Source organism: Aphelocoma coerulescens, unplaced genomic scaffold (genome assembly GCF_041296385.1).
Source record: "Aphelocoma coerulescens isolate FSJ_1873_10779 unplaced genomic scaffold, UR_Acoe_1.0 HiC_scaffold_205, whole genome shotgun sequence".
Lineage (NCBI taxonomy): Eukaryota > Metazoa > Chordata > Aves > Passeriformes > Corvidae > Aphelocoma > Aphelocoma coerulescens.
In genome coordinates this window covers 1-136,519 of record NW_027183551.1, presented here as the reverse complement: position 1 = coordinate 136,519, position 136,519 = coordinate 1, and the positions used below count along the sequence as shown (strand labels likewise).

The 136,519-nt window shown below is 58.2% G+C and overlaps 11 protein-coding genes and 1 non-coding gene across 12 annotated transcripts in view; 6 read left to right on the top strand and 6 right to left on the bottom strand.

Annotated features, from left to right (window-relative positions):
• STAG3 (STAG3 cohesin complex component) overlaps window positions 1–9,964 on the bottom strand; it is a 78,265-nt gene extending 68,301 nt beyond the window's left edge. Inside the window, exons 1-6 of the mRNA XM_068999022.1 lie at window positions 9,879–9,964; window positions 9,186–9,306; window positions 8,279–8,375; window positions 8,087–8,194; window positions 6,511–6,607; window positions 2,291–2,367 (exon numbers count right to left, since the gene is read on the bottom strand). Of these exons, the coding sequence (XP_068855123.1) occupies window positions 2,291–2,367; window positions 6,511–6,607; window positions 8,087–8,194; window positions 8,279–8,375; window positions 9,186–9,298 (492 nt within the window). The 5' untranslated portion in view covers window positions 9,299–9,306; window positions 9,879–9,964. The remainder of the gene's footprint in view (window positions 1–2,290; window positions 2,368–6,510; window positions 6,608–8,086; window positions 8,195–8,278; window positions 8,376–9,185; window positions 9,307–9,878) is intronic.
• A 1,381-nt stretch (window positions 9,965–11,345) lies between these two features.
• On the top strand, window positions 11,346–26,837 carry GAL3ST4 (galactose-3-O-sulfotransferase 4). The gene is made up of 4 exons (XM_068999010.1): window positions 11,346–11,558; window positions 13,846–13,982; window positions 20,133–20,397; window positions 25,148–26,837. Exons 2-4 carry the CDS (start codon window positions 13,873–13,875, stop codon window positions 25,937–25,939), a joined length of 1,167 nt encoding a protein of 388 aa, XP_068855111.1. The 5' UTR covers window positions 11,346–11,558; window positions 13,846–13,872; the 3' UTR covers window positions 25,940–26,837.
• A 2,491-nt stretch (window positions 26,838–29,328) lies between these two features.
• Window positions 29,329–51,139, top strand: TRAPPC14 (trafficking protein particle complex subunit 14). Its single transcript, XM_068999021.1, has 11 exons — window positions 29,329–30,342; window positions 31,770–31,865; window positions 33,157–33,352; window positions 35,928–36,014; window positions 37,707–37,827; window positions 40,796–40,943; window positions 41,447–41,529; window positions 43,605–43,765; window positions 45,718–45,845; window positions 47,076–47,257; window positions 50,105–51,139. The coding sequence occupies exons 1-11, from the start codon at window positions 29,524–29,526 to the stop codon at window positions 50,259–50,261; spliced, it is 2,178 nt and encodes a 725-aa protein (XP_068855122.1). The 5' UTR covers window positions 29,329–29,523; the 3' UTR covers window positions 50,262–51,139.
• Window positions 51,140–52,466: 1,327 nt separating this feature from the next.
• Window positions 52,467–57,118, bottom strand: LAMTOR4 (late endosomal/lysosomal adaptor, MAPK and MTOR activator 4). The gene is made up of 4 exons (XM_068999013.1): window positions 57,018–57,118; window positions 56,542–56,622; window positions 55,107–55,224; window positions 52,467–52,673 (listed from the first exon to the last, which is right to left on the bottom strand). Exons 1-4 carry the CDS (start codon window positions 57,018–57,020, stop codon window positions 52,576–52,578), a joined length of 300 nt encoding a protein of 99 aa, XP_068855114.1. The 5' UTR covers window positions 57,021–57,118; the 3' UTR covers window positions 52,467–52,575.
• Window positions 57,119–57,303: 185 nt separating this feature from the next.
• On the bottom strand, window positions 57,304–62,468 carry LOC138101155 (vitelline membrane outer layer protein 1 homolog). The gene is made up of 3 exons (XM_068999014.1): window positions 62,227–62,468; window positions 60,288–60,385; window positions 57,304–58,627 (listed from the first exon to the last, which is right to left on the bottom strand). The coding sequence occupies exons 1-3, from the start codon at window positions 62,440–62,442 to the stop codon at window positions 58,327–58,329; spliced, it is 615 nt and encodes a 204-aa protein (XP_068855115.1). The 5' UTR covers window positions 62,443–62,468; the 3' UTR covers window positions 57,304–58,326.
• LOC138101160 (placenta-specific protein 4-like) lies at window positions 57,513–58,019 on the bottom strand. Its single transcript, XM_068999019.1, has one exon. The coding sequence runs from the start codon at window positions 58,017–58,019 to the stop codon at window positions 57,513–57,515; it is 507 nt and encodes a 168-aa protein (XP_068855120.1).
• Window positions 62,469–65,552: 3,084 nt separating the features above from the next.
• On the bottom strand, window positions 65,553–98,188 carry TAF6 (TATA-box binding protein associated factor 6). Its single transcript, XM_068999026.1, has 14 exons — window positions 97,879–98,188; window positions 97,347–97,433; window positions 91,412–91,565; window positions 88,856–88,912; window positions 88,591–88,710; window positions 86,039–86,181; window positions 83,054–83,131; window positions 81,519–81,620; window positions 79,068–79,250; window positions 75,313–75,387; window positions 72,533–72,658; window positions 70,803–70,976; window positions 68,075–68,293; window positions 65,553–66,086 (listed from the first exon to the last, which is right to left on the bottom strand). The coding sequence occupies exons 1-14, from the start codon at window positions 98,032–98,034 to the stop codon at window positions 65,616–65,618; spliced, it is 2,145 nt and encodes a 714-aa protein (XP_068855127.1). The 5' UTR covers window positions 98,035–98,188; the 3' UTR covers window positions 65,553–65,615.
• A 919-nt stretch (window positions 98,189–99,107) lies between these two features.
• On the top strand, window positions 99,108–99,856 carry MBLAC1 (metallo-beta-lactamase domain containing 1; the record flags this gene model as incomplete). Its single annotated transcript, XM_068999018.1, has 1 exon — window positions 99,108–99,856. A coding segment is annotated over exon 1 (726 nt), but the record flags the coding sequence as incomplete, so codon positions are not given.
• A 2-nt stretch (window positions 99,857–99,858) lies between these two features.
• On the top strand, window positions 99,859–102,648 carry LOC138101163 (uncharacterized). Its single transcript, XM_068999023.1, has 2 exons — window positions 99,859–99,926; window positions 101,859–102,648. The coding sequence occupies exon 2, from the start codon at window positions 102,142–102,144 to the stop codon at window positions 102,556–102,558; it is 417 nt and encodes a 138-aa protein (XP_068855124.1). The 5' UTR covers window positions 99,859–99,926; window positions 101,859–102,141; the 3' UTR covers window positions 102,559–102,648.
• A 2,085-nt stretch (window positions 102,649–104,733) lies between these two features.
• LOC138101158 (2-acylglycerol O-acyltransferase 1-like) lies at window positions 104,734–115,894 on the top strand. The gene is made up of 6 exons (XM_068999017.1): window positions 104,734–104,830; window positions 105,427–105,605; window positions 107,279–107,483; window positions 111,526–111,700; window positions 113,618–113,817; window positions 115,691–115,894. The coding sequence occupies exons 1-6, from the start codon at window positions 104,734–104,736 to the stop codon at window positions 115,843–115,845; spliced, it is 1,011 nt and encodes a 336-aa protein (XP_068855118.1). The 3' UTR covers window positions 115,846–115,894.
• Window positions 115,895–117,402: 1,508 nt separating this feature from the next.
• On the top strand, window positions 117,403–132,037 carry LOC138101157 (2-acylglycerol O-acyltransferase 3-like). The gene is given in 8 exon segments (XM_068999016.1): window positions 117,403–117,475; window positions 120,180–120,287; window positions 121,512–121,582; window positions 127,673–127,904; window positions 129,454–129,566; window positions 129,568–129,623; window positions 130,879–131,066; window positions 131,883–132,037. Coding segments are annotated over 8 exon segments (996 nt in total).
• Window positions 132,038–134,828: 2,791 nt separating this feature from the next.
• On the bottom strand, window positions 134,829–134,902 carry TRNAT-AGU (transfer RNA threonine (anticodon AGU)). Its single transcript has one exon. It is a non-coding gene; the product is annotated as a tRNA-Thr (tRNA).
• Between the last annotated feature and the right edge of the window lie 1,617 nt (window positions 134,903–136,519).

Genomic DNA, 136,519 nt, shown 5'->3' with positions numbered 1-136,519 from the left:
GGAATTCTGAGGGAAAGGGAGGAATTCTGAGGGAAAGAGAGAGATTCTGAGGGAAAGAGAGGCATTCTGAGGGAAAGAGAGGCATTCTGAGGGAAAGAGGGGGATTCTGAGGGAATAGAGAGGAATTCTGAGGGAAAGAGAGGAATTCTGAGGGATAGAGAGGAATTCTGAGGGATAGAGAGGGATTCTGAGGGAAAGAGAGGGATTCTGAGGGATAGAGAGGCATTCTGAGGGAAAGAGAGGGATTCTGAGGGATAGAGAGGGATTCTGAGGGATAGAGAGGGATTCTGAGGGAAAGAGAGGCATTCTGAGGGATAGAGAGGGATTCTGAGGGATAGAGAGGGATTCTGAGGGAAAGAGGGGGATTCTGAGGGAATAGAGAGGAATTCTGAGGGAAAGAGAGGAATTCTGAGGGATAGAGAGGAATTCTGAGGGATAGAGAGGGATTCTGAGGGAAAGAGGGGGATTCTGAGGGAAAAAGAGAGATTCTGGGGGATAGAGAGGGATTCTGAGGGATAGAGAGGGATTCTGAGGGAAAGAGAGGGATTCCAAGGGAATGAAGTGGAATTCCCAAGGAAAAGGAGAGGAATTCCCAGGGGAAGGAGCGGAATTCCAAGGAAAGGAGCAGAATTCCCAGGGGAAGAGCGGAATTCTGAGGAAAAGGAGCGGAATTCCCAGGGGAAAGGACGGAATTCCCAGGGAAAGGAGCAGAATTCCCGGGGGAAAGGACGGAATTCCCGAAGAAAGAGCGGAATTCCCAGGGGGAACAGGGAGAATTCCAAGGGGAACGGGGAGAATTCCAAAGGGAAGGGGGAGAATTCCAAGGGGAAGGGGGAGAATTCCAAGGGGAAGGTGGGTTTGGGGGGAAACGGCCAAGGTTGTGGGGAAAGAGCCCGAAATTCCAGGGGAAACACGCAAAATTCCATGGAAAAACCTGGAATTTCATGGGAAACAGCTGGAATTCTGGGGAAAACACGGAGAATTCCAGGGAAAACCACGCGAAATTCCAGGGAAAACAGCCAAGATTGCAAGGAAAACAGAGGAAATTCCAGGGAAAACCTCGGATTTCATGGGAAACATGCAAAATTCCAAGCAAAACACACGGAATTCCAAGGAAAACCCCCAAAATTCGCTGGGAAACACAAGAAATTCCGTGAAAAACCGAAAAAATTCCAGGGAAAAACCTTGGATTTCATGGGAAACACCTGGAATTCTGGGAAAAACACGTGGAATTCCAGGGAAAACCCCCAAAATTTGGTGGGAAACACCCGAATTCCAGGGGAGACAGGGAAAATTCATTGGAAAACAGCCAAGAGTGTGGGAAAAACCCCCAAAATTCCAGGGAAAACACAAGAAATTCCAGGGAAAAACCTCGAATTCCACGGAAAACGCGTGAAATTCCAGGGGAGAACACCCAGAATTCCAGGGAAAACCCCCAAAACTCCAGGAAAACCATAAAAAATTCCAGGGAAAAACCTTGAATTTCATGGAAAACACCTGGAATTCTGTGGAGAACACAGAGAATTCCAGGGAAAACCCCCAAAATTCCAGGGAAAAACCTTAAATTTCATGCAAAAAAACTGGAATTCTGGGGAAAACACAAAAAATTCCACAGAAAACAGCCAAGATTGTGGGGAAAAACCCCCAAAATTCCAGGGAAAACAAGAAATTCCAGGGAAAAACCTCGAATTCCATAGAAAACGTGCGAAATTCCAAAGGAAAACACAAAAAATTCCAGGGAAAACCCCCAAAATCCCACAGAAAACCATAAAAAATTGCAGGGAAAAACCTCGAATTCCACGGAAAACGCGCGAAATTCCAGAGGAAAACCCCCAGAATTCCAGGGAAAACCCCCAAAATCCCACAGAAAACCATAAAAAATTCCAGGAAAAACCTCGAATTCCACGGAAAACGCGCGAAATTCCAGGGGAAAACCCCCAGAATTCCAGGGAAAACCCCCAAAACTCCAGGAAAACCATAAAAAATTCCAGGAAAAACCTTGAATTCCACAGAAAACACACGAAATTCCAGGGGAAAACCCCCAGAATTCCAGGGAAAACCCCCAAAACTCCAGGAAAACCATAAAAAATTCCAGGAAAAACCTTGAATTCCACGGAAAACGCGCGAAATTCCAGGGGAAAACCCCCAGAATTCCAGGGAAAACCCCCAAAATCCCATGGAAAACCCCCCCAAATTCCCCCCAAAATCCCTTCCCGGCACTTTGGGCGACCCCAGACCCCCCGGATTCCCGGGAAAAGGCCCCGAATTCCCTGGAGAACCCCGGGGGTACCTCCTGGAAGCTCTCGGTGAGCCTCTGGATGATCTCGGAATTCTGCAGCTCCCGGAACATCTCCGGGGTCACCACGCCTGAGGATTCCCGGGAATTGCTTTTCCTGAGCCTTCTCCCCGCATCCCAAACCCAAAATCTCCGGTTTTCCCCCCGTTTTTACCAATCCCACCCCCGGAATCCCTCATTTTCCCTCATCCCAATCCCATTTCCCTCATCCCAATCCCATTTCCCCCATCCCAGTTCCATTTTCCCTCCATTTTCCCTTCATCCCAATCCCATTTTCCTCCATTTCCCTCATCCCAACCCCATTTTCCCTCCATTTTCCCTCATCCCAATCCCATTTTCCTCCACTTCCCCTCATCCCAATCCCATTTTCCCTTCATCCCAATCCCATTTTCCTCCATTTTCCCTCATCCCAGCCCCATTTTCCCTCCATTTTCCCTCATCCCAAGCCCATTTTCCTCCATTTCCCTCATCCCAATCCCATTTTCCCTCATCCCAATCCCATTTTCCACCGTTTTACCTCATCCCAACCCCATTTTCCCTCATCCCAGTTCCATTTTCCCTCCATTTTCCCTCATCCCAACCCCATTTTCCTCCATTTTCCCTCATCCCAACCCCATTTTCCCTCCATTTTCCTTCATCCCAACCCCATTTTCCTCCATTTTCCTTCATCCCAAACCCATTTTCCCTCCATTTTCCCTCATCTCAATCCCATTTTCCCTCCATTTTCCCTCATCTCAATCCCATTTTCCTCCATTTCCCTCATCCCAACCCCATTTTCCCTCCATTTTCCCTCATCCCAACCCCATTTTCCCTCATCCCAAACCCATTTTCCCTCCATTTTCCCTCATCCCAATCCCATTTTCCTCCATTTCCCTCATCCCAATACCCCCATTTTTCCTGTTCTCTCCCACATTTCCCCATTCCCCCCCATTTCCCCCCATGTTTCCCATTTCCCCCCATTTTTCCCCCGTTTTACCCCCATTTGCCCCCATTTTTCCCCATTTCTCCCATCTCCCTCCCATTCTCCCCCATTCTCCCCCATTCCCCCCCCATTTTTGCCCATTTTCCCTATTTTTGTGCCATTTTTCCGCCATTTTTGCCCATTTTCCCCGTTTTTCACCCCATTTCGTGCTGACCTCAGCGAACCGCGGCCCTCACGGTGCAATTGAGCAGCAATTCCCCCATTTTTGCCCGTTTTTTTTCCCATTTTCCCTGGCTTTTCCCCCATTTTCCCCCATTTTTTCCCATTTCCCCCCGTTTTTTTGCCCATTTTTGCCCATTTCCCCCTGGTTTTTTGCCCATTTTTTCCCATTTTTGCCCTTTTTTGCCCATTTTCCCCGTTTTTCACCCCATTTCGGTGCTGACCTCGGCAGCCCGCGGCCCTCACGGTGCAGTTGAGCAGCAATTCCCCCAGTTTTCCCCCATTTTTGCCCCATTTCCCTGCCTCATTTTTGCCCATTTTTGCCCCATTTTCGCCGTTTTTGCCCAATTTTCCCCCATTTTTGCCCATTTTCCCCGTTTTTCGCCCCATTTTCACACTGACCCCGGCAGCCCGCGGCCCTCACGGTGCAGTTGAGCAGCAATTCCCCCGGTTTTCCCCGGGTTTTTCCCCGTTTTTTCCCCATTTTTTCCCTTTTTTTTTTCCCCATTTTTGCCCATTTCCCCCCATTTTGCCCATTTTTGCCCATTTTCCCCGTTTTTCGCCCCATTTTCGCGCTGACCCCGGCAGCCCGCGGCCCTCACGGTGCAGTTGAGCAGCAATTCCCCCAGTTTTCCCCCATTTTTGCCCCATTTCCCTGCCTCATTTTTGCCCATTTTTGCCCCATTTTTGCCGTTTTTGCCCATTTTTGCCCACTTTTGCCCATTTTCCCCATTTTTCGCCCCATTTCGGTGCTGACCTCGGCAGCCCGCGGCCCTCACGGTGCAGTTGAGCAGCAATTCCCCCATTTTTCCCCCATTTTTGCCCCATTTCCCTGCCTCATTTTTGCCCCATTTTCCCCGTTCTTTTTCCCCATTTTTGCCCTTTTTTGCCCATTTTTGCCCATTTTCCCCGTTTTTCACCCCATTTTCGCGCTGACCCCGGCAGCCCGCGGCCCTCACGGTGCAGTTGAGCAGCAATTCCCCCATTTTTCCCCATTTTTGCCCATTTTGCCCCCATTTTTGCCCATTTCCCCCCGTTTTTTTTCCCTTTTTTCCCCCGTTTTTTGCCAATTTTGCCCATTTTTACCCATTTTCCCCGTTTTTCACCCTATTTCGGTGCTGACCCCGGCAGCCCGCGGCCCTCACGGTGCAGTTGAGCAGCAATTCCCCCAGTTTTCCCCGGGTTTTTCCCCGTTTTTTCCCCATTTTTTCCCTTTTTTTTTTCCCATTTTTGCCCATTTCCCCCCATTTTTGCCCATTTTCCCCGGTTTTCACCCCATTTCGTGCTGACCCCGGCAGCCCGCGGCCCTCACGGTGCAGTTGAGCAGCAATTCCCCCAGTTTTCCCCCCATTTTTGCCCATTTTTCCCCCATTTTTCCCCGTTTTTTTTCCCTTTTTTCCCCCGTTTTTTGCCATTTTTGCCCATTTTTGCCCATTTTCCCCATTTTTCACCCCATTTTCACACTGACCCCGGCAGCCCGCGGCCCTCACGGTGCAGTTGAGCAGCAATTCCCCCAGTTTTCCCCCATTTTTGCCCCATTTCCCTGCCTCCATTTTTGCCCCATTTTCGCCGTTTTTTGCCATTTTTGCCCATTTTTGCCCATTTTCCCCGGTTTTCACCCCATTTTCACGCTGACCCCGGCAGCCCGCGGCCCTCACGGTGCAGTTGAGCAGCAATTCCCCCATTTTTCCCCCCATTTTTGCCCATTTTTCCCCCATTTTTCCTCGTTTTTTTTCCCTTTTTTCCCCCGTTTTTTGCCATTTTTGCCCCTTTTTGCCCATTTTCCCCATTTTTCGCCCCATTTCAGTGCTGACCCCGGCAGCCCGGGGCCCTCATGGTGCAGTTGAGCAGCAATTCCCCCAGTTTTCCCCCATTTTTGCCCCATTTCCCTGCCTCATTTTTGCCCCATTTTCCCCGTTTTTTTTCCCTTTTTTTCCCATTTTCCCCCATTTTTGCCCATTTTCCCCGTTTTTCACCCCATTTTCACACTGACCCCGGCAGCCCGCGGCCCTCACGGTGCAGTTGAGCAGCAATTCCCCCATTTTTCCCCCATTTTTTGCCCCATTTCCCTGCCTCCATTTTTGCCCCATTTTCGCCGTTTTTTGCCAATTTTCCCCCATTTTTGCCCATTTTCCCCGGTTTTCACCCCATTTTCGCACTGACCCCGGCAGCCCGCGGCCCTCACGGTGCACTTGAGCAGCAATTCCCCCATTTTTCCCCCCATTTGTGCCCATTTTGCCCCCATTTTTCCTCATTTTTTTCCCATTTTTGCCCATTTTTCCCATTTTTGCCCATTTTTGCCCATTTTCCCCGTTTTTCGCCCCATTTTCGCGCTGACCTCGGCAGCCCGCGGCCCTCACGGTGCAGTTGAGCAGCAATTCCCCCAGTTTTCCCCCCATTTTTCCCCATTTTTCCCCCATTTTTCCCCGGTTTTTTTCCCTTTTTTCCCCCGTTTTTTGCCAATTTTGCCCATTTTTGCCCATTTTCCCCGTTTTTCACCCCATTTTCACACTGACCCCGGCAGCCCGCGGCCCTCACGGTGCAGTTGAGCAGCAATTCCCCCATTTTTCCCCCATTTTTGCCCCATTTCCCTGCCTCATTTTTGCCCCATTTTCCCCGTTCTTTTTCCCCATTTTTGCCCTTTTTTGCCCCTTTTTGCCCATTTTCCCCGTTTTTCACCCCATTTTCGCGCTGACCCCGGCAGCCCGCGGCCCTCACGGTGCAGTTGAGCAGCAATTCCCCCATTTTTCCCCCCATTTTTGCCCATTTTGCCCCCATTTTTGCCCATTTTTCCCCCATTTTTCCCCGTTTTTTTTCCCTTTTTTCCCCCGTTTTTTGCCAATTTTGCCCATTTTTGCCCATTTTCCCCGTTTTTCACCCCATTTTCACACTGACCCCGGCAGCCCGCGGCCCTCACGGTGCAGTTGAGCAGCAATTCCCCCATTTTTCCCCCCATTTTTGCCCATTTTTCCCCCATTTTTCCCCGTTTTTTTTCCCTTTTTTCCCCCGTTTTTTGCCAATTTTGCCCATTTTTGCCCATTTTCCCCGTTTTTCACCCCATTTTCACACTGACCCCGGCAGCCCGCGGCCCTCACGGTGCAGTTGAGCAGCTCCAGCAGAGCCTCCTCACGCTGCCGCCGGTACCGGCCCAGCCACTCGTCCACCAGCGGCTGCACAAAAACCCGGGAGAACGGGAAAAAATGGGCGGAAAAACGGCGGTTTGGGGAAAAATGGGGGTTTGGGGGGAAAAATGGGGATTTTGGGGGGAGAAAAGAACCGGGGGTTTTGGGGGAAAAATGGGATTTTTGGGGGGAAAAAGTGGGATTTTATGGTAAAAAACGGGGATTTTATGAGAAAAAATGGGATGAGGAAAAAGGGATTTTTGGAGGAAAAATGGGATTTGGGGGGGGGGAAAAAAAGGGATTTTTTGGTGAAAAAAATGGGATTTTAAGGGAAAAATGGGATTTTAAGGGAAAAATGGGATTTTATGGGAAAAAATAGGATTTGCAACAAAGAAATAGGATTTTATAGCAAAAAATGGGAATTCATAGTAAAAAAAGTGGGATTTTTTTAGAAAAAAAAAGGATTTTATGGTAAAAAAATAGGATTTTGGGGGGAAAAAAGGGGAATTTGGGGGAAAATGAGAATTTATGGCAAAAAAATGAGACTTTATAGGAAAAAAATGGGATTATATGGGGAAAAAATGGGATTTTATGGGGAAAAATGGGATTCTATAGGAAGAAAATGGGATTTTTGGGAGAAAAATGGGATTTTATAGCAAAAAATGGGAATTCATAGCAAAAAAATACCCCCCAAAATTTCACCAAGTAAAAATGGGAAATTGAAGGGAAAAAAATTAAAATTAGGGGGAAAAAATGGGAATTCTAAGGAAAAAAATGGGAATTTTAAGGAAAAAAATTAAATTTGAAGCAAAAAAAAAAAAAGGGACTTCAGGCAAATAAAATGTGAATTTTGGAAAAAAAAACAGGAATTTGCAAGGAAAAGTGGGAATTTCACAAGGGAAAAATGGAATTTTGGGGGGGGAAAAGGAGATTTGGGGGGAAAAAGGGAATTTTGGGAAGAAAAAAGGAGATTTAGAGAGCAAAAAGGGAATTTTGGGGGAAATAAAGGGATATTTTGAGGGAAAAAAGGGAGATTTTGGAGGAAAAAAAGGAATTTTGGGGGAAAAAAAAGGGAATTCTGGGGGGGAAGAAAAAGATTGGGTAAGGGAGATTTTGAGGAAAAAAAAAGGAATTTTGGGGGGAAAAGGGAGATTTGGGGGGAAAAAGGGAATTTTGGGGGGGGAAAAAGGGAGATTTGGGGGGGAAAAAGGGAGATTTAGAGGAAAAAAGGGAATTCTGGGGGGGAAAAAGGGGGATTTGGGGACAAAAAAAGGGAATTTTGGGGGGAAAAAAGGAGATCTTGGGGGGAAAAAAGGAAATTTTGAGTAAAAAAAGGAGATTTTGGGAGAGAAAAAAGGAGATTTTGAGCAAAAAAAAAAGGAGATTTGGGGGAAAAAAGGATATTTTGAGTGCAAAAAAGGGGGATTTGGGGGGAATAAAAGGGAGATTTGGGGAAAACCCGGGAATTTCAGGGAAACCCAGGAATTGTGGCAACCCCCCCAAGGCTTTTCCCAACTTTTGGGGCACCTCCATGGCCGCTTTTCCCGAAAGAACCGCCTCGAACAGGGAATTCTGCTCGGAATCCTGCCCGGAATCCTTCCCATTCCCACCAAAAAGCCGGGAGCGCTTCGGGACCTGCTGGAAACCCAAAGAAAATCAGGAAAAACGGCTCCAAATCCCCCAAAAATCCGGGATTTTGGGGGAAAAACTGGGAATTACCAAGCTCCTGTTGGCTCCTCGGGGGGGTCCCCGTTTATTCCGGGGGGGCAGAGAGGCCTCGAAGTCGCTGCCGGAGTCGGAATCCGCTGGGAATTCACTGTGGGAATAACAGGGGTGAGGGAAAATGGGGTGGAAAAATGGGAATTTGGGGGAAAAACGGGGTTGGGATGGGGGAAAAATGGGGAAAAGTGAGGGGGAAGTGGGCTGGGTTTGGGAAAAATGGGATAAAAAGGGGTTGGGATGGGGGGAAAAATGGGAAAAGTAGGGGGGAAACTGGGAAAAATCTGGGGAAAATGAGGAAAAGCGAGGCTGGAATGGTGGAGAATGGGATTGGAATGGGGAAAAAAGGGATAAAAAGGGGTTGGGAGGGGGGGGAAAGTGGGAAAAATGAGGGAAAGCAAAGGTGGGATTGGGGAAAAAAGGGATAAAAAGGGGTTGGGAGGGGGGGAAAAGTGGGAAAAATGAGGGAAAGCAAAGGTGGGATTGGGGAAAAAAGGGATAAAAAGGGGTTGGGAGGGGGGAAAAGTGGGAAAAATGAGGGGAAGCAAAAGTGGGATTCGGGAAAATGGGATTAAAAGGGGCTGGGAGGGGAATAAAGTGGGAAAAACGAGGGAAAGCAAAGGTGGGATTGGGGAAAATGAGATAAAAAGGGGTTGGGAGGGGAAAAAAGTGGGAAAAATGAGGGGAAGCAAAAGTGGGATTGGGGAAAAAAGGGATAAAAAGGGGTTGGGAGGGGAAAAAAGTGGGAAAAATGAGGGGAAGCAAAAGTGGGATTGGGGAAAATGGATAAAAAGGAGTCGGGAGGGAAGAAAATGTAGGAAGGATGGGTCAGAGTAAGAGAAATTTGGAAAACTGGAAGGGAAAAAAGGGAATTTGGGGATTTTTGGGATATTCCCGAAGAACTTACGGGGTCTGGGGGGAACTGAGGGAGCTGCTCCGAGATCCCGATCCCTGAGCGGGGACGGAGGATCCAGAGGAGGATCCTGAGGGACGGATCCGGGGGGAGCGGCGGGGAGCCATAGATGGAGCTGGAAAAGAGGGAAAAAGAGGGAAAAAGAGGAAAAAAAGGCGAATTTGGGAGGGGCCCCTCAGGGCTGAGACCCCAAAATTCCCTCAGGGAAAAAAGGAAGGACCCCAAAATTCCCTCAAAAAGGGAGACATAGAGGGGTGGGATCCCCAAAACCCCCTCAGGTCACAATGGGGGGGGGGGGGGGGGGAAGTGAAGCCCCCCCTCACATTTGTGGGGTCAACCCCCCCAAAAAAACCCCAACCCCCCCCCCCCGATCACACCCAGGGGCCTCTCAGACCCTCCAAAACCGCAGTTTGAGGAGTAGGAGTGAAGCTCCCCCCTCAAAAATCCCCCCCGGATCCCACTAAGGGGAGGGTCGGGACCTACTGAAGCCTCTCAAACCCCTCCAAACCTCAATTCGAGGACTGAAGGTGAAGCCCCCCCCTCACAAAACCTCCCCTGAATGAGTCGAGTGAAGCCCCCCCCTCACAAACTCCCCCCGGGCCACACTTAAGGCGGAGTCAGGACCACTCAGCCCCCCCCAAAACCCCTCCAAACTCCCCCTCAACGAAACTCCAAACCTCTCCCTACCTTTCCCTCACCTCTGCGGCGCCGAAAATCCCGAAAAACCTCAAAAAGCCCCCAAAGAAACCGCCCCAAAAACCCCCTCCCCTCACGCCTGCCTCGCTTCGCGCCAAAGGAAAATGGCGCCCGGCACGTGCCCGAGCCGGGGGGGCGTGGCCACGCCCGGTCACGTGGCCTGGAGGGGCGGGGGAGTGGGCGGGGCTTGCTCGGGTCACGTGGCTCGAGGCGCCAAAGCCGCGGCGGGGTCGCTCCGTGAGGGGGGGAGGGGGGGGGGGGTCGCTAAAAAACCCCAAATTTGGGAATTTTGTAGGGGAATTTGGGGGGTGGGGGGGGCTGGGGAGGTCTAGAGGGCCTGGAGGGGGCTGGGTTGGGGGTCCCCTATAGGTTGGGGGGGGCTCCATAGGGCCCGGGGGTCCCCACAGCCCTGTCTGGCCTTGGGGCCTGCCCCATTCCCCATTCCCCATCCCATTCCCGGCCCTATTCCCGGCCCCATTGCCGATCCCATGCCCGCTCCCGATCCCATGCCCGATCCCGATCCCATTCCCTCTCCCGATCCCATGCCCGCTCCCGATCCCATGCCCGGCCCCGTTCCCGTTCCTATTTCCTCTCCCGATCCCATTCCCCGTCCCGATCCCATTTCCGCTCCTGATCCCATTCCCGATCCCATTCCCTCTCCCGATCCCATTCCCCGTCCCGATCCCGTTCCCCGTCCCTCTCCCGATCCCATTTCCTCTCCCAATTCCATTCCCGATCCCATTCCCTCTCCCGATCCCATTCCCCATCCCATTCCCCATCCCTCTCCCGATCCCATTCCCGGTCCCTCTCCCGATCCCATTCCCCATCCCGGTCCCGCCCCGCCCGGCCGGGGCCGTCCCGATCCCATTCCCATTCCCGTCCCAAATCCCATTCCCGATCCCATTCCCGTCCCAAATCCCACTCCCGATCCCATTCCAGTTCCTATTCCCATTCCCGCCCCGTTCCCGTCCCAAATCCCATTCCCCGCCCCGTTCCCGCCCCATTCCCGTCCCAAATCCCACTCCCGGTCCCATTCCCGTCCCAAATCCCGCTCCCGATCCCATTCCCGACCCCATTCCCGGTCCCGCCCCGCCCGGCCGGGGCCGTCCCGATCCCATTCCCATTCCCGTCCCAAATCCCACTCCCGATCCCATTCCCGTCCCAAATCCCACTCCCGGTCCCGCCCCGCCCGGCCGGGGCCGTCCCGATCCCATTCCCGATCCTATTCCCATTCCCGCCCCATTCCCGCCCCGTTCCCGTCCCAAATCCCACTCCCGATCCCATTCCCGTCCCAAATCCCATTCCCGACCCCATTCCCGGTCCCGCCCCGCCCGGCCGGGGCCGTCCCGATCCCATTCCCGATCCTATTCCCCTTCCCGCCCCATTCCCGCCCCGTTCCCGCCCCGTTCCCGTCCCAAATCCCGATCCCATTCCCGACCCCATTCCCGGTCCCGCTCCGCCCGGCCGGGGCCGTCCCGGGGCGGGGCCGGAGACAAAAGGGGAAAAGTTTTCGGGGCAGGGAAAAGAAGGATCGGGAACTCCGCGGATTTTTGGGATTCCGGGAACTTTTGGGATCGCAGGGATCTTTGGGATCGCCGGGAATCTGTGGGATCGCCGGGAGATCCCCCCCGGGACCCCCTCCGGGATGTGGCGGAGCTGAGCGAGGCCGCGGTGAGAGAGGGAGGGGGGAAAACCGGGAATGGGGGAAAAGCGGGAATTGGGATTTGGGAGCGGGGGGAAACCGGGAATTGGGATCGGGGGGGGGGGGCACCGGGAATGGGGGGAAAGTCGGGAATTGGGATTTGGGATCGGGGGGAACAGGGAATTGGGATCGGGGGGGGGGGCACCGGGAATGGGGGGAAAGTCGGGAATTGGGATTTGGGATCGGGGGGAAACCGGGAATGGGGGTGAAAGTCGGGAATTGGGATTTGGGATCGGGGGGAACCGGGAATTGGGATCGGGGGGGGGGCACCGGGAATGGGGGGAAAGTCGGGAATTGGGATTTGGGATCGGGGGGAAACCGGGAATGGGGGTGAAAGCGGGAATTGGGATTTGGGAGCGGGGGGAAGCGGGAATTGGGATCAGGGGGGGGCACCGGGAATGGGGGGAAAGTCGGGAATTGGGATTTGGGATCGGGGGGAAACCGGGAATTGGGATCGGGGGGGGGCACCGGGAATGGGGGGAAAGTCGGGAATTGGGATTTGGGATCGGGGGGAAACCGGGAATGGGGGTGAAAGCGGGAATTGGGATTTGGGATCGGGGGGAACCGGGAATTGGGATCGGGGGGGGGGACACCGGGAATGGGGGGGAAAGCGGGAATTGGGATTTGGGATCGGGAGGGAACCGGGAATTGGGGGGGAAACCGGGAATTGGGATCGGAGGGGGGGCACCGGGAATGGGGGGGAAAGCGGGAATTGGGATTTGGGATCGGGGGGAACCGGGATTTGGGATTTGGGATCGGGGGGAAACCGGGAATTGGGGGGGAAATCGGGAATTGAGGGGGACACAAGGGATAACGGGACTTTGGGGGGGACACCGGGAATGGGATTGGGGGAATTCCGGGAATGGGACTGGGGGAATTCCGGGAATGGGAAAGGGACCTGGGGCGGTGCCGGGATTTGGGGACAAGGGAGGGGACACCGGGATTTGGGGGATCCTGGGGGGGGTCCGGGAGCGGGAAAGGGACGGGGAGGGGACATCGGGAATGGGAAAAGGGGGAACACCGGGAATGGGAAAAGGGGGGACACCGGGAATGGGATGGGGGACACCGGGAATGGGAAAAGGGGGGACACCGGGAATGGGATGGGGGACACCGAGAATGGGATGGGGGACATCGGGAATGGGGGACACCGGGAATGGGATGGGGGACACCGAGAATGGGATGGGGGACAGGGGGGTCCCTAGACCGGGATTTGGGAGTCCCTGGGGGGACACCAGGACTGGGATTTGGGGATACTGGGAATGGGATTTGGGGACATCGGGAATGGGATTTGGGGTCCTGGGATCGGGATTTGGGGACACTGGAACTGGGATTTGGGGTCCTGGGACTGGGATTTGGGGTCCCAGCACTGAGAGCAGACATCGGGACTGGGATTTGGGGTCCCAGGAGGGGTCCTGGTCTGAGATGGGGGATTGGGGACACCGGGACTGGGATTTGGGGTCCTGACACTGGGATTTGGGGACACCGGGAGCAGGGATTGGGGACACCGGGACTGGGATTTGGGGTCCCAGGGGGGGTCCTGGTCCAGGATGGGGGAGGGGACACTGGGACTGGGATTTGGGGTCCTGGGAGTGAGATTGGGGTCCCGGCACCGGGATTTGGGGTCACCGGGATTTGGAGCCGCTGGGGATTTGGGGCCACCAGGATTTGGGGTCCTGGGAGTGGGATTGGGGTCCCACCACCGGGATTTGGGGTCCTGGGATTCGGGGTCCCGGGGTTTGGGGCCACCAGGATTTGGGGTCCTGGGAGTGGGATTGGGGTCCTGGCACCGGGATTCGGGGTCACTGGGATTTGGGGTCCTGGGAGTGGGATTGGGGTCCCAGCACCGGGATTTGGGGTCACCGGGATTTGGGGTCACCGGGATTTGGGGTCCTGGGAGTGGGATTGGGGTCCCGGCACCGGGACTTGGGGTCCTGGGATTTGGGGCCACCGGGATTTGGGGTCCTGGGATTTGGGGCCACCGGGATTTGGGGCCACTGGGATTTGGGGTCACCGGGATTCGGGGCCACCGGGATTTGGGGTCCTGGGATTTGGGGTCCTGGGAGTGGGATTGGGGTCCCAGCACCGGGATTTGGGGTCCTGGGATTTGGGGCCACCGGGATTTGGGGTCCTGGGAGTGGGATTGGGGTCCCAGCACTGGGATTTGGGGCTGCTGGGGATTCGGGGCCACCGGGCTTCGGGGCCACCGGGATTCGTGTCGGTGTCCGTTTTTGGGGTGACCCCCGGGTGCCCCCCCAGGCTGGTGTCCCCTCCCCCCCCCCGAGGATGAAGCCCCCCCCCGGCTGCCGCCGCCTGTCCCCGCTGGGGGTGGCCCTGGGGGTCTTTGTCACCGTCGGCTTCACCCTGGGGCTCCTGGGGGGGCCCTTCCGCCGCAGGTGAGACCCCCCCCAAATCCCAAAATCCCGGGGGAGGCCCCAAAATCCCTGAGGGAATCCCAGGGGAGACCCCAAAATCCCGGGGGAGACCCCAAAATCCCAGAGGGAATCCCCAAATCCCAGGACAGACCCTGAAATCCCAGGGGAGACCCCAAAATCCCAAGGGAGATCCCAAATCCCAGGGGAGACCCCAAAATCCCAAGGGAGACCCCAAATCCCAGAGGGAATCCCCAAAATCCCAGGAGAGACCCCAAAATTCCAGGGGGAATCCCCAAAATCCCAAGGGAGACCCCAAAATCCCAGAGGGAATCCCAAAATCCCAGGGGAGACCCCAAAATCCCAGAGGGAATCCCCAAATCCCAGGACAGACCCTGAAATCCCAGGGGAGACCCCAAAATCCCAAGGGAGACCCCAAATCCCAGGGGAGACCCCAAAATCCCGGGGGAGACCCCAAAATCCCAGAGGGAATCCCCAAATCCCAGGACAGACCCTGAAATCCCAGGGGAGACCCCAAATCCCAGGGGAGACCCCAAAATCCCAAGGGAGACCCCAAAATCCCAGAGGGAGGACCCAAATCCCAGAGGGAATCCCAAAATCCCAGAGGGAATCCCAAAATTCCAGGGGGAATCCCAAAATTCCAGGGGGAATCCCCAAAATCCCAGGGGAGACCCCAAAATCCCTGAGGGAGTACCCAAATCCCAGAGGGAATCCCAAAATCCCAGAGGGAATCCCAGGGGAGACCCCAAAATCCCGGGGGAGACCCCAAAATCCCAGGACAGACCCTGAAATCCCAGGGGAGACCCCAAAATCCCAAGGGAGACCCCAAATCCCAGGGGAGACCCCAAAATCCCGGGGGAGGCCCCAAAATCCCTGAGGGAATCCCCGGGGAGACCCCAAAATCCCGGGGGAGACCCCAAAATCCCAGAGGGAATCCCCAAATCCCAGGACAGACCCTGAAATCCCAGGGGAGACCCCAAAATCCCAGGGGAGACCCCAAAATCCCAGAGGGAGGACCCAAATCCCAGAGGGAATCCCCAAATCCCAGGGGTGACCCCAAAATCCCAGGGGAGACCCCAAAATCCGAGGGAAATTCTGAAATCCCAAGGGAGACCCCGAAATCCCAGGGGAGACCCCAAAATCCCAGAAGGAATCCCCGAAATCCCAGAGGGAATCCCAAAATTCCAGGGGGAATCCCCAAAATCCCAAGGGAGACCCCAAAATCCCAGAGGGAATCCCAAAATCCCAGGGGAGACCCCAAAATCCCAGAGGGAATCCCCAAATCCCAGGACAGACCCTGAAATCCCAGGGGAGACCCCAAAATCCCAAGGGAGACCCCAAATCCCAGGGGAGACCCCAAAATCCCGGGGGAGACCCCAAAATCCCAGAGGGAATCCCCAAATCCCAGGACAGACCCTGAAATCCCAGGGGAGACCCCAAATCCCAGGGGAGACCCCAAAATCCCAAGGGAGACCCCAAAATCCCAGAGGGAGGACCCAAATCCCAGAGGGAATCCCAAAATCCCAGAGGGAATCCCAAAATTCCAGGGGGAATCCCAAAATTCCAGGGGGAATCCCCAAAATCCCAGGGGAGACCCCAAAATCCCTGAGGGAGTACCCAAATCCCAGAGGGAATCCCAAAATCCCAGAGGGAATCCCAGGGGAGACCCCAAAATCCCGGGGGAGACCCCAAAATCCCAGGACAGACCCTGAAATCCCAGGGGAGACCCCAAAATCCCAAGGGAGACCCCAAATCCCAGGGGAGACCCCAAAATCCCGGGGGAGGCCCCAAAATCCCTGAGGGAATCCCCGGGGAGACCCCAAAATCCCGGGGGAGACCCCAAAATCCCAGAGGGAATCCCCAAATCCCAGGACAGACCCTGAAATCCCAGGGGAGACCCCAAAATCCCAAGGGAGACCCCAAATCCCAGGGGAGACCCCAAAATCCCAGAAGGAATCCCTGAAATCCCAGAGGGAATCCCAAAATCCCAGAGGGAATCCCAAAATTCCAGGGGGAATCCCCAAAATCCCAGGGGTGACCCCAAAATCCCTGAGGGAGGACCCAAATCCCAGAGGGAATCCCCAAATCCCAGGACAGACCCTGAAATCCCAGGGGAGACCCCAAAATCCCAAGGGAGACCCCAAATCCCAGGGGAGACCCCAAGATCCCGGGGGAGGCCCCAAAATCCCTGAGGGAATCCCAGGGGAGACCCCAAAATCCCGGGGGAGACCCCAAAATCCCAGAGGGAATCCCCAAATCCCAGGACAGACCCTGAAATCCCAGGGGAGACCCCAAAATCCCAGGGGAGACCCCAAAATCCCAGAGGGAGGACCCAAATCCCAGAGGGAATCCCCAAATCCCAGGGGTGACCCCAAAATCCCAGGGGAGACCCCAAAATCCGAGGGAAATTCTGAAATCCCAAGGGAGACCCCGAAATCCCAGGGGAGACCCCAAAATCCCAGAAGGAATCCCCGAAATCCCAGAGGGAATCCCAAAATTCCAGGGGGAATCCCAAAATGCCAGGGGAGACCCCTAAATCCCAGAGGGAATCCCAAAATTCCAGGGGAGACCCCAAAATCCCAGAGGGAATCCCCAAATCCCAGAGGGAATCCCAAAATTCCAGGGGAGACCCCAAAATCCCAGAGGGAATCCCCAAATCCCAGAGGGAATCCCAAAATTCCAGGGGAGACCCCAAAATCCCAGGGGAGACCCCAAAATCCCAGAGGGAATCCCCAAAATCCCAAGGGAGACCCCAAAATCCCAGAGGGAATCCCCAAATCCCAGAGGGAATCCCAAAATTCCACGGGGAGGAATTCCCGAATTCCTGGGGGTCCCAAATCCCTAAAAAAAGGGGGGGAGGGGTTGGGGGTGGAATCCCTCGGGAATTGGGGGGTCCCCAACTCTTGGGGGATCCCTCGGAATTCCTAAATCCCGGGATTTCGGGGTGAGGTCAGGGGATTTCGGGGGCATTTGGGGGGGAAATATTGGGATTTGGGGGGGAAGTACCGGGATTTGGGGGGGATTTGGGATTTGGGGGGGAAATATCGGGATTTGGGGGGATTTGGGTGGGATTTGGGGGGGAAATATCAGGATTTGGGGGGATTTGGGTGGGATTTGGGGGGAGATTTTGGGATTTGGGGGGGAAATATCGGGATTTGGGGGAGATTTGGGTGGGATTTGGGGAGAGATTTTGGGATTTGGGGGGGAAATAATTAGGATTTGGGAGGGATTTGGGACAGATTTTGGGATTTGGGGAGAAATATCGGGATTTGGGGGAGATTTGGGGGGATTTGGGGCAGATTCTGGGATTTGGGGGGGAAATAATCAGGATTTGGGAGGGATTTGGGACAGATTTTGGGATTTGGGGGGAAATACTGGAATTTGGGGGGGATTTGGGGGGGAAATATCGGGATTTGGGGGGAGATTCGGGGATTTGGGGAAGATTTGGGGGGGATTCTGGGATTTGGGGGGGAAATAATCAGGATTTGGCAGGAGATTTTGGGATTTGGGTGGGAAATATTGGAATTTGGGGGAGATTTGGGAATTTGGGGGGAAATACCTGGGTTTGGGAGGGATTTGGGGGCAGATTTCAGGATTTGGGGGAAAATACGGGGATTTGGGGCAGATTTTGGGATTTGGGGGGGAAATAATCAGGATTTGGGAGGGATTTGGGGGCAGATTTTGGGATTTGGGGGGGATTTGGGGGGAGATTTTGGGATTTGGGGGGGAAATACCAAGATTTTGGGGGCAGATATCACGACATAGGTGTGAGATGCCAGGATTTCAGTGGCATTTTGGGGGCAAATCTCGGGATTCTGGGGGCCGATATCGCGACATAGGCTCCGATATCGCGATTTTGGGGGCAGATATCACAATACAGGCAGCGATATCGCAATTCTGGGGGCCGATATCGCGACATAAGCGGCGATATCGCGACTCTGAGCCCCTCCCCCGCCGCCCCCAGAGCCGCCCCGCCCCCGCCGGGCCGCGAGATATCGTGACATAGGCAGCGATATCGCGATTCTGGGGGCAGATATCGCGACATAGGTGTGAGATGCCAGGATTTCAGCGGGATTTTGGGGGCAAATCTCGGGATTCTGGGGGCCGATATCGCGACATAGGCTCCGATATCGCGATTTTGGGGGCAGATATCACAATATAGGCAGCGATATCACAATTCTGGGGGCCGATATCGCGATTCTGGGGGCCGATATCGCGACATAAGCAGCGATATCGCGACTCTGAGCCCCTCCCCCGCCGTCCCCAGGGCCGCCCCGCCCCCGCCGGGCCGCGAGATATCGCGACATAGGCAGCGATATCACAATTTTGGGGCCGATATCGCGATTCTGGGGGCCGATATCGCGACACAGGCTCCGATATCGCGATTTTGGGGGCAGATATCACAATACAGGCAGCGATATCGCGATTCTGGGGGCCGATATCGCGACGTAGGTGTGAGATGCCAGGATTTCAGTGGCATTTTGGGGGCAAATCTCGGGATTCTGGGGGCCGATATCGCGACATAGGCAGCGATATCGCGATTTTGGGGGCAGATATCACAATACAGGCAGCGATATCGCGATTCTGGGGGCCGATATCGCGACATAGGCGGCGATATCGCGACACTGAGCCCCTCCCCCGCCGCCCCCAGAGCCGCCCCGCCCCCGCCGGGCCGCGAGATATCGTGACATAGGCAGCGATATCACAATTCTGGGGACAGATATCGCGATTCTGGGGGCCGATATCGCGACATAGGCGGCGATATCACAATTCTGGGGGCAGATATCACAATTCTGGGGGCCGATATCGCGACATAGGCTCCGATATCGCGATTTTGGGGGCAGATATCACAATACAAGCAGCGATATCACAATTTTGGGGCCGATATCGCGATTTTGGGGGCCGATATCGCGACATAGGTGTGAGATGCCAGGATTTCAGTGGCATTTTGGGGGCAAATCTCGGGATTCTGGGGGCCGATATCGCGACATAGGCTCCGATATCGCGATTTTGGGGGCAGATATCACAATATAGGCAGCGATATCACAATTTTGGGGACAGATACTGTGATTCTGGGGGCCAATATCGCGACATAGGCGGCGATATCACGATTTTGTGGACACGTATCACAATATAAGCAGCGATATCACAATTCTGGGGGCCGATATCGCGATTCTGGGGGCCGATATCGCGACACAGGCGGCGATATCGCGACACTGAGCCCCGCCCCCGCCAGGCCGCGAGATATCGCGACATAGGCGGCGATATCACAATTTTGGGGCCGATATCGCGATTCTGGGGGCCGATGTCGCGACATAGGTGTGAGATGCCAGGATTTCAGTGGGATTTTGGGGGCAAATCTCGGGATTCTGGGGGCCGATATCGCGACATAGGCTCCGATATCGCGATTTTGGGGGCAGATATCACAATATAGGCAGCGATATCACAATTCTGGGGGCCGATATCGCGACACAGGCGGCGATATCACGACACTGAGCCCCTCCCCCGCCCCCCCAGGGCCGCCCCGCCCCCGCCGGGCCGCGAGATATCGCGACATAGGCGGCGATATCGTGGTTCTGGGGACCGATATCGCGACATAGGTGTGAGATGCCAGGATTTCAGCGGGATTTGGGGGCAAATCTCGGGATTCTGGGGGCCGATATCGCGACATAGGCTCCGATATCGTGATTTTGGGGGCCGATATCGCGACACAGGCGGCGATATCGCGACACTGAGCCCCTCCCCCGCCGCCCCCAGGGCCGCCCCGCCCCCGCCGGGCCGCGAGATATCGCGACATAGGCGGCGATATCACAATTTTGGGGGCCGATATCGCGATTCTGGGGGCCGATATCGCGACATAGGCGGCGATATCACAATTCTGGGGGCAGATATCACAATACAGGCACCGATATCGCGATTCTGGGGGCCGATATCGCGACATAGGCGGCGATATCGCGACTCTGAGCCCCTCCCCCGCCGCCCGCAGGGCCGCCCCGTCCCCTCTGGGCCGCGACATATCGCGACATAGGCAGCGATATCACAAATTTGTGGACACACATCACAATACAGGCAGCGATATCACAATTCTGGGGGCCGATATCGCGACACAGGCGGCGATATCGCGACACTGAGCCCCTCCCCCGCCGCCCCCAGGGCCGCCCCGCCCCCGCCGGGCCGCGCCGCGTGCCGGCCGCGCTCGCACGTGGTGTTCCTGAAGACGCACAAGACGGGCGGCAGCAGCGTGGTGAACGTCCTGTCGCGATACGGCGAGTCGCGACAGCTGCGCTTCGCCCTCCCCCACCGCTACCAGTTCGGCTACCCCGCCCCCTTCCGGGCGGAGCGCGTGCGTGGCTACCGGCCCGGGGCCCGGGGCCAGTTCGACATCCTCTGCCACCACATGAGGTTCGACCTGGCCGAGGTGCGCTTTGGGGGCGGGGCTGGGGAGTTTTGGGGGGGTTTGGGGGGTTTTGGGGGTTTGGGGATTTTGGGAGATTTTTTGGGGGATTTTTTGGGGATTTTTTGGGGATTTTTAGGGATTTTTTGGGGATTTTTTTTGGGTTTTTTTGAAATTTTGGGGGGATTTTTTTGAGATTTTTTGGGGTTTTTGGAGATTTTTTGGGGATTTTTTGGGGATTTTTGGGGGGATTTTTGGGGGGGTTTTAGGGATTTTTTGGGGATTTTTTTGAAATTTTTGGGGGATTTTTTTGAAATTTTTGGGGGATTTTTTTGAGATTTTTGGGGGATTTTTTGGGTTTTTTTGGGGATTTTTTGGGGATTTTTTTGGAATTTTTGGAGATTTTTTTGAGATTTTTTGGGGATTTTGAGAGGATTTTTAGGGATTTTTTTGGCATTTTTTTTGGCATTTTTTTGAAATTTTTGGGGGATTTTTTGAGATTTCTTGGGGATTTTTTGGAGATTTTTTGGGGACTTTTGGGGTTTTTTTGGGGATTTTTGGGGTATTTTTTTGGAATTTTTGGGGATTTTTTTTGAGATTTTTTTGGGGTTTTTTGGAGATTTTTTGGGGATTTTTTGGAGATGTTTTGGGGATTTTTTGGGGATTTTTTTTGGATTTTTTGGGGATTTTGGGGGGATTTTTTTGGATTCTTTTGGGGGATTTTTGGGGATTTTTTGAGGATTTTTTTGGATGTTTTGGGGGATTTTGGGGGGATTTTTGGGGATTTTTTTTTTGAGTTTTTGGGATTTTTTGGGGATTTTTTTGGGGATCTTTGAGGTTTTTTTGTCAATTTTTGGTGATTTTTTGAGAAATTTTTTGAGGAATTTTTGGGGGGGATTTTTTGGGGATTTTTGGGGGGTTTTGGGGGCGGGTTGGGGTGGGGAAAGGGGAATTTGGGGCAGTTTCAGGGCATTTGAGGGGCTGAGGGGGATTTGGGGTCCGTGGCTACCGGCCCGGGGCCCGGGGCCAGTTCGACATCCTCTGCCACCACATGAGGTTCGACCTGGCCGAGGTGCGCTTTGGGGGCGGGGCTGGGGGAGTTTGGGGGGGTTTGGGGGGTTTGGGGGGTTTTTGGGGATTTGGGGATTTTGGGGGATTTTTTGGGGATTTTTTTTTGATTTTTGGGGGATTTTTAGGGATTTTTTGGGGATTTTTTTGGATTTTTTTTTAAATTTTGGGGGGATTTTTTGGAGATTTTTTGGGGATCTTTTTGAGATTTTTTTGAGATTTTTTGGGGATTTTTGGGGGGATTTTTTGGGATTTTTTAGGGATTTTTTGGGGATTTTTTTGAGACTTTTTGGGGACTTTGGGGGATTTTTTGGGGATTTTTGGGGGATTTTTTTTTTGATTTTTTGGGGGTTTTTAGGGATTTTTTGGGGATTTTTTGGAGATTTTTGGGGGATTTTTTTGAAATTTTTTGGGGATTTTTTGGGGATTTTTTGGGGATTTTTTAGGGATTTTTTTGGGTTTTTTGGGGATTTTTTGGGGATTTTTTTGGAATTTTTGGAGATTTTTTTGAGATTTTTTGGGGATTTTGGGGGGATTTTTAGGGATTTTTTTTGGCATTTTTTTGGCATTTTTTTGAAATTTTTGGGGGATTTTTTGAGATTTTTTGGGGATTTTTTTGAGATTTTTTGGGGACTTTTGGGGTTTTTTTGGGATTTTTGGGGTATTTTTTTTGAATTTTGGGGGATTTTTTTGGAGATTTTTTTGGGGTTTTTTGGAGATTTTTTGGGGATTTTTTGGAGATTTTTTTGGGGTTTTTTGGAGATTTTTTGGGGATTTTTTGGAGATTTTTTGGGGATTTTTTGGGGATTTTTTTTGGATTTTTGGGGGATTTTTGGGGGATTTTTTTGAGATTTTTTAGAGATTTTTTGGAGATTTTTTGGGAATTTTTCGGGGATTTTTGGGGTTTTTTTTTGCGATTTTTTGGGATTTTTGGGGGGATTTTGGGGATTTTTGGGGGTTTTTTTGGGGGGACATTTTTGGGATTTTTGGGGGGGCTTGTTTGGGTTTTTTTGGTGGATTTTTGGGGATTTTTGGGGGTTTTCAGGGGTTTTCTTTGGGATGTTCTTGGATTTGGGGGATTTGGGGAATTTTGGGCATTTTTTAAATTTTTTTGGGGGACGTTTTGGGATTTTTTGAGGATTTTTTTGGGATTTTGGGGGGATTTTTGGGGAATTTCTTGGGATTTTTTTGGGAACTTTTGTGGGATTTTTGGGGGGGATTTTTTGGGGATTTTTGGGGGTTTTTTTGGGGTATTTTTGGGGTGGGTTTGGGGGTGTTTCGCAGCAGGGCGGGGTGGGGAAAAGGGAATTCCCAAAAATTCACAAAAGAACCCCCAAAAAATCTGGAAAATATCCCAAAAAAATCATTTAAAAAACCCAAGAAATATTTGAAAAAATCCCCCAAAAAACCCCAAAAATTCAAAAAATATTACAAAAAAACCCAAAAAATCCACAAAAATATTAAGAATCAAAAAAAAGTAAAAAAAAACCAAAAAAAATCATTAAAAAAATCATGAAAAAACCGTAAAAAAATCCCAAAACAGAACCCCAAAAAACCAAAAAAAATCCCCCAAAAACCCCAAAATAACCCCGAAAATTTTTTGAAAAAATGCCCAAAAAAAGCCAAAAAAACTAAAAAATTTCAAAAAAACCTCCCAAAATAAAAAAACCCTGAAAAAGTTCCAAAAAAAAATCCTGAAGAAACCCAAAAAAACAAAAAAAAATCAAAAAAATTTCAAAAAAAATCCAAAAAAATCCCCCAAAAAACTCTAAAAATTCCCAAAAAACCCCCAAAAAAGTCCCTAAAAATCCAAAAGAAATCCAAAAAGAAGCCCAAAAAAGCCCAAAAATATCAAAAAAATTTCCCAAAAAATCCCCCAAAAAATTAAAAAAAATCCCTAAAAAATCCCCAAAAATTTCCAAAAAAAATCCCCAAAAAAGCAAAAAAATTCAACAAAAAATCTCAAAAAATCCCCCAAAAATAAAAAAAAAATCCTTAAAAAATCCAAAAAAAGCCTGAAAAAATAAAAAAAAATATCCAAAAATCTCAAAAAATTTCCTAAAAAATCCCCAAAAAATCCCAAAAAATTCCAAAAAAATTCCCAAAAAAATTCCGAAAAAATTCAAAAAATAATCAAAAAAAATCCGAAAAAATCCCCAAAAATTCCAAAAAAATCCCCCAAAATTCCCAAAAAATCCGAAAAAATCCCCCAAAAATTCCAAAAAAATCCCCAAAAAATCCCCCAAAATTCCAAAAAAATCCAAAATTAATCCCCAAAAAATCTCAAAAAATTCCGGAAAAATCAAAAAAAACCCCTCTAAAAAATCAAAAAAAATTTTCAAAAAATCCTGAAAAATTCCAAAAAAATCCCAAAAAAACCCGAAAAAATAAAAAAAAAAATCTCAACCCCCCCCCCAAAAATCCAAAAAAAATCCCAAAAAATCCCCCAAAATCCCCAAAAAATTCCCAAAAAATTCCCAAAAAAACCCCAAAAAATCCAAAAAAATCCCCAAAAAATCCCCAAAAAATCCCAAAAAATTCGGAAAAATTCCAAAAAAATCCCAAAAAAAATCAAAAAAAAATCCGAAAAAATCCCAAAAAAATCCCCAAAAAAATCCAAAAAAATTCTGAAAAAATCCCCAAAAAATCCAAAAAAATCCCAAAAAAATCCCAAAAAAATTCCAAAAAAATCCAAAAAAACTCCCAAAAAATTCCCAAAAAAATCCAAAAAAATTCCAAAAAAATCCCCAAAAAAATCCAAAAAAATCCGAAAAAAACCCTAAAAAATTCTGAAAAAATACCCCAAAATTCCCCAAAAATTCCAAAAAAATCCAATAGTAATCCCCAAAAAATTCCCAAAAAATTCCAAAAAATATCCCAAAAAAAAACCTAAAAATAAAAAAAAATTCCCAAAAAATCCCGAAAAATTCCCAAAAAATCCCGAAAAATTCCCAAAAAAAACCCCCAAAAATCCCCAAAAAATCCAAAAAAAATCCCCAAAAAATTCCCAAAAAATCTCCCTTAGGTGCAGAAGGTGCTGCCCAACGCCTCCTCCTCCTTCTCCATCGTGCGCGACCCCGGCTCGCTGGGCGCCTCCGCCTTCTCCTCCTTCCGCCTTCCGCCGCTCGGGAATCCCCAAAACAGCCCCAAAAATTCACAAACCTTCCCCAAAACCGCCTGAAATGGTCCCCAAAATATTGTAAAAAAATCCCCAAAAACCTTCTGAAAAGTCCCGCGAAAAATCCCTAAAAAATCCCAAAAAAAGCCTGAGAAAACCCAAAAAAATCTAAAAAAAAATCCAAAAAAATCCCCAAAAAATTCCGAAAAAAATCCCAAAAAATTCCGAAAAAATCCCCAAAAAAATTAAAAAAAAATCCGAAAAAATCCCAAAAAATTCCCAAAAAAATCCCCAAAAAATCCCAAAAAATTCCTGAAAAAATTCTGAAAAAAATCTGAAAAAATCCCCAAAAAAATCCAAAAAAATCCCCAAAAAATCCCAAAAAAAATCCAAAAAAACTCCCCAAAAATCCCAAAAAATTCCCAAAAAATTCCAAAAAAATCCAAAAAAATCCAAAAAAAAACCCTAAAAAATTCTGAAAAAATCTCCAAAATTCCCCAAAAATTCCAAAAAAATCCAAAAGTAATCCCCAAAAAATTCCAAAAAAAATCCCAAAAAATCCAAAAAAAATCCCTCAATCTCCCTTAGGTGCAGAAGGTGATGCCCAACGACTCCTTCTACTTCTCCATCGTGCGCGACCCCGGCACGCTGGCCGCCTCCGCCTTCTCCTACTTCCGCGCCGCCGCCCCCGCCTTCCGCCGCTCGCCCTCGCTCGCCGCCTTCGCGGCCTCCCCCTCGCGCTTCTTCCGCCCGGGCCTCCGTGGCAACCACTACGCCCGCAACCTGCAGTGGTTCGACTTCGGCTTGCCCGATCCGGTGGCCCCGGGCCGCATCCCGGAGCTTCTGGCCGGCCTGGAGCGCGTCTTCCCCTTGGTGCTGCTGGCCGAGAACTTCGACGAGTCCCTGGTGCTGCTGCGGGACGAGCTGTGCTGGCCGCGGGATTCCATGGCCACCTTCGCCCACAACTCCCGGGACGCCCCCGCCGAGCTGTCCCCGGCCCAGGCGCGGCGGCTCCGAGCCTGGAATTCCCTGGATTGGGCGCTCTACTCGCACCTCAACCGCAGCTTCTGGAGGAGAGCCGAGAAATTCGGCATCTCCCGCCTCCGGCGCGAGGTCTCCCGGCTCCGGCAGCGCCGGGAATTCTTGGCCGGGAGATGTTTGAGGGGTGGGGGGCCCATCCCGGCTCAGGCCATTCCCGACGGGAATCTCCGTCCCTTCCAGCCGCCGGGAGGGGGGAAAATCCTGGGATTCGCCCTGAAGGAAGGGCTGGCCGAGGAGGAGCGGGAGTTGTGCGTGCGGATGGCGATGCCGGAGCTGCAGTACAAGGATCTGCTGGATCGGAGGCAGTTCGGGGGCAAGAACGGGAGCTCGGGGTTGTGATTCCCGGGATTCCGCGCCGGGAAGAGGCAGCGGTGCCTCCGTTCCTCCGGGAAAAGCGGAAATCCGCAGGGAGTTGGGAATTTTCCTGGGGGGGGGGGGGATCCTTCTCGCCCCGTGCCTCAGTTTCCCCAGGCGGGTACGAACCCCCCCCACACACACACACTTCCCAAAAAAAAAAAAAAAATTCCAGGGATTTGGGAATTTGCCCGTGCCTCAGTTTCCCCAGGGAAGGTACGACCCCGCTCCTCAAAAATCGCAGGAATTTGGGAATTTTCCCATGGAGCCACTCCCGTGCCTCAGTTTCCCCAGGGAAGGTACGAACTCCCCCTCAAAAATCGCAGGAATTTGGGAATTTTCCCGTGGAGCCACTCCCGTGCCTCAGTTTCCCCAGGGAAGGTACGAACTCCCCCTCAAAAATCGCAGGAATTTGGGAATTTTCCCGTAGAACCACTCCGTGCCTCAGTTTCCCCAGGGAAGGTATGACCCGCTCCTCAAAAAATCGCAGGAATTTGGGAATTTTCCCCGTGCCTCAGGTTCCCCCTGGGAAAAGCAACGATCCCGCTTCAATCCCAGTGGGGAATTTTTGGGGATTCCCAGTCTGGAATCGTCCCAGTCCCCTCAGATCCCAGGAATTTGGGAATTTCCCCTATGGAACCACTCCGTGCCTCAGTTTCCCCCTGGAAGGTACAAACCCGAAACGCCCAAAATCCAATTTTGGGAATCTCACTCTGGAACCACTTCGCGCCTCATTTTCCCCCGCTCCCGGACAGGTACGACCGCCTCTCTCCGTCCTTTTCCTTAAATCCCGGTGGGAATTTTGGGAATTCCCGCTGTGGAACCGCGCCGTGCCTCAGTGTACCTGTAGCGATGGCAATAAACCCGCGCTGATTGGCTGCGAGAGCTGTCGATCACTTCTATGATGCAGCTGATTGGTCGGTTATGCTGTCAATCAAAGCCGAGCCTCGCTTGTGCTGCGCTATGATTGGTCGAGAAGCGAAAAGGGGCGGGGCGCCGACGCGCTCGGCACTCGGCTGAGCGCGCTCTCCTCGCTCGACTCGGCGCCCTGCGCGTGCGCATTGCCCAGGCCGCGCCCGGAAGCGCCGAACGGGCCCGGACCGGACCCGGGACCCCCCCGGGACCCCCCGGACCCCCCCCAGGACCCCCCCGGGACCCCCCCCGGGACCCCCCGGTAACCCCGGAGCCCCCCGGGACCCCCCGGATCCCCTCAGGATCCTCCCCCCGCGATCCCCCCCGGTAGCCCCGGACCCCCCCAGGAGCCCCCCGGGGACCCCCCCGGTAGCCCCGGACCCCCCTCAGGAGCCCCCCCGGGACCCCCCACCCCAGAACCCCCCCGGATCCCCTCAGGATCCCCCCCCCAGGACCCCCCTCCGGTATTCCCGGGACCCCCCCGGTATCCTCCCGTTATTCCCCCAAAATTCCCAATTTTTTCTCGGGATTTCAGGCCCCGATCCCCCCCCAATATTCCCGGAATTCCGCCGGGATTTAATCCCCATTTTCCCCCCAATATTCCCGAAATTTCGCCGGGATTTAGTCCCCATTTCCCCCCCAATATTCCCGAAATTTCGCCAGGATTTAATCCCCATTTTCCCCCCAATATTCCCGGAATTCCGCCGGGATTTAATCCCCATTTTCCCCCCAATATTCCCGAAATTTCGCCGGGATTTAATCCCCATTTTCCCCCCAATATTCCCGAAATTTCGCCGGGATTTAGTCCCCATTTTCCCCCCAATATTCCCGAAATTTCGCCAGGATTTAATCCCCATTTTCCCCCCCAATATTCCCGAAATTTCGCCAGGATTTAATCCCCATTTTCCCCCCCAATATTCCCGAAATTCCGCCAGGATTTAATCCCCATTTTCCCCCCCAATATTCCCGAAATTCCGCCGGGAATCATCCCCACCCCCGCCTCAGATTTTCCCTCCTATTTTTCCCCATTTTTCTCCCCCCTTTTTACCCCAGATATTCCCGAAATTCCCTCGGGATTTAACCCGAAATTCCATCGGGACTTAGCCCGAAATTCCCTCGGGATTTAACCCGAAATTCCATCGGGATTTAGCCCGAAATTCCCTCGGGATTTAACCCGAAATTCCCTCGGGATTTAACCCGAAATTCCCTCAGGATTTAGCCCCTTTCTCCCCACATTCCCCCCTTTTTTCCCCTTTTTTTCGCCCATTTTTCTCCCGTTTTTCCCCCGTTTTTTTCCCATTTTTTTCCATTTCCCCCCCATTTCCCCCCCCTTTCTTCTCCCGCTTTTCTCCCCATTCCCCCCATTTTTCCCCTAATTTTTTCCCTTTTTTCTCCCATTTTTCCCCATTTCCCCCCCCTTTTTCTCGTGTTTTTTCCCCCTTTTTCCCTATTTTTTCTCCCGTTTTTTCCCAGTTTCCTCCCATTTTTTCCCCATTTTCTCCCATTTCCCCCCTAATTCTTTCCCATTTCCCCCTTAACTTTTTCCCTTTTTCCCCCCGTTTTTTCCTCCTCTTTCCCCCTTTTTTCCCTCTTTCTCGTGGTTTTTTCCCCATTTTTTTCCCCATTTTTTCTCCCCTTTTCCCCCCGTTTTTTCCCCCTTTTTCTCGTAGTTTTTCCCGTTTTTTCCCCTTTTTCTCCCCTTTTCCCCCCATTTTTCCCGTTTTTAGCTCGTTTTTCTCGTAATTTTCCCCATTTTCCCTCCGTTTTTCTCATAACTTCCCCCCGTTTTTTCCCCGTTTTTCTCGTAGTTTTCCCCCATTTTTTCCCCTTTTTCTCCCCTTTTCCCCCCATTTTTCTCCCCTTTTTCTCCCCTTTTCCCGCCGTTTTTTCCCTGTTTTTCTCATAGTTTTCCCCGTTTTTTCCCCTTTTTCTCCCCTTTTCCCCCCATTTTTCCCCCGTTTTTAGCTCGTTTTTCTCATAATTTTCCCCATTTTTTCCCCATTTTTCTCGTAGTTTTCCCCCATTTTTTCCCCATTTTTCTCGTAGTTTTCCCCCATTTTTCCCCCGTTTTTCTCATAATTTCCCCCATTTTTTCCCCGTTTTACTCGTAGTTTTCCCCTATTTTTTCCCTTTTTTCTCCCCTTCTCCCCCCACTTTTTCCCCTTTTTTCCTCATAGTTTCCCCCCACTTTTTCCCCGTTTTTCTCATAACTCCCTCCATTTTTCCCCCCATTTTCCCCCCTTTTTCTCCCCTTTACCCCCTTTTTCCCCCCATTTTCCCCCCATTTTCTCCCCTTTACCCCCTTTTTCCCCCGTTTTTTCCCCCTTTTTCTCCCCCTTTTCCCCCCATTTTTCCCCCCATTCTTCCCCCCATTTTCTCCCCTTTTCCCCCCATTTTTCCCCCGTTTTCCCCCCATTTTCTCCCCTTTTCCCCCCATTTTTCCCCCGTTTTTTCCCCCTTTTTCTCCCCTTTTCCCCCTATTTTTCCCCCCATTCTTCCCCCCATTTTCTCCCCTTTTCCCCCCATTTTCCCCCCTCTTTTCCCATAACTTCCCCCCGCTTTCTCCCCCTTTTTCTCATCGCTTCTCCCCCTTTCTCCCCCTTTCTCCCCCTTTCTCCCCCTTTCTCCCCCCGAGGCCGTGCCCGCCCCGCGCTCCCATGGAATCCCAGTGCGATTACTCCATGTACTTCCCGGCCGTGCCTTTCCCTCCGCGGGAATTCCTGGCCGGAATTCCGGCCGGCTACCGCTCCCTGCCCCGCCGCAACCACCTCTACCTGGGCGAGACCGTGCGCTTCCTGCTGGTGCTGCGCTGCCGCCCCGGGAGCCACCCCAATCCCACCGGGAATCACCCCAATCCCACCGGGAGCCACCCCAATCCCACTGCGAGCCACCCCAATCCCACTGCGAGCCACCCCAATCCCCCTGGGAATCACCCCAATCCCACTGCGAGCCACCCCAATCCCACTGCGAGCCACCCCAATCCCACTGGGACTCACCCCAATCCCCCTGGGAGCCACCTCAACCCCACCGGGAGCCACCCCAATCCCACCGGGAATCACCTCAACCCCACCGGGAATCACCCCAACCCCACCGGGAGCCACCCCAACCCCACCGGGAGCCACCCCAATCCCCCTGGGAATCACCCCAATCCCACCGGGAGCCACCCCAATCCCACCGGGAGCCACCCCAACCCCACCGGGAGCCACCCCAATCCCATGGGAAGAACCCCTTGGAGCGAGCTCGCCTCCTCGCTGTCGGCGCTGGCCACGGTCACCTGCGGCGACGGCAAAGCCGGGAGCGCCGAGGAGGAGGAGGAGGAGGAGGAGGAGGAGGAGGAAGAGGAGGAGGAGGAGGATGCCGAGGACGAGGAAGGGCGCCGGAAAACCGGGAATGGCCGCGGGGAGCCGCCGCTGTTCCGGGAATGCCGCGCGCTGCTGACGCACTCCAGGGGCCCGCCGGGGTGTCCCGGGGCCGGGGTGGGTGATGGTGGGGGGTCGGGAATGTTGGGGATGTTGGGAATGTTGGGAATGTTGGGAATAATGGGAATATTGTCCGCTTTTTCCCGTTTTTTTCCCCATTTTTTCCCGGGTTTCCCCATTTTTTCCCCGGTTTTTTCCCGGCTTTTCCTGTTTTTTTTCCCCATTTTTCCCATTTTTTTCCAATTTTTTCCTATTTTTTTCCCATTTTTTCCTATTTTTTCCCAGTTTTTCCTGAGTTTTCCTGGTTTTCCTGGCTTTTTCCCATTTTTTCCTGGGTTTTCCTGGCTTTTTCCCATTTTTTACTGGGTTTTCCCAGTTTTTTCCCCATTTTTTCTCAGTTTTTCCTGGTTTTCCTGGTTTTTTCCCATTTTTTCCCCATTTTTTCCTGGTTTTCCCATCTTTTTCCCTGGTTTCTCCCGGTTTCTCCCGCTTTTTCCCATTTTTCCTGGGTTTTCCTGGTTTTCCCATTTTTTCCTGGGTTTTCCTGGTTTCTCCCATTTTATACCCATTTTTCCTAGTTTTTTCCCATTTTTTCCCATTTTTTTCCCATTTTTTCCCATTTTTTCCCAGTTTTTTCCCATTTTTTCCCATTTTTTCCCATTTTTTCCCATTTTTTCCCGTTTTCTCCCATTTTTTTCCCATTTTTTCCGGGAATTCCGAGTGTTCCCAATGTGAATTCCAGGATCCCCGGGGTGTCCCGGGGCCGGGGTGGGTGATGGTGGGGGGTCGGGAATGTTGGGGATGTTGGGGATGTTGGGAATAATGGGAATGGGGAGGCTCCACTTTTTCCCGGTTTTTTCCCCATTTTTTCCTGGGTTTCCCCATTTTTTCCCGTTTTTTTCCCGGCTTTTCCCAGCTTTTCCCCAGTTTTTCCTGGGTTTTCCTGGTTTTCCCGGCTTTTTCCCAGTTTTTCCTGAGTTTTCCTGGTTTTCCCAGCTTTTTCCCAGTTTTTCCTGGGTTTTCCCATTTTTTTCCCATTTTTTTCCCCGTTTTTTCTTCGTTTTCCCTGGTTTTCCCGTTTTTTAACCGTTTTTACCCGTTTTTCCTGGGTTTTCCTGGTCTTCCCATCTTTTTCCCTGCTTTTCCTGGTTTTTCCCGGTTTTTCCCATTTTTTCCTGGTTTTCCCAGTTTTTCCCCTGTTTTTTTCCCATTTTTTTCCCATTTTTTTCCCCTTTTTTTCCCATTTTTTTCCCATTTCTCCCACTTTTTCCAGGAATTCCGAGTGTTCCCGATGCGAATCCCGGGGTTTTTCGGGGTCGGGGCGGGTGACAGAGGTGACAAAGGGGACGCCGGGGGGTGGCAGATCCCGGCTTTTCCCGGATTTTCCCGGCTTTTCCCGGATTTCCCGGCTTTTCCCGGATTTCCCGGATTTCCCGGATTTCCCGGATTTTCCCGGATTTCCCGGCTTTTCCCGGATTTCCCAGGTGCCCGTGGAGGATCCCATCGTCTCCACGGACGAGGTCATCTTCCCGCTGACCGTGGCGCTGGACAGGCTCCCGCCCGGCACCAGCAAGGCCAAGGTGGGGACACCCCGGGGACACCCTGGGGACACCCTGGGGACATTTGGGGACATTTGGGGACAACCTGGGGACATTTGGGGACACCCCGGGGACACCCCGGGGACATTGGGAATGGGATGGGAGGGACCCTGGGGACACCCTGGGGACATTTGGGGACATTTGGGGACACCCTGGGGACATTTGGGGACATTTGGGGACACCCTGGGACACCCTGGGGACATTGGGGACACACTGGGAGGGTTGGGGACACCCTGGGGACATTTGGGGACATTTGGGGACACCCCGGGGACACCCTGGGGACATTGGGGATACCCTGGGGACTTTGGGGACATTGGGAATGGGATGGGAGGGACCTTGGGGACACCTTAGGGGCATTTGGGGACATTGGGGACACCCTGGGGACATTTGGGGACACCCTGGGAACACGCTGGGGACACCCTGGGGACATTTGGGGACATTTGGGGACACCCTGGGGACATTGGGGACACCCTGGGGACATTTGGGGACATTTGGGGACATTGGGGACACCCTGGGATACCCTGGGGACATTGGGGACACCCTGGGGACACCCTGGGGACATTTGGGGACATTGGGGACACCCTGGGGACACCTTGGAGATATCAGGAATGGGATAGGAGGAACCTTGGGGAGACCCTGGGGACATTTGGGGACATTGGGGACATTTGGGGACACCTTGGGGACACCCTGGGGACACCCTGGGGACATTTGGGACACCCCGGGGACACTTTGGGGACATTTGAGGACACCCTGGGGACATTTGAGGACACCCTGGGGACATTTGGGACTTTGGCAGTGGGATGGGAGGGACCCTGGGGACATTTGGGGACAGGGAGGGGATGGGGAGGGGACATCGGGCATGGCAGGGGAGGAGCTCGGGGCCACCTTGGGGTCCCTTTGGGTCCCTTTGGGCTCCCTTTGGGGCCACCTTGGGCTCCCTTTGGGTGCCTTTGGGGCCACCTTTGGGGTCCCTTTGGGGCCACCTTTGGGTCCCTTGGGGTCCCTTTGGGGCCACCTTGGGCTCCCTTTGGGCTCCCTTTGGCTCCCTTTGGGGCCACCTTGGGCTCCCTTTGGGCTCCCTTTGGGGCCACCTTTGGGCTCCCTTTGGGCTCCCTTTGGGGCCACCTTGGGATCCCTTGGGCTCCCTTTGGGCTCCCTTTGGGGCCACCTTTGGGCTCCCTTTGGGGCCACCTTGGGCTCCCTTTGGAGCCCTTTGGGGCCACCTTGGGCTCCCTTTGGGGCCAGCGCCCGCGTGTCCCCCGCGTGTCCGCAGATCGTGGTGACCGTGTGGCAGCGGGACACGGAGCCGCCGGAGCTGCGCCAGCGGCCGGAGCCGGGGCCGGACGGGCCGGAGGGGCCGGAGCCGGGGCCGGAGGGGGCAGCGCCGGGCACCGGGTACCTGAGGCTGCTGCAGGGCCGCGCCCCCGGCCAGGTGTTCCGGCAGCAGCGCGGCGCCTTCAAGGCACAGGGTGGGGACATCTGCGCGTCGCTTCGGTGCCACCCGAGTGTCACCTCCCCCTGGTGCCACCCCTGAGTGTCCCCTGAGTGTCCCTGAGTGTCACCATGGCGCCTTCAAGGCACAGGGTGGGGACATCTGCGCGTCGCCTCGGTGCCACCCGAGTGTCCCTGAGTGTCACCTCCCCCTGGTGCCACCCCTGAGTGTCCCTGAGTGTCCCTGAGTGTCCCCATGGCGCCTTCAAGGCACAGGGTGGGGACATCTGCGCGTCACCTCGGTGCCACCCGAGTGTCACCTCCCCCTGGTGCCACCCCTGAGTGTCCCCTGAGTGTCCCTGAGTGTCACCATGGCGCCTTCAAGGCACAGGGTGGGGACATCTGCGCGTCGCCTCGGTGCCACCCGAGTGTCCCTGAGTGTCACCTCCCCCTGGTGCCACCCCTGAGTGTCCCTGAGTGTCCCTGAGTGTCCCCATGGCGCCTTCAAGGCACAGGGTGGGGACATCTGCGCGTCACCTCGGTGCCACCCGAGTGTCACCTCCCCCTGGTGCCACCCCTGAGTGTCCCTGAGTGTCCCCATGGCGCCTTCAAGGCACAGGGTGGGGACATCTGCGCGTCACCTTGGTGCCACCCGAGTGTCACCTCCCCCTGGTGCCACCCCTGAGTGTCCCCCGAGTGTCCCTGAGTGTCCCTGAGTGTCCCCTGAGTGTCCCCGAGTGTCCCCATGGCGCCTTCAAGGCACAGGGTGGGGACATCTGCGCGTCACCTCGGTGCCACCCGAGTGTCCCTGAGTGTCACCTCCCCCCTGGTGCCACCCCCGAGTGTCCCCGAGTGTCCCCATGGCGCCTTCAAGGCACAGGGTGGGGACATCTGCGCGTCGCCTCGGTGCCACCCGAGTGTCACCTCCCCCCTGGTGCCACCCCTGAGTGTCCCTGAGTGTCACCTCCCCCCTGGTGCCACCCCCTGAGTGTCCCTGAGTGTCCCCTGAGTGTCCCTGAGTGTCCCCATGGCGCCTTCAAGGCACAGGGTGGGGACATCTGCGCGTCGCCTCGGTGCCACCCGAGTGTCACCTCCCCCCTGGTGCCACCCCCGAGTGTCCCTGAGTGTCACCTCCCCCTGGTGCCACCCCCTGAGTGTCCCCTGAGTGTCCCCATGGCGCCTTCAAGGCACAGGGTGGGGACATCTGCGCGTCACCTCGGTGTCACCCGAGTGTCACCTCCCCCTGGTGCCACCCCTGAGTGTCCCCCGAGTGTCCCTGAGTGTCCCTGAGTGTCCCCTGAGTGTCCCTGAGTGTCACCTCCCCCCTGGTGCCACCCCCGAGTGTCCCTGAGTGTCCCCATGGCGCCTTCAAGGCACAGGGTGGGGACATCTGCGCGTCGCCTCGGTGCCACCCGAGTGTCACCTCCCCCTGGTGCCACCCCTGAGTGTCCCCCGAGTGTCCCTGAGTGTCCCCTGAGTGTCCCCTGAGTGTCCCCATGGCGCCTTCAAGGCACAGGGTGGGGACATCTGCGCATCACCTCGGTGCCACCCGAGTGTCACCTCCCCCTGGTGCCACCCCTGAGTGTCCCCTGAGTGTCCCTGAGTGTCACCTCCCCCTGGTGCCACCCCTGAGTGTCCCCTGAGTGTCCCTGAGTGTCACCTCCCCCCTGGTGCCACCCCTGAGTGTCCCCCGAGTGTCCCTGAGTGTCCCCTGAGTGTCCCTGAGTGTCCCCATGGCGCCTTCAAGGCACAGGGTGGGGACATCTGCGCGTCACCTCGGTGCCACCCGAGTGTCCCTGAGTGTCACCTCCCCCGTGGTGCCACCCCCGAGTGTCCCCTGAGTGTCCCTGAGTGTCACCTCCCCCCTGGTGCCACCCCTGAGTGTCCCCCGAGTGTCCCTGAGTGCCCCTGAGTGTCCCCTGAGTGTCCCTGAGTGTCACCTCCCCCCTGGTGCCACCCCCCGAGTGTCCCTGAGTGTCCCCCGAGTGTCCCTGAGTGTCCCTGAGTGTCACCTCCCCCCTGGTGCCACCCCTGAGTGTCCCTGAGTGTCCCCTGAGTGTCCCCTGGGTGTCCCCTGGCTGTCCCCGAGTGTCCCCTGAGTGTCCCCCGAGTGCCCCCTTGGTGTCCCCCAAGTGTCCCCTGAGTGTCCCCAAGTGTCCCTGGCTGTCCCTGAGTGTCCCCTGGCTGTCCCCAAGTGTCCCCAAGTGTCCCCTGGCTGTCCCCCAGGTGTCCCCTGAGTGTCCCCTGACTGTCCCCGAGTGTCCCCTGACTGTCCCTGGCTGTCCCTGAGTGTCCCCTGGCTGTCCCCAAGTGTCCGCTGGCCGTCCCCGCAGTGTCCCTGAGTGTCCCCAAGTGTCCCCTGGCTGTCCCCTGGCTGTCCCTGGCTGTCCCCAAGTGTCCCCTGGCTGTCCCCAAGTGTCCCCTGGCTGTCCCCGAGTGTCCCCAAGTGTCCCTGGCTGTCCCCAAGTGTCCCCTGGCTGTCCCCTGGCTGTCCCCAAGTGTCCCCAAGTGTCCCCAAGTGTCCCTGGCTGTCCCCAAGTGTCCCCTGGCTGTCCCTGCAGTGTCCCCAAGTGTCCCCAAGTGTCCCCAAGTGTCCCCTGGCTGTCCCCGCAGTGTCCACGCTGCTGACGGTGCTGCCACCCCCCCGTGTCCGGTGCCGCCAGGTGACCGTGTCCGGCAAGTACCTGACCGTGCTCAAAGGTGCCACTCTGGGGACATCTGGGGGGGTTTGGGGACATTGGGGGGGTTGGGGACATCAAGGGGGGTTGGGGACATCAAGGGGGTTTGGGGACATCGGGGGGGGTTGGGGACATTGGGGGGGTTGGGGACATCAAGGGGGGGTTGGGGACATCAGGGGGGGTTGGGGACATCGGGGGGGTCTGGGGACATCGGGGGGTTGGGGACATCAGGGGGGGTTGGGGACATCAGGGGGGGTTTGGGGACATTGGGGGGGTTGGGGACAAAGAGGGGTTGGGGACATCAATGGGGGGGTTGGGGACATTGGGGGGGTTGGGGACATCAGGGGGGTTTGGGGACATCAGGGGGGTTGGGGACATCAGGGGGGGTTGGGGACATCAGGGGGGGTTGGGGACATCCAGGGGGGGTTGGGGACATCAGGGGGGTTGGGGACATCAGGGGGGGTTGGGGACATCAGGGGGGGTTGGGGACATTGGGGGGGGTTGGGGACATCAAGGGGGGGTTGGGGACATCAGGGGGGGTTGGGGACATTGGGGGGGTTGGGGACAAAGAGGGGGTGGGGGAGGATTTGGGGACAAAGGGAGGGACAGAGGGAGGGGAGGACAAAGAGGACAAAGGGTCACCGCCCCCCCCCCAATGTCCCCAAATATTCCCTGATGTCCCCAAATGTCACCGGCGTCCCCAAACATCCCCAAATTCCTCCAATGTCCCCAACACCTCCCTGATGTCCCCAAATGTCCCCAATGTCCCCAAATGTGCCTAAAGCCCCCAATGTCCCCAAATGTCCCCAAATGCCCTTTTTCAACCCAAATGTCCCCAACACCTCCCTGATGTCCCCAACGCCCTGGATGTCCCCAATGTCCCCTGTGATGTCCCCAGCGTCCCCAACACCCCAAACACCTCCCTGATGTCCCCAAATGTCCCCAACACCTTCCTGGTGTCCCCAGTGTCCCCAACGTCCCCAAACACCCCCAATGTCCCTGATGGTGTCCCCAACGTCCCCTGATGGTGTCCCCAATGTCTTCAACGTCCCCAAACACCCCCAATGTCCCTGATGGTGTCCCCAACGTCCCCTGATGGTGTCCCCAATGTCTTCAACGTCTCCAAACACCCCCAATGTCCCTGATGTCCCCAGCATCCCCAATGTCCCCTGTGGTGTCCCCAGTGTCCCCAATGTCCCTGATGGTGTCCCCAATGTCCCCTGTGATGTCCCCAATGTCCCCTGTGGTGTCCCCAGTGCTCAACGGCAGCTCGCAGGAGGAGCTCTCCGTGTGGGACGTGCCGATCCTGCCCCATGTCCCCGATGTCCCCTGTGGTGTCCCCAATGTCCCCAAACACCCCCAATGTCCTTGATGGTGTCCCCAATGTCCTCTCTGATGTCCCCAATGTCCCTGATGGTGTCCCCAATGTCCCTGATGGTGTCCCCAGTGTCCCCTGTGGTGTCCCCAATGTCCCCTGTGATGTCCCCAATGTCCCCAATGTCCCTGATGGTGTCCCCAATGTCCCCTGTGGTGTCCCCAATGTCCCCTGTGGTGTCCCCAGTGTCCCCAATGTCCCCTGTGATGTCCCCAATGTCCCCTGTGGTGTCCCCAGTGTCCCCAATGTCCCCTGTGATGTCCCCAATGTCCCCTGTGGTGTCCCCAGTGTCCCCGATGTCCCCTGTGGTGTCCCCAATGTCCCCTGTGGTGTCCCCAGTGCTCAACGGCAGCTCGCAGGAGGAGCTCTCCGTGTGGGACGTGCAGATCCTGCCCAATTTCAACGCCAGCTACCTGCCCGTGATGCCCGACGGCTCCGTGCTGCTCGTGGACGACGTCTGGTGAGACACCGGGGATGGGGACAGCACGGGGATGGGGACAGCTCGGGGATAGTGCAGGGACAGGGACAGCGCGGGGACGGGGACAGCGCGGGGATGGGGACAGCGTGGGGACGGGGACAGCGCGGGGATGGGGACAGCGTGGGGACGGGGACAGCGTGGGGATAGTGCAGGGACAGGGACAGCACGGGGATGGGGACAGTGTGGGGACGGTGCGGGGACAGCTCAGGGACAGGGACAGCGCAGGGACAGTGCGGGGATGGGGACAGCACGGGGATGGGGACAGCACGGGGACAGCACGGGGATGGGGACAGCGCGGGGATGGGGACAGCGTGGGGACAGCACAGGGACGGGGACAGCGCGGGGATGGGGACAGCGTGGGGACAGCACAGGGACGGGGACAGCGCGGGGATGGGGACAGCACGGGGACAGCGCAGGGATGGGGACAGCGTGGGGACAGCGCGGGGACGGGGACAGCGCGGGGATGGGGACAGCGCAGGGACAGTGCGGGGATGCGGACAGCACGGGGATGGGGACAGCACGGGGACAGCACGGGGATGGGGACAGCTCAGGGACAGTGCGGGGACAGTGCGGGGATGGGGACAGTGTGGGAATAGTGCCGGGACAGGGACAGCACGGGGATGGGGACAGTGTGGGGACAGCTCAGGGACAGGGACAGCACGGGGACAGTGCGGGGACAGCGCGGGGATGGGGACAGCACGGGGACAGTGTGGGGACGGTGCGGGGACAGCGCGGGGACAGCTCAGGGACGGGGACAGCGCAGGGACAGCGTGGGGACGGGGACAGCACAGGGACGGGGACAGCGCGGGGACAGCACGGGGATGGGGACAGCACGGGGACAGTGTGGGGACGGGGACAGCTCAGGGACAGGGACAGCGCGGGGACAGTGCAGGGACGGGGACAGTGCGGGGACAGCGTGGGGACGGGGACAGCACGGGGATAGTGCAGGGATGGGGACAGCTCAGGGACGGGGACAGTGTGGGGATGGGGACAGTGTGGGGACAGTGCGGGGACAGGGACAGCACAAGGACAGGGACAGCGCGGGGATGGGGACACGGTGGGGACAGGGACAGCTCGGGGACGGGGACAGGGACAGGGACAGCTCGGGGACACGGTGAGGACACTGTGGGGACAGCACAGGGACGGGGACAGCTTGGGGACAGGGCAGGGACAACGCAGGGACAGGGACACCATGGGGACAGGTTGGGGACAGGAACACTGCGGGGACAGCTCAGGGACACCATGGGGACAGTGCAGGGACAGGGTGGGGACAGGGACACTGCAGGGACAGCACGGGGACAGTGCGGGGACAGCTCAGGGACAGCTCAGGGACACTGTGGGGACACAATGGGGACAGGGTGGGGACAGGGACACTGCGGGGACAGCTCAGGGACACTGTGGGGACACCACGGCGGCAGCACGGGGACACTGCAGGGACAACTCGGGGACAGCGCCGGGATGGTCACCCACTGGTTATTGGGGACGGTCACGGCCTTTGGGGACACCATGGGGACTTTGGGGACACCATGGGGACCGTGGGGATGGCCTCAGGACCTTGGGGACAACCCTGGGACCTTGGGGACAAGGTGGGGACCTTTGGGGACAATGAGGAGACCTTGGGGACGGTGAGGGGACTTGGGGACAATGTGGGGACTTTGGGGATGGCCTGAGGACCTTGGGGACAATGCTGAGATCTTGGGGACACTGTGGGGACTTGGGGACAATGTGGGGACTTGGGGACAATGTGGGGACCTTGGGGACACCATGGGGACCTTGGGGATGGCCTCAGGACCTTGGGGACAATGCTGGGACTTTGGGGACAAGGTGGGGACCTTTGGGGTACCATGGGGACCTTGGGGACCTCAGGAACGGGACGGAACTTTGGGGACAACAGGGGGACCTTGGGGACAATGAGGAGACCTTGGGGACAGTGAGGGGACTTTGGGGATGGCCTGAGAACCTTGGGGACAACGCTGGGACCTTGGGGACACTGTGGGGACTTGGGGACAATGTGGGGACCTTTGGGGACAATGAGGAGACCTCGGGGACAGTGAGGAGACCTTGGGGACCTCGGGGACCTCAGGAATGGGATGGAACTTTGGGGACAACGTGGGGACCTTGGGGACAATGAGGAGACCTTTGGGATACCATGAGGACTTTGGGGACGATGAGAGCTTGGGGACACTGTGGGGACCTTGGGGACAATGAGGACACCTTGGGGATGGCCTGAGGACCTTGGGGACACTGAGGGGACCTTGGGGACCTTGGGGACCTCAGGAGTGGGACGGAACTTTGGGGACAACGTGGGGACAACGTGGGGACCTCGGAGATGGGACCTGTCCCCTGCCTGTCCCCAATGTCCCCTGGTCACGCCCACTGTCCCCTGGCTGTCCCCACTGTCCCCTGGTCACCCCCACTGTCCCCTGGCTGTCCCCATTGTCCCTTGGTCACCCCCACTGTCTCCTGGCTGTCCCCACTGTCCCGTGTCTGTCCCCACTGTCCCCTGGTCACCCCCACTGTCCCCTGGCTGTCCCCAATGTCCCCTGGTCACCCCCAATGTCCCTTGGTCACCCCCACTGTCCCCTGGCTGTCCCCACTGTCCCCTGGTTACCCCCACTGTCCCCTGGTCACCCCCACTGTCCCCTGGTTACCCCCAATGTCCCCTGGTCACCCCCAATGTCCCTTGGTCACCCCCAATGTCCCCTGGCTGCCCCCACTGTCCCCTGGTCACCCCCAATGTCCCCTGGCTGTCCCCAATGTCCCTTGGTCACCCCCACTGTCCCCTGGTTACCCCCAATGTCCCTTGGTCACCCCCACTGTCCCCTGGCTGTCCCCACTGTCCCCTGGTCACCCCCACTGTCCCCTGGTCACCCCCAATGTCCTCTGGCTGTCCCCACTGTCCCCTGGTCACCCCCACTGTCCCCTCATCGTCCCCCCTGTCCCCTCCCAGCCACCACTCCGGGGAGGTGCCGGTCGGCGCCTTCTGCCGCGTGCCCGGCGTGGCCTCGGCGTGGCCGTGTCCCCTGAGCGCCCTGGAGGAGCAGAACTTCCTGTTCCAGCTGCAGGCGCCCGAGCGGCCACCGAGGGACACCAAGGAGGTCAGGGGACACCTGGGGACACCTGGGGACACCTGGGGACACCTGGGGACACCTGGGGACAACCATCAAAAGCCATCAGGGACAACCAAGGGGCTTCGTCTCACCTTGGTGGCACCAGAAGCGTCCCCACGTGGGATGTCCTCGGGGTCGGGGACAGCTCTCGGGGGGGTCCCTGGGGGGTTGGGGACACTTGGGGACAACAATTGAGGGCCACCAGGCTCGGCCGAGGGGGACTCGTCCCACCGTGGTGGCACCAGAGCCGTTCCCAAGTCGGGGTTGGGGACGATCCCCGCGGGGTTTGGGGACGCTTGGGGACAACCATGGAGGGCCACCAGCCCCGCCCAAAGCCCCCCGAGATGCCACCAAGCCCCCTTTTGGTGGGGATGTGCCCAGGTTTGGTGACAATCCCCCGTTGTCCCCGCGGTCCCTGGTGGCCTCGGTGGCTTTGGGGACGCGGAGGCCACCCCAGGTGACAGCGAGGTGACAGCGGCGTCCCCAAGCAGGGCCTGGAGGTGCCGCTGGTGGCCGTGGTCCGGTGGTCGACGCCGAAGCTGCCGTTCACCAACAGCATCGTCACCCACTACCGGTGAGCGTCACCCGATGTCACCCGATGCCACCCGATGTCACCTGATGTCACCTGATGTCACCTTGGTGTCACCCGATGTCACCTCGGTGTCACCCGATGTCACCCAATGCCACCCAATGTCACCTCGGTGTCACCTCGGTGTCACCCAATGTCACCCGATGTCACCCAATGCCACCCAATGTCACCTCGGTGTCACCTGATGTCACCTCGGTGTCACCCAATGTCACCCAATGTCACCTCAGTGTCACCTGATGTCACCTTGGTGTCACCCGATGTCACCCAATGCCACCCAATGTCACCCGATGTCACCCGATGTCACCCGATGTCACCTCAATGTCACCTCAATGTCACCTCGGTGTCACCTGATGTCACCTCGGTGTCACCTCAGTGTCACCTCGGTGTCACCCAATGCCACCCAATGCCACCCGATGTCACCCGATGTCACCCAATGCCACCCAGTGTCACCCGATGTCACCCGATGTCCCCCAATGTCACCTCAATGTCACCTCAATGTCACCTCGGTGTCTCCTGATGTCACCTTGGTGTCACCCAATGTCACCCAATGCCACCCAATGTCACCTCGGTGTCACCCGATGTCACCTCGGTGTCACCTCGGTGTCACCCAATGTCACCTGATGTCACCCAATGTCACCTCGGTGTCACCCAATCTCACCCAATGTCACCTCAGTGTCACCTCGGTGTCACCTGATGTCACCTTGGTGTCACCCGATGTCACCTCGGTGTCACCCAATGCCACCCAATGTCACCTTGGTGTCACCTGATGTCACCGCGCTGTCCCCAGCGCTCCCAGAGCCGCCTGTGGTGCCACCACCTCCTTGTGCCCTCCCTGGCCCGGTGTCACCACGTCCCCGGAGCCTCTGGGGTCCTACAGAGGTGTCCCCACGATGCCACCTCAACGTCCCCACGATGCCACCTCAGTGTCCCCACGATGCCACCTCAACGTCCCCACGATGCCACCTCAACGTCCCCACGATGTCCCCACGATGTCCCCAAGACCCCAAAAGCCTCTTGACCATCCAGGGCCGCTCCTGGCTGTGCCACCACCTCCTGTCCCTGTGCCACCGCGTCCCCAGACCCTTGGGGGGGCTCCTCGGGGTGGCCCCGGGGTTGTCCCCACGATGCCACCCCGCTGTCCCTGCTGTCCCCACGATGCCACCCCGCTGTCCCTGCTGTCGTCACAATGCCACCCCCCTGTCCCCACTGTCCCCACGATGCCACCCCCACGATGCCACCCTGCCATCCCTACTGTTCCCACAATGCCACCCCGCTGTCCCCGCTGTCCCTGCTGTCCCCATGATGCCACTCCTCCATCCCCACTGTCCCCACAATGTCCCCGTGCCACCCCCACAATGCCACCCTGCTGTCCCCACTGTCCCCGCTGTCCCCACTGTCCCCACGATGCCACCTCCACGATGCCACCCCGCCGTCCCCACGATGTCCCCCCGCCGTGCCCACGATGCCACCCCACTGTCCCCACTGTCCCCGCTGTCCCCGCTGTCCCTGCCACCCCCACGATGCCACCCCGCCGTCCCCACTGTCCCCACGATGCCACCCCCACGATGCCACCCTGCCACCCCCACAATGCCACCCTGCCGTGCCCACGATGCCACCCCGCCGTCCCCACAATGTCCCCCCGCCGTCCCCGTGATGCCACCCCACCATGCCCACAATGCCACCCTGCCACCCCCACAATGCCACCCTGCCACCCCCACAATGCCACCCTGCCATCCCCACGATGCCACCCCGCTGTCCCTGCCACCCCCACAATGCCACCCTGCCACCCCCACGATGTCCCCCCGCCGTGCCCACGATGCTATTGTCCCCACGATGTCCCCCCGCCGTCCCCACGATGTCCCCCCGCCGTGCCCACGATGTCCCTCTGCCATCCCCACGATGCCACCCCGCTGTCCCCACTGTCCCTGCCACCCCCACGATGCCACCCCACCATCCCCGTGATGCCACCCCGCCATCCCCGCTGTCCCCACTGTCCCCACGATGCCACCCCCACGATGTCCCCCCGCCGTGCCCACGATGCCACCCCGCCGTGCCCGCAGGCTGCCGAGCATCCGGCTGGAGCGGCCGCGCTTCGTGATGACGGCCACCTGCGAGTCGCCCGTGGTGGCCCTGCAGCGCTTCGACGTCACCTACACGCTGCTCAACGAGCTCCAGGACTTCCTGGCCGTGCGGCTCGTCTGGACGCCCGAGGCCACCGCCGGTGCGGCACTGGGGGCACTGGGGGGCACTGGGGGGCACTGGGGACAGTCTGGGGGTGCTGGGAATGCTGGGGGTGCTGGGGGTGCTGGGGGTATTGGGGGTACTGGGGACAGTCTGGGGGTGCTGGGGGTGCTGGGGGTATTGGGGGTACTGGGGACAGTCTGGGGGTGCTGGGGGTATTGGGGGTACTGGGGATACTGGGGACAGTCTGGGGACAGTCTGGGGGTGCTGGGGATACTGGGGATGCTGGGGGGTACTGGTGACAGTCTGGGGGTACTGGGGGTGCTGGGGGTGCTGGGGGTATTGGGGGTACTGGGGGTACTGGGGGTATTGGGGGTACTGGGGACAGTCTGGGGGTGCTGGAGGTGCTGGGGGTGCTGGGGACAGTCTGGGGGTGCTGGAGGTGCTGGGGGTACTGGGGATACTGGGGGGCACTGGGGACAGTCTGGGGGTACTGGGAATGCTGGGGGTGCTGGGGGTGCTGGGGGTATTGGGGGTACTGGGGACAGTCTGGGGGTGCTGGGGGTGCTGGGGGTTCTGGGGGTATTGGGGGTATTGGGGGTACTGGGGGTATTGGGGGTACTGGGGATACTGGGGACAGTCTGGGGGTGCTGGGGGTACTGGGGATGCTGGAGGGTACTGGGGACAGTCTGGGGGTGCTGGGGGTGCTGGGGGTACTGGGGATGCTGGAGGGTACTGGGGACAGTCTGGGGGTGCTGGGGGTGCTGGGGGTATTGGGGGTACTGGGGACAGTCTGGGGGTACTGGGGACAGTCTGGGGGTGCTGGGGGTACTGGGGGTACTGGGGATACTGGGGATACTGGTGACAGTCTGGGGGTACTGGGGGTGCTGGGGGTGCTGGGGGTATTGGGGGTACTGGGGGTACTGGGGGTATTGGGGGTACTGGTGACAGTCTGGGGGTGCTGGAGGTGCTGGGGGTGCTGGGGACAGTCTGGGGGTGCTGGAGGTGCTGGGGGTACTGGGGATACTGGGGGTAGTGGGGACAGTCTGGGGGTACTGGGAATGCTGGGGGTGCTGGGGGTGCTGGGGGTATTGGGGGTACTGGGGACAGTCTGGGGGTGCTGGGGATACTGGGGATGCTGGGGGGTACTGGTGACAGTCTGGGGGTACTGGGGGTGCTGGGGGTGCTGGGGGTATTGGGGGTACTGGGGGTGCTGGGGGTGCTGGGGGTATTGGGGGTATTGGGGGTACTGGGGACAGTCTGGGGGTGCTGGGGGTGCTGGGGGTACTGGGGACACTGGGGATACTGGGGGGTACTGGGGGCGCTGGGGGTGCTGGGGATACTGGGGATGCTGGGGACAGTCTTGTGGTGCTGGGGACACTGGGGATACTGGGGATGCTGGGGGGTACTGGGGACAGTCTGGGGGTGCTGGGGATACTGGGGATGCTGGGGGGTGCTGGGGGTGCTGGGGATACTGGGGGATGCTGGGGGCACTGGGGGGTGCTGGGGGTACTGGGGATGCTGGGGGTACTGGGGATGCTGGGGGGTACTGGGAGTACTGGGGGTGCTGGGGGGTACTGGTGGGTGCTGGGGGGTGCTGGGGGATGCTGGGGGCACTGGGGACGCTGGGGGTGCTGGGGGTACTGGGGGTACTGGGGATACTGGGGGGTATTGGTGGGTGCTGGGGGGCACTGGGGGCGCTGGGGGGTACTGGGGACACTGGGGATACTGGGGGTACTGGGAGTGCTGGGGGTAGTGGGGGGTACTGGGGGTGCTGGGGACACTGGGGATACTGGGGGGTACTGGGGATACTGGGGGGTGCTGGGGACAAAAAAAATCCAAAAAAAATCCCCCCCAAAAATCAAAAAAGAAAAAAAAAATCCCCAAAAAAACCCCAAAAAATCCCAAAAATCCCCGAAAAATCCCCAAAAAACCCCCAACCCCCCCCAAACCTCCCCGAGCCCCCCCAATGCCCGCTGTGCCCCCTGGCAGGGAAGGCTCGGGGCTCGCTGGACTCGGTCGTTTGCCACACGCCGCTGACCAACCTGGGCTACTCCCGCAAGGGCAGCGCCCGCACCTTCCGCGTGGCATTCCAGGCGCTGCGGGCCGGGCTCTTCGAGGTCAGTGCCACCAGTGCCATCCCAGTACCACCCCAGTGTGACCAGTACCACCCCAGTGCCATCCCCGGTGTCCCCAGTGCCACCGTTCCCAGCGTTATCCCGTTCCCAGTATGCCCAGTATGCCCATTCCAGGCGCTGCGGGCCGGGCTCTTCGAGGTCAGTGCCACCAGTGCCATCCCAGTGCCATCCCAGTGCCACCAGTGCCATCCCAGTACCACCCCAGTGCCACCAGTGCCATCCCAGTGCCATCCCCGGTGTCCCCAGTGCCACCGTTCCCAGCGTTATCCCATTCCCAGTATGCCCAGTATGCCCATTCCAGGCGCTGCGGGCCGGGCTCTTCGAGGTCAGTGCCACCAGTGCCATCCCAGTACCATCCCAGTGCCACCCCAGTGCCATCCCCGGTGTCCCCAGTGCCACCGTTCCCAGCGTTATCCCATTCCCAGTATGCCCAGTATGCCCATTCCAGGCGCTGCGCGCCGGGCTCTTCGAGGTCAGTGCCACCCCAGTGCCACCAGTGCCATCCCAGTGCCACCCCAGTGTGACCCTCGATGTCCTCAGTGCCACCGTTCCTAGCGTTATCCCATTCCCAGTATGCCCAGTATCCCCAGTATGCCCATCCCAGTCCATCCCCAGTCACCTTCCCAGTCCCTCCCAGTATGCCCCCGTTCCTCCCAGTAACTCTCGGTGCTCTCCCAGTTCATCCCAGTGCTCTCCCAGTATCCTGAACTCCACCCCAGTCCCTCCCAGTGCTGCAAAACCCCTTCCCAGTCCCTCCCAGTACATCCCAGTCCCTCCCAGTGCCCCCAAACCCCCATCCCAGTAACTCCCAGTGCTGCAAAATGCCTTCCCAGTCCCTCCCAGTACATCCCAGTCCCTCCCAGTGTTCCCAGTACCCCAAATACCCTCCAAAACCCCATCCCAGTTGCTCCCAGTTCCTCCCAGTCCCTCCCAGTGCCCCAAATACCCCCAAAACCCCATCCCAGTTGCTCCCAGTTGCTCCCAGTTGCTCCCAGTTGCTCCCAATCCCCTCCCGGTCCCTCCCAGTGCTCCCAGTACCCCAAATACCCCCCAAACTCCCCTCCCAGTTGCTCCCAGTCCCTCCCAGTGCCCCCAAACTCCCCTCCCAGTTGCTTCCAGTTGCTCCCAGTTGCTCCCAGCCCCTCCTCAACCCCCTCCCACTCCCTCCCAGCGCCTCCCAGTGCTCCCAGTACCAATCCTGTCCCCTCCCAGTTGTCCCAGCACATGAAGCTGAAGCTCCAGTTCACGGCCAGTGTCACCAGTGCCCCCCCCGAGGCCCGCCCAGTATCCCGCAAGAGCAGTCCCAGTTCCCCGGCCGTGCGCGAACTGGTGGCCGGACTGGGGCGCTCCCAGTCCTTCTCCCACCAGCAGCCGACCCGCAGCCACCTCATGAGGTACTGGGAGCAACTGGGAGGGACTGGGAGGGACTGGGAGGGGATTTGGGGGAACTGGGAGGGACTGGGAGGGACTGGGAGGGGATTGGGGGGAACTGGGAGGGACTGGGAGGGACTGGGAGGGGATTTGGGGGCACTGGGAGGCACTGGGAGGGGGATTTGGGGGAACTGGGAGGGACTGGGAGGGGGTTTTGGGGGAACTGGGAGGGACTGGGAGGGGATTTGGGGGTACTGGGAGGGACTGGGAGGGGATTTGGGGGAACTGGGAGGGACTGGGAGGGACTGGGAGAGACTGGGAGGGGATTTGGGGGTACTGGGAGGGACTGGGAGGGACTGGGAGGGGATTTGGGGGGGACTGGGAGGGACTAGGAAGGTGTTGGGGGTACTGGGAGGACAGTGGGGGATACTGGGAGTTGCTGGGACGGAGTTTTGGGGGTACTGGGAGGGACTGGGAGCAACTGGGAGGGACTGGGAGGGGATTTGGGGGTGCTGGGAGGGACTGGGAGGGGATTCGGGGGTACTGGGAGGGACTGGGAAGGACTGGGAAGGTGTTGAAGGTACTGGGAGGGCACTGGGGGATACTGGGAGGGACTGGGAGGGGGGTTTGGGGGTACTGGGAGGGACTGGGAAGGACTGGGAAGGTGTTGGGGATACTGGGAGGGCACTGGGGGATACTGGGAGTTACTGGGACGGGGTTTTGGGGGTACTGGGAGGGACTGGGAGAGCACTGGGAGCACTGGGATGTGACAAAGGGACACTGGGGACACCAGGGGTGACACTGGGAGGTGCCAGCACTGCCTCGGGTGACACCGGGACACCGGGGGGGACACTGGGACATGGTGGGGGACACTGGGGTGACACCGGGACACTGGGGGGGACACCGTGGGTGACACTGAGGTGACACCGGGACACCGGGGGGGACATCATGGGTGACACTGGGACACCGTGGGGGACACTGGGACATGGTGGGGGACACTGGGGTGACACCGGGACACCGGGGGGGACACCGTGGGTGACACTGAGGTGACACTATGGGTGACACTGGGACACCGGGGGTGACACTGGGGTGGCACAGGTGACACTGGGGGTGACACTGGGACACCGTGGGTGACACCATGGGTGACACAGGGACACTGGGGGGGACACCGGTGACACTGTGGGTGACACTGTGGGTGACACAGGTGACACTGGGTGTCGCTGTCCCCAGGTCGGGCAGCGTCATGGAGCGCCGGGCCATCACCCTGGGGTGACACAGGGACACTGTGGGTGACACTGTGGGTGACACTGAGGTGACACTGGGTGACACTGGGTGACACTGAGGTGACACTGGGTGACACTGTGGGTGACACTGTGGGTGACACTGAGGTGACACTGGGTGACACTGGGTGACACTGAGGTGACACTGGGTGACACTGTGGGTGGCACTGGGTGACACTGAGGTGACACTGGGTGACACTGGGTGACACTGAGGTGACACTGGGTGACACTGTGGGTGACACTGGGTGTCGCTGTCCCCAGGTCGGGCAGCGTCATGGAGCGCCGGGCCATCACCCTGGGGTGACACAGGGACACTGTGGGTGACACAGGTGACACTGGGGTGACATTGAGGTGACACAGGTGACACTGGGTGACACTGGGTGGCACTGGGTGACACTGGGTGGCACTGTCCCCAGGTCGGGCAGTGTCATGGAGCGCCGGGCCATCACCCTGGGGTGACACTGGGTGACACTGGGGGTGACACTGGGGTGACATTGAGGTGACACAGGTGACACTGGGGTGACATTGAGGTGACACTGGGTGACACTGGGTGGCACTGGGTGACACTGGGTGTCGCTGTCCCCAGGTCGGGCAGTGTCATGGAGCGCCGGGCCATCACCCTGGGGTGACACAGGGACACTGTGGGTGGCACTAGGTGACACTGAGGTGACACTGGGTGGCACTGGGTGACACTGGGTGTCACTGAGGTGACACTGAGATGACACTGGGTGACACTGGGTGGCACTGGGTGACACTGGGTGCTGTCCCCAGGTCGGGCAGTGTCATGGAGCGCCGGGCCATCACCCTGGGGTGACACAGGGACACTGGGGGTGACACAGGGACACTGTGGGTGACACTGGGTGACACTGAGGTGACACTGGGTGGCACTGGGTGACACTGGGTGCTGTCCCCAGGTCGGGCAGCGTCATGGAGCGCCGGGCCATCACCCTGGGGTGACACTGAGGTGACACTGGGTGGCACTGGGTGACACTGGGTGTCACTGTCCCCAGGTCGGGCAGCGTCATGGAGCGCCGGGCCATCACCCTGGGGTGACACAGGGACACTGTGGGTGACACTGGGTGACACTGGGTGACACAGGGACACTGTGGGTGACACTGGGTGACACTGTGGGTGACACTGGGTGCTGTCCCCAGGTCGGGCAGTGTCATGGAGCGCCGGGCCATCACCCTGGGGTGACACAGGGACACTGGGGGTGACACAGGTGACACTGGGTGACACTGGGTGGCACTGGGTGACACTGGGTGTCACTGTCCCCAGGTCGGGCAGTGTCATGGAGCGCCGGGCCATCACCCTGGGGTGACACAGGGACACTGGGGGTGACACTGGGTGACACAGGTGACACTGTGGGTGACACTGGGTGACACTGGGTGGCACTGGGTGACACTGGGTGACACTGGGTGTCACTGTCCCCAGGTCGGGCAGTGTCATGGAGCGCCGGGCCATCACCCTGGGGTGACACAGGGACACTGGGGGTGACACTGGGTGACACAGGTGACACTGTGGGTGACACTGGGTGACACTGGGTGGCACTGGGTGACACTGGGTGACACTGGGTGTCACTGTCCCCAGGTCGGGCAGTGTCATGGAGCGCCGGGCCATCACGCCGCCCGTGGGCTCCCCGGTGGGCCGGCCCCTGTACCTGCCGCCGGGTGACAAAGCCGTGCTGGCGCTGGACAAGATCGCCAAGAGGGAGTGCAAGGTGCTGGTGGTGCCACCGGTCAAGTGACACCGCGGGGACGGCACTGGGACGGCACCGGGACGGCACCGGGATGGCACCGGGACGGCACCGGGACAGCGGGGACGGCGCCGGGACAACTCGGGGACATCGTGGGGACATCGTGGGGACAGGGCCACCCCCAGAGCCTTGGGGACACTGGGGACACTGGGACAGGGCCACCCTGGTGTCCCCAGAGCCACCCCCAGAGCCTTGGGGACACTGGGGACACTGGGGACACTGGGACAGGGCCACCCTGGTGTCCCCAGAGCCACCCCCAGAGCCTTGGGGACACTGGGGACACTGGGGATGGTGGCACAGGGCCACCCCGGTGTCCCCAGGGCCACCCCCAGAGCTTTGGGGACACTGGGGACACTGGGACAGGGCCATCCCAGTGTCCCCAAAGCCACCCCCAGAGCCTTGGGGACACTGGGGACACTGGGGACACTGGGACAGGGCCACCCCGGTGTCCCCAAAGCCACCCCCAGAGCCTTGGGGACACTGGGGACACTGGGGACACTGGGACAGGGCCACCCTTGTGTCCCCAGAGCCACCTCCAGAGCTTTGGGGACACTGGGGACACTGGGGATGGTGGCACAGGGCCACCCCGGTGTCCCCAGAGCCACCCCCAGAGCTTTGGGGACACTGGGGACACTGGGACAGGGCCACCCCAGTGTCCCCAAAGCCACCCCGGTGTCCCCAGAGCCACCCCCAGAGCCTTGGGGACACTGGGGACACTGGGACAGGGCCATCCCAGTGTCCCCAAAGCCACCCCCAGAGCCTTGGGGACACTGGGGACACTGGGACAGGGCCACCCCGGTGTCCCCAAAGCCACCCCGGTGTCCCCAGGGCCACCCCGGTGTCCCCAAAGCCAGGTGACAATTGGGGGGGGGGGGGGGTCCTGCCACTCCCACGTGCCACAGAGGGGACCTTGGGGACACTTTGGGGACGCGGCCTGGAGCCGTGCCCGCCGTGGGGGTCGGGATTTTGGGGACATTTGGGGACATTTGGGGACATCGGGAAGTGTCCCCGAGCCAAAGGCGGGGGGAGGGGGGGAGGGGCCTGCGGTGCCACCCCCGGGTTGGGGACATTGGGGACATTGGGGACAGGGGTGGCACCTGCGTCCCCTTTATTTATTGCCAATAAAGAGACTTGGATGTCACCTGGTGCCACCTGGGTGTCCCCAAGGGGGTCTGGATGTCCCCAGGAGGGTCCTGGGTGTCCCCAAGAGGGTCTGGATGTCACCTGGGTGTCCCCAGGGTGTCACCTGGGTGTCCCCAGGAGGGTCCTGGGTGTCCCCAAGGGGGTCTGGATGTCCCCAGGAGGGTCCTGGGTGTCACCTGGTGTCACCTGGATGTCACCAGGAGGGTCCTGGGTGTCCCCAGGAGGGTCCTGGGTGTCCCCAAGAGGGTCTGGATGTCACCTGGGTGTCCCCAGGGTGTCACCTGGATGTCCCCAAGGGGGTCTGGATGTCCCCAGGAGGGTCTGGGTGTCACCTGGTGTCACCTGGATGTCACCAGGAGGGTCCTGGGTGTCACCTGGGTGTCCCCAGGAGGGTCCTGGGTGTCCCCAAGGGGGTCTGGATGTCCCCAGGAGGGTCCTGGTGCCACCTGGATGTCCCCAGGGCTGTCCTGGGTGTCCCCAAGGGGGTCTGGATGTCACCTGGGTGTCCCCAGGGTGTCCTGGGTGTCACCTGGATGTCCCCAAGGGGGTCTGGGTGTCCCCAGGGTGTCACCTGGATGTCCCCAAGAGGGTCTGGGTGTCCCCGAGGGGGTCTGGGTGTCACCTGGATGTCCCCAGGAGGGTCCTGGGTGTCCCCAAGCGAGTCTGGGTGTCACGTGGATGTCCCCAAGAGGGTCTGGGTGTCCCCAAGAGGGTCTGGGTGTCACCTGGTGTCACCTGGATGTCCCCAAGGGGGTCTGGATGTCCCCAGGAGGGTCCTGGGTCACCTGGATGTCCCCAGAGGTGTCCTGGGCAAGGGGGTCTGGATGTCACCTGGTCTCACCTGGATGTCCCCAGGAGGGTCCTGGATGTCCCCAGGGAGGTCTGGGTGTTACCTGGTGCCACCTGGATGTCCCCAGGGCTGTCCTGGGTGTCCCCAAGGGGGTCTGGATGTCACCTGGGTGTCCCCAGGGTGTCCTGGGTGTCACCTGGATGTCCCCAAGGGGGTCTGGGTGTCCCCAGGGTGTCCCCAAGGAGGTCACAGAGCACAAAAGCCACACTCGGACGCCGTTTATTGTCCCCGGGGGGGGGGGCGGATTTGGGGACACTTTTGGGGACGGGGGGGCGGTGCCAGCTCCTCTGGGGACATTTGGGGACATTTGGGTCACACGGCCACCGGCTCCTGGATGTGGTGGTGGCGCTTGACCACGAAGAGTTTCTGTCCCGAGACGGTGACCAGGAGGGAATGCTCCCCGAACACCACTGGGGACAACGGGGACACTGGGGACGGGGCCACCCCGGAGTCCCCAGGGCCACCCCGGAGTCCCCAGGGCCACCCCTGATGTCCCCAGAGCCACCCCGGAGTCCCCAGGGCCACCCCGGAGTCCCCAGAGCCACCCCCGGGTCCCCAGAGCCACCCCAGAGTCCCCAGGGCCACCCCTGATGTCCCCAGAGCCACCCCCGGGTCCCCAGAGCCACCCCCAGAGCCCCAGGGACACTTTGGGGACACCCCCAGGGTCCCCAGGGCCACCCCTGATGTCCCCAGGGCCACCCCGGGGTCCCCAGAGACACCCCAGGGACACCTCCAGGACACTCCCAGGGTCCCCAGAGCCACCCCAGGGGTCCTCAGGGCCACCCCTGATGTCCCCAGAGCCACCCCAGGGTCCCCAGGGCCACCTCCAGGACACCCCCAGGGTCCCCAGAGCCACCCCAGGGGTCCTCAGGGCCACCCCCAGAGCCACCCCAGGGTCCCCAGGGACACCTCCAGGACACCCCCGGGGTCCCCAGAGCCACCCCGGGGTCCCCAGGGCCACCTCCAGGGTCCCCAAGGCCACCCCTGATGTCCCCAGGGCCACCCCCAGAGCCCCAGGGACACTTTGGGGACACCCCCAGGGTCCCCAGAGCCACCCCGGGGTCCCTAGGGCCACCTCCAGGGTCCCCAGGGCCACCCCAGGGCCACCTCCAGGACACCTCCAGGGTCCCCAGGGCCACCCCTGATGTCCCCAGGGCCACCCCCAGAACCCTGAGGACACTTCCTGGGCCACTTGGTGCCCCTTTAGGGCCACCTGCCACCCTTGGGGACCCTTTGGGGACCCTGAGAACAATTTTGGTGCCACTGGGAGGGGTCAGAACCCCTCAAGCCCCCCCTGGGGACCCCTTTTGGTGCCCCTTTGGTGCCACCTGATGACGCTGGGGACCCTCGGGGACCCTTTGGGGCCATTTAGGGCCACTTTGGGGCCACTTCAGGGACCCTTGGGGCCACTTAGGGCCACTCTGGGGCCCTTTGGAGCCAATTTGGGCCATTTAGGGCTATTTTGGAGCCATTTGGGGCCACTTTGGGGCCGTTTGGGGCCACTTTGGAGCTGTTTGGGGCCACTTCGGGGCCATTTGGGGCTCTTTGGGGCCATTTTGGGGCCACTTTGGGGCCGTATGGGACCATTTGGGGCCATTTAGGGCCACTTTGGAGCCATTTAGGGCCACTTTGCGGCCATTTGGAGCCAATTTGGGCCATTGAGGGCCACTTTGGGGCCGTTTGGGGCCATTTGGGGCTATTTAGGGCCACTTTGGGGCCATTTGGAGCCAATTTGGGGCAAATTTGGGACCACTTTGGGGCCAATTTGGGGCCATTTAGGGCCACTTTGGGGCCATTTGGGGCCACTTTGGGGCCATTTGGGGCCATTTAGGGCTATTTTGGGGCCACTTGGGACCACTTTGGGGCCATTTGGGGCCATTTAGGGCCACTTTGGGGCCAATTTGGGCCACTGAGGGCCACTTTGGGGCCATTTGGGACCACTTTGGGGCCGTTTGGGGCCATTGAGGGCCACTTTGGGGCCATTTGGGACCACTTTGGGGCCATTTGGGACCACTTTGGGGCCATTTAGGGCCATTTTGGGGCCATTTGGAGCCAATTTGGGCCATTGAGGGCTATTTCGGGGCCATTTGGGGCCATTTAGGGCCACTTTGGGGCCACTTCGGGGCCATTTGGGGCCAATTTGGGGCCATTTAGGGCCACTTTGGGGCCATCTGGAGCCAATTTGGGCCATTTAGGGCTATTTTGGGGCCACTTGGGACCACTTTGGGGCCATTTAGGGCCACTTTGGGACCACTTTGGGGCCATTTGGGACCACTTTGGGGCCATTTAGGGCCACTTTGGGGCCATTTGGAGCCAATTTGGGCCATTTAGGGCTATTTTGGGGCCATTTGGGGCCATTTAGGGCCACTTTGGGGCCACTTTGGGGCCATTTGGGGCCAATTTGGGCCATTTAGGGCTATTTTGGGGCCATTTGGGGCCATTTAGGGCCACTTTGGGGCCACTTCGGGGCCATTTGGGGCCAATTTGGGCCATTTAGGGCCACTTGGGGCCACTTGGGACCACTTTGGGGCCATTTGGGGCCATTTAGGGCCACTTTGGGGCCACTTGGGACCACTTTGGGGCCATTTGGGGCCATTTGGGGCCACTTTGGGGCCAATTTGGGCCACTGAGGGCCACTTTGGGGCCATTTGGGACCACTTTGGGGCCATTTAGGGCCACTTTGGGGCCGTTTGGAGCCAATTTGCGCCATTTGGAGCCAATTAGGGCCACTTTGGGGCCATTGAGGGCCAATTTGGGGCCAATTAGGGCCACTTTGGGGCCATTGAGGGCCACTTTGGGGCCATTTAGGGCCACTTTGGGGCCGTTCGGGGCGCGTCCCTCACCCGAGAGGCGGCGGAACGGGGGCTCGTGGCCGCGGGGCAGCCGCAGCCCCAGGGCCGTGGCCACCAGGCCCTGCAGGACGGTGGCCGTGTGCTCGTCGTTCTCCAGGTCCCCCGAGGACTGCCGAGGGTTGGGGACAAATTTTTTGGGGGGAAGGGGGGGGGAGGGGTTCAGGAGACCCCAAAAATTTTGGGGGAATTTTTGGACACCCCCCCCTATAAAAAATTGGGGCGTCCCAGAGGGAAAAGATCCCCCAAAAAAATCCCCAAAATGCATCAAAATTCCCCCCCAAAAAAACCACCTGGGAACCCCCCAAAAATTCCCAAAATTCCTGGGATCCCCCCCAGAATTTTGGGGAATTCCCGGTTGGACACCCCCAAAAAAATTGGGGCGTCCCAGAAAGAAAAACACCCCAAAAATGCATCAAAATCACCCCAAAAAACCTCCTGGGAACCCCCCAAAATTCCTGGGATCCCCCTAAAATTTTTGGGAATTCCCAGCTGGACACCCCCAAAAAAATTGGGGCCTCCCAGAAGGGAAAAGATCCCAAAAAAATCCCCAAAATGCAGCAAAATCCCCCAAAAAACCCACCTGGGAACCCCTAAAAAAGGACTTGGGAACCCCCAAAATTCCCAAAATTCCTGGGATTTCCCCCTAAAATCTTTCGGGAATTCCCACCTGGACATTCCCCCCCCCCCAAAAAAATTTGGGATCCCCTAAAAGGAAACAAAAACCCAAAAAATCCCCCCAAAAACCACCGAGGAGCCCCCCAATTTTGGGATCCCCCCACCCAAATTTTCCTTCCCCCTCTCCCCAATTTTTTGGGGCCCCTCCCTCCAATTTTGGGCCCCCCCTCCCCATTTTTTGGGACCCCTCCCCCAATTTTTTGGGATCCCTCCCCAATTTTGGACCCCCCCAATTTTTTTGGGCCCCTCCCCACATTTTTTGGGCCCCCCCCTCCCCCCCCCCCCATTTTTGGGGACCCCTCCCCAAATTTGAGACCCCCCCACTCCCAATTTTTGGGACCCCTCCCCCCCTATTTTGGGCCTCCCCTCCCCCAATTTTTTGGGACCCCCCCCCCCAATTTTGGACCCCCCATTTTTGGGGACCCTTCCCCCCCAATTTTTTTTGGGACCCCTCCCCACATTTTGGCCCCCCCCAGTTTTGGCCCCTCCATTTTTGGGACCCCTCCCCCCATTTTTGGGCCTCCCCTCCTCCCAATTTTTGGGGACCCCTCCCCCATTTTTGGCCCCCCCCTCCCCCATTTTTGGGCCTCCCCTCCCCCCATTTTTTATGGACCCCCCCCCCCCAATTTTGGCCCCCCCATTTTGGGCCCCTCCCCCTCCATTTTTTGGGCCCCTCCTCCCCCCGATTTTTGGGACCCCTCCCCAATTTCTGCCCCCCCCCATTTTTGGGCCCCCCCCCCCCCTCACCCACCGCCAGCACGGCGCCGTCGCTGATCACGAGGTACCCGGCCTGGGCCGGGACCCGCTCCAGCCCCTGCGTCAGCGCCGACGTCTGGAGACCAGTATAAACCAGTATAAACCAGTATAAACCAGTACAAACCAGTACACACCAGTACAAACCAGTACACACCAGTACACACCAGTACAAACCAGTATAAACCCGTACAAACCAGTACGGGCCAGTACCACCCCAGCAAGCACCGGGGACGCCCCACTGACATCCCCCCAGTCCCTCCCAGTGCCTCCCAGTGCCTCCCAGTGCCTCCCAGTAACCACCAGTAACACCCAGCGCCGCCCCAGTATCGCCCCAGCCCCGCGCCCAAGCGCCCCCCCAGTGCCTCCCAGTCCCTCCCAGTGCCCCCCAGTCCCTCCCAGTGCCTCCCAGTGCTCCCAGTTCCCCCTCCCAGTCGCTCCCAGTCGCTCCCAGTTCCCCCTCCCCGTTCTCACCATGGCGACGCTCCCGCTTCCCCTCCGCGCCTCTCACTTCCGGTCACGTGACCCCCGCCCCGCCGCCCTCCCATTGGCTGCCGCCGCCCGTTTCACGACAGCGCCTCGCCGGCCGCGTCTCCCTAATGGCGCCGCGCTTTACGGCGGCGTGGCGGCGTGCCGCCTCCCGACATGGCGGCGTGGCTCTCACGACAGCGCGGCGAGAGCGCGCGCGCGCTTTACGGCAGTGTGGCGGAAGCCGCGTTCGCCCCGCCCCTTCTGCTGTAAAGGAGGGCGTGGCCGGAGCTGTCAATCAAAGCCGTTTATTGCCCCGCCCCTTTAGGGGTGGGGGAGGGGAGGGGGGGGACATTGGGGGGGTCCCAGGGGTCAAGGAGGGGTCAAGGAGGGGTCCATGGGGTCAGTGGGGTCCATGGGGTGGTCAAGGAGGGGTCCATGGGGTCAGTGGGGTCCCTGAAGGTCCTGGAGGTCCATGGGGTCAGAGGGGTCCATGCGGGGTCAAGGAGGGGTCTTGGGGGTCAGAGGGGTCCATGGGGTTCCCTGGGGGTCTACGGGGTGGTCAGTGGGGTCCATGGGGTGGTCAAGGGGGTCCCAGGGGTCCACGGGGTGGTCAGTGGGCTCTACGGGGGCCTCAGGGGGCTCAGGGTGGTCCTGGGGCCCCGTGGGGTGGTCAGTGGGGTCCATGGGGTGGTCAAGGGGCTCAGGGTGGTCCTGGGGCTCCACAGGGTGGTCAAGGGGCTCCATGGGGTGGTCAGGGCGGTCCCGGGGGTTCCAGGGCTCCATGGGGTGGTCAGTGGGCTCAGGGTGGTCCTGGGGGTCCATGGGGTGGTCAGTGGGGTCTGTGAAGGTCCTGGGGCTCCATGGGGTGGTCAGTGGGCTCCATGGGGTGGTCAGGGGGCTCCATGGGGTGGTCAGGGGGCTCCACAGGGTGGTCAGTGGGGTCCATGGGGTGGTCAAGGGGCTCCACAGGGTGCTCAGGGGGTCCCGGGGGTCCTGGGGCTCCATGGGGTGGTCATTGGGGTCCACCGGGTGGTCAGGGGGCTCAGGGGGTCCCAGGGGTCCACGGGGTGGTCAGGGAGGTCCACAGGGTGGTCAAGGGGCTCCACGGGGTGGTCATTGGGGGCTCAGGGTGGTCAGGGGGCTCAGGGTGGTCCTGGGGCTCCATGGGGTGGTCAGGGAGGTCCACGGGGTGGTCAAGCGGCTCAGGGGGTCCCAGGGGTCCACGGGGTGGTCAGGGGGCTCCATGGGGTGCCCAGGGGGGCTCCGTGGGGGTCCCGGTGGCCTCAGGCGGTGCCGAGGTGGCCACGGGGGCTCACGAGCAGCAGTAGAGCTCGACGTCGTTGAGGCCGGTGTCGTCGCCGCCGCGCTGGGGCGGCTCCAGGCGGGTGCGGAGGCCGCAGACGCCGGCGCCGGGCGGGCACGGGAGGCTCCAGTTGCCCCAGGTGCCCTGGGGGCCACCGCGGCCCTCCAGCAGCGAGCCCCCCGAGCAGATGGCGGCCATGGCGTTGGCGGCCGTGTCGTCCCAGAGCCCCCGCGGGGCTTCCACGCGCAGCCGGAAGGCCACCAAGCGCTGGCCGGCCGGGCACGACTCCGGGCGGCTCCAGGAGCCGCGGCTGCGGGAGGGGGAGGAGGGGGGAGAGGTCAGTGAGCCCGGGCTTGGGGTGGCCGGGGAGGGGTTGTGGTGGCCATGGAGGGGTTGAGGTGGTCATGGAGGGGTTGAAGTGGTCATGGAGAGGTTGTGGTGGTCATTGAGGGGTTGTGGTGGCCGTGGAAGGGTCAAGGTGGCCGTGGAAGGGTCAAGGTGGCCATGGAGGGGTCAAGGTGGCCATGGAGGGGTCAAGGTGGTCATGGAAGGGTCATGGTGGTCATGGAGGGGTCATGGTGGCCGTGGAAGGGTCAAGGTGGCCATGGAGGGGTTGTGGTGGTCATGGAAGGGTCAAGGTGGCCGTGGAAGGGTCATGGTGACCATGGAGGGGTTGTGGTGGCCGTGGAGGGGTTGAGGTGGTCATGGAGGGGTTGTGGTGGCCACAGAGGGGTCAAGGTGGCCATGGAAGGGTCATGGTGGCCATGGAAGGGTCATGGTGGTCATGGAGGGGTTGAGGTGGTCATGGAGGGGTTGTGGTGGTCATGGAGGGGTTGAGGTGGCCATGGAGGGGTCAAGGTGGTCATGGAGGGGTTGAGGTGGCCATGGAGGGGTTGAGGTGGTCATGGAGGGGTTGAGGTGGCCATGGAGGGGTTGTGGTGGCTGTGGAAGGGTCAAGGTGGCCATGGAGGGGTTGAGATGGCCATGGAAGGGTCAAGGTGGTCATGGAGGGGTTGTGGTGGCCACGGAGGGGTTGAGGTGGCCGTGGAAGGGTCAAGGTGGCCATGGAGGGGTCAAGGTGGCTGTGGAGGGGTCAAGGTGGTCATGGAAGGGTCATGGTGACCATGGAGGGGTTGTGGTGGCCGTGGAGGGGTTGAGGTAGCCATGGAGGGGTTGCGGTGGCCATGGAGGGGTTGTAGTAGCCATAGTTGGGTCATGGTGGCAATGGAAGGGTTGTGGTGGCCATGGAAGGGTCAAGGTGGTCATGGCGGAGTTGTGGTGGCTGTGGAAGGGTCATGGGGGCCATGGAGGGGTTTTGGTGGCTGTGGAGGGGTCATGGTGGCCATGGTTGGATTTTGATGGCCATGGAAGGGTTTTGATGGCCATGGTTGGGTTTTGGTGGTCGTGGTTGGGTTTTGGTGTCTATGGAAGGGTTGTGGTGGCCACGGTTGGGTTTTGGTGGCTGTGGTTGGGTTTTGGTGGCCATGGAAGGGTTTTGATGGCCATTTTTGGGTCAGGGTGGCTGTGGTTGAGTTATGGTGGCCATGGAAGGTTTGTGGTGGCTGTGGCTGGGTTTTGATGGCCATTTTTGGGCCAGGGTGGCCATGGAAGGTTTGTGGTGGCCGTGGTTGGGTTTTGGTGGCCATGGAAGGGTTTTGATGGCCATAGTTGGGTTTTGGTGGCCGTGGTTGGGTTTTGGTGGCCATGGAAGGGTTGTGGTGGCCATGGCTGGGTTTTGATGGCCATTTTTGGGTCATGGTGGCCGTGGTTGGGTTTTGGTGGCCACGGTTGGGTTTTGGTGGCTGTGGTTGGGTTTTGGTGGCCATGGAAGGGTTGTGGTGGCCACGGTTGGGTTTTGATGGCCATTTTTGGGTCATGGTGGCCGTGGTTGGGTTTTGGTGGCCACGGAAGGGTTTTGGTGGCCACGGTTGGGGTTTTCCCACCCTCTGCCCCCCCCAGTGGTCACTCACGGCCCCTCGCTGGACGTGGCCTGTCCTGCGTGGCCACAGAGCAGCCGGACCCCGTTCAGCCCCGTGTCGTCCCCGAAAAAGCCCTTGTGGGGCTCCACCTGGAAACCCCAAAATGTCACCCTGGTGTCCCCAAATTCCCAAATTCCTTCCCCCCCCGTGCCCCCAAATTCCCAAATTCCTGCCCCCCCCCGTGCCCCCAAATTCCCAAATTCCTGCCCCCCCCGTGTCCCCCCTCTGTCCCTCTGTCCCCCCTCTGTCCCCTCTGTCCCTCCCATGTCCCTCTGTCCCCCCTCTGTCCCGTGTCCCTGTGTCCCTCTGTCCCCTCTGTCCCCCCCGTGTCCCCGCTGTCCCTCTGTCCCCCCGTGTCCCTCTGTCCCCCCCGTGTCCCTCTGTCCCCCCTCTGTCCCTCTGTCCCCTCTGTCCCTCTGTCCCCCTGTCCCCCCTCTGTCCCTCTGTCCCCCCCGTCCCTCTGTCCCCCCCGTGTCCCTCTGTCCCTCTGTCCCCCCCGTGTCCCTCTGTCCCCTCTGTCCCCCCTCTGTCCCCCCCGTGTCCCTCTGTCCCCTCTGTCCCCCCCGTGTCCCTCTGTCCCCCCCTCTGTCCCTCTGTCCCTCTGTCCCTCTGTCCCCCCCGTGTCCCTCTGTCCCCCCTCTGTCCCTCTGTCCCCCCCTCTGTCCCTCTGTCCCCCTCTGTCCCTCTGTCCCCCCCCGTGTCCCTCTGTCCCCACCTTGAGCTGGAAGCCGCTGGCGAAGCCTTTCCCGGGGCAGAACTCGGGGTCCCCCCAGTGTCCCCAGTGTCCCTCTGTCCCCTCTGTCCCCCCTGTGTCCCTCTGTCCCTCTGTCCCTCTGTCCCCTCTGTCCCCCCTCTGTCCCCCCGTGTCCCTCTGTCCCCTCTGTCCCCCCTCTGTCCCCCCCGTGTCCCCTCTGTCCCTCTGTCCCCTCTGCCCCTCTGTCCCCCCAGTGTCCCCTCTGTCCCCCCGTATCCCTCTGTCCCCCCCTCTGTCCCTCTGTCCCTCTGTCCCTCTGTCCCCCCTCTGCCCCTCTGTCCCCCCCGTGTCCCTCTGTCCCTCTGTCCCTCTGTCCCCTCTCTGTCCCTCTGTCCCCTCTCTGTCCCTCTGTCCCTCTGTCCCCTCTCTGTCCCTCTGTCCCCTCTCTGTCCCTCTGTCCCTCTGTCCCCTCTCTGTCCCTCTGTCCCTCCCGTGTCCCTCTGTCCCCCCCTCTGTCCCCCCGTGTCCCTCTGTCCCCCCCGTGTCCCTCTGTCCCTCTGTCCCCCCCGTGTCCCTCTGTCCCTCTGTCCCCCCGTGTCCCTCTGTCCCCCCGTGTCCCTCTGTCCCCCCGTGTCCCTCTGTCCCTCTGTCCCCCCCGTGTCCCTCTGTCCCTCTGTCCCCCCGTGTCCCTCTGTCCCTCTGTCCCCCCCGTGTCCCTCTGTCCCCCCGTGTCCCTCTGTCCCCCCCGTGTCCCTCTGTCCCTCTGTCCCCCTGTGTCCCTCTGTCCCTCTGTCCCCCCCGTGTCCCTCTGTCCCCCCGTGTCCCTCTGTCCCCCCCGTGTCCCTCTGTCCCTCTGTCCCCCCGTGTCCCTCTGTCCCTCTGTCCCCCCCGTGTCCCTCTGTCCCCCCGTGTCCCTCTGTCCCCCCGTGTCCCTCTGTCCCTCTGTCCCCCCGTGTCCCTCTGTCCCCCCGTGTCCCTCTGTCCCTCTGTCCCCCCGTGTCCCTCTGTCCCCCCCCGTGTCCCTCTGTCCCCCCCTCTGTCCCTCTGTCCCTCTGTCCCCCCTCTGTCCCTCTGTCCCCACCTTGAGCTGGAAGCCGCTGGCGAAGCCTTTTCCGGGGCAGAACTTGGGGTCCCCCCAGTGTCCCCAGTGTCCCCTCTGTCCCTCTGTCCCCCCGTGTCCCTCTGTCCCTCTGTCCCCCCCTCTGTCCCTCTGTCCCTCTGTCCCTCTGTCCCCACCTTGAGCTGGAAGCCGCTGGCGAAGCCTTTCCCGGGGCAGAACTCGGGGTCCCCCCAGTGTCCCCAGTGTCCCCCGTTCTCCACCGACAGCGTCGCCGTGGGGGCGTCCGTGTCCCAGCCCCGCGCCGGGGGGGCCACCGAGGCCACCAGGGCCACCGAGGCCACCAGGGCCACCAGGGCCACCGGGGCCACCCAGGGCCGCGGGGACAGAGCCATGGCTGGGCCCCCCCCCGGCGGCACCGCGGGCTTTATAACCCCCCCTCCCCCCCCGGGGACAGTGACCGCCCGGCCACCCCCGAGGGGGAACTGGGAGGGACTGGGAGAGACTGGGAGATGTTGGGGGGGGACTGGGAGGGACTGGGAGGGGATTTGGAGGGAACTGGGAGAGACTGGGAGGGACTGGGAGATGTTTGGGGGGGCTTTGAGGGGGACTGGGAGGGGATTTGGGGGGAACTGGGAGAGACTGGGAGGGACTGGGAGATGTTGGGGGGGGACTGGGAGGGACTGGGAGGGGATTTGGGGGGGACTGGGAGAGACTGGGAGGGACTGGGAGATGTTCGGGGGGGCTTTGAGGGGGACTGGGAGGGGATTTGGGGGGGACTGGGAGAGACTGGGAGGGGATTTGGGGATACTGGGAGGGGACTGGGAGAGGTTGGGAGATGTTGGGGGGGGCTTGGGGGGGACGGGGAGAGACTGGGAGATGTTCGGGGGGGATTTAGGGGGGACTGGGAGGCACTGGGAGGGGATTTGGGGGGACTGGGAGGCACTGGGAAGGAATTTGGGGGAACTGGGAGAGACTGGGAGATGTTCGGGGGGGACTGGGAGGCACTGGGAGGGGATTTGGGGGGACTGGGAGAGACTGGGAGGGGATTTGGGGATACTGGGAGGGGACTGGGAGAGGTTGGGAGATGTTGGGGGGGGTTTGGGGGGGACTGGGAGGCACTGGGAAGGAATTTGGGGGAACTGGGAGAGACTGGGAGATGTTCAGGGGGATTTAGGGGGGACTGGGAGGCACTGGGAGGGGATTTGGGGATACTGGGAGAGACTGGGAGATGTTCGGGGAGAGTTGGGGGGGACTGGGAGGCACTGGGAGGGGATTTGGAGGGACTGGGAGAGACTGGGAGATGTTGGGGGGGATTTGGGGGGGACTGGGAGGGGACTGGAAGTGAACTGGGAGGGGATTGAGGGGAATAGGAGGGACTGGGAAGCACTGGGAGGGGATTTGAGGGGCACTGGGATGCAATGGGAGGGCACTGGGAGGGCACTGGGGGGGCACTGGGAGCACTGGGATGAACTGGGAGGCACTGGGAGCACTAGGAGGCACTGGGGGGGGCACTGGGATGAACTGGGAGCACTGGGGAGCACTAGGAGGCACTGGGAGGGCACTGGGAAGCACTGGGGGGGCACTGGGAGCACTGGGGAGGCACTGGGATGAACTGGGAGCGCTGGGGAGGCACTGGGGGGGCACTGGGAAGCACTGGGAGGGCACGGGGGGGCACTGGGAAGCACTGGGAGGGCACTGGGGGGGCACTGGGAAGCACTGGGGAGGCACTGGGATGAACTGGGAGCGCTGGGGAGGCACTGGGGGGGCACTGGGATGAACTGGGATGAACTGGGATGAACTGGGCGGGTGCCCCGCGGGAGGGGAACGACCCAGGGGACACGGGGGGGGGGGGGGGGGAGGGGCGGGGGGTGGCCCTGTCCCCCCCCCGTGACGTCACCGCCACCGCCCCCCCCTCCCATTGGCTGCCCCACCCCCCACAGGTGGCACTGGGGTGACTGGGACGAACTGGGACAGGCACTGGAGCCACTGGGATGAACTGGGGAGGGCACCGGGGGGATACTGGTGGTTACTGGGATGAACTGGGGGGGCACCGGGGGGATACTGGTGGTTACTGGGATGAACTGGAGAGCACTGGGGGGATACTGGTGGTTACTGGGATGAACTGGGGGGGCACTGGGGGGATACTGGTGGTTACTGGGATGAACTGGGAGGACACTGGGGGGATACTGGTGGTTACTGGGATGAACTGGGAGGGCACCGGGGGGATACTGGTGGTTACTGGGATGAACTGGGAGGGCGCTGGGGGGATACTGGTGGTTACTGGGATGAGCTGGGAGGGCACCGGGGGGATACTGGTGGTTACTGGGATGAACTGGGAGGGCACCGGGGGGATACTGGTGGTTACTGGGATGAACTGGGAGGGCACCGGGGGGATACTGGTGGTTACTGGGATGAACTGGGAGGGCGCTGGGGGGATACTGGTGGTTACTGGGATGAACTGGGAGGGCACTGGGGGGATACTGGTGGTTACTGGGATGAACTGGAGAGCACTGGGGGGATACTGGTGGTTACTGGGATGAACTGGGGGGGCACCGGGGGGATACTGGTGGTTACTGGGATGAACGGGGGACCCTCCCCTGCTGTTGTCCTCGCACGTGACGCAGAACTGGGACGAACTGGGACGAACTGGTGTGAACTGGGAGTTTATTGAGCTCCTCACAGCCCCGGGGGGGGACCCCAGGGGGACAATTTGGGGACACTTTGGGGTCCCCCAGCCCCCCTTGTCACCCCCAGGACCCTCTGGGGACACTTTGGGGTCCCCCAGCCCCTCCTTATCACCCCCAGGACCCCCTGGGGACAATTTGGGGACACTTTGGGGGGTCCCCCAGCCCCCCCTTGTCACCCCCAGGACCCCTTGATGACCCTTTGGTGACCCCTTGGTGACCCTTTGAGGACAATTTGGGGACACTTTGGAGTCCCCCAGCCCCCCTCATCACCCCCAGGACCCCTTGGGGACAATTTGGTGACACTTTGGGGTCCCCCAGCCCCCCCTCATCACCCCCAGGACCCCTTGGGGACCCCTTGGGGACCCTTTGAGGACAATTTGGGGACACTTTGGGGTCCCCCAGCCCCCCTCACCACCCCCAGGACCCCTTGGGGACCCCTCGGTGACCCCTCAGGGACCCCTTGGTGACCCTTTGAGGACAATTTGGGGACAATTTGGGGACTCCCAGCCCCCCTCATCACCCCCAGGACCCTCTGGGGACAATTTGGGGACACTTTGGGGTCTCCCAGCCCACCTCATCACCCCCAGGACCCCTTGGGGACCCCTTGGGGACCCCTCACTGACCCCTTGCCACCCCCAGGACCCCCTGGGGACAATTTGGTGACACTTTGGGGTCCCCCAGCCCCCCTTGCCACCCCCAGGACCCCTTGGGGACCCCTCACTGACCCCTTGTCACCCTCAGGACCCCTTGGGGACAATTTGGTGACACTTTGAGGTCCCCCAGCCCCTCTTGCCACCCCCAGGACCCCTCACTGACCCCTCACTGACCCTCTGCTCCCCTGGCCGCCACTGCCCGGTCACTGCCCGGCCACTGCCCGGTCACTGCCCGCCCTGTGGCTCCTGTGTCCCACCCACGGGGGTCCCGTTGGCTTTACCGAAGGTGCCAGCGGTGGCCCCCGCCGGCCCTTGGGGACTGTCCCCAGCCTCCGCCTTGACCACGGCCGCCACCGGGGACGCGCCGCTGCCGCCGCCGCCGCCGCCGCCGGTGGCCACCGTGGCGGTGGCGCTTGGGGACAACTGCGGGGCCGGGGGGGTGGCACCGGGGGCAGCGGGGGTGGTGGCAGCGCCAGCGGCGCCTTTGGTGTCACCCGCGGCGGGCAGGGACACCACGATGTATTTCTGCACCGCCGCGCTGGCCACGCCGCCGGCGGCACCGGACACGCCGCCGGCGCCGCCGGCGCTGGGCACGGCGGGAGCCGACACCAGTTTGACCAGCGGCTGCACGCTGGGGACAGTGGTGGTGACCGGGGAGGTGGCCGTGGGCGCGGGGGACGTGCTCAGGGTGATCACCTGGGGGGGGGGGGGACAAAGGGGGGGCACCTCGTGGGTGGCCCTGGTGTGTCCTGTCCCCCACCCTCCCCCACCTCCCAGCGTGTCCTCCATGTCCCCATTGTCCCCCTCCCCCAGCCACCAGCGTGTCCTCCATGTCCCCATTGTCCCCCCTCCCCCAGCCACCAGCGTGTCCTCCATGTCCCCATTGTCCCCCTCCCCCACCTTCCAGCGTGTCCTCCATGTCCCCATTGTCCCCCTCCCCCACCTTCCAGCGTGTCCTCGATGTCCCCGTTGTCCCCCACCCCCAGCCACCAGCGTGTCCTCCATGTCCCCACTGGCCCCCCCTTGTCCCCTCCGTGTCCCCTGTGCCCCCTTTGTTGTCCCCCCGGTGTCCCCCCCACCGCGTCCCCTCCTTGTCCCTCCCCATGTGCCCTCATCAGTGTCCTGATGTCCCCATGTCCCCCGATGTCCCCACGTCCCCATATCCCCGTGTCCCCCTATCCCCATGTCCCTGATGTCCCTGTGTCCCCAATGTCCCTGTGTCCCCAATGTCTGTGTCCCTATATCCCTGTGTCCCCGTGTCCCTGTGTCCCTGTATCCCCGTGTCCCCATATCTTCATATCCCCCTGTCCGTGATGTCCCCGGGTCCCCATATCCCAATATCCCTGATGTCCCCATATCCCAATATCCCTATGTCCCCATATCCCCATATCCCCGTGCCCCCATATCTCCATATCCCCCTGTCCCTGATGTCTCCGTACCCCCATATCCCCATATCCCCATATCCCCATATCCCCATGTCCCTATATCCCCATATCCCCGATGTCCCCATATCCCCGTGTCCCCGTGTCCCTGTATCTCCATATCCCCCTATCCCCATGCCCCCCATATCCCCCTGTCCCCCCGTGTCCCCATATCCCCCTGTCCCTGTGTCCCCCCGTCCCCAACGTCCCCCTCTCCCCATATCCCCATATCCCCGTGTCCCCCTGTCCCTGATGTCCCCATATCCCCATATCCTCCTGTCCCCATGTCCCCCATATCCCCCTGTCCCCATATCCCCGTGTCCCCCGTCCCTGATGTCCCTGATGTCCCCCGTGTCCCCAATGTCCCCGTCCCCATGTCCCCATGTCCCCCTGTCCCTGTGTCCCCATGTCCCTGATGTCCCCCTGTCCCCATATCCCTGATGTCCCCATATCCCCATCGCTGTGTCCTCCTGTCCCCCTATCCCCATGTCTCCCATCCCCATGTCCCCCTGTCCCCCTGTCCCCATGTCCCCCTGTATCTGATGTCCCCCTGTCCCTGATGTCCCCTGTCCTCATATCCCTGATGTCCCCATATCCCCATCACTGTGTCCCCCTGTCCCCCTGTATCTGATGTCCCCCTGTCCCCGATGTCCCCGTCCCTGTGTCCCTGATGTCCCCATATCCCCCTGTCCCCGATGGTCCCCCAAGTCCCCACGATGTCCCCCTGTCCCCGATATCCCCGATGTCCCCCTGTCCCCGATATCCCCGATGTCCCCACGTCCCCCTGTCCCCGATGTCCCCATATCCCCCTGTCCCTGATGTCCCCCTGTCCCCGATGGTCCCCCGAGTCCCCCCGATGTCCCCCTGTCCCCAATATCCCCCTGTCCCCGATGGTCCCCCGAGTCCCCGCGATGTCCCCCTGTCCCCGATATCCCCGATGTCCCCACGTCCCCCTGTCCCCGATGTCCCCATATCCCCCTGTCCCTGATGTCCCCCTGTCCCCGATGGTCCCCCGAGTCCCCCCGATGTCCCCCTGTCCCCAATATCCCCCTGTCCCCGATGGTCCCCCGAGTCCCCGCGATGTCCCCCTGTCCCCGATATCCCCGATGTCCCCACGTCCCCCTGTCCCCGATGTCCCCATATCCCCCTGTCCCTGATGTCCCCCTGTCCCCGGTGGTCCCCCGAGTCCCCCCGATGTCCCCCTGTCCCCGATATCCCCCCTGTCCCCCTGTCCCCGATGTCCCCGTCCCCGTCCCCCCGTACCTGCTGGCCGGCGCTGCTGGCCGAGGACATGACGATGAACTTGGGGGGTGGCGGCGAGGGCTGGGTGGGGGTCCCGGGGCGGCCGGGGGCCAGCGTGGGCACGGGCACGGGCACGGGCACGGGCAGGGCGATGGCGCTGGGGACCTTGATGATGCTGGGGGGGCGCGGGGGCCCCCCCGGGGCCTGCGGGGCCTGGGACAGCGTCAGCGTCGGGCGCGGCTGCGGGGACAGCGGGGACACGGTCAGGGACACTGGGGACACAGGGATATTGGGGACACAGGGACATTGGGGACACAGGGATATTGGGGACACAGGGACATTGGGGACATTGGGGACATTGGGGACACAGTCAGGGACATTGGGGACACAGTCAGGGACATTGGGGATACAGGCAGGGACATTGGGGATACAGGGATATTGGGGACAGTCAGGGACATTGGGGACACAGGGACATTGGGGACAGTCAGTGACATTGGGGACATTTGGGACACAGTCAGGGACATTAGGGGCAGTCAGGGACATTGGGGACACAGGGACATTGGGGACACAGGCAGGGACATTGGGGACACAGGGACATTGGGGACATTGGGGACACAGTCAGGGACATTGGGGACACAGAGACATTGGGGACACAGGGACATTGGGGACATTGGGGACACAGTCAGGGACATTGGGGACACAGAGACATTGGGGACACAGGGATATTGGGGACAGTCAGGGACATTGGGGACACAGTCAGGGACATTGGGGACACGGGGACATTGGGGACACAGTCAGGGACATTAGGGGCAGTCAGGGACATTGGGGACACAGGGACATTGGGGACATTGGGGACACAGTCAGGGACATTGGGGACACAAGGATATTGGGGACAGTCAGGGACATTAGGGACAGTCAGGGACATTGGGGACACAGTCAAGGACATTGGGGACACAGGGACATTGGGGACAGTCAGGGATATTGGGGACACAGGGATATTGGGGACACAGGGATATTGGGGACAGTCAGGGACATTGGGGACAGCGGGGGACAGTCAGGGACACTGGGGACAGTCAGGGACATTGGGGACAGTCAGGGATATTGGGGACACAGTCAGGGACAGCAGGGACACAGTCAGGGACACTGGGGACACGGGTGACAGCCAGGGACACGGGGGACAGTCAGGGACATTGGGGACAGTCGGGGACATTGGGGACACAGTCGGGGACATTGGGGACAGTCGGGGACATTGGGGACACAGTCAGGGACATTGGGGACATTGGGGACACAGTCGGCCGTGGGAGGACATCAGTCCCAGGGGGACACGGGGGACACAGGTCCCAGAGAGGTGACCCCTGCGTGGACCGGGACCCTCCAGGGTGGCCACGTGTCCCCCAGGTGTCCCCCAGGTGTCCCCCAGGTGTCCCCACAACCCCTCGTCCCCAGGTGTCCCCAAGCCCACCCAGGTGAGGGCCCAGTGACCCCCCCGGGCTGGCACCGGGTGGCTGCAGACCCCCCTTCCCCTGTCCCCCTCCCACAACGTCCCCGATGTCCCCAGTGTCACCTGGCTGATGGTCAGCGGGGTCCTGGCCACCTGCTGGGCCTGCAGGGCCACCTGTACCCCCCCATGTCCCAGTGTCCCCAATCCCCCCGATGTCCCCCAGTGTCACCTGGGTGATGGTCAGCGGGGTCCTGGTCACCTGCTGGGCCACCTGTGCCCCCTGTGCCCCCCATGTCCCCGATGTCCCCAATCCCCCTGATGTCCCCCAGTGTCCCCAGTGTCACCTGGGTGATGGTCAGCAGGGTCCTGGCCACCTGCTGGGCCTGCAGGGCCACCTGTGTCCCCCATTCCCCCAATCCCCCTGATGTCCCCCCAAGGGTCCCCCAGATGTCCCCAAGGTCACCTGGGTGATGGTCAGCAGGGTCCTGGCCACCTGCTGGGCCTGCAGGGTCACCTGTGTCCCCCATGTCCCCAATCCCCCAATCCTCCCAGTATCCCCAGTGTCCCCACGTGTCCCCAGTGTCACCTGGGTGATGGTCAGCGGGGTCCTGGTCACCTGCTGGGCCACCTGTGCCCCCTGTGCCCCCCATGTCCCAGTGTCCCCAATTCCCTCGATGTCCCCAATCCCCCCATTCCCCCCAATTCCCCCGGTGTCCCCGATGTCCCCCAGTGTCCCCAGTGTCACCTGGGTGATGGTCAGCAGGGTCCTGGCCACCTGCTGGGCCTGCAGAGCCACCTGTACGTCCCCCATGTCCCAGTGTCCCCAATCCCCCAGATGTCCCCAATCCCCCCATTCCCCCCAATCCCCCCGATGTCCCCAATCCCCCCAATTCCCCCCGGTGTCCCCGATGTCCCCCAGTGTCCCCAGTGTCACCTGGGTGATGGTCAGCGGGGTCCTGGTCATCTGCAGGGCCTGCAGGGCCACCTGTGCCCCCCATGTCCCAGTGTCCCCAATTCCCTCGATGTCCCCAATCCCCCCATTCCCCCCAATCCCCCTGATGTCCCCATTCCCCCCAATCCCCCCGGTGTCCCCGATGTCCCCCAGTGTCCCCAGTGTCACCTGGGTGATGGGCAGCAGGGTCCTGGCCACCTGCTGGGCCTGCAGGGCCACCTGTACGTCCCCCATGTCCCAGTGTCCCCAATTCCCTCGATGTCCCCAATCCCCCCATTCCCCCCAATCCCCCTGATGTCCCCATTCCCCCCAATCCCCCCGGTGTCCCCGATGTCCCCCAGTGTCCCCAGTGTCACCTGGGTGATGGTCAGCGTGGTCCTGTTGACCTGCTGGGCCTGCAGGGCCGCCTGCGCCCGCGCCTTGACCACGTGGGAGCAGAGGAGCCCCCCCAGGTAGCCAAAGTCGCCCCGGTAGGACTCGGGGCTGTCGGGGGGGGGACGCGCCTTGGCCAGCACGGGGGCACAGTGCTTCTGTGGGGACATTGGGGACATCATTGGGGACATTGGGGACATCATGGGGACATTGGGGACATCATAGGGACATTGGGGACAGCCCCAGCACAGGGGCACAGTGCTTCTGTGGGGACATTGGAGACATTGGGGACATCATGGGGACATTGGGGACATCATGGGGACATTGGGGACATCATGGGGACATTGGGGACGTCATGGGGACATTGGGGACATCAGAGTGACATTGGGGACATCATTGGGGACATTGGGGACATCATAGGAACATTGGGGACAGCCCCAGCATGGGGGCACAGTGCTTCTGTGGGGACATTGGGGACATCATTGGGGACATTGGGGACATTGGGGACATCACTGGGGACATTGGGGACATCATTGGGGACATTGGGGACATCATGGGGACATCATGGGGACAGCCCCAGCACGAGGGCACAGAGCTTCTGTGGGGACATTGGGGACATTGGGGACATCATGGGGACATTGGGGACATCATTGGGGACATTGGGGACATCATTGGGACATTGGGGACATTGGGGACAGCCCCAGCACAGGGGCACAGAGCTTCTGTGGGGACATCGGGGACACCATTGGGGACACTGGGAGGACTGGGGACACGTCTTGTCTCTGAGTGTCCCCAAGGTGTCCCCAATTTGGCCCCAAGTGTCCCTGAGGTGCCCCCAAGGTGTCCCCAGGATCCCCAAGGTGTCCCCAGGGTGTCCCTGGGGTGTCCCCGAGGTGTCTCCAGGGTGTCCCCAGGATCCCCAGGGTGTCCCCAGGGTGTCCCAAGGTGTCCCCATGTCCCCAGGGTGTCCCCGAGGTGTCCCCAGGGTGTCCCCATACCCCCAAGGTACCCCCAAGGTGTCCCCAAGGTGTCCCATGGTGTCCCCAAGGTGTCCCCAGAGTGTCCCCATGATGTCCCCAGGATCCCCAGAGTGTCCCCAGGGTGTCCCCAAAGTCCCCAGGGTGTCCCCATGTCCCCAAGGTGTCCCCAGGGTGTCCCCATACCCCCAAGGTGTCCCCAAGGTGTCCCAGGGTGTCCCCAGGGTGTCCCCATGGTGTCCCCAAGGTGCCCCCGGGGTGTCCCCAGGGTGTCCCTGCGGTGTCCCCAGGATCCCCAAGGTGTCCCCATGTCCCCAAGGTGTCCCCAGAGTGTCCCCAGGATGTCCCCAGGATCCCCAAGGTGTCCCCAGGGTGTCCCCATGTCCCCAGGGTGACCCCAGGGTGTCCCCGAGGTGTTCCCGAGGTGTCCCCAGGATCCCCAGGGTGTCCCCAGGGTGTCCCTGCGGTGTCCCCAGGATCCCCAAGGTGTCCCCATGGTGTCCCCATGGTGTCCCCAGAGTGTCCCCAGGATCCCCAAGGTGTCCCCAGGGTGTCCCCATGTCCCCAGGGTGACCCCAGGGTGTCCCCGAGGTGTTCCCGAGGTGTCCCCAGGATCCCCAGGGTGTCCCCAGGGTGTCCCCGAGGTGTCCCCAGGATCCCCAAGGTGTCCCCATGGTGTCCCCATGGTGTCCCTGGGGTGTCCCCGGGGTGTCCCCGGGGTGTCCCCCCTCACCCACCAGCAGCAGGGTCTGCACGTGGTCAGCCCCGATGCGGTCGATGTTGCTGACCACCGGCCCTTCCAGAATGTTCCGCACCCGCTCGCCCTCGGCCGGGAGCCGCGGCAGGATCAGGGTCTTGATCACCTGCGGACAGAGGGGACATCTGGGGACATTGGGGACATTTGGGGACAGTGGGAGACTTTGGGGACATTGTAGGGGATGGGAGACATCGGGGTCATGTGGGGGGGTTGGGGACATTGGGGGCGTTGAGGACATTTGGGGGCATTGGGGGGGTTGGGGACATTGAGGATATTGTAGGGGATGGGGGACATCAGGGACATTTGGGGACATTGGGGACATTTGGGGGCATTGGGGACATTGGGGGGGTTGGGGACATTGAGGATATTGTAGGGGATGGGGGACATCAGGGACATTTGGGGACATTGGGGACATTGGGGACATTTGGGGACATTGGGGACATTTGGGGGCATTGGGGACATTGGGGACATTTGGGGGCATTGGGGACATTGGAGACATTTGGGGGCGTTGGGGACATTGGGGACATTGGGGGGCATTGTAAGGGACGGGGGACATCGGGGACATTTGGGGGTGTTGGGGACATCGGGGACATTTGGGGGCGTTGGGGACATTTGGGGGCATTGGGGACAGTGGGAGACTTGGGGGACATTTGGGGATGTTTGGGGACATTTGGGGACAGTGGGGGATTGGGGACATTGGGGACGTTTGGGGACATTTGGGGGCGTTGGGGACATTGGGGGGACACAAGGGTGACCCACAGAGACATGGAGGTGACACGGGGACATGGGGGTGACACTGAGGGTGTCACTGGGGTGTCACTGGTGCCACTCAGGGTGTCACTGGTGTCACTGAGGGTGACACTGGGGTGTCACTGGTGCCACTCAGGGTGTCACTGGGGTGTCACTGGTGTCCCTGGGGTGTCACTGGTGTCACTGGTGTCATTCAGGGTGTCACTGGGGTGTCACTGGTGTCATTCAGGGTGTCACTGAGGGTGACACTGGGGTGTCACTGGTGTCACTCAGGGTGTCACTGGTGTCCCTGGGGTGTCACTGGGGTGTCACTGGTGTCACTCAGGGTGTCACTGGGGTGTCACTGGTGTCACTGGGGTGTCGCTGGGGTGTCACAGGTGCCACTCAGGGTGTCACTGGGGTGTCCCTGGGGTGTCACTGGTGCCACTCAGGGTGTCACTGGGGTGTCACTGGTGTCCCTGGGGTGTCACTGGGGTGTCACTGGTGTCACTCAGGGTGTCACTGGGGTGTCACTGGGGTGCCACTGGTGTCACTGGGGTGTCACAGGTGCCACTCAGGGTGTCCCTGGGGTGTCACTGGTGCCACTCAGGGTGTCACTGGGGTGTCACTGGTGTCATTCAGGGTGTCACTGGGGTGTCCCTGGGGTGTCACTGGTGCCACTCAGGGTGTCACTGGTGTCCCTGGGGTGTCACTGGGGTGTCACAGGTGCCACTCAGGGTGTCACTGGGGTGTCACTGGTGTCCCTGGGGTGTCACTGGGGTGTCACTGGTGTCATTCAGGGTGTCACTGGGGTGTCCCTGGGGTGTCACTGGGGTGTCACTGGTGTCCCTGGGGTGTCACTGGGGTGTCACTGGTGTCATTCAGGGTGTCACTGGGGTGTCCCTGGGGTGTCACTGGTGCCACTCAGGGTGTCACTGGTGTCACTGGGGTGTCACTGGGGTGTCACAGGTGCCACTCAGGGTGTCACTGGGGTGTCACTGGGGTGTCACTGGTGTCACTGGGGTGTCCCTGGGGTGTCACTGGTGCCACTCAGGGTGTCACTGGGGTGTCACTGGGGTGTCACTGGGGTGTCACAGGTGCCACTCAGGGTGTCACTGGGGTGTCACTGGTGTCCCTGGGGTGTCACTGGGGTGTCACTGGTGCCACTCAGGGTGTCACTGGGGTGTCCCTGGGGTGTCACTGGGGTGTCACTGGTGTCATTCAGGGTGTCACTGGGGTGTCACTGGGGTGTCACTGGTGTCATTCAGGGTGTCACTGGGGTGTCACTGGGGTGTCACTGGTGCCCCTGGGGTGCCCCTGGGGTGGCACAGGTGTCATTCAGGGTGTCACTGGTATCCCTGGGGGTGTCACTGGTGTCACTGGGGTGTCACTGGGGTGTCCCTGGGGTGTCCCTGGGGTGTCACTGGTGTCACTGGGGTGTCCCTGGGGTGTCCCTGGGGTGTCCCTGGGGTGTCACTGGTGTCACTGGGGTGTCCCTGGGGTGTCCCTGGGGTGTCACTGGGGTGTCAGTGGTGCCCCTGGGGTGCCCCTGGGGTGGCACAGGTGTCATTCAGGGTGTCACTGGGGTGTCACTGGGGTGTCACTGGGGTGTCACTGGTGTCATTCAGGGTGTCACTGGGGTGTCCCTGGGGTGTCACTGGTGTCATTCAGGGTGTCACTGGGGTGTCCCTGGGGTGTCACTGGTGCCACTGGGGTGCCCCTGGGGTGGCACAGGTGTCATTCAGGGTGTCACTGGTATCCCTGGGGGTGTCACTGGTGTCACTGGGGTGTCACTGGGGTGTCCCTGGGGTGGCACGGGTGTCATTCAGGGTGTCACTGGTATCCCTGGGGGTGTCACTGGTGTCACTGGGGTGTCACTGGGGTGTCCCTGGGGTGGCACGGGTGTCACTCAGGGTGTCACTGGGGTGTCACTGGGGTGTCACTGGGGTGTCACTGGGGTGTCAGTGATGCCCCTGGGGTGTCCCTGGGGTGTCCCTGGGGTGCCCCTGGGGTGCCCCGGGTGCCACTCACGTCGTGGCCCAGCTCGGCCAGCCCCGCGATGGAGCCGTAGCGCGTCGTCCAGGGGGTCTTGTCGTCCACCCAGCTCTGGCAGGGGGCAAAACGATGACAAATTCCTGACCCCAAAGCCCAGATCCCAAACCCCAAATTCCTCATCCCTGACCCCAAATCCAGAATCCCAGATCCCAAACCCCAAATTCCCCATTCCTGACCCCAAATCCAGAATCCCAGATCCCAAATTCCCCATTCCTGACCCCAAAGCCCAGATCCCAAACCCCAAATTCCTCATCCCTGACCCCAAAATCCAGAATCACAGACCCCAAATTCCCCATTCCTGACCCCAAAGCCCAGATCCCAAACCCCAAATTCCTCATCCCTGACCCCAAAATCCAGAATCCCAGATCCCAAATTCCCCATTCCTGACCCCAAAGCCCAGATCCCAAACCCCAAATTCCCCATCCCTGACCCCAAACCCAGAATCCCAGATCCCAAACCCCAAATTCCCCATCCCTGACCCCAAAATCCAGAATCCCAGATCCCAAATTCCCCATTCCTGACCCCAAAGCCCAGATCCCAAACCCCAAATTCCCCATCCCTGACCCCAAACCCAGAATCCCAGATCCCAAACCCCAAATTCCCCATTCCTGACCCCAAATCCAGAATCCCAGATCCCAAATTCCCCATTCCTGACCCCAAAGCCCAGATCCCAAACCCCAAATTCCCCATCCCTGACCCCAAACCCAGAATCCCAGATCCCAAACCCCAAATTCCCCATTCCTGACCCCAAATCCAGAATCCCAGATCCCAAATTCCCCATTCCTGACCCCAAATCCCAAAATCCCAGATTCTAAATCCCGAATTCCTCGTTTCTGACTCCAGATCCAAAATCCCAGATCGCACACCTTGTATCTCATTCCCAGTCCCATCCCCAACCCCAAATCCCATCCCTGACCCCAAATCCTCCATTTCTGACCCCAATCCCCATTTCTGACCCCAAATCCCATCCCCAACCCCAAATCCCCCATTTCCAACCCCAAATCCCGTCCCTGACCCCAAATCCCACCTTGGTGAAGGTTTTGGTGATGCGGGACTGGATGTTGGTGGTGGTGGTGCTGAAGCTCTTGCACACCTGGGCCCGTCCCGATCCCACACCCCACACCCCAAATCCTCCATTTCTGACCCCAAATCCTCCATTTCTGACCCCAAATCCCCGTCCCTGACCCCAAATCCCACCTTGGTGAAGGTTTTGGTGATGCGGGACTGGATGTTGGTGGTGGTGGTGCTGAAATTCTTGTCACACACCCCTCACCCCAAATCCCATTTCCGACCCCAAATCCCCCATTTCCGACCCCAAATCCCCATCCCCAACCCCAAATCCCCATTTCTGACCCCAAATCCCATCCCTGACCCCAAATCCCACCTTGGTGAAGGTTTTGGTGATGCGGGACTGGATGTTGGTGGTGGTGGTGCTGAAGTTCTTGCACACCTGGGCCCGTCCCGATCCCACACCCCACACCCAAAATCCTCCATTTCTGACAACAAACCCCAAATCCCCCATTTCCGACCCCAAATCCCCGTTTCTGACCCCAAATCCCACCTTGGTGAAGGTTTTGGTGATGCGGGACTGGATGTTGGTGGTGGTGCTGCTGAAGCTCTTGCACACCTGGGCCCGTCCCGATCCCACACCCCACACCCCAAATCCTCCATTTCTGACCCCAAATCCCCATTTCTGACCCCAAATCCTCCATTTCTGACCCCAAATCCCCATCCCTGACCCCAAATCCCACCTTGGTGAAGGTTTTGGTGATGTGGGACTGGATGTTGTTGGTGGTGGTGGTGCTGAAGTTCTTGTCACACACCCCTCACCCCAAATCCCATTTCCGACCCCAAATCCCATCCCCAACCCCAAATCCCCCATTTCCGACCCCAAATCCCCCATCCCCGACCCCAAATCCTCCATTTCTGACCCCAAATCCCCATCCCTGACCCCAAATCCCACCTTGGTGAAGGTTTTGGTGATGTGGGACTGGATGTTGGTGGTGGTGGTGCTGAAGTTCTTGTCACACACCCCTCACCCCAAATCCCATTTCCGACCCCAAATCCTACCCCCAACCCCAAATCCCCATTTCTGACCCCAAATCCCCATTTCCGACCCCAAATCCCATTCCTGACCCCAAATCCCACCTTGGTGAAGGTTTTGGTGATGCGGGACTGGATGTTGTTGGTGGTGGTGCTGAAGTTCTTGTCACACACCCCTCACCCCAAATCCCATTTCCGACCCCAAATCCCATCCCCAACCCCAGATCCCCATTTCTGACCCCAAATCCTCCATTTCCGACCCCAAATCCCCGTCCCTGACCCCAAATCCCACCTTGGTGAAGGTTTTGGTGATGCGGGACTGGATGTTGTTGGTGGTGGTGCTGAAGTTCTTGTCACACACCCAAAATTCCCCATTTCTGACCCCAAATCCCCCATTTCTGACCCCAAATCCCCCATTTCTGACCCCAAATCCCCATTTCCGACCCCAAATCCCCATCCCTGACCCCAAATCCCACCTTGGTGAAGGTTTTGGTGATGCGGGACTGGATGTTGGTGGTGGTGCTGCTGAAGTTCTTGCACACCTGGGCCCATCCTGATCCCACACCCCACACCCCAAATCCCCATTTCTGACCCCAAATCCCCATCCCTGACCCCAAATCCCACTTTGGTGAAGGTTTTGGTGATGCGGGACTGGATGTTGGTGGTGGTGGTGCTGAAGCTCTTGCACACCTGGGCCCGTCCCGATCCCACACCCCACACCCCAAATCCCCCATTTCCAACCCCAAATCCCCATCCCTGACCCCAAATCCCACCTTGGTGAAGGTTTTGGTGATGCGGGACTGGATGTTGTTGGTGGTGGTGCTGAAGTTCTTGTCACACACCCAAAATTCCCCATTTCTGACCCCAAATCCCCCATTTCTGACCCCAAATCCCCCATTTCTGACCCCAAATCCCCATTTCCGACCCCAAATCCCCATCCCTGACCCCAAATCCCACCTTGGTGAAGGTTTTGGTGATGCGGGACTGGATGTTGGTGGTGGTGCTGCTGAAGTTCTTGCACACCTGGGCCCATCCTGATCCCACACCCCACACCCCAAATCCCCATTTCTGACCCCAAATCCCCATCCCTGACCCCAAATCCCACTTTGGTGAAGGTTTTGGTGATGTGGGACTGGATGTTGGTGGTGGTGGTGCTGAAGCTCTTGCACACCTGGGCCCGTCCCGATCCCACACCCCACACCCCAAATCCTCCATTTCTGACCCCAAATCCCCATCCCTGACCCCAAATCCCCCATTTCTGACCCCAAATCCCCATCCCTGACCCCATAATCCCACCTTGGTGAAGGTTTTGGTGATGCGGGACTGGATGTTGGTGGTGGCGGTGCTGAAGTTCTTGCACACCTGGGCCCGTCCCGATCCCACACCCCACACCCCAAATCCTCCATTTCTGACCCCAAATCCCCCATTTCCAACCCCAAATCCCCGTTTCTGACCCCAAATCCCACCTTGGTGAAGGTTTTGGTGATGCGGGACTGGATGTTGTTGGTGGTGGTGCTGAAGTTCTTGTCACACACCCAAAATTCCCCATTTCTGACCCCAAATCCCCCATTTCTGACCCCAAATCCCATCCCCAACCCCAAATCCCCCATTTCTGACCCCAAATCCCCATTTCTGACCCCAAATCCCCATTTCCGACCCCAAATCCCGTCCCTGACCCCAAATCCCACCTTGGTGAAGGTTTTGGTGATGCGGGACTGGATGTTGTTGGTGGTGGTGCTGAAGTTCTTGCACACCTGGGCCACCAGGCGGGCGGCGAAGTCGCGCAGGGCCCAGTGGTTGTCCACGTCCGGCCGCAGGCACAGCTGGCGGCTCACGATGCACGTCATGACCGCCGGGATCAGCTCGTGCAGCTGCGGGGACGGGCACGTGAGGGGACACGGCGGGGACACGGCTGGGACATGGCTGGGACATGGTAGGGACACACGGGGACATGGCTGGGACATGGCTGGGACATGGTAGGGACACACAGGGACACGGCTGGGACATGTTAGGGACATGCGGGGACATGGTAGGGACACGGCTGGGACACGCGGGGACACGGCTGGGACATGGTTGGGACACACGGGGACATGGTAGGGACACTTGGGGACATGGTAGGGACACTTGGGGACATGGTAGGGACACAGCGGGGACACACGGGGACACGGCTGGGACATGGTAGGGACACAGCGGGGACATGGTAGGGACACGCGGGGACACGGTTGGGAAACGGTTGGGACTTGGCTGGGACATGTTTGGGACACGCGGGGACACGGTAGGGACACAGCTGGGACACGGCTGGGACGCACGGGGACACGGTTGGGACACGGCTGGGACACGGCTGGGACACGGCTGGGACACGGCTGGGACACGCGGGGACACGGCTGGGACATGGTAGGGACACGCGGGGACACACAGGGACACGGCGGGGACATGTTTGGGACACGCGGGGACACGGTTGGGACACAGCTGGGACACGCGGGGACACGGCGGGGACATGTTTGGGACACGCGGGGACACGCGGGGACACGGCTGGGACATGGTAGGGACACGGCTGGGACATGGTAGGGACATGCTGGGACACGGCTGGGACCTGGTAGGGACACGCGGGGACACGGCTGGGACACACAGGGACACGGCTGGGACATGTTTGGGACACACGGGGACACGGTAGGGACACGCGGGGACACGGCTGGGACACACGGGGACATGGGTGGGACACGGTTGGGACACGGCAGGGACACGGCTGGGACACGCGGGGACACGGTAGGGACACGCGGGGACACAGTTGGGACATGGTTGGGACATGGTTGGGACACTTGGGGACATGCTAGGGACACTTGGGGATACTCAGGGACACGGTTGGGACACTCAGGGGCACATTTGGGACACCCAGGGGCACTCAGGGGCACTTGGGGACACGTTTGGGACACTCAGGGACACGTTTGGGACACTTGGGGACACGGCTGGGACACTTGGGGACATGTTTGGGACACGCGGGGACACGGGTGGGACATTTGGAGACACTCAGGGACACTCGGGGACACATTTGGGACGCTCAGGGACATGTTTGGGACACTTGGGGACATGTTTGGGACACTGGGGGACACATCTAGGACACTCAGGGACACATTTGGGACACTTGGGGACACTCAGGGACACTTGGGGACACATTTGGGACACTCAGGGACACTCGGGGACATGTTAGGGACACTGAGGGACACATTTGGGACACTTGGGGACATGTTAGGGACACTTGGGGAAACTCAGGGACACATTTGGGACACTCAGGGACATGTTAGGGACACTTGGGGACACATTAGGGACACTCAGGGACACTTGGGGACACTGAGGGACACGTTTGGGACATTCAGGGACACATTTGGGGCACTTGGGGACACGTTTGGGGCACTTGAGGATACTCAGGGACACTTTGGGACACGTTTGGGCCACTTGGGGACACAGCTGGGACATGTGGGGGTGACACTTGGTGACAGGGAGGTGACAGGGAGGTGACAGAGGGTGACAGCGAGGTGACAGAGGGTGACAGGGAGGTGACACAGGTGACAGAGAGGTGACAGAGAGGTGACAGGGAGGTGACAGAGAGGTGACAGAGGGTGACAGGGAGGTGACAGGGAGGTGACAGAGGGTGACAGGGAGGTGACACAGGTGACACAGGTGACAGAGAGGTGACAGAGAGGTGACAGAGGGTGACAGGCAGGTGACACAGGTGACAGGGAGGTGACACAGGTGACACAGGTGACACAGGTGACAGGGAGGTGACAGGGAGGTGACAGGGAGGTGACAGGGAGGTGACCCAGGTGACACTCAGGTATTTCTCCAGGTACAGCGTGGGGGTGTCCATCAGGGTGGACACTGGGGTGACAGAGGGTGACACAGGGTGACAGGGAGGTGACAGGCAGGTGACACAGGTGACACAGGTGACAGGGAGGTGACAGGGAGGTGACAGGGAGGTGACAGGGAGGTGACACAGGTGACAGAGAGGTGACAGGGAGGTGACACAGGTGACAGGGAGGTGACAGGGAGGTGACAGGGAGGTGACAGAGGGTGACAGGGAGGTGACCCAGGTGACACAGGTGACAGGGAGGTGACAGGGAGGTGACCCAGGTGACACTCACGTATTTCTCCAGGTACAGCGTGGGGTTGTCCATCAGGGCCTTCACCATCCTCATCAGGTAGATGAGCAGGGCCAGGTTGTTCTGCACCACGTTCACCCGCACCTGGGGACACCGTGGGGACGTCCCTGGGGGGCTTGGGGACATTCCCGGGGGGGGTTTGGGGACATTCTCGGGGGGCTTGGGGACATCCCCAGGAAGCTTGGGGACATTCCCGGGGGGCTTGGGGACACCTCCAGGCCCTTGGCGACATTCCCAGGGGGTTTGGGGACACCTCCAGGGGGGTTTGGGGACACCTCCAGGCCCTTGGCGACATTCCCAGGGGGTTTGGGGACATTCCCAGGGGGCTTGGGGACACCTCCAGGGGGGTTTGGGGACACCTCCAGGGGTTTGGGGACATTCCCAGGGGGGTTTGGGGACATTCCCAGGGGGCTTGGGGACACCTCCAGGGCCTTGGGGACATTCCCAGGGGGTTTGGGGACATTCCCAGGGGGGTTTGGGGACACCTCCAGGGCCTTGGGGACATTCCCAGGGGATTTTGGGGCCATTCCCAGGGATTCTTGGGGCCGTTTCCTGGGATTTTGGACCCATTCCCAGGATTTCTGGGACTCCCACCATTTTTGGGGCCACTCCCAGGGATTCTTGGGGCCGTTTCCTGGGATTTTGGACCCATTCCCAGGATTTTTGGGACCCCCACCATTTCTGGGGCCATTCCCAGGGATTTTGGGGCCATTTCCCAGGGATTTTGGACCCATTCCCAGGATTTCTGGGACCCCATGATTTTTGGGGCCATTTCCCAGGATTTTGGACCCATTCCCGGGATTTCTGGGACCCCACGATTTCTGGGGCCATTTCCCAGGATTTTGGGGCCATTCCCAGGGATTTTGGGGCCATTTCCCAGGGATTTTGGACCCATTCCCAGGATTTCTGGGACCCCACGATTTTTGGGGCCATTTCCCAGGATTTTGGGGCCATTCCAGGGGGTTTTGGGGCCATTCCCAGGATTTTGGGGCCATTCCCAGGATTTCTGGGACCCCCACCATTTTTGGGGCCATTTCCCAGGATTTTGGGGCCATTCCCAGGGGTTTTGGGGCCATTTCCCAGGGATTTTGGACCCATTCCCGGGATTTCTGGGACCCCACGATTTCTGGGGCCATTTCCCAGGATTTTGGGGCCATTCCCAGGGGTTTTGGGGCCATTTCCCAGGGATTTTGGACCCATTTCCGGGATTTCTGGGACCCCCACCATTTTTGGGGCCATTTCCCAGGGGATTTTGGGGCCATTCCCAGGGGTTTTGGGGCCATTTCCCAGGGGTTTTGGACCCATTCCCGGGATTTCTGGGACCCCATGATTTTTGGGGCCATTTCCCAGGATTTTGGGGCCACTCCCAGGGGGTTTTGGGGCCATTCCCACGATTTTGGACCCATTCCCAGGATTTCTGGGACCCCCACCATTTTTGGGGCCATTTCCCAGGATTTTGGGGCCATTCCCAGGGATTTTGGGGCCGTTTCCCGGGGTTTGGATGCCCCTGGACTCACCCCCTCGGAGATGAAGGTGCTGAAGCGCGGCAGCATCTGGTACAGGCCGGGGTCGGTGGCGATGCTCTGCAGGGCCTCCTGTGGGGACATTGGGGATGTTGGGGACACCCTGGGGACATTGGGGACACCCTGGGGACATTGGGGACACCCCAGGGACACCCCAGGGACATTTGGGGACACCCCAGGGACACCCCAGGGACATTGGGGACACTCTGAGGACATTTGGGGACACCCCAGGGACTCCCTGAGGACATCGGGGACACCCCAGGGACTTTGGGGACACCCCAGGGACACCCCAGGGACATTTAGGGACACCCCAGGGACATTGGGGACACCCTGGGGACATTTGGAGACACCCCAGGGACACCCCAGGGACATTTGGGGACACCCTGGGGACACCCCAGGGACATTGGGGACACCCTGGGGACATCCCAGAGACATTTGGGGACAGTCTGGGGACATTGGGGACATGCCGGGGACATTTGGGGACACCCCAGGGACTCCCTGAGGACATTGGGGACACCCCGGGGACATTGGGGACACCCTGGGGACATTTGGGGACACCCCGGGGACATTTGGTGATACCCTGGGGACATTTGGGGACACCCCAGGGACACCCCAGGGACATCTGCAGACACTCCAGGGACATTGGGGACACCCTGGGGACATTTGGGGACACCCCAGGGACACCCTGGGGACATTTGGGGACACCCTGGGGACATCCTGGGGACATTTGGGGACACTCTGGGGACACTCAGGGGACACCCTGGGGTCATTGGGGACACCCCAGGGACATTTAGGGGACACCCTGGGGACATTGGGGACATTGGGGACATTTGGGGACATTTGGGGACACTCAGGGGACACCCCAGGGACATTTAGGGGACACCCTGGGGACATTTGGGGACATTTGGGGACACCCCAGGGACATTTAGGGACACCCCGGGGACATTTGGGGACACCCCAGGGACATTTGGGGACACTTTGGGGACATTGGGGACACGCGGGGGTGATTCTGGGGCATTTTTGGGGTGGTTTCAGGGTGGTTTTGGGTAGAATTTGGGGCGGTTTTGGGGCATTTTTGGGGTGGTTTTAGGGTGGTTCTGGGGGTGGTTTTGGGGAGAATTTGGGGTGGTTTTGGGGTAATTTTGGGGTGTTCTTGATGTAGTTTTGGGGTGGGTCTGGGGTGGTTTTGGGCTGACTCAGGACCCGTCTGGCCTCGCAGGCCTCGGTGATCCCCTCGTAGGGGCAGATTTTGGGGGATTTTGTGGGGTTTTGCTGACTCCCTGTAGGGTTTTGGGCCCTGTAGGATTTTGGGGTGATTTGGGGTGATTTGGGGGGATTTTGGGGTGGTTTTGGAGTGATTTTGGGGTGATTTGCGGTGATTTTGAGGTGATTTTGGGGTGGTTCTGGGGGTGATTTAGGGGAGAATTTGGGGCGGTTTTGGGGCATTTTTGGGGTGTTCTTGATGTAGTTTTGGGGTGGTTCTGGGGTGATTTTGGGGTGGTTTTGGGGTGGTTCTGGGGAGAATTTGGGGTGTTTTTGGGTTGTTTTTGGGGTGGTTTCAGGGTGGTTCTGGGGGTGCTTTTGGGGAGAATTTGGGGCAGTTTTGGGGCATTTTTTGGGTGGTTTTAGGTTGATTTTGGGGGATTTTGGGGTGACTCAGGACCTGTTTGAAGGCCTCGGTGATCCCCTCATAGGGGCAGATTTTGGGGGATTTTGTGGGGTTTTGCTGACTCCCTGTAGGGTTTTGGGCCCTGTAGGATTTTGGGGTGATTTGGGGTGGTTTTGGGGTGGTTTTGGGTGGTTATGGGGGTGGTTTTAGGGTGATTTCAGGGTGATTTTGGGGTGGTTTCAGGGTGGTTCTGGGGGTGGTTTAGGGGAGAATTTGGGATGGTTTGGGGGCATTTTTGGGGTGGTTTTGGGTTAATTTTGGGGTGACTCAGCACCCATTTGGCCTCACAGGAGCCCACGCAGGCCTCGGTGATCCCCTCGTAGGGGCAGATTTTGGGGGATTTTGTGGGGTTTTGCTGACTCCCTGTAGGGTTTTGGGCCCTGTAGGATTTTGGGGTGATTTAGGGGGGATTTTGGGGTTGTTTTGGGGGATTTTGGGGTGATTTGGGGTGATTTTGGGGTGGTTATGGGGGTGGTTTTGGGGTGATTTAGGGGAGAATTTGGGGCGGTTTTGGGGCATTTTTGGGGTGTTCTTGATGTAGTTTTGGGGTGGTTCTGGGGTGATTTTGGGCTGGTTTTGGGGGATTTTGGGGTGGTTCTGGGGAGAATTTGGGGTGGTTTCGGGTTGTTTTTGGGGTGGTTTCAGGGTGGTTCTGGGGGTGCTTTTGGGGAGAATTTGGGGCAGTTTTGGGGCATTTTTGGGGTGACTCAGGAGCCGTTTGCAGGTCTCGGTGATCCCCTCGTAGGGGCAGATTTTGGGGGATTTTGTGGGGTTTTGATGACTCCCTGTAGGGTTTTGGGCTCTGTAGGATTTTGGGGTGATTTGGGGGGGATTTTGGGGTGATTTGGGGTGATTTTGGGGTGGTTTTGGGTGGTTATGGGGGTGGTTTTGGGGTGATTTAGGGGAGAATTTGGGGCGGTTTTGGGGCATTTTTGGGGTGTTCTTGATGTAGTTTTGGGGTGGTTCTGGGGTGATTTTGAGCTGGTTTTGGGGTGGTTTTGGGGTGGTTCTGGGGAGAATTTGGGGTGTTTTTGGGTTGTTTATGGGGTGGTTTCAGGGTGGTTCTGGGGGTGCTTTTGGGGAGAATTTGGGGCAGTTTTGGGGCATTTTTCGGGTGGTTTTGGGTTGATTTTGGGGGATTTTGGGGTGACTCACGGCCCGTTTGGCCTCACAGGAGCCCACGCAGGCCTCGGTGATCCCCTCGTAGGGGCAGATTTTGGGGGATTTTGTGGGGTTTTGCTGACTCCCTGTAGGGTTTTGGGCCCTGTAGGATTTTGGGGTGATTTGGGGGGGATTTTGGGGTGACTCACGGCCCGTTTGGCCTCGCAGGAGCCCACGCAGGCCTCGGTGATCTCCTTGTAGTAGAGCTGCTGCTCCACCGACAGCTCGTGGACGCTGCGGGGCTTCAGCCTCAGGGGGGGCCCCTCCAGCAACGGGGGCTTCTTCTCCTTCCCTGGGGACCCCAAAAACGTCAGGGATCCCCTCCCTAAAATCCCCAAAACCCCCTTGGTTTCTCCCCCAAAAAATATAGGGGATTTCTCGGCCTTCCCTGGAAGACCCCAAAAGTCACTGAGCACCTAAAGCCCCTTAAATCGCCCCAAAAGCCTTTTAGTCCCCCCAAAAACCCCTTAAAATTCCCCCTAAATCCTCCCAATCCACCCCAAAACCCCCCTTAAATCCCCCAAACGCCCCTTGATCCCCCCTAAATCTCTCTTAGCCCTCCCAAACTCACTCTAAAGCCCTGTAAATCTTCCCAAAACCCATCCAAGCACCCCCAAAACCCACCCTAAATCCCCTTTAACCCCCCTAAACCCACCCTAAATCCCCTGTAATCCCCCAAAACCCACCCTAAACCCCCTTTAATCCCCCAAAAACCCACCCTAAACCCCATTTAACCCCCCAAAACCTACCCTAAATCCCCTTTAATCCCCCAAAACCCACCCTAAACCCACCCTAAACCCCCTTTAACCCCCCAAAACCCACCCTAAACCCCCTTTAACCCCCCAAAACCCGCCCTAAATCCCCTTTAACCCCCAAAAACCCACCCTAAACCCCCTTTAATCCCCCAAAACCCACCCTAAACCCACCCTAAACCCCCTTTAACCCCCAAAACCCACCCTAAACCCCCTTTAACCCCCCTAAACCCACCCTAAATCCCCTGTAATCCCCCAAAAACCCACCCTAAACCCCATTTAACCCCCCAAAACCTACCCTAAATCCCCTTTAACCCCCAAAAACCCACCCTAAACCCCCTTTAATCCCCAAAAACCCACCCTAAACTCCCTTTAATCACCCAAAACCCACCCTAAATCCCCTTTAACCCCCCAAAACCCACCCTAAACCCCCTTTAATCCCCCAAAACCCACCCTAAATCCCCTAGAATCGCCCCAAATCCCTCCCAAAACCCCTCCAGCCACCCCAAAACCTCCCTTAAATCCCCTTTAATCTCCCCAAACCCTGTCAAAAGCTCCCTTAACCCCCCCAAACCCCATTAAATCCCCCAAAATCCCTCTTAACGCCCCCAAACCCCCTCAAAACCTCCCTTAACACCCCCAAACCCACCCTAAACCCCCTTAAATCCCCCAAAACCTTTTCAATTCCCCCAAACTCCCCCTTAAACTCCCCCTAATCCCCCCATAACCCCCTTAAATCCCCCCAAATCCCCCATAACCCCCCCCAAAACCCCCTTATATCCCCCCAAAACCCCTTCAAACCCCCCCAAATTCCCCCAAACCCCTCCAAACCCCCCTTAAATCCCCCCAAAAACCCCTCCAAGCCCCCCAAAAAAAACCCTTTAACTACCCCAAGTCCCCCATAATCCCCCCAAAAACCCCTCCAAACACCCCAAACACCCCTTAAATTCCCCCAAATCCCCCCTAATCCCCCAAAAACCCCTCCAAGCCCCCCAAAACACCCCTTAAATCCCCACAAATCCCCTTAAATCCCCCAAAAACCCCTCCAAGCCCCCCAAAACACCCATTAAATCCCCACAAATCCCCTTAAATCCCCCAAAAACCCCTCCAAGCCCCCCAAAACACTCCTTAAATCCCCACAAATCCCCTTAAATCCCCCCAAAACCCCTCCAAGCCCCCCAAAACACCCCTTAAATCCCCACAAATCCCCTTTAATCCCCCAAAAACCCCTCCAAGCCCCCCCAAACACCCATTAAATCCCCACAAATCCCCTTAAATCCCCCAAAAACCCCTCCAAGCCCCCCAAAACACTCCTTAAATCCCCACAAATCCCCTTAAATCCCCCCAAAACCCCTCCAAGCCCCCCAAAACACCCCTTAAATCCCCACAAATCCCCTTAAATCCCCCAAAAACCCCTCCAAGCCCCCCAAAACACCCCTTAAATCCCCACAAATCCCCTTAAATCCCCCAAAAACCCCTCCAAGCCCCCCCAAACACCCCTTAAATTCCCCCAAATCCCCTTAAATCCCCACAAATCCCCTTTAATCCCCCCAAAACCCCCTCCAAGCCCCCCCAAACACCCCTTAAATCCCCACAAATCCCCTTTAATCCCCCCAAAACCCCCTCCAAGCCCCCCAAAACACCCCTTAAATCCCCACAAATCCCCTTAAATCCCCCAAAAACCCCTCCAAGCCCCCCAAACACCCCTTAAATTCCCCCAAATCCCCCCAAAAACCCCTCCAAGCCCCCCCAAACACCCCTTAAATTCCCCCAAATCCCCCCAAAAACCCCTCCAAGCCCCCCCAAAACACCCCTTAAATCCCCACAAATCCCCTTATATCCCCCAAAAACCCCTCCAAGCCCCCCAAAACACCCCTTAAATTCCCCCAAATCCCCTTAAACCCCCCCAAAACCCCTTTAACCACCCCAAAACCCCCCCCAAACCCCACCTTTTCCATCGCCCCCGGCCCCTCCCGGCCCTTTGGATTTTGGGGTCCCCTCGTCCTCCTGGCCGGGCTTGGCCGATTTCAGGGGTTCGGTGGCCTCGGCCTTCTGCTGCTCCTTGGGGGCTGAGGGAGGGGCACAGAAATGGGGTCAGGGGGCCCCCAAAATTTGGGGAAAGAAGAAGGGGAAAAAATAAAAGGAAAAAAAAAAAAATCCCCATTTTTGGGGGGTTTAGGGGTTTTTTTTTTGGGTGGTGGGGGGGTCACGCACCTGGAGGGGGATTTTCGGGGATCGCCGGCTGCACCCCCTCGATGCTGAGCCAGTGGGCTGGGGGGGGACCCCAAAATGGGAAATCAGACTGAAATCACCCCAAAAAAGCAGCTCCAGAACACCCCAAATCCGCTCAAATCCCAGCCCCGGAATTCGCCTTGAAAATGACCCAAATCGGGGGTTTTCCATCCGGGCCCCACAAATCCTCCCCAAATCCCCACAAATCCTCCCAAATCCTCCCAAAATCCCCCCAAATCCTCCCAAAATCCTACCCAAATTCCCCCAAATGCTCCCTAAATCCCCCCAAATCCTCCCTCCAGCCCCCCAAATCCTCCCAAATCCTTCCAAAATCCCCACAAATTCCCCTCCAGCTCCCCAAATTCCCCCAAATGCTCCCTAAATCCCCCCAAATCCCCCCTCCAGCCCCCAAAATCCCCCCAAATCCTCCCAAAATCCCCCCAAATCCTCCTGAAATCCCCCCAAATCCTCCTGAAATCCCCACAAATCCCCCCTCCAGCCCCCAAAATCCCCCCAAATCCTCCCAAAATCCCCACAAATCCTCCTGAAATCCCCCCAAATCCCCCCAAATCCTCCTGAAATCCCCACAAAATCCCCCCAAATTCTCCTGAAATCCCCACAAATCCCCCTCCAGCACCCCAAATCCTCCCCAAATCCCCCCAAAACTCCCTCCAAACACCCCAAATCCTCCCAAAATCCCCACAAATCCCCCCTAGCCCCCCAAATCCTCCCGAGATCCTCCCAAATCCTCCCAAAATCCCCACAAATCCCCCTCCAGCCCCACAAATCCTCCCAAAATCCCCCCAAATCCCTCCAGATCCTCCCAAAATCCCCCCAAATCCCCCTCCAGCACCCCAAATCCTCCCAAAATCCCCCCAAATCCTCCTCCAGGACCCCAAATCCTTCCAAATCCCCCCAAAACTCCCTCCAAACACCACAAATCCTCCCAAAATCCCCACAAATCCCCCCTAGCCCCCCAAATCCTCCTGAAATCCTCCCAAATCCTCCCAAAATCCCCCCAAATCCTCCTAAAATCCCCCGAAATCCCCCCAGATCCTCCCGAAATCCCCCCAGATCCTCCCAAAATCCCCCCAAATCCCCCTCCAGCCCCACAAATCCTCCCCAAATCCCCCCAAATCCCCCTCCAGCCCCCAAAATCCCCCCAAATCCTCCTGAAATCCCCCCCAAATCCCCACAAATCCTCCCGAAATCCCCACAAATCCCCCTCCAGCCCCCAAAATCCCCATAAATCCTCCTGAAATCCCCCCAAATGCTCCTGAAATCCCCCCAAAATCCCCTCAAATCCTCCTGAAATCCCCACAAATCCCCCCAAATTCTCCTGAAATCCCCACAAATCCCCCTCCAGCACCCCAAATCCTCCCCAAATCCCCCCAAAACTCCCTCCAAACACCACAAATCCTCCCAAAATCCCCACAAATCCCCCCTAGCCCCCCAAATCCTCCCGAGATCCTCCCAGATCCTCCCAAAATCCCCACAAATCCCCCTCCAGCCCCACAAATCCTCCCAAAATCCCCCCAAAACTCCCTCCAAACACCACAAATCCCCCCAAATGCCCCACAAATCCCCCCTAGCCCCCCAAATCCTCCCGAAATCCTCCCCAGATCCTCCCAAAATCCCCCCAAATCCCCCTCCAGCCCCACAAATCCTCCCAAAATCCCCCCAAATCCCTCCAGATCCTCCCAAAATCCCCCCAAATCCTCCCCAGATCCCCCCAAAATCCCCCCAAATCCCCCTCCAGCCCCCCAAATCCTCCCCAGATCCTCCCAAATCCCCCCAAATCCCCCTCCAGCCCCACAAATCCTCCCGAAATCCTCCCCAAATCCCCCCAAAACTCCTTCCAAACACCCCAAATCCTCCCAAAATCCCCACAAATCCCCCCTAGCCCCCCAAATCCTCCTGAAATCCTCCCAAATCCTCCCAAAATCCCCCCAAATCCTCCTAAAATCCCCCGAAATCCCCCCAGATCCTCCCAAAATCCCCCCAGATCCTCCCAAAATCCCCCCAAATCCCCCTCCAGCCCCACAAATCCTCCCAAAATCCCCCCAAATCCCTCCAGATCCTCCCAAAATCCCCCCAAATCCTCCCCAGATCCTCCCAAAATCCCCCCAAATCCCCCTCCAGCCCCACAAATCCTCCCAAAATCCCCCCAAATCCCTCCAGATCCTCCCAAAATCCCCCCAAATCCTCCCCAGATCCTCCCAAAATCCCCCCAAATCCCCCTCCAGCACCCCAAATCCTCCCCAAATCCCCCCAAAACTCCCTCCAGCACCCCAAATCCTCCCCAAATCCCCCCAAAACTCCCTCCAAACACCACAAATCCTCCCAAAATCCCCACAAATCCCCCTCCAGCCCCACAAATCCTCCCAAAATCCCCCCAAAATCCCCATAAATCCTCCCTAAATCCCCCCAAAATCCCCATAAATCCTCCTGAAACCCCCCAAATCCTCCCGAAATCCCCCCAAAATCCCCCCAAATCCTCCCGAAATCCCCCCAAATCCCTCCCCCCAGCCCCCCCACCCTTGAGGCAGACGTCGAGGGGCACCCTGGGCAGGGGGGTGTTGATGATGTCGCTCAGATCCACCTCCTTCTCCTCATAAAAGTACAGCTCCCGCCCGCCGCCGCTGGCGAAGCGGAACGGGATGAACTCCTGGGCGTGGAACCCGTACAGGGGCTGGGGGCACGGGAAAAGGGGGGTTTTCCTGGGATTTTGGGGGGAATTTGTGGGGTTTTGGGGGGATTTTCCTGGATTTTGGGGCCATTTCACACCATTTCCAGGGAGTTTGCCTCAATTCCCGAGGGCTTTCCCTCAGTTTTGGGGGCATTTCCCTCAGTTTTGGAGGGATTTCCCTGAATTTCCAAAGGGTTTCCCTCAGTTTTGGGGGGATTTCCCTCAGTTTTGGGGGGATTTCCCTCAATTTCCAAAAGGTTTCCCTCAGTTTTGGGGCTTTCCTTGGTTTTCAGAGAGTTTCCCTCAATTTTAGGGACGTTTCCTTTGATTTTCAGGGCGTTTCCCTCCGTTTCAGGGAGGTTTTTCCCTCAGGATGAACTTCTGGGCGTGGAACCCGTACAGGGGCTGGGGACACGGGAAAAGGGGGGTTTTCCTGGGATTTTGGGGGGATTCGTGGGGTTTTGGGGGGATTTTCCTGGATTTCGGGGCCATTTCACACCATTTCCAGGGAGTTTGCCTCAGTTCCTGAGGAGATTCCCTCAGTTTTGGGGGGATTTCCCTCAATTTCCAAAGGGTTTCCCTCAGTTTTGGGGGGATTTCCCTCAGTTTTGGGGGGATTTCCCTCAATTTCCAAAGGGTTTCCCTCAGTTTTGGGGCTTTCCTTGGTTTTGGGGTGTTTCCCTCAGTTTTGGGGACGTTTCCTTTGATTTTCAGGGTGTTTCCCTCAGTTTCAGGGAGGTTTTTCCCTCAGGATGAACTCCTGGGCGTGGAACCCGTACAGGGGCTGGGGACACAGGAAAGGGGGGTTTTCCTGGGATTTTGGGGGGATTCGTGGGGTTTTGGGGGGAATTCGTGGGGTTTTGGGGGGAATTAGTGGGGTTTTGGGGGGAATTCGTGGGGTTTTGGGGGGGATTTTCCTGGATTTCGGGGCCATTTCACACCATTTCCAGGGAGTTTGCCTCAATTCCTGAGGAGATTCCCTCAGTTTTGGGCGGCTTTCCCTCAATTTCCAAAGGGTTTCCCTCAGTTTGGGGGGGATTTCCCTCAGTTTTGGGGGGATTTCCCTCAATTTCCAAAGGGTTTCCCTCAGTTTTGGGGGGATTTCCCTCAGTTTTGGGGGCTTCCCTTGGTTTTCAGAGAGTTTCCCTCAATTTTAGGGACGTTTCCTTTGATTTTCAGGGCGTTTCCCTCCGTTTCAGGGAGGTTTTTCCCTCAGGATGAACTTCTGGGCGTGGAACCCGTACAGGGGCTGGGGACACGGGAAAAGGGGGGTTTTCCTGGGATTTTGGGGGGATTCGGGGGGTTTTGGGGGGAATTCGTGGGGTTTTGGGGGGAATTCGTGGGGTTTTGGGGGGGATTAGTGGGGTTTTGGGGGGGATTTTCCTGGATTTCGGGGCCATTTCACACCATTTCCAGGGAGTTTGCCTCAATTCCTGAGGAGATTCCCTCAGTTTTGGGCGGCTTTCCCTCAATTTCCAAAGGGTTTCCCTCAGTTTGGGGGGGATTTCCCTCAGTTTTGGGGGGATTTCCCTCAATTTCCAAAGGGTTTCCCTCAGTTTTGGGGCTTCCCTTGGTTTTGGGGTGTTTCCCTCAGTTTTGGGGACGTTTCCTTTGATTTTCAGGGTGTTTCCCTCAGTTTCAGGGAGGTTTTTCCCTCAGGATGAACTCCTGGGCGTGGAACCCGTACAGGGGCTGGGGACACGGGAAAAGGGGGGTTTTCCTGGGATTCTGGGGGGACTCGGGGGGTTTGGGGGGGAATTCGTGGGGTTTTGGGGGGATTTTCCTGGATTTCGGGGCCATTTCACACCATTTCCAGGGAGTTTGCCTCAGTTCCTGAGGGCTTTCCCTCAGTTCTGGGGGGATTTCCCTCAATTTCCAAAGGGTTTCCCTCAGTTTTGGGGGGATTTCCCTCAGTTTTGGGGGGATTTCCCTCAATTTCCAAAGGGTTTCCCTCAGTTTTGGGGGGATTTCCCTCAATTTCCAAAGGGTTTCCCTCAGTTTTGGGGCTTTCCTTGGTTTTCAGCGGGTTTCCCTCAATTTTGGGGACATTTCCTTTGATTTTCAGGGCGTTTCCCTCCGTTTCAGGGAGGTTTTTCCCTCAGGATGAACTCCTGGGCGTGGAACCCGTACAGGGGCTGGGGACACGGGAAAAGGGGGGTTTTCCTGGGGCTTTGGGGGGATTTGGGGGGTTTGGGGGGGAATTCGTGGGGTTTTGGGGGGGATTTGTGGGGTTTTGGGGGGGATTTGTGGGGTTTTGGGGGGGATTTTCCTGGATTTCGGGGCCATTTCACACCATTTCCAGGGAGTTTGCCTCAATTCCTGAGGAGATTCCCTCAGTTTTGGGCGGCTTTCCCTCAATTTCCAAAGGGTTTCCCTCAGTTTTGGGGGGATTTCCCTCAGTTTTGGGGGGATTTCCCTCAATTTCCAAAGGGTTTCCCTCAGTTTTGGGGGGATTTCCCTCAATTTCCAAAGGGTTTCCCTCAGTTTTGGGGGGATTTCCCTCAATTTCCAAAGGGTTTCCCTCAGTTTTGGGGCTTTCCTTGGTTTTAGGGTGTTTCCCTCAGTTTTGGGGACGTTTCCTTTGATTTTCAGGGTGTTTCCCTCAGTTTCAGGGAGGTTTTTCCCTCAGGATGAACTCCTGGGCGTGGAACCCGTACAGGGGCTGGGGACACAGGAAAGGGGGGTTTTCCTGGGATTTTGGGGGGATTCGGGGGGTTTTGGGGGGGAATTCGTGGGGTTTTGGGGGGGATTTGTGGGGTTTTTGGGGGGGATTTTCCTGGATTTTGGGACCATTTCACACCATTTCCAGGGAGTTTGCCTCAATTCCCGAGGGCTTTCCCTCAGTTTTGGGCGGCTTTCCCTCAGTTTTGGGGGGATTTCCCACAGTTTTTGGGGGATTTCCCGCAGTTTTGGGGGTGTTTCCCTCAATTTTGGGGACATTTCCTTTGATTTTCAGGGTGTTTCCCTCAGTTTCAGGGAGGTTTTTCCCTCAGGATGAACTCCTGGGCGTGGAACCCGTACAGGGGCTGGGGACACGGGAAAAGGGGGGTTTTCCTGGGATTCTGGGGGGATTCGGGGGGTTTTGGGGGGAATTCGTGGGGTTTTGGGGGGAATTCGTGGGGTTTTGGGGGGGATTTGTGGGGTTTTTGGGGGGATTTTCCTGGATTTCGGGGCCATTTCACACCATTTCCAGGGAGTTTGCCTCAATTCCTGAGGAGATTCCCTCAGTTTTGGGCGGCTTTCCCTCAATTTCCAAAGGGTTTCCCTCAGTTTGGGGGGGATTTCCCTCAGTTTTGGGGGGATTTTACTCAATTTCCAAAGGGTTTCCCTCAGTTTTGGGGCTTTCCTTGGTTTTGGGGTGTTTCCCTCAGTTTTGGGGACGTTTCCTTTGATTTTCAGGGTGTTTCCCTCAGTTTCAGGGAGGTTTTTCCCTCAGGATGAACTCCTGGGCGTGGAACCCGTACAGGGGCTGGGGACACGGGAAAAGGGGGGTTTTCCTGGGATTTTGGGGGGATTCGGGGGGTTTTGGGGGGGAATTCGTGGGGTTTTGGGGGGAATTTGTGGGGTTTTGGGGGGGATTTGTGGGGTTTTGGGGGGGATTTTCCTGGATTTCAGGGCCATTTCACACCATTTCCAGGGAGTTTGCCTCAATTCCTGAGGAGATTCCCTCAGTTTTGGGCGGCTTTCCCTCAATTTCCAAAGGGTTTCCCTCAGTTTGGGGGGGTTTTCCCTCAGTTTTGGGGGCTTCCCTTGGTTTTCAGAGGGTTTCCCTCAATTTTGGGGACGTTTCCTTTGATTTTCAGGGTGTTTCCCTCAGTTTCAGGGAGGTTTTTCCCTCAGGATGAACTCCTGGGCGTGGAACCCGTACAGGGGCTGGGGACACGGGAAAAGGGGGGTTTTCCTGGGATTTTGGGGGGATTCGGGGGGTTTTGGGGGGGAATTCGTGGGGTTTTGGGGGGAATTTGTGGGGTTTTGGGGGGGATTTGTGGGGTTTTGGGGGGGATTTTCCTGGATTTCAGGGCCATTTCACACCATTTCCAGGGAGTTTGCCTCAATTCCTGAGGAGATTCCCTCAGTTTTGGGCGGCTTTCCCTCAATTTCCAAAGGGTTTCCCTCAGTTTTGGGGGGATTTCCCTCAGTTTTGGGGGGATTTCCCTCAGTTTTGGGGGGATTTCCCTCAGTTTTGGGGCTTTCCTTGGTTTTGGGGTGTTTCCCTCAGTTTTGGGGACGTTTCCTTTGATTTTCAGGGCGTTTCCCTCCGTTTCAGGGAGGTTTTTCCCTCAGGATGAACTCCTGGGCGTGGAACCCGTACAGGGGCTGGGGACACGGGAAAAGGGGGGTTTTCCTGGGGTTTTGGGGGGATTCGTGGGGTTTTGGGGGGGAATTCGTGGGGTTTTGGGGGGAATTTGTGGGGTTTTGGGGGGGATTTGTGGGGTTTTGGGGGGGATTTTCCTGGATTTTAGGGCCATTTCACACCATTTCCAGGGAGTTTGCCTCAATTCCTGAGGAGATTCCCTCAGTTTTGGGCGGCTTTCCCTCAATTTCCAAAGGGTTTCCCTCAGTTTTGGGGGGATTTCCCTCAGTTTCGGGGGGATTTCCCTCAATTTCCAAAGGGTTTCCCTCAGTTTTGGGGGGATTTTACTCAATTTCCAAAGGGTTTTCCCTCAGTTTTGGGGGGTTTTCCCTCAGTTTCGGGGCTTCCCTTGGTTTTCAGAGGGTTTCCCTCAATTTCTGAGACACAGAAAAACAGGGGGGCTCAGGGGGCTTTTACTGGGATTTTGGGAGGATTTCTCCCAATTTTTGGGGCGTTTCTCCCAATTTTGGGGGGGATTCATTGGTTTTTGGGGGGATTCATTGGTTTTTTTGGAGGGATTTTCCTGGATTTTGGGGCCATTTCACACCATTTCCAGGGAGTTTGCCTCAGTTTTATGGAGCTTTCTCTTGGATTTGGGGGGATTTCCCTCAATTTTGGGGGTTTCCCTCCATTTGGGAAGGTTTCCCTCATTTTTCGGGCCGTTTCCCTCGGTTTTGGGGGGTTCCTCTTGGTTTGAGAGGATCTCCCTCTGTTTTGGGGGAGTTTCCCTGGATTTGGGTGGGGTTTCCTCAATTTTTGGGAAGGTTTCCCTTGGTTTAGGGGGCATTTCCCTCCGTTTTGAAGGGATTTTCCATGATTTTGGGGGAGTTTTCCTGGTTTTGAGGGAGTTTCCCTTCGCTTTTCCTGCATTTCCCCTCAGCTTTGGGGGGATTTCCCTGGATTTTGGGGGTTTCCCTCCATTTGGGATACTTCTCATTTTTTGGGGGTGTTTTGACTTTGAGGAGGTTTCTCTTGGTTTGGGGGGGAGGATTTCCTGGGATTTTGAGGAATTTCCTTTGGTTTGGGAAAGTTTCCCTCGATGTTGGGGTGATTTCCCTCAATTTTAGGGCATTTCCCTCAAATTGGGACGGTTTTCCTCAGTTTTGGGGGCATTTCCCTTGATTTGGAAGAGTTTTCCACAATTCTGGGGAGCTTTCCTCGATTTCCAAAGGATTCTCCTTGATTGTGGGGGGAGTTCCTCTCGTTTTGCAGCCGTTTTCCTCAATTTTGGGGGGATTTCCCTTAATTTGGAAGAAGTTCCCCTCAATTCCTGCATGAGTTTCTCCCGATTTTGAGGGAATTCCCTCAATTTTGAGGGGATTTTTTTCAACTTCGGAAAAGCTTCCCTCAATTCTGAGGGGATTCCTTCAATTCTGAGGGGATTCCCTCAATTTTGGAGTTTTTTCCCCTCAATTTGGGGAGGGTTTTACCTCCACATTTTTCAGCTTGAGGGCAAAATCGACATCTCCTGTTGTGAGTTTTCGTCTCTTCCCCATGTGCATGAACTTGAGAGCATCCTGTGGGGGAAAAAGAAGATTTAGGGTGGGAAAAGGGGGAAAAAGAGGAGAAAAAAGTACTTTAAGGTAAGAAAATGGGAGGAGGAAGGGATGAAAAAGGGATTTTGGGTGGCAAAATGGGGATTTGGGGGACACTTTAGGGAGGAAAGGGGGCTTAGGATGAGAAAAGGGGGAGAAAGGGGCATTTTGGGAGGAATAAAGGGGTGAAAAGGAGGTTTAGGGAGGGTTTAGGGGGAAAAGGGGGTTCAAAGTGGGAAAATGAAAGGGAAAGGGGATTTGGGGGGGGGAAGTTTGAGCTCCAAGGGGGTCCCTCCCCCACACCCAGCCCCCAAATTTTGGGGTCTCCCCCTCCCCATCCCCACCCCCCACACCTGGGGGATCCAAAGGGGTTCCTTCCCCCTTCCCACCCCCTGTGCCCCCCCAAATTTCGGGGTCTCCCCCTCACCTGCGCCACCTCCTTGAGGCGGTAGCTCGCCTCCTCCGCCAGCAGCTGACACGTCTCCTCAGGGACCCCCGCGACCCCCATGGCCTCCGCCATCACCTTCATGGACTCGGCGGGCAGCAGCGTGTGGCTCAGCTTCAGCTTCTTCTCCTCCGCCATCTCCGCGCTCTCTCCGAGCCCCCCAAAGCCAGGGGGACCCCCCCAGAAGGGGCGGCGGGGCCGCGGAGGGAGCGCGGGGAGCTCCGGCCGCCCCTCAGGCCGCTCCCGCCGCCGCCATCTTGGCGCGGCCCCTCAGCGCCGCCGCCATCTTGGCGCCCCGCCTCCCGCCGCCGCGGGTCCTGGACGGCGCGGGTTGGGAATAAAAACAACGGGGATGAATTTCCATCAAACTGCCCGAGGGTAAAGGCGATAATTACTATCGCGATATATCAGTGCGATATGAAGGGGATGCGGGGTTTGTTGAGGGAGTGGGAGGTGGCGGTGAATGCGGGTTACTATGGCCCTGCCAGGACCTGCAAAGAGGCGGGAAAGGGAGGCGGGGTTCGGCCTGAGGCGCTGGAGGCGCGCGGGGTAACGGAGAGGGGGAAACCATTGAGGGGGGAACGGGGGGGGGGACGGGGGGACCATTGGGGAGAATGGGGGGGAAATGGGGGGGTTTGGGGGGGACATTTCGGGGGGACAACTGAGGGGAAATGGGGGGATCGTTGGGGTGGAATGGGGAGACCATTGTGGGAGTGGAGGGGGAATGGGGAGAGACCACTGGGGTGAAAATGGGGGGTAATGGGGAGGACACGGGGGGGAATGGGAGGGAACGGGGGAAACCATTGGGAAAGAATGGGGGGAGCTATTGGGGGGAAATGGGGGAGACCATTGGAGGGAATGGAGGGGGGCAAAGGGGGGAGACCATTGAGGAGAATGGGGGGGAAATTGGGGGGGAATGGGGGAGACCATTGGGAGGAAATGGGGGGGGATAGAGGGGGGATAATGGGAGAGACCATTGAGGAGAATGGGGGGGAATGGGGGAGACCATTGGGAGGAAATGGGGGGGGATAGAGGGGGGATAATGGGAGAGACCATTGAGGACAATGGGAGGGGAAATGGGGGAGACCACTGAGGGAAATGGGGGGCAATGGGAGAGACCATTGAAGGGAATGGGGGGGTCTCCTCCACCCTGATCTCCCCCCCACAGGCCACCGGAACCCTCTGACCATCATCCCCCCCCCCCCAAAAAAACCCCTAAAACCCCCCCAAAAAAATGCCCCGGCGCTTCCAAACCTCCCCGTTGGGCTCCCTGTCCATCCCGGGCCCCCTCTACTCCGTCCGGGTGCTCCAGGTGGGCTTCAACACCCCCAACCCCGACGGCTCCGTCCACGCCGACGGCTCCGTCACCCTCGTCTCGGGGGGTCCCTTGACCGTCCTGGTGGACACCGGCGGCCCCTGGCTCCGGCCCCACCTCCCCGAGCTCCTGGCGGCCCGAGGGCTGAGCCCGGACGACGTCACGCACGTGGTGGTCACCCACGGCCACTCGGACCACGTGGGCAACATCAACCTCTTCCCCGACGCCACCGTCCTGGTGGGCTTCGACCTGAGCCGCGGACGGGGCCGCTACTTGCCCCACGGGCTGGCCAGCGGCGTGCCCTTGGTGCTGCACCCCGGCCACCTGCAGGTGACCCCCACGCCGGGCCACACGCGGGCCCACGTCAGCCTGGTGGCCTCGGGGACGTCGCTGGGGACGGTGGCGGTGGCCGGGGACGCGTTCGAGCGCCGGGAGGACGAGGGCGAGTGGCGGGCGCTGAGCGAGGAGCCCGCGGAGCAGCGGCGCAGCCGCCGGCGCTTGGTGGCCGTGGCCGATGTCATCGTGCCCGGGCACGGGGAGCCCTTCAGGGTGCTCAGGGAGTGGGGGGACGGGGAGGACCCCCGGGGTGACGGCGAGGAGGAGGAGGAGGAGGAAGAGGAGGAGGAGGAGGAGGAGGAAGAGGAGGAGGAAGAGGAGGAGGAGGATGTCAGCCCTGGAGGTGGCAGCGAGGGACGCGGGGACGAGGCTGGAGGAGGTGGGGAACTGGAGGTGGCAGCAGGGGACACGGGGACGTCGCTGGGGACGCCTCTGGGGACACGGGGACATCGTTGGGGACATCTCTGGGGACATGGGGACACCTCTGGGGACACGGGGACATCGTTGGGGATGCCTCTGGGGACACGGGGACATTGTTGGGGACATCTCTGGGGACATGGGGACACCTCTGGGGACACCTCTGGGGACATGGGGACACCTCTGGAGACACGGGGACATCGTTGGGGACGTGGGGACACCATTGGAGATGGGACAGGGGGCACGGGGACACCTCTGGGGACACCTCTGGGGACATGGGGACATCGCTGGGGACGTGGGGCCATCGTTGGAGGTGGGACAGGGGACACAGGGACACCTCTGGGGACACGGGGACATCGTTGGGGACGTGGGGACACCTCTGGGGACACCTCTGGGGACACGGGGACATCGTTGGGGACGTGGGGACACCTCTGGGGACACCTCTGGGGACATGGGGACATCGTTGGGGACGTGGGGACACCTCTGGGGACACCTCTGGGGACACGGGGACGTCGTTGGGGACATCTCTGGGGACATGGGGACATTGCTGGGGACGTGGGGACACCATTGGAGATGGGACAGGGGGCACGGAGACATCTCTGGGGACATGGGGACACCTCTGGGGACACCTCTGGGGACACGGGGACATCGTTGGAGGTGGGACAGGGGACACGGGGACATTGTTGGGGACATGGGGACATCATTGGGGACACGGGGACACCGTTGGAGGTGGGATAGGGGACAAGGGGACACTCCCAGGGATGTGGGGACATCGTTGGAGGTGGGACAGGGGACACGGGGACATCGTTGGGGACACGGGGACATCATTGGAGGTGGGATAGGGGACAAGGGGACACTCCCAGGGATGTGGGGACACCGTTGGGGTGGCAGCAGGGGACATGGGGACACCTCTGGGGACACGGGGACATTGTTGGAGGTGGGATAGGGGACACGGGGACATCGTTGGGGACACGGGGACACCGTTGAGGGTGGGATAGGGGACACGGGGACACCTCCGGGGATGTGGGGACACCTCTGGGGACATGGGGACACCGTTGAGGGTGGGATAGGGGACACGGGGACACCTCTGGGGACACGGGGACATCGTTGGAGGTGGGACAGGGGACACGGGGACACCTCTGGGGGTGGCCTCAAAGGACATGGGGACACCTCTGGGGACATGGGGACACCCTTGGGGGTGCCATCGAGGGACACCAGGATGAGGCGGGGCACTGGAGGTGGCACCAGGGGATGTGGGGACACCTCTGGGGACATGGGGACATCATTGAGGGTGGGATAAGGGACACGGGGACACCTCTGGGGACATGGGGACACCTCTGGGGACATGGGGACACCGTTGGGGGTGGGATAGGGGACATGGGGACACCGTTGGGGACATGGGGACATCATTGGAGGTGGCTTTAAGGGACATGGGGACACCTCTGGGGACACGGGGACACCTCTGGGGACATGGGGACACCGTTGGGGGTGGGATAGGGGACATGGGGACACCTCTGGGGACACGGGGACACCTCTGGGGACATGGGGACACTGTTGGGGGTGGGATAGGGGACATGGGGACACCGTTGGGGACACGGGGACATCATTGGAGGTGGCTTTAAGGGACACGGGGACACCTCTGGGGACATGGGGACACCCTGGGGGTGGCACCCAGGGACACCAGGAGGAGGTTGGGCTCTGGAGGTGGCACCGGGGGACATTGGGGACACTCCCAGGGACACACGGGGACACCTCTGGGGATGTGGGGACACCTCTGGGGACACGGGGACACCTCTGGAGGTGGCACCGGGGGACATTGGGGACACTCCCAGGGACACACGGGGACACCCCGGAGGTGGCCCCGAGGGAAGGCGACACCTCGGGCTGTCCCCAGGTCACGAGAGCCCCGCGGAGAGAACTTGAACAGCCCCGAGGTGTCACCGGACCCCCTTGGGGACACCCCCGAGACCCTCAAGGTGCCACCGGACCCCCTTGGGGACACCCCCGAGACCCTCAAGGTGCCACCGGACCCCCTTGGGGATGTCCCTGAGACCCTCAAGGTGCCACCAGACCCCCTTGGGGACACCCCCGAGACCCTCAAGGTGCCACCGGACCCCCTTGGGGACACCCCCGAGACCCTCAAGGTGCCACTGGACCCCCTTGGGGATGTCCCTGAGATGCCACCGGACCCCCTTGGGGACACCCCCAAGACCCTCAAGGTGCCACCGGACCCCCTTGGGGACACCCCCAAGACCCCCAAGATGTCACCGGACCCCCTTGGGGACACCCCCGAGACCCCCAAGATGCCACCGGACCCCCTTGGGGACGTCCCCGAGACCCCCAAGATGTCACCGGACCCCCTTGGGGACATCCCTGAGACCCTCAAGGTGCCACCGGACCCCCTTGGGGACACCCCCAAGACCCCCAAGATGTCACCGGACCCCCTTGGGGACATCCCTGAGACCCTCAAGGTGCCACCGGACCCCCTTGGGGACACCCCCGAGACCCCCAAATGTCACCAGGCCCCCTTGGGGACGTCCCCAGGACCCTCGAGATGCCACCAGACCCCCTTGGGGACACCCCCGAGACCCTGAGGACCCCCCAGGAGGGGACGGGAGCCCCCCGGGGACGTCCCCAAACCCGAAATAAACCCCGTGACCCCCCCCCGGGTTCCGCGGCTGTTTGGGGTCACCCCACCAGTTCATCCCAGTTCATCCCAGTGACCTCCCAGTACATCCCAGTGACCTCCCAGTACATCCCAGTTCATCCCAGTGTGTCCCAGTGACCTCCCAGTGCCCCCTCCAGTTCATCCCAGTGACCTCCCAGTGCCCCTCCAGTTCATCCCAGTTCATCCCGGTGACTTCCCAGTGCATCCCAGTTCATCCCAGTGTGTCCCAGTGACCTCCCAGTGCCCCCTCCAGTTCATCCCAGTATCCCCCCAGTATATCCCAGTGCATTCCACTTCATCCCAGTTCATCCCAGTGTGTCCCAGTGCCCCCTCCAGTTCATCCCAGTATCCCCCCAGTATATCCCAGTGCATCCCAGTTCATCCCAGTGTGTCCCAGTGCCCCCTCCAGTTCATCCCAGTATCCCGCCAGTATATCCCAGTTCATCCCAGTTCATCCCAGTGTGTCCCAGTGACCTCCCACTGCATCCCAGTGTGTCCCAGTGACCTCCCAGTGCATCCCAGTGACCTCCCAGTTCATCCCAGTATCCCCCCAGTATATCCCAGTGCATCCCAGTGTGTCCCAGTGCCCATCCCCACCCCCTCTGCCCCTCCCCTCCCCCCCTTTGCACAACCCCAAAATTGCCCAAAACCCCCCTGGGAGGGGGCGGGGCCGCCCCAGTCAAACCAGCGCCTCCCAGTAACCCCTTCCCTCCTTTCCCAGTCAAACCAGCGCCTCCCAGTAACCCCTTCCCTCCTTTCCCAGTCAAACCAGCGCCTCCCAGTAACCCCTTCCCTCCTTTCCCAGTAAAAACCAGCGCCTCCCAGTAACCCCTTCCCTATTAAAACCAGCACCTCCCAGTAAACCCTCCCTGCCTCTCCCATTAAAACCAGCGCCTCCCAGTAACCTCTCCCCGCTTCTCCCATTAAAACCAGTAGCTCCCAGTAACCTCTCCCCGCTTCTCCCATTAAAACCAGTAGCTCCCAGTAACCTCTCCCTGCTTCTCCCATTAAAACCAGTAGCTCCCAGTAACTCCCACCTTGCTCCCGGTAATCCCCCGAGCTCCCAGTAATTCCCCCCTCGATCCCAGTAACCCCCCCCAGCTCCCAGTAACCCCCCCAATTCCACTCCCACCTCCCAGTACCCCCCCCAAACCCACTCCTCCCCCTCCCAGGACCCCCCAAACCCCTCCAGGACCCCCCAAAACCCCCCCAAATCCCCCCCCAGCTCCCAGTAACTCCCCCCCAGCTCCCAGTAACCCCCCAAATTCCACTCCCCGCTCCCAGTACCCCCCCCAAACCCACTCCTCCCCATCCCAGGACCCCCCAAACCCCTCCAGGACCCCCCAAAATCCCCCCAATTCCACTCCCACCTCCCAGTACTCCCCCCAAACCCACTCCTCCCCCTCCCAGGACCCCCCAAACCCCTCCAGGACCCCCCAAAACCCCCCCAAATCCCCCCCCAGCTCCCAGTAACTCCCCCCCAGCTCCCAGTAACCCCCCCAATTCCACTCCCAGCTCCCAGTAACCCCCCCAATTCCACTCCCACCTCCCAGTCCCCCCCCCAAACCCACTCCTCCCCCTCCCAGGACCCCCCAAACCCCTCCAGGACCCCCCAAAACCTCCCCAAATCCCCCCCCAGCTCCCAGTAACTCCCCCCCAGCTCCCAGTAACCCCCCAAATTCCACTCCCCGCTCCCAGTAACCCCCCCAAACCCACTCCTCCCCATCCCAGGACCCCCCAAACCCCTCCAGGACCCCCCAAAACCCCCCCAAATCCCCCCCCAGCTCCCAGTAACTCCCCCCCAGCTCCCAGTAACCCCCCCAATTCCACTCCCACCTCCCAGTACCCCCCCCCAAACCCACTCCTCCCCATCCCAGGACCCCCCAAACCCCTCCAGGACCCCCCAAAACCCCCCCAAATCCCCCCCCCACCTCCCAGTAACTCCCCCCCAGCTCCCAGTAACTCCCCCCCAGCTCCCAGTAACCCCCCCAATTCCACTCCCCGCTCCCAGTACCCCCCCCCAAACCCACTCCTCCCCATCCCAGGACCCCCCAAACCCCTCCAGGACCCCCCAAAACCCCCCCAAATCCCCCCCCCGGCCATGCCCCCCCTGCGCTTCGCCCCCCTCCGCCTCCCCCTGCGCCGCCGCCTGCAGACCTTGGCCGTGCTCCAATGGGTTTTCTCCTTCCTCCTCCTCGGTGAGCGCTTTGGGGGGGCCCCGAGGGGGTCCCCAAAACCCTTCTGGGGTCCCCCAAAACCCCCTGACCCCCCCCCTTCCTCCGGAATCCTGGAGTTCTTCAGGGCAGCGCTGAGCGTTCCCTCCCCCTCCCCCAAAAAAAGGGGGATTTGGGGTGGTTTTTGGGGAATGGGGACCCCAAAAAGGGGGTTGGTGACTTTGGGGGTGGGGGTGACATGGGAGGGGGGTCCCCAAAACCCCCCCTGGCCCCCTCCCCCGTGACCCCAACAGTCGGGATTCTTTAGGGCAGCGCTGCACAGTGCACAACCCCCCTCCCCCCGACGGAGCGGGTTTTTGGGGTGCTGCGGGAAAACGGAGACCCCAAAAAACGGGGTTCCTGGGGGGGTCCGTAGCTCTGGGGGGGGGGGTCCACGCGCCCCCCAACTCCCGCCCCGCCGCGTGCTTTAACTGAGCCTCCAGCGCTGCTTTTCCCCCGGGGGTTTTTGGGGTGCAGCGGGAAAACGCAGAGCCCGAGAATCGGGGTTCTTGGGGCGTTCGGTAGCCCTGGCGGGGGGCTTCCCTGTGACCCCCCCGGCGGACCCCCGGACCCCCCCCCAGGGCAGCTGTGCACGGTTCTGTTCGTGCTGGCGCTGCGCGGGCCGCTCTGGCTGCCGGCGCTGCTCTACGGGCTGTGGCTGCTGGCGGACCGCCACACCCCCCGCCGCGGGGGGCGCCCTTGCGCCTGGGTGCGCGCCTGGCCCGTCTGGCGCCACTTCCGGGATTACTTCCCCATCTCGGTGAGCCGGGGGAGGGGGGGGGGAGTTGGGCGGATTTTGGGGGTCCCTGGGTGGGTTTTGGGGAGGTTTTGGGGTCCCTGGGTGGGTTTTGGGAGGGGTTGAGGGGTCCCTGGGTGGGATTTGGGGGGATTAGGGGGTACCTGAGTGGGTTTTGGGGGTCCCTGGATGGGTTTTGGGGGGGTTTGGGGGGTACCTGAGTGGGTTTTGGGGGTCCCTGGGTGGGTTTTGGGGTCCCTGGGTGGGTTTTGGGAGGGGTTGAGGGGTCCCTGGGTGGGATTTGGGGGGGTTAGGGGGTACCTGAGTGGGTTTTGGGGGTCCCTGGGTGGGATTTGGGGGGTTTAGGGGTCCCTGGATGGGGTTTAGGGGTCCCTGGGTGGGTTTGGGGAGGATTAGGGGGTCCCTGGGTGGGTTTGGGGGGGGGGTTTGGGGTCCCTGGGTGGGTTTGGGGGGGTTTAGGGGGTCACTGGGTGGGTTTTGGGGTCCCTGGGTGGGTTTTGGGAGGGGTTGAGGGGTCCCTGGGTGGGTTTTGGGGGGGTTAGGGGGTACCTGAGTGGGTTTTGGGGGTCCCTGGATGGGTTTTGGGGGGGTTTGGGGGGTACCTGAGTGGGTTTTGGGGGTCCCTGGGTGGGATTTGGGGGGGTTAGGGGTCCCTGGATGGGGTTTAGGGGTCCCTGGGTGGGTTTTGGGGGGTTTGGGGGGTACCTGAGTGGGTTTTGGGGGTCCCTGGGTGGGTTTTGGGGGGTTTAGGGGTCCTTGGATGGGGTTTAGGGGTACCTGGGTGGATTTTGGGGTCCCTGGGTGAGGTTTGGGGGGGTTTTGGGGGTCCTTGGGTGGGATTTGGGGCTCCCTGGGTGGGTTTTGGGGAGGTTTAGGGGTCCCTGGGTGGGATTTGGGGGGTTTAGGAGTCCCTGGGAGGGTTTTGGGGGCTTTAGGGGGTCTCTGGGTGATGTTTAGGGGTCCCTGGGTGGGTTTGGGGGGGGTTGGGGGGTGCCTGGATGGGTTTTGGGGGGTCCCTGGGTGAGATTTGGGGGTCCCTGGGTGGGTTTTGGGGTCCCTGGGTGAGGTTTGGGGAGGTTTAGGGGGTCCCTGGGTGGGATTTGGGGGGGTTTAAGGGTCCCTGGGTGGGATCTGGGGGTCCTGGGTGGGTTTTGGGGGGGTTTAGGGGTCCCTGGGTGGGGTTTTGGGGTCCCTGGGTGGGGTTTTGGGGTCCCTGGGTGAGTTTTGGGGGGTTCCTGGCTGAGATTTGGGGGTCGCTGGGTGGGATTGGGGGGGGTTTTGGGGATCCCTGAGTGAATTTTGGGGTGTCCTGGGGTTGTTTTAGGGGGTTGGAGGGGAGGGGGTGGTCCCTGGATGGAATTTCGGGGGATTTTGGGGATTCCCTGCTTGGGTTTGGCTTCCCTGACGTCACCCGGGGCCATTTCGGGGGGGAATCCCCTGGAGAAATTGGGGGGGGGGGGCGGAATTCTCCACTCTCCCGAAAGAATTTGGGGAATCTCCTCCATCTCCCCCCACCCCTCCCCCCCATCTCCCGACCCCTTTTTGAGGAATTTTGGGATCATTCCCCTCTTTTTTTGGTTTCTTTTTTTTTCCCCTTTCACCCCCACAATTTTGGGGCTCTCTGACCTTCCCAAAAACCCCCAAAAAACCTAAAAAAAAACCCCAAAAAATTCCAGCTGATCCGCACGGCGCCGCTGGATCCCGGCAGGAATTACATTTTCGGCTTCCACCCCCACGGGGTTTTGGCCGCCGGAGCTTTTGGGAATTTCTGCACGGAAGCCACGGGATTTGGGGGGCTCTTCCCGGGGCTGCGCCCGCACCTCCTCACCCTCCCCTGCTGGTTCCGCCTCCCGTTTTTCCGGGAATACGCCATGGCGGGGGGTGAGTGGGAATTGTCCTCTCCCTCCCAAAAAAAAAAAAAAAAACCCAAAAAATTCGGGAAAAGGGTTCCAAAAAAAAAAAAAAAAAAAAAAAAAAAAAGCGGGGATTTGGGGATGGAAGCTCCCGAATTGTCGGGGTTTTATCCCGAAATTCCCAGGTTCTCACTCAATTCCTCACGTTCTGAGTGCCCTGAATCCCTGGATTCTGATCCCCCAAATCCCTGAATTTCGAGCCCCAAATCCCAAAAATTGGGGATTTAGGGATTTAGGGATTGGAGCTCCCGAATTGTCGGGATTTTATCCCGAAATTCCAGGGTTTTCACCCAATTCCTCACGTTCTGAGTGCCCCGAATTCCTGGATTCTGATCCCCCAAATCCCTGAATTTCGAGCCCCAAATCCCAAAAATTGGGGATTTAGGGATTCAGGGATTGAAGCTCCCGAATTGTCGGGATTTTATCCCGAAATTCCCAGGTTTTCACCCAATTCCTGGCACACCCAGCGCCCTGAATCCCTGGATTCTGATCCCCAAATCCATGAATTTCGAGCCCTAAATCCCAAAAATTGGGGATTTAGGGATTTAGGGATTGAGGCTCCCGAATTGTCGGGATTTTATCCCAAAATTCCCGGGGTTTCACCCAATTCCTGACACACCCAGCGCCCCGAATCCCGGGATTCTGATCCCCAAATCCCTGAATTTCGAGCCCCAAATCCCTGAATTTCGAGCCCTAAATCCCAAAAATTGGGGATTTAGGAATTTAGGGATTTAGGAATTGAAGCTCCCGAATTGTTGGGGTTTTATCCCGAAATTCCAGGGTTTTCACCCAATTCCTGACACAGCCAGTGCCCCGAATCCCTGGATTCTGATCCCCAAATCCCTGAATTTCGAGCCCCAAATCCCAAAAATTGGGGATTTAGGAATTTAGGGATTGAAGCTCCCGAATTGTCGGGGTTTTATCCCGAAATTCCCAGGTTCTCACCCAATTCCTCACGTTCTGAGTGCCCCGAATTCCTGGATTCTGATCCCCCAAATCCCTGAATTTCGAGCCCCAAATCCCTGAATTTCGAGCCTCAAATCCACAAATTTGGGGTTTTGGGGGGATTTGGGGATTCAGGGATTGACGCTCCCGAATTGTCGGGATTTTATCCCGAAATTCCAGGGTTTTCACCCAATTCCTGACACACCCAGCGCCCTGAATCCCTGGATTCTGATCCCCAAATCCCTGAATTTCGAGCCCCAAATCCCTGAATTTCGAGCCCTAAATCCCAAAAATTGGGGATTTAGGAATTTAGGGATTTAGGAATTGAAGCTCCTGAATTGTCGGGATTTTATCCCAAAATTCCAGGGTTTTCACCCAATTCCTGACACACGCAGCGCCCTGAATCCCTGGATTCTGATCCCCAAATCCATGAATTTCGAGCCCTAAATCCCAAAAATTGGGGATTTAGGGATTTAGGGATTGAAGCTCCTGAATTGTCGGGGTTTTATCCCGAAATTCCAGGGTTTTCACCCAATTCCTGACACACCCAGTGCCCCGAATCTCTGGATTCTGATCCCCAAATCCCTGAATTTCGAGCCCTAAATCCCAAAAATTGGGGATTTAGGAATTTAGGGATTTAGGGATTGAAGCTCCCGAATTGTCGGGATTTTATCCCGAAATTCCAGGGTTTTCACCCAATTCCTGACACACCCAGCGCCCCGAATCCCTGGATTCTGATCCCCAAATCCATGAATTTCGAGGCCTAAATCCCAAAAATTGGGGATTTAGGGATTTAGGGATTGAAGCTCCTGAATTGTCGGGGTTTTATCCCGAAATTCCAGGGTTTTCACCCAATTCCTCACGTTCTGAGTGCCCCGAATCCCTGGATTCTGATCCCCCAAATCCCTGAATTTCGAGCCCCAAATCCCTGAATTTCGAGCCTCAAATCCACAAATTTGGGGTTTTGGGGGGATTTGGGGATTCAGGGATTGAAGCTCCCGAATTGTCGGGATTTTATCCCGAAATTCCAGGGTTTTCACCCAATTCCTGACACACCCAGCGCCCTGAATTCCTGGGTTCTGATCCCCAAATCCCTGAATTTCGAGCCCCAAATCCCTGAATTTCGAGCCCTAAATCCCAAAAATTGGGGATTTAGGAATTTAGGGATTTAGGAATTGAAGCTCCTGAATTGTCGGGATTTTATCCCAAAATTCCAGGGTTTTCACCCAATTCCTGACACACGCAGCGCCCTGAATCCCTGGATTCTGATCCCCAAATCCATGAATTTCGAGCCCTAAATCCCAAAAATTGGGGATTTAGGGATTTAGGGATTGAAGCTCCTGAATTGTCGGGGTTTTATCCCGAAATTCCAGGGTTTTCACCCAATTCCTGACACACCCAGTGCCCCGAATCTCTGGATTCTGATCCCCAAATCCCTGAATTTCGAGCCCTAAATCCCAAAAATTGGGGATTTAGGAATTTAGGGATTTAGGGATTGAAGCTCCCGAATTGTCGGGATTTTATCCCGAAATTCCAGGGTTTTCACCCAATTCCTGACACACCCAGCGCCCCGAATCCCTGGATTCTGATCCCCAAATCCATGAATTTCGAGCCCTAAATCCCAAAAATTGGGGATTTAGGGATTTAGGGATTGAAGCTCCTGAATTGTCGGGATTTTATCCCGAAATTCCAGGGTTTTCACCCAATTCCTGACACACCCAGCGCCCTGAATTCCTGGGTTCTGATCCCCAAATCCCTGAATTTCGAGCCTCAAATCCCCAAAATTGGGGTTTTGGGGGGATTTGGGGATTCAGGGATTGAAGCTCCCAAATTGTCGGGGTTTTATCCCGAAATTCCAGGGTTTTCACCCAATTCCTCACGTTCTGAGTGCCCCGAATTCCGGGATTCTGATCCCCAAATCCCTGAATTTCGAGCCCCAAATCCCCCAAAAAATCGAGGTTTTGGGGGGATTTGGGGATTGAAGCTCCTGAGTTGCTGCTTCCCGAATTTTCGGGGTTTTATCCCCCAAAAATTCCCTGGATTTTACCAAATCCCTGAATCCTTAAATCCCTAAATCCCTTCCCTCAGCACCCAAATTTTGGGGGTCCGAATCCCAAATCCCCGAATCCCATGGGACCCCAAACTCCCTGAATCCCCCAAATTTTTGGGGTGTCCCCAACTCCCAGAATCCCCCAAATCCCTGAATCCCCCAAATTCCCGAATCCCCCCCAAACCCCTCCCCCACCACCCAAACTTTGGTGCTGAATCCCCCAAAATCCCGGAATCCCCCCCCCCCCCCAAAATCCTTCCTTCCCTCCCCCCAACCCCCCAAATTTTTGGGGTTCCCCCAAATCCCTGAATCCCCCCCAAACCCCTCCCCCAGCACCCAAATTTTGGGGCCGAAACCCCAAAATCCCCGAATCCCCCCCCAAATTCTTCCTTCCCTCCCCAAACCCCCCCAATTTTTGGGGTGCCCCCAAATCCCTGAATCCCCCAACTCCCTGAATCCCCCAAATTTTTGGGGTGTCCCCAACTCCCTGAATCCCCCAACTCCCTGAATCCCCCAAATTTTTGGGGTGTCCCCAACTCCCTGAATCCCCCAAATCCCTGAATCCCCCAAATTTTTGGGGTGCCCCCAAATCCCTGAATCCCCCAAATCCCTGAATCCCCCAAATTTTTGGGGTGCTCCCAACTCCCTGAATCCCCCAAATCCCTGAATCCCCCAAATTTTTGGGGTGCCCCCAACTCCCTGAATCCCCCAACTCCCTGAATCCCCCCAATTTTTGGGGTGCCCGCAACTCCCTGAATCCCCCAAATCCCTGAATCCCCCCCAAACCCCCCAAATTTTTGGAGTGTCCCCAACTCCCTGAATCCCCCAACTCCCTGAATCCCCCAAATTTTTGGGGTGTCCCCAAAATCCCCGAATCCCCCCCCCCAAAATCCTTCCTTCCCTCCCCCCAACCCCCCAAATTTTTGGGGTGCCCCCAACTCCCTGAATCCCCCCAATTTTTGGGGTGCCCCCAACTCCCTGAACCCCCCAAATTTTTGGGGTGTCCCCGTTCCAGGCCTGGTTTCCTCGGAAGCCGCGAGCCTCGAGCACCTTCTGGGCCGGGAAAAGGGGGGGACCGTGGCCGTCATCGCCCTGGGGGGACCCCCCGAGTCCCTGGACGCCCACCCGGGGGGGCTCCGGCTGCAGCTGCTGCGCAGGAAGGGCTTCGTGCGCATCGCCCTCAAATTCGGGTGGGATTTGGGGGGATTTGGGGGGGATTTGGGATGTCTCAGAGGGGATTTGGGGGGCTGGAGGGGGCTTCGTGCGCATCGCCCTTAAATTCGGGGGGGGTTTGGGGGGATTTGGGGGGGATTTGGGATGTCCCAGAGGGGATTTGGGGGGCTGGAGGGGGCTTCGTGCGCATCGCCCTCAAATTCGGGTGGGATTTGGGGGGATTTGGGGGGGATTTGGGATGTCTCAGAGGGGATTTGGGGGGCTGGAGGGGGCTTCGTGCGCATCGCCCTTAAATTCGGGGGGGGTTTGGGGGGATTTGGGGGGGATTTGGGATGTCCCAGAGGGGATTTGGGGGGCTGGAGGGGGCTTCATGCGCATCGCCCTCAAATTCGGGTGGGATTTGGGGGGATTTGGGGGGGATTTGGGATGTCCCAGAGGGGATTTGGGGGGCTGGAGGGGGCTTCGTGCGCATCGCCCTTAAATTCGGGGGGGGTTTGGGGGGATTTGGGGTGTCCCAGAGGGGATTTGGGGGTGTCCCAGAGGGGATTTGGGGGGATTTGGGGTGTCCCAGAAGGGATTTGGGGGGCTGGGGGGCTTCGTGCGCATCGCCCTCAAATTCGGGTGGGATTTGGGGTGTCCTAGAAGGGATTTGGGGTGTCCCAGAGGGGATTTGGGGGCATTTGGGGTTTTCCAGAGGGGATTTGGGGTGTCCCAGAGGGGATTTGGGGGGCTGGGGGGGCTTCGTGCGCATCGCCCTCAAATTCGGGTGGGATTTGGGGGGATTTGGGGGGATTTGGGGTGTCCCAGAGGGGATTTGGGGGGCTGGAGGGGGCTTCGTGCGCATCGCCCTCAAATTCGGGTGGGATTTGGGGGGATTTGGGGGGGATTTGGGGTGTCCCAGAGGGGATTTGGGGGGCTGGGGGGGCTTCGTGCGCATCGCCCTCAAATTCGGGTGGGATTTGGGGGGATTTGGGGTGTCCCAGAAGGGATTTGGGGGGCTGGAGGGGGCTTCGTGCGCATCGCCCTCAAATTCGGGTGGGATTTGGGGGGATTTGGGGGGGATTTGGGGTGTCCCAGAGGGGATTTGAGGGGATTTGGGGTGTCCCAGAGGGGATTTGGGGGGCTGGAGGGGGCTTCGTGCGCATCGCCCTCAAATTCGGGTGGGATTTGGGGGGATTTGGGGGGGATTTGGGGTGTCCCAGAGGGGACTTGGGGGCATTTGGGGTTTTCCAGAGGGGATTTGGGGTGTCCCAGAGGGGATTTGGGGGGCTGGAAGGGGCTTCGTGCGCATCGCCCTCAAATTCGGGTGGGATTTGGGGGGGTTTGGGGTGTCCCAGCGGGGATTTGGGGTCTCCAGAGGGGATTTGGGGTGTCCCAGAAGGGGATTTGGGGGGCTGGGGGGGCTTCGTGCGCGTCGCCCTCAAATTCGGGTGGGATTTGGGGGGATTTGGGGTGTCCCAGAGGGGATTTGGGGGGATTTGGGGTGTCCCTGAAGGGATTTGGGGTGTCCCAGAGGGGATTTGGGGTCCCCAGAGGGGATTGAGGGGGGATTTGGGGTGTCCCAGAGGGGATTTGGGGTCCCCAGAGGGGATTGAGGGGGGATTTGGGGTGTCCCAGAAGGGATCTGGGGGGATTTGGGCTGTCTCAGAAGGGATTTGGGGTCCCCAGAGGGGATTTGGGGTGTCCCAGAGGGGATTTGGGGTGGATTTGGGGTGTCCCAGAGGGGATTTGGGATCCCCAGAGGGAATTTGGGATGAATTTGGGGTGTCCAGGGCAGATCTGATCTTCCCAAGGAGAAATTTCATGATTCCAGCGTGAATTTCAGGCGAGGAATTTTGGCATTTCCTGGTGGGCGTTTCCAGGTGGAAGAACCAGAACTGAGCATTTTGGGGATCCCCCCCCAAAAAAAACCCCTTTGCCCACCCCCTTGCCAGGACCCCCCTGGTGCCCGTGTTCAGTTTTGGGGAGAACGAGCTCTTCCGGCAGATCCCGAACCCTCCGGGCTCGCGGCTCCGGCGCTTCCAGGGGCGGCTCCAGCGGATTTTGGGGGTCGCGCTCCCCCTTTTCCACGCCCGAGGGGTTTTCCAGTACAGCTTCGGCCTCCTGCCCTTCCGCCGGCCCATCCACACCGTCGGTGAGCCCCCAAAAACCTCGGGGGGGGGGGGGGGGAAAACCAAAAAAATTGGGGGGGGGAACACCAAAAAAATTGGGGGGAAAAAGATCAAAAATTGGGGGGAAAAGATCAAAAATTGGGGGAAAAAAGATCAGAAAATTGGGGGGAAAAGATCAAAAATTGGGGGAAAAAGATCAAAAAATTGGGGGGAAAAAGACCAAAATTTGGGAAAAAAACCCCAAAAATTTGGGGGGAAAAGACCAAAAAATTGGGGGGAAAAAGATCAAAAATTGGGGGGAAAAAAGATCAAAAATTGGGGGAAAAAGATCAAAAATTGAGGGGAAAAAAGATCAAAAACTGGGGGGAAAAGATCAAAAATTGGGGGGAAAAAAGATCAAAAATTGGGGGAAAAAAGATCAGAAAATTGGGGGAAAAAGATCAAAAATTGGGGGGAAAAAAGATCAAAAATTGGGGGAAAAAAGATCAAAAATTGGGGGGAAAAAGATCAAAAATTGGGGGGAAAAAAGATCAAAAACTGGGGGGAAAAGATCAGAAAATTGGGGGGAAAAAGATCAAAAACTGGGGGGAAAAGATCAAAAATTAGGGGAAAAAAGATCAAAAATTGGGGGAAAAAAGATCAAAAACTGGGGGGAAAAGATCAAAAATTGGGGGAAAAAAGATCAAAAATTGGGGGCAAAAGATCAGAAAATTGGGGGGAAAAGATCAAAAATTGGGGGAAAAGATCAAAAATTGGGGGGAAAAGATCAAAAATTGGGGGGAAAAGATCAGAAATTGGGGGGAAAAAGATCAGAAAATTGGGGGGAAAAGATCAAAAATTGGGGGAAAAAGACCAAAAATTGGGGGGAAAAAATAAAAAAATTGGGGGGAAAAGATCAAAAACTTGGGGGGAAAAAGACGAAAAATTGGGGGAAAACCCCAAAAAATTGAGGGAAAAACCAAAAAAAAAAATTGGGGAAAAAAAGACCAAAAATTGGGGGAAAAAATCAAAAAATTGGGGGGAAAAGATCAAAAACTGGGGGGAAAAAGACGAAAAATTGAGGGGAAAAAGACCAAAAGTTTGGGAAAGAAACCCCAAAAACTGGGGGGAAAGCCCCCCAAACTTGAGGGAAAAACCAAAAAAAAATTGGGGGAAAAAGATCAAAAACTGGGGGGAAAAGATCAAAAATTTGGGGGAAAAAGATCAAAAATTGGGGGGAAAAAGATCAAAAATTGGGGGGAAAAAAGATCAAAAATTGGGGGGAAAAAAGATCAAAAATTGGGGGAAAAAGATCAAAAATTTGAGGAAAAAAACCCCCAAAAAATTGGAGGAAAAAGGACCAAAAATTGGGGGGAAAAAGACCAAAAAATTGGGGGGAAACCCCCAAAAATTTGGGGGAAAAAAAGGACTAAATATTGGAGAAAAAACCCCCAAAATTCAGGAAAAAAACCCCAAAAATTTGAGAAAAACCCCCCAAAAATTGGAGAAAAAAAAAACCACAAAAAATTGAGGAAAAAAAAAACCAAAAATTCGGGAAAAAAATCCCAAAAATTTGAGGAAAAAACCCCAAAATTTTGAGAAAAAAACTCCAAAATTTTGAGAAAAAAACCCCAAAAATTTGAGGAAAAAACCCCAAAATTCGGGAAAAACCCCCAACAATTCACCCCGGGAAGGGTGGGGAATCCCAAATCCATCCTTTAGGATTTTGGGGGGATCTTTTAGGGCGGGAACCCCTAAATCCCAGCGGGGGGGGTGGGGGAGGGAGAGGCTCCCGCACCCCAAATTTTTTGGGGTGTTCCCCATCCCCTTTTCCCCGGGGGAAAAGGAAATTCCTGGAGCTTTGGGGATAACTTTTAATGGGATTTTTTTGGGGGGTTTCTGACCCCAAAAACAAAGTGGGGGCCCCCCTGGAGCTGCCCCGAACCCCAAATCCTTCGGGGGAGGAGGTGGAACTTTGGCACCGCCGGTACCTGGAGAAGCTCGAGGCCCTTTTTGAGGAGCACAAATTGGGGTACGGGGTCCCCCCCGAGCGCCACCTCAGCTTCGTCTGACCCCAAAAACCCCAAAAACCCCAAAAGTTTTGGGGCCACCCCAAAAAAAATCTCTGGATTCCAATAAATTGGTTTAAAATTGAGGCGTCTCCTGTTTTTTTGGGGGCGGTTTTGGGGGGATTTGGGGGAGTTTTGGGGTCGGGATCCCACCCCGAGCGCCACCTCAGCTTCGTCTGACCCCAAAAAGCCCCAAAACCCCAAAAGTTTTGGGGCCACCCCAAAAAAAAAATCTCTGGATTCCAATAAATTGGTTTAAAATTGAGGCGTGTCTTGGTTTTTGGGGGGGTTTTGGGGGGATTTGGGGGAGTTTTGGGGTCGGGATCCCACCCCGAGCGCCACCTCAGCTTCGTCTGACCCCCAAAAACCCCAAAAACCCCCAAAACCCCAAAAGTTTTGGGGCCACCCCCAAAAAAAATCTCTGGATTCCAATAAATTGGTTTAAAATTGAGGCGTCTCCTGGTTTTTTTGGGGCGGTTTTGGGGGGATTTTGGGGAGTTTTGGGGTCGGGATCCCACCCCGAGCGCCACCTCAGCTTCGTCTGACCCCAAAAACCCCAAAAACCCCAAAAGTTTTGGGGCCACCCCAAAAAAAAAATCTCTGGATTCCAATAAATTGGTTTAAAATTGAGGCGTATCCTGTTTTTTGGGGGGATTTGGGGGTTTTTGGGGGGATTTTGGGGCACTCCGTGTGAATTTGGGGTGCAGGGAGGTCAGAAAATTTGGGGCGCCCTTTGGGGTCCGGATTTGGGGCGAATTTGAGCGGTTTTGGGGTTCTGGGAGGCTTTTGGGGGTCCTTAGGGGTTTGGATTTGGGGAAGGTTTTTGGGGGGGATTTGGGGAAATTTTGGGGGGATTTGGGGAAGTTTTGGGGGGTTACGGATAAATTTGGGGTGCGGGAGGGTCAGAAACTTTTGGGGCGCCCTTTGGGGTCCGGATTTGGGGAGAATTTGAGCGCTTTTGGGGTGGATTTGGGGGCTCGGAAGGGTTTTGGGGGCTCCTTTGTGGGTCTGGATTTGGGGAGATTTTGAGGGGATTTGGGGCAATTTTGGCGGGTTTTGGGGAAATTCTGAATCTGGGGGGTGCAACTGGGGTGCGGAGGGGTCCCCAAAATTTTGGGGCGCGCCTGGATTCGGGTGGGATTCGGGTGGGATTCGGGTTGGATTCGGGGCATTCCGAGGACTTTTCGCATCCCGACAATTCGGGGTCGCCTTTTTTTGGGGTGAAATTTGACCCTTTTGGGTGCGGGTTTTTTTTGGGGGGATCTCAAGAAGATTTTGGGGTTCTCCAAGGGGGGGGTCCCCCCTTTTTTTTCCTCCTTCCCCGCCCCCCCCCCACACACACGCCCGGCTCCTTCCTCCGCCCCTTGGGCAAAGTTCGGGCTCGCCCGGGACGTGGCAACCACGGCAGGTACGGGGGGGGGGGGGGGGGGAGGTTTGGGGGGGATTTTGAGGGGTCCCCCCAATTTTTGGGGGGGTCCCCCAAATTTTTTAGGGGTCCCAAAAGGTCGGGGATCCCCCCCCCAGAGGTGTCACCCCGTTTTTTGCCCCCCCCGGGCAGGTATGGGGGGGTCTTTCCGTTCCGCGGTGCAGGCGCTGTGCGTGGTGCAATGGATGCTGACCTTCCTCTTCCTCGGTAATTAGCGCGGGTTAATTGGGGCTGCGGGGGTAATTAATGAGTGGGAGGGGTAATTAACAGTTTGGAGGAGGGGGATAAAGCGCTGGAGGAGCAATTAATGGGGGGGAGTTAATGACTTGGGGGGGTAATTAATGAGGAGGGAGTTTCTTGCGGGGGATGAGGGGAGGGGCAATTACCGGGGGTAATTAAGGCGGGAGGTAATTAGCGCGGGTTAATTGGGGCTGCGGAGGTAATTAATGAGTGGGAGGGGTAATTAACAGTTTGGAGGAGGGGGATTAAGCGCTGGAGGAGTAATTAATGGAGGGGAGTTAATGACTTGGGGGGGTAATTAATGAGGAGGGAGTTTCTTGCGGGGGATGAGGGGAGGGGCAATTACCGGGGGTAATTAAGGCGGGGGGTAATTAGCGCGGGTTAATTGGGGCTGCGGGGGTAATTAATGAGTGGGAGGGGTAATTAACAGTTTGGAGGAGGGGGATTAAGCGCTGGAGGAGTAATTAATGGGGGGGAGTTAATGACTGGGGGGGGTAATTAATGGGGAGGAGCGAGTTGCTTGGTGGGGTTAAAGGCAGAGGGGGCAATTAACAGGGGGTAATTAACGTCCGGAGGTAATTAGCGCGGGTTAATTAGGGCTGGGAGGGTAATTAATGAGTGGGAGGGGTAATTAACAGTTTGGAGGAGGGGGATTAAGCGCTGGAGGGGTAATTAATGGGGGTAATTAATGGGGAGGGAGGTACTTGGGGGGGATGAGGGGAGGGGCAATTAACGGGGGGTAATTAGCGCTGTGGGGGTAATTAACCCCTGAGGGGGTAATTAGCTCCGGGAGGCGGGGATTAACCCCCTGAGGGGCAATTATGTGGGGGTAATTAATCCCGGGAGGGGGTAATTAGCGGGGGAGGGGTAATTAATGGGGAATTAATTAACGCAAGGGGGATAATTAAAGGGAGACAACGGGAGTGGCCGCTAATTAGCCATGGGGCAATAATTAATGGAGGGGGGCAATTAACGGGAGGCTAATTAACCCCGAGGGGGGTAATTAACGGGGGGGCAACTAACGGGGAGGGAATTAACGGGGGGTTAATTAGCCACGGGGGAATAATTAACGGTGGGGGGGCAATTAACGGGGGGCTAATTAACCCCGAGGGGGGCAATTAACGGGGAGGGAATTAACGGGGGGTTAATTAACCAGAGCAAGGCAATTAACGGAGGTAATTAAGCCGGGGGAGGGGGCTAAAATAATTAACCCCGGGGCGATAATTACCGGGGGGGGTTAATTAACGGGGAGGGGAGAATAATTAACCCTGAGGCGCGAGGATAATTAACGAAGGAGAGGCGCCATTAGTGACGGATTAATTAATCCCAGCGGGGAGCTAATTAATCCCGGCGGCAACTAATTAACCCGAGAAGGACTAATTAATAGGCGACAATCAATTATCCCGAGAAGAGACAATTAATTAACAACGACGACGGGAAGGGGGGGGCGCGAATAATTAACCCGGGGGGGAGGTAAAATTATCGGGGGGGAAGGGGGTTTGATGAAAGCGATTAGCGTTAATTAATGAATGCTAATTAGATGATTAACTAATTAACTAATTAGCTAATTAACCAATTAGGGCCGGGCTCGCTGGCGCTGCTGCTGCTGCGGACGCGCCTCTGGCTCGTGCCCGTGGCCTATGAAGGGGGTTTGATGAAAGCGATTAGCGTTAGTTAGTGAACGCTAATTAGATGATTAACTAATTAATTAATTAGCTAATTAACCGATTAGGGCCGGGCTCGCTGGCGCTGCTGCTGCTGCTGCTGCGGACGCGCCTCTGGCTCGTGCCCGTGGCCTGCGAAGGGGGTTTGATGAAAGCCATTAGCGTTAATTAGTGAACGCTAATTAGATGATTAACTAATTAATTAATTAGCTAATTAACCGATTAGGGCCGGGCTCGCTGGCGCTGCTGCTGCTGCTGCTGCGGACGCGCCTCTGGCTCGTGCCCGTGGCCTGCGAAGGGGGTTTGATGAAAGCGATTAGCGTTAATTAGTGAATGCTAATTAGCCGATTAGCTAATTAACTAATTGGCTAATTAACCGATTAGGGCCGGGCTCGCTGCTGCTGCTGCTGCTGCGGACGCGCCTCTGGCTCGTGCCCGTGGCCTGCGAAGGGGGTTTGATGAAAGCGATTAGCGTTAGTTAGTGAACGCTAATTAGATGATTAACTAATTAACTAATTAGCTAATTAACTCATTAGGGCCGGGCTCGCTGGCGCTGCTGCTGCTGCTGCGGACGCGCCTCTGGCTCGTGCCCGTGGCCTGCGAAGGGCGTTTGATGAAAGCGATTAGCGTTAATTAGTGAACGCTAATTAGATGATTAACTAATTAACTAATTAGCTAATTAACTCATTAGGGCCGGGCTCGCTGGCGCTGCTGCTGCTGCTGCTGCGGACGCGCCTCTGGCTCGTGCCCGTGGCCTGCGAAGGGGGTTTGATGAAAGCGATTAGCGTTAATTAGTGAACGCTAATTAGATGATTAACTAATTAACTAATTAGCTAATTAACCAATTAGGGCCGGGCTCGCTGGCGCTGCTGCTGCTGCTGCTGCGGACGCGCCTCTGGCTCGTGCCCGTGGCCTGCGAAGGGGGTTTGATGAAAGCGATTAGCGTTAATTAGTGAATGCTAATTAGATGATTAGCTAATTAACTAATTGGCTAATTAACCGATTAGGGCCGGGCTCGCTGGCGCTGCTGCTGCTGCTGCTGCGGACGCGCCTCTGGCTCGTGCCCGTGGCCTACGCGGGCTGGTGGCTCTGGGACTGGCGCGGGCCCGACGCCGGTGGGGCTTTGGGGGAATTTTGGGGAAATTTTGGGGGATTTGGGGGGGTTTGGGGGCGTTTGAGGGGGTTTGGGGGCGTTTGGGGGAATTTTGGGGGCGTTTTGGGGGAGATTGGGGGGGATTTGGGGGAGTTTTGGAGGGGATTTGGGAGCGTTTGGGGGCGTTTTGGAGGGGATTTGGGAGCGTTTGGGGGAGATTGGGGGGATTTGGGGGAGTTTTGGGGAATTTTGGAGGGGTTTGGGGGCGTTTGGGGACTTTTGGGGGCGTTTGGGGGAATTTTGGGGGGGTTTGGGGACTTTTGGGGGCGTTTGGGGGAATTTTGGGGGGGTTTGGGGCATTTGGGGGCGTTTGGGGGAGCTTTGGGGGAATTTTGGGGGGGTTTGGGGGCGTTTGGGGGGATTTGGGGGAATTTTGGGGGGATTTTGGGGGGATTTGGGAGGGGTTGGGAACGTTTTGGGGGGCGTTTGAGGGGGTTTTGGGGGGCATTTTGGGGCATTTGGGGGCGTTTGGGGGAATTTTGGGGGCGTTTGAGGGGGGTTGGGGGGATTTGGGGGGGTTTGGGGACTTTTGGGGGCGTTTGGGAGAGGTTTTGGGGGGGTTTTGGGGGGATTTGGGAGGGGTTGGGAACGTTTTGGGGGGATTTGGGAGGGGTTGGGAACGTTTTGGGGGGATTTGGGAGGGTTTGGGGGAATTTGGGGGGATTTGGGAGGGTTTAGGGGAATTTTGGGGGAGTTTGGGGGCATTTGGGGAGCGTTTGGGGGCGTTTGGGGGCGTTTGTGGGGGTTTTGGGGGGATTTGGGGGGTTGGGGACGTTTTGGGGGGATTTGGGAGGGTTTGGGGGCGTTTGGGGGAGTTTGGGAGGGTTTGGGGGCGTTTGGGGACTTTTGGGGAGTTTGGGGGAATTTTGGGGCAGTTTGGGGAGCGTTTGGGGGCGTTTGGGGGCGTTTGGAGGCATTTGGGGACTTTTGGGGGGTTTGGGGGACTTTTGGGGGGTTTGGGGACTTTGGGGGACTTTTGGGGAACGTTGGGGGGGGTTGGGGACTTTTGGGGGGATTTGAGGGACTTTTGGGGTGGTTTGGGGGACTTTTGGGGCCATTTGGGGATGTTTGGGGACGTTGGGGATGTGTGGGGGGGACAAGGGGGGGTTGGGGACACCCTCGGGGGGATTGGGGACCCCGGGCGGGTCCCCAAACTCCCCCCCCAAGGCCCCCGCGGTGTCCCCAGGGCCGCGCCACTGGGATTGGGTCCGGAACTGGCGGATTTGGGATCATTTCTGTGACTATTTCCCCATCACGGTAACGGCCCCAAATGGCCCCAAATGGCCCCAAACCCCCAAATGGCCCCAACATCTCCAGTGTCCCAAAATGTCCCTAAATCCCAAAATGGCCCCAAATGGCCCCAAATGGCCCCAAATGGCCCCAAATGGCCCCAAACTCCCAAATGTCCCCAATGTCTCCAGTGTCCCCAATGTCCCTAAATCCCGAAATGGCCCCAAAATGTCCCCAAATCTCCCCAAATGGCCCCAAACCCCCAAATGTCCCCAATGTCTCCAGTGTCCCAAAATGTCCCTAAATCCCTAAATGTCCCCAAATGGCCCCAAATCTCCCCAAATGTCTCCAAACCCCCAAATGGCCCCAACATCTCCAGTGTCCCAAAATGTCCCTAAATCCCAAAATGGCCCCAAATGGCCCCAAATGGCCCCAAATGGCCCCAAACTCCCAAATGTCCCCAATGTCTCCAGTGTCCCAAAATGTCCCTAAATCCCGAAATGGCCCCAAATGGCCCCAAATCTCCCCAAATGTCTCCAAACCCCCAAATGTCCCCAACATCTCCAGTGTCCCAAAATGTCCCCAAATGTCCCCAAATGGCCCCAAATGGCCCCAAATGGCCCCAAATGGCCCCAACATCTCCAGTGTCCCCAATATCCCTAAATCCCCAAATGTCCCAAAATGTCCCCACAAGTCCCCAAATGTCCCCAACATCTCCAGTGTCCCCAATATCCTGAAATGTCCTGAAATGTCCCCAGAAGTCCCCAAAAGTCCCCGAATCCCCAAATGTCCCCAAATGTCCCCAACATCTCCAGTGTCCCAAAATGTCCCTAAATCCCGAAATGTTCCAAAATGTCCCCAAATGTCCCCAACATCTCCAGTGTCCCCAATATCCCTAAATCCCCAAATGGCCCCAAAAGTCCCCCAAAGTCCTTAAATGTCCCCAAATGTCCCCAAACCCCCAAATGGCCCCAATGTCTTCAAAAGTCCCCAATATCCCTAAATCCCGAAATGGCCCCAAATGGCCCCAAATGGCCCCAAATGGCCCCAACATCTCAGGTGTCCCCAATATCCTTAAATCCCCAAATGTCCCGAAATGTCCCGAAAAGTCCCCAAATATCCCTGGTGTCCCCAAAAGTCCCCAAATGTCCCCAAACCCCCAAATGTCCCCAATGTCTCCAAAAGTCCCCAATATCCATAAATCCCGAAATGGCCCCAAATGTCCCAAAATGGCCCCAAATGGCCCCAACATCTCCAGTGTCCCAAAATGTCCCTAAATCCCCAAATGGCCCCAAAAGTCCCCCAAAGTCCTTAAATGTCCCCAAATGGCCCCAAACCCCCAAATGTCCCCAACAGCTCCAGTGTCCCCAATACCCCTAAATCCTGAAATGTCCCCAAATGGCCCCAAATGTCCCCAAATGGCCCCAACATCTCCAGTGTCCCCAATACCCCTAAATCCCCAAATGTCCCGAAATGTCCCTAAATCCCGAAATGTCCCTAAATCTCCAAATGTCCCCAAATGTCCCTAAATCCCCAAATGTCCCTATATCTCCAAATGTCCCCAAATGTCCCTAAATCCCCAAATGTCCCTAAATGCCCCCAAATCCCCAAATGCCCCTAAATCCCTGAATGTTCCCAAATGCCCCTAAATCCCCAAAAGTCCCTAAATCCCCAAATGTCCCCAAATGTCCCCAAATCCCCAAATGTCCCTAAATCCCCAAATGTCCCCAAATGTCCCTAAATCCCTGAATGTCCCCAAATGTCCCCAAATGTCCCCAAATGTCCCCAAATCCCCAAATGTCCCTAAATGTCCCTAAATCCCCAAATGCCCCTAAATCCCCAAATGTCCCCGAATGTCCCTAAATCCCCAAATGCCCCTAAATCCCCAAATGTCCCAAAATGTCCCCAAATCCCCAAATGTCCCCAAATCCCTGAATGTCCCCAAATATCCCCAAATGTCCCTAAATCCCCAAATGTCCCTAAATCCCCAAATGTCCCAAAATGTCCCCAAATGTCCCCAAATGTCCCCAAATCCCTGAATGTCCCCAAATATCCCCAAATGTCCCTAAATCCCCAAATGCCCCTAAATCCCCAAATGCCCCCAAATGTCCCTAAATCCCTGAATGTCCCCAAATGTCCCTAAATCCCCAAATGCCCCCGAATGTCCCCAAATCCCTAAATGTCCCTAAATCCCCAAATGTCCCCAAATGTCCCTAAATCCCCCAAATGTCCCCAGGTGCTCCGCGAGGCGCCGCTGCCCCCCGGCCGCAGCTACGTGCTGCCCGCCCACCCCCACTGTCCCCAAATGTCCCTAAATCCCCGAATGTCCCCAAATCCCCAAATGTCCCCAAATGCCCCCAAATCCCCAAATGTCCCTAAATCCCAAAATGTCCCTAAATGTCCCTAAATCCCCAAATGTCCCTAAATCCCCCAATGTCCCCAAATCCCCGAATGTCCCCAAATGTCCCCAAATCCCCGAATGTCCCTAAATCCCCAAATGCCCCCGAATGTCCCTAAATCCCCAAATGTCCCCAAATCCCCAAATGTCCCCAAATGTCCCCAAATGTCCCCAAATGTCCCCAGGTGCTCCGCGAGGCGCCGCTGCCCCCCGGCCGCAGCTACGTGCTGCCCGCCCACCCCCACTGTCCCCAAATGTCCCTAAATCCCCAAATGCCCCCGAATGTCCCCAAATGTCCCTAAATCCCCAAACGTCCCTAAATCCCCAAATGTCCCCAAATGTCCCCAAATCCCCAAATGTCCCTAAATCCCTGAATGTCCCCAAATGTCCCCAAATGCCCCTAAATCCCCAAATCCCCAAATGTCCCCAAATCCCTGAATGTCCCCAAATCCCCAAATGTCCCCAAATGTCCCTAAATCCCCAAATGTCCCCAAATGTCTCTAAATCCCGAAATGTCCTTAAATCCCCAAATCCCCAAATCCCTCAAATGTCCCCAGGTGCTCCGCGAGGCGCCGCTGCCCCCTGGCCGCAGCTACGTGCTGCCCGCCCACCCCCACTGTCCCCAAATGTCCCTAAATCCCCAAATGTCCCCAAATCCCCGAATGTCCCAAAATCCCCAAATGTCCCTAAATGTCCCCAAATCCCCAAATGTCCCTAAATCCCCCAATGTCCCCTAAATCCCCGAATGTCCCCAAATGTCCCTAAATCCCCAAATGCCCCTAAATCCCTGAATGTCCCCAAATGTCCCTAAATCCCCAAATGTCCCCAAATGTCCCAAAATCCCCAAATGTCCCCAAATGTCCCCAAATGTCCCTAAATCCCCAAATGTCCCTAAATGTCCCCAAATCCCCAAATGCCCCTAAATCCCTGAATGTCCCCAAATGTCCCCAAATGCCCCTAAATCCCAAAATGCCCCTAAATCCCCAAATGCCCCCGAATGTCCCTAAATCCCCAAATGTCCCCAAATGTCCCAAAATCCCCAAATGTCCCCAAATGTCCCCAAATGTCCCTAAATCCCCAAATGTCCCTAAATGTCCCCAAATCCCCAAAATGTCCCTAAATCCCCGAATGTCCCCAAATGTCCCCAAATGCCCCTAAATCCCAAAATGCCCCTAAATCCCCAAATGCCCCCGAATGTCCCCAAATCCCCAAATGTCCCCAAATCCCCAAATGCCCCCAAATCCCCAAATTTCCCCAAATGTCCCTAAATCCCCCAATGTCCCCAAATCCCCAAATGTCCCTAAATGCCCCCAAATCCCCAAATGCCCCTAAATCCCCAAATGTCCCTAAATCCCCGAATGTCCCCAAATCCTCGAATGCCCCCAAATGTCCCTAAATCCCTGAATGTCCCCAAATGTCCCCAAATGTCCCTAAATCCCCGAATGTCCCCAAATCCTCGAATGCCCCCAAATGTCCCTAAATCCCTGAATGTCCCCAAATGTCCCCAAATGTCCCTAAATCCCAAAATGCCCCTAAATCCCCAAATCCCCGAATGCCCCTAAATCCCCAAATGCCCCCAAATCCCCCAATGTCCCTAAATCCCCAAATGTCCCCCAATGTCCCCAGGTGCTCCGCGAGGCGCCGCTGCCCCCCGGCCGCAGCTACGTGCTGCCCGCCCACCCCCACTGTCCCCAAATGTCCCTAAATCCCCGAATGTCCCCAAATCCCCAAATGTCCCTAAATGCCCCCAAATCCCCAAATGTCCCTAAATCCCCAAATGTCCCTAAATGTCCCTAAATCCCCAAATGTCCCTAAATCCCCCAATGTCCCCAAATCCCCGAATGTCCCCAAATGTCCCCAAATCCCCGAATGTCCCTAAATCCCCAAATGCCCCCGAATGTCCCCAAATCCCCAAATGCCCCCGAATGTCCCTAAATCGCCAAATGTCCCTAAATCCCCGAATGTCCCCAAATGTCCCCAAATGTCCCTAAATCCCCAAATGCCCCCGAATGTCCCTAAATCCCCAAATGTCCCCAAATGTCCCCAAATCCCCAAATGTCCCTAAATCCCCCAATGTCCCCAGGTGCTCCGCGAGGCGCCGCTGCCCCCCGGCCGCAGCTACGTGCTGCCCGCCCACCCCCACTGTCCCCAAATGTCCCTAAATCCCCAAATGTCCCCAAATCCCCGAATGTCCCTAAATGCCCCCAAATCCCCAAATGTCCCTAAATCCCCAAATGTCCCTGAATGTCCCCAAATCCCCAAATGCCCCCGAATGTCCCTAAATCCCCAAATGTCCCCAAATCCCCGAATGTCCCCAAATGTCCCCAAATGCCCCTAAATCCCAAAATGCCCCTAAATCCCCAAATGCCCCCGAATGTCCCTAAATCCCCAAATGTCCCCAAATGTCCCCAAATCCCCAAATGTCCCTAAATCCCCCAATGTCCCCAGGTGCTCCGCGAGGCGCCGCTGCCCCCCGGCCGCAGCTACGTGCTGCCCGCCCACCCCCACTGTCCCCAAATGTCCCTAAATCCCCAAATGGCCCCAAATGGCCCCAAATCCCCGAATGTCCCTAAATGCCCCCAAATCCCCAAATGTCCCTAAATGTCCCTAAATCCCTGAATGTCCCCAAATGTCCCAAAATGGCCCTAAATCCCCAAATCCCCAAATGTCCCCAAATGCCCCCGAATGTCCCTAAATCCCCAAATGTCCCTAAATCCCCGAATGTCCCTAAATCCCAAAATGCCCCTAAATCCCCAAATGCCCCCGAATGTCCCTAAATCCCCAAATGTCCCCAAATCCCCAAATGTCCCCAAATGCCCCTAAATCCCAAAATGCCCCTAAATCCCCAAATGCCCCCGAATGTCCCTAAATCCCCAAATGTCCCCAAATGCCCCCAAATCCCCAAATGTCCCTAAATCCCCCAAATGTCCCCAGGTGCTCCGCGAGGCGCCGCTGCCCCCCGGCCGCAGCTACGTGCTGCCCGCCCACCCCCACTGTCCCCAAATGTCCCTAAATCCCCAAATGTCCCCAAATCCCCGAATGCCCCCAAATGTCCCCAAATGCCCCTAAATCCCAAAATGTCCCTAAATCCCCAAATGCCCCCGAATGTCCCTAAATCCCCAAATGTCCCCAAATCCCCGAATGTCCCCAAATGTCCCCAAATGCCCCTAAATCCCAAAATGCCCCTAAATCCCCAAATGCCCCCGAATGTCCCTAAATCCCCAAATGTCCCCAAATCCCCAAATGTCCCCAAATGTCCCCAAATGTCCCCAGGTGCTCCGCGAGGCGCCGCTGCCCCCGGCCACAGCTACGTGCTGCCCGCCCACCCCCACTGTCCCCAAATGTCCCCAAATCCCCAAATGCCCCTAAATCCCCAAATGCCCCCAAATCCCCAAATTTCCCCAAATGTCCCTAAATCCCCCAATGTCCCCAAATCCCCAAATGTCCCTAAATGCCCCCAAATCCCCAAATGCCCCTAAATCCCCAAATGTCCCTAAATCCCCGAATGTCCCCAAATCCTCGAATGCCCCCAAATGTCCCTAAATCCCTGAATGTCCCTAAATGTCCCCAAATGCCCCTAAATCCCAAAATGCCCCTAAATCCCCAAATGCCCCCGAATGTCCCTAAATCCCCAAATGTCCCCAAATCCCCAAATGCCCCTAAATCCCCCAAATGTCCCCAAATCCCCAAATTTCCCCAAATCCCCCAAATGTCCCCAGGTGCTCCGCGAGGCGCCGCTGCCCCCCGGCCGCAGCTACGTGCTGCCCGCCCACCCCCACGGCATCTCCTGCATCGGGGTCTTCGGCGCCTTCGTCACCGGGGGCCGCGGGGCCACCGGGACCCCCAAATTTGGGGTCGGGGCCGGTCCCTGCCCGGGGCTGCGCCCCAACCTGGCGGCCCTGGAGGGGCTGTTCCGGCTGCCGCTCTACCGGGAGTACGCGATGGCCGCGGGTGAGCGGGGATTTTGGGGGGAATTTGGGGGGTTTTGGGGTTTTTTGGAGTTTTTTTGGGGTTTTGGGGAGTTTTTTAGGGGTTTTTTTTGTGGTTTATGAGGGATTTGGGGAGGATTTGGGGGGGATTTGGGGGGTCCTGGAGGTGCTGTTCCGGCTGCCGCTCTACCGGGAGTACGCGATGGCCGCGGGTGAGCAGGAATTTTGGGGGCAATTTGGGGTTTTTTGGGATTTTTTGGTTTTTTTTGTGGTTTATGGAGGGTTTGGGATGGATTTGGGGTGGATTTGGGGTGGATTTGGGGGGTCCTGGAGGGGCTGTTCCGGCTGCTGCTCTACCGGGAGTACGCGATGGCCGTGTGTGAGCGGGGATTTTGGGGGGAATTCGGGGTTTTTGGGGTTTTTTGGGTTTTTTTTTGGAGTTTTTTGGGGGTTTTTGGGGGTTTTTGGGGTGGTTTATGGGGGATTTGGGGCAGATTTGGGGTGGATTTGGGGGGTCCTGGAGGGGCTGTTCCAGCTGCCGCTCTACCGGGAGTACGCGATGGCCGCGGGTGAGCGGGGATTTTGGGGGCAATTTGGGAGTTTTTGGGATTTTTTGGGATTTTTTGGGTTTTTTTGGTTTTTGGGGTGGTTTATGGGGGATTTGGGATGGATTTGGGGTGGATTTGGGGTGGATTTGGGGTGGATTTGGGGGGTCCTGGAGGTGCTGTTCCGGCTGCCGCTCTACCGGGAGTACGCGATGGCCGCGGGTGAGCGGGGATTTTGGGGGGAATTTGGGAGTTTTTGGGATTTTTTGGGATTTTTTGGGTTTTTTGAGGGTTTTGGGGTGGTTTATGGAGGATTTGGGATGGATTTGGGGTGGATTTGGGGTGGATTTGGGGGGCCCTGGAGGGGCTGTTCCGGCTGCCGCTCTACCGGGAGTACGCGATGGCCGCGGGTGAGCGGGGATTTTGGGGGGAATTTGGGGGTTTTGGGTTTTCTGGGGGGTTTTTTGGGTTTTTTGGTTTTTTTTGTTTTTTTGGGGGTTTTTTGGTGGTTTTTTGGGGTGGTTTATGGGGGATTTGGGATGGATTTGGGGGGTTATGGATGGGGCTGTACTGGGAGTACACAAAGGCCGCGGGTGAGAGGGGATTTTGGGGGGAATTTGGGTTTTTTTGGTTTTTTTTTGTTTTTTTGGAGTTTTTTGAGGGTTTTGGGGTGGTTTATGGGGGATTTGGGGCGGATTTGGGGGAATTTGTGGAGGAATTCAGGCAGTTTTAGGATCTGCTTTTGGGGTTTTTCTGGGGATCCAATGGCGGGGGTTTTATGGGATTTGAGATATTTTTGGGGTATTTTTGGGATATTTCGGGGTGTCCTGACCCCCTTTTTTTTGGGGTTGTGCCCTCTCAGCCAGCGCTGCCTGGGGTCCGCTTTGGGGTCTGCTTTGGGGGAATTTTGGGGTCCAATTTGCCGGTTTGGGGGTCACTTTTAGGGCTTTTTTAGCGGGGTTTTTCTGGGGGCTTTTAGGGTATTTTTGGGATATTTCGGGGTGCCCTGACCCCCTTTTTTTTTAGGATTATGCCCGGTCAGCCGGCGCTGCCTGGACGCGGTGCTGTCGCGGGAGTCGCAGGCGCTGCTGATCATGGTGGGGGGCGCGGCCGAGGCTCTGGAGGGGACCCCGGGCTGTCACCCGCGTCACCCTCCGCCGCCGCCACGGCTTCGTGCGCCTGGCCCTGCGCCACGGGTGATTTGGGGTTTTTTGGGGGGGGCCTGGGGTGGTTTTGGGGGGTTTGGAGGGGTTTGGAGGGGATTTGGGGGGACCCCAAAGTGTCCCCGTGTCAGCCGGTGCCACCCCTGCAGTGCCGCGGGTGGGGCATGGGGGGCGCCAGTGGGTGGGTGGGGCGATTTGGGGGGGTCTGAGGGGGTTTTGGGGTGTCCTGGGAGGGATTTTGGGGGGTTTGGAGGGGTTTGGATGGGATTTGGGGGGACCCCAAAGTGTCCCCGTGTCAGCCGATGCCACCCCTGCAGTGCCGCGGGTGGGGCATGGGGGGCGCCAGTGGGGGGGGGGAGCGATTTGGGGGGGTCTGAGGGGGTTTTGGGGTGTCCTGGGAGGGGTTTGGGGGATTTTGGGGGGGTTTTGGGGGGATTTGGGGGGACCCCAAAGTGTCCCCGTGTCAGCCGATGCCACCCCTGCAGTGCCGCGGGTGGGGCATGGGGGGCGCCAGTGGGTGGGGGGGGAGCGATTTGGGGGGGTCTGAGGGGATTTTGGGGTGTCCTGGGAGGATTTGGGGGGCTTATGAGGGGTTTTGGGGGGGGGTTGGGGGGATTTGGGGAGATTTTGGGGGGATTTGGGGAGATTTTGGGGGGATTTGGGGGGACCCCAAAATGTTCCCATGTCACCCCTGCAGTGCCACGGGCGGGGGGCGATTTGGGGAGGATCTGGGGGGCTCTGAGAGGATTTTGGGGAGTCCTGGGAGGATTTGGGGGGGTTAGGAGGGGTTTGGGGAGAGATTTCGGGGGGTTTTGAGGGGATTTGGGGCTGGTTTGGGGCGGCCGTTGGGGGTTTTGGGGTGAAATTGGGGGGATTTGGGGGGGGGTCTGGATGAGTTTTGCGGGGCTGGGGGGGGGGTGTGGATTTTGGGGTGTCCAAGGGGGCCGTGGAGGGGTTTTAGGGGGTCTAGAGGAGATTTTGGGGCACATTTTGGGGTGCGGGGAGCACCCGGTGAGGTTTTGGGGGGACCTTTCTGGGTGGGGGAGGAAATTTCGGGGTCCAGGGGAACCTTTTGGGGGTGCAGGGGGAAATCTGGGGGTGCCGTGGGAGCCTTTTGGGGTTCGGGAAGAAATTTTGGGGGTACGGGAGGAACTTTTGGGGTACGGGAGGAACAAATTCCTGCCTTCGGGGGTGAAAAATTTTGGCTTGGGAGGGAATTTCGGGGTACGGGGGGGGGACACCGGTTTTGGGGTGCCCCTCTGACCCCTCCCTGGGGGGGGCTTCTCAGAGCCCCCCTGGTGCCCGTGTACGTTTTTGGGGAGCAGGACGCGTTCCGGCAGCCCCCCCTGGCCGAGGGCTCCTGGCTCCGGCGGCTGCAGCGGGGCCTCAAGGAGATTTTGGGGTTCGCCCCCTGCATCTTTTGGGGCCGGGGGGGGCTCCCCTTCCTCCCCTTCCGGGTGCCCCTCACCGTGGTGGGTGAGTGCCCGGGGGAGGGGTTTGGGGGCAGTTTTTGGGGGTCGGGGAGGGGTTTAGGGAGGGTGGAGGATGGAAATTGGGGGAGTTTGGGGGTGCGGGGAGGGATTTGGGGGGGTTGGGGAGGGGTTTTGGGGTGCGGGGAGGGATTTGGGGGATGTTTTGGGGGGTCAAAAAGTGGTTTGGGGGTGCGGGGAGGGGTTTGGGGGGAGTTTAGGGGGTTGGGAGGGGTTTCGGAGGTGCGGGGAGGGATTTGGGGGGAGTTTAGGGGGTCGGGGAGAGGTTTAGGGGGGTGGAGGATGGAAATTGGGGGAGTTTGGGGGTGCGGGGAGGGATTTAGGGGGTTGGGGAGGGGTTTTGGGGTGCGGGGAGGGATTTGGGGGCAGTTTTTGGGGTCAGGGAGAGCTTTAGGGGGTCAAGGAGGGGGGATTGGGGGAGTTTTGGGGGGCCTGGGAGGGGCTTGGGGGGATTTTGGGGGTGCGGGGAAGGAATTGGGGGAAATTTGGGGGATCAAGGGTGGAAATTGGAGGAGTTTTGGGGAGCTGGGGGGGATTGGGATTTCGACCAAAGCAAATGGGGGAAATTTTGGGGTTCCGGGAGAGATTTTTGGGGGTGATTCCCGGGTTGGATCTGGAGATTCCGCCAGGAATTTTTTTTTTTTTTTTTTTATTAGCGGGGATTCGTGCGAATTTTGGGGATTCCTGAGTTCATCTGGAAATCCTGGAGTGGATTTTGGGGACCGGGGGATGGGGGGGGGGGGTCTCGGGGGTATTTTTGAGGTGTTAAACCCCCCTCCCCCCTTTTTTTTTTCCCCGGCAGTGGGGTCCCCCCTGGAGGTTCCGCGGGTTCCTCGCCCCTCGCCCGAGGTGGTCGCCCACTACCACGGGCTCTACGTGGAGCGGCTCCAGGAGCTCTTCGAGAGGCACAAAGGGGCTTGTGGGGTGCCCTCCGACACCCACCTGACCATCGCCTGACCCCCACCCCCCAAAAAAAAAACCCCAAAACCACCCCCCGAACCCCATTTTTTACCCCTCGTTTTGCACCTCTTGTCCCACCACCCCCCCCCCACCCCAAAATTTAAACCGCTCCCTTCCTAAACCCCCCTTCCCCCCCCCCAGTTCCGGCCCCAAATTCAGCTTCGACCCACCCCCCAAAAAATTGGGGTTCACCCCCATTTCTCTCCAGCCCGGTCAAAATAAACACTCCCCCCCCCCCCCCCCCCCCCTTTTTACCCCCAAATTATCCCAAATTCCTCCCTCATTCCCACCCCTGTGTCCCAAATCCTCCCCCCCACCCCCCAAAAAAATCCCAAAGGAACCCCGGCTTTGAGACCAAAAAAAAGGGGCCCAAAAGGGGGTGTCCCCCAAAAAAATTGGGGGGGTTCCCTCCATTAAATTGGGGGTGTGGCCCCCCAAAAAAGGGGGTGCAGGGGCAAAAGGCACCGCTGGGATTCGAACTCTCGATCTCCCGTTCTCTTTAACCAGGCGTTTTAACCAGCGAAACCGCCGAAATTCGGGTTTTTTTCCCCCAAATTCGGGAGGTTTTGACCAAAATTCGGGGTTTTTTCCCCCAAACGGAGTGTCCCCCGTTAAATTGGGGGTGTGGCCCCCCAAAAAAGGGGGTGCAGGGGCAAAAGGCACCGCTGGGATTCGAACCTTCGATCTCCTCTTTCACCCTGCGTTTTAACCAGCGAAACCACCGAAATTCGGGTTTTTTTCCCCCAAATTCGGGGGGTTTGACCAAAATTCGGGGTTTTTCCCCAAAAACGGAGTGTCCCTCATTAAATTGGGGGTGTGGCCCCCTCCAAAAAAAGGGGGTGCAGGGGCAAAAGGCACCGCTGGGATTCGAACCTTCGATCTCCTCTTTCACCCTGCGTTTTAACCAGCGAAACCGCCGAAATTCGGGTTTTTTTCCCCCAAAATTCGGGGGGTTTGACCAAAATTCGGTTTTTTCCCCCAGAACGGAGTGTCCCCCCATTAAACTGGGTGTGCCCCCCCTAAAGCGAGGGTGTCCCCCCCAAAAAAGGGAGCCCCCGCCAAAAGGCACCGCTGGGATTCGAACCCAGGATCTCCTGTTTACTAGACAGGCGCTTTAACCAACTAAGCCCCCAAAATTCGGGTTTTTTCCCCCCAGAACGGAGTGTCCCCCATTAAACTGGGTGTGTCCCCCCCTAAAGCGAGGGTGTCCCCCCCAAAAAAGGGAGCCCCCGCCAAAAGGCACCGCTGGGATTCGAACCCAGGATCTCCTGTTTACTAGACAGGCGCTTTAACCAACTAAGCCCCAAAATTCGGGGGTTTTCCCCCAAATTCGGGGGGTTTGACCAAAATTCGGGTTTTTTCCCCCAGAACGGAGTGTCCCCCATTAAACTGGGTGTGTCCCCCCCTAAAGCGAGGGTGTCCCCCCCAAAAAAGGGAGCCCCCGCCAAAAGGCACCGCTGGGATTCGAACCCAGGATCTCCTGTTCACTTTAACCAGGCGCTTTAACCACCTAAGCCCCCAAAATTCGGGGGTTTTCCCCCAAAAACGGAGTGTCCCCCATTAAACTGGGTGTGCCCCCCCTAAAGCGGGGGTACCCCCACCCCAAAAAAGGGGAGTCCCCGCCAAAAGGCACCGCTGGGATTCGAACCCAGGATCTCCTGTTTAGTAGACAGGCGCTTTAACCAACTAAGCCCCCAAAATTCGGGGTTTTTTTCCCCCAAATTCGGGGGGTTTTGACCAAAATTCGTGCTTTTTCCCCCAGAACGGAGTGTCCCCCATTAAACTGGGTGTGTCCCCCCCTAAAGCGGGGGTACATCACCCCAAAAAAGGGAGTCCCCGCCAAAAGGCACCGCTGGATTCGAACCCAGGATCTCCTGTTTACTAGACAGGCGCTTTAACCAACTAAGCCCCAAAATTCGGGGGTTTTCCCCCAAAACGGAGTGTCCCCCATTAAACTGGGTGTGTCCCCCCCTAAAGCGGGGGTGTCCCCCCCCAAAAAGGGAGCCCCCGCCAAAAGGCACCGCTGGGATTCGAACCCAGGATCTCCTGTTTACTAGACAGGCCGCTTTAACCAACTAAGCCCCAAAATTCGGGGGTTTTCCCCCAAAACGCAGTGTCCCCCCATTAAACTGGGTGTGCCCCCCCCTAAAGCGGGGGTACATCACCCCAAAAAAGGGAGTCCCCGCCAAAAGGCACCGCTGGGATTCGAACCCAGGATCTCCTGTTTACTAGACAGGCGCTTTAACCAACTAAGCCCCCAAAATTCGGGGGTTTTCCCCCAAATTCGGGGGCTTTGACCAAAATTCGGGGGTTTTCTCCCAAAAACGGAGTGTCCCCCATTAAACTGGGTGTGTCCCCCCCCTAAAGCGGGGGTACCTCCACCCCAAAAAAGGGAGTCCCCGCCAAAAGGCACCGCTGGGATTCGAACCCAGGATCTCCTGTTTACTAGACAGGCGCTTTAACCAACTAAGCCCCAAAATTCGGGGGTTTTCCCCCAAATTCGGGGGGTTTGACCAAAATTCGGGTTTTTTCCCCAGAACGGAGTGTCCCCCATTAAACTGGGTGTGCCCCCCCTAAAGCGAGGGTGTCCCCCCCAAAAAAGGGAGCCCCCGCTAAAAGGCACCGCTGGGATTCGAACCCAGGATCTCCTGTTTACTAGACAGGCGCTTTAACCAACTAAGCCCCCAAAATTCGGGTTTTTTCCCCAAAACGGAGTGTCCCCCATTAAACTGGGTGTGTCCCCCCCTAAAGCGGGGGTGTCCCCCCAAAAAAGGGAGCCCCCGCCAAAAGGCACCGCTGGGATTCGAACCCAGGATCTCCTGTTTACTAGACAGGCGCTTTAACCAACTAAGCCACGGCGCCGCCTGCCCCGCTCGCGCCGCCGGCTCCTTCCCCCGCCTGCAGCGCGCATGCGCGGGGGGCAGCGGAGCGGGGTGGGATAAGGGGGGGAATTTGGGGGGACTTGGGGGGGAATTTGGGGGGGAATAATGGGGGGAGTTGAGGGGATTTGGGGGTGAATTTGCGGGGGAATAATGGGGGGAGTTGGGGGGGATTTGGGGGGATTTTGGGGGATAAAAGGGGGGATTTGGGGCGGAATAAGGGGGGGAATTGGGGGGGATTTTGGGGGTGAATTTGGGGGGAATTTGGGGCGAAATAAGGGGGGGAGTTGAGCGGATTTGGGGGGAATAAGGGGGGATTTGGGTGGGAATAATGGGGGGAGCTTGGGGGGATTTTGGGGGGGAATTTGGGGCGGAATAAGGGGGGGAGTTGAGGGGATTTGGGGGTGAATTTGGGGGGATTTGGGCGGGAATAATGGGGGAGTTGGGGGGGAATTTGGGGGGAATTGGGGGGGAATTTGGGGGGGAATAATGGGGGGAGTTGAGGGGATTTGGGGGTGAATTTGGGGGGGAATAAGGGGGGATTTGGGGGGGAATTTGGGGGAGTTGGGGGGGATTTTGGGGGCGAATTTGGGGCGGAATAAGGGGGGGAGTTGAGGGGATTTGGGGGTGAATTTGGGGGGGAATAATGGGGGGAGTTGGGGGGGATTTGGGGGGAATAAGGGGGGGAGTTGGGGGGATTTTGGGGGGGAATAATGGGGGGAGTTGGGGGTGAATTTGGGGGGAATTTGGGGCGAAATAAGGGGGGGAGTTGAGCGGATTTGGGGGGAAAAAGGGGGGATTTCGGTGGGAATAATGGGGGGAGTTTGGGGGGATTTTGGGGGGGAATTTGGGGGAATACGGGGGGATTTGGGGCGGAATAAGGGGGGGAGTTGAGGGGATTTGGGGGGAATAAGGGAGGGATTTGGGCGGGAATAATGGGGGGACTTGGGGGGGATTTTGGGGGGGAATTTGGGGGGGAATTTGGGGCGGAATAAGGGGGGGAGTTGGGGGGATTTGGGGTGAATTGGGGGGGAATTTGGGGCGGAATAAGAGGGGGAGTTGAGGGGATTTGGGGGTGAATTTGGGGGGAATAAGGGGGGATTTGGGCGGGAATAAGGGGGGGAATTGGGGGGATTTTGGGGGGGAATAAGGGGGAATTTGGGACGAAATAAGGGGGGGAGTTGAGGGGATTTGGGGGGAATAAGGGGGGATTTGGGCGGGAATAATGGGGGGACTTGGGGGGATTTTGGGGGGGAATTTGGGGCGGAATAAGGGGGGGAGTTGAGGGGGATTTGGGGCGGAATAAGGGGGGATTTGGGGGGGAATTTGGGGGGAATTTGGGGTGAATTTGGGGGGAATTTGGGGGTATGAGGGGGTGGGGATTGGGGGAACAGTGGGGGAATTGGGGTGGGATAAGGGGGGAATTTGGGGGGAATTAGGGCGAGAATTGGGGGGGATTCGGGGGACAATGGGGGGGATTGGGGTGGGATAAGGCGGGGATTTGTGGGGACAACGGGGAGGAATTGGGGGGGTGGGATAAGGGGGGACATGTCCGGGATATGAGGGGGAGAATGGGGGAGGAATTGGGGGAAAATAAGGG

Coding starts and splice junctions, on each gene's coding strand:
- GAL3ST4 (XM_068999010.1), top strand. CDS start 13,873: ATGAAGCCCCCCCCCGGCTGCCGCCGCCTGTCCCCGCTGGGGGTGGCC. Junction 13,983..20,132: donor GGGGGGCCCTTCCGCCGCAG/GTGAGACCCCCC, acceptor CGCCGCCCCCAG/GGCCGCCCCGCCCCCGCCGG. Junction 20,398..25,147: donor TGAGGTTCGACCTGGCCGAG/GTGCGCTTTGGG, acceptor AATCTCCCTTAG/GTGCAGAAGGTGATGCCCAA.
- TRAPPC14 (XM_068999021.1), top strand. CDS start 29,524: ATGGAATCCCAGTGCGATTACTCCATGTACTTCCCGGCCGTGCCTTTC. Junction 30,343..31,769: donor CGGGGTGTCCCGGGGCCGGG/GTGGGTGATGGT, acceptor CGGATTTCCCAG/GTGCCCGTGGAGGATCCCAT. Junction 47,258..50,104: donor ACCCGCAGCCACCTCATGAG/GTACTGGGAGCA, acceptor CACTGTCCCCAG/GTCGGGCAGTGTCATGGAGC.
- LAMTOR4 (XM_068999013.1), bottom strand. Junction 55,225..56,541: donor GCGACGGCGCCGTGCTGGCG/GTGGGTGAGGGG, acceptor AACCCTCGGCAG/TCCTCGGGGGACCTGGAGAA. Junction 52,674..55,106: donor CCCGTTCCGCCGCCTCTCGG/GTGAGGGACGCG, acceptor CGTTGTCCCCAG/TGGTGTTCGGGGAGCATTCC.
- LOC138101160 (XM_068999019.1), bottom strand. CDS start 58,019: ATGGAGCCCCAGGACCCCCGGGACCCCCTGAGCACCCTGTGGAGCCCC.
- LOC138101155 (XM_068999014.1), bottom strand. CDS start 62,442: ATGGCTCTGTCCCCGCGGCCCTGGGTGGCCCCGGTGGCCCTGGTGGCC. Junction 60,386..62,226: donor CCAGCGGCTTCCAGCTCAAG/GTGGGGACAGAG, acceptor TGGGGTTTCCAG/GTGGAGCCCCACAAGGGCTT. Junction 58,628..60,287: donor GCCACGTCCAGCGAGGGGCC/GTGAGTGACCAC, acceptor CCCCTCCCGCAG/CCGCGGCTCCTGGAGCCGCC.
- TAF6 (XM_068999026.1), bottom strand. CDS start 98,034: ATGGCGGAGGAGAAGAAGCTGAAGCTGAGCCACACGCTGCTGCCCGCC. Junction 86,182..88,590: donor GGCCGGGGGCGATGGAAAAG/GTGGGGTTTGGG, acceptor TGGGGTCCCCAG/GGAAGGAGAAGAAGCCCCCG. Junction 79,251..81,518: donor CGCTGTACCTGGAGAAATAC/GTGAGTGTCACC, acceptor CCGTCCCCGCAG/CTGCACGAGCTGATCCCGGC.
- LOC138101163 (XM_068999023.1), top strand. CDS start 102,142: ATGCCACCGGACCCCCTTGGGGACACCCCCAAGACCCTCAAGGTGCCA.
- LOC138101158 (XM_068999017.1), top strand. CDS start 104,734: ATGCCCCCCCTGCGCTTCGCCCCCCTCCGCCTCCCCCTGCGCCGCCGC. Junction 104,831..105,426: donor TTTCTCCTTCCTCCTCCTCG/GTGAGCGCTTTG, acceptor ACCCCCCCCCAG/GGCAGCTGTGCACGGTTCTG. Junction 107,484..111,525: donor GGAATACGCCATGGCGGGGG/GTGAGTGGGAAT, acceptor TCCCCGTTCCAG/GCCTGGTTTCCTCGGAAGCC.